The sequence below is a fragment of the Petaurus breviceps genome, unplaced genomic scaffold (genome assembly GCF_028583685.1).
Source record: "Petaurus breviceps papuanus isolate PSGF00001 unplaced genomic scaffold, PetGlider_PUasm1.0 99, whole genome shotgun sequence".
Lineage (NCBI taxonomy): Eukaryota > Metazoa > Chordata > Mammalia > Diprotodontia > Petauridae > Petaurus > Petaurus breviceps.
In genome coordinates this window covers 23025267-23154859 of record NW_027187465.1, presented here as the reverse complement: position 1 = coordinate 23154859, position 129593 = coordinate 23025267, and the positions used below count along the sequence as shown (strand labels likewise).

General features: G+C 40.6%; 1 protein-coding gene and 2 long non-coding RNA genes across 6 annotated transcripts; 2 read left to right on the top strand and 1 right to left on the bottom strand.

The window, feature by feature from the left end:
* Positions 1-16806: 16806 nt before the first annotated feature.
* Positions 16807-84656, top strand: IFT81 (intraflagellar transport 81). Of its 3 annotated transcripts, none has more exons than XM_069081698.1 (20): positions 16807-16967; positions 19831-19938; positions 20437-20601; positions 21462-21565; positions 22136-22316; positions 26795-26884; positions 27670-27735; positions 28052-28162; positions 29366-29450; positions 38647-38810; positions 40168-40263; positions 41642-41788; positions 69694-69843; positions 71150-71278; positions 71802-71891; positions 75055-75141; positions 75628-75699; positions 75781-75866; positions 79688-79733; positions 83888-84656. In XM_069081698.1, the coding sequence occupies exons 3-20, from the start codon at positions 20458-20460 to the stop codon at positions 84068-84070; spliced, it is 2031 nt and encodes a 676-aa protein (XP_068937799.1). In that variant the 5' UTR covers positions 16807-16967; positions 19831-19938; positions 20437-20457; the 3' UTR covers positions 84071-84656. The 3 variants fall into 3 exon arrangements, with proteins under 3 accessions (XP_068937799.1, XP_068937797.1, XP_068937798.1); XM_069081696.1 differs by lacking the exon at positions 19831-19938 and adding an exon at positions 19590-19830; XM_069081697.1 differs by lacking the exon at positions 19831-19938 and having other exon boundaries at positions 16808-16967.
* Positions 80031-99503, bottom strand: LOC138156408 (uncharacterized). The gene is made up of 2 exons (XR_011167143.1): positions 99363-99503; positions 80031-81141 (listed from the first exon to the last, which is right to left on the bottom strand). It is a non-coding gene; the product is annotated as an uncharacterized lncRNA (long non-coding RNA).
* Positions 98916-103939, top strand: LOC138156407 (uncharacterized). Of its 2 annotated transcripts, none has more exons than XR_011167142.1 (4): positions 98916-99106; positions 99482-99645; positions 101138-101220; positions 102249-103939. It is a non-coding gene; the product is annotated as an uncharacterized lncRNA (long non-coding RNA). The 2 variants fall into 2 exon arrangements; XR_011167141.1 differs by having other exon boundaries at positions 99482-99679.
* The last annotated feature ends 25654 nt before the right edge of the window (positions 103940-129593 follow it).

Below are 129593 nucleotides of genomic sequence, written 5' to 3'. Positions count from 1 at the left end.
TCTCTCTCTCTCTCTCTCTCTCTCTCTCTCTCTCTCTCTCTCTCTTCCTTCCTTCCTTTCTCTTTCTTTCTTCTTTTCTTTCTCTTCCCTTCACTCTGTCTACACAGGGTATCATGCCCTTGCCCACAGGTGCACTGCCCAAAGGAATGTAAATTTTGATCACTTAAACCTCCCAAGATATCTTGGGGATTATACACTAGATTTCTTTCTTTCTTTTAAGTTAATTTATTTTTAGTTTTCAACATTCACTTCCATAAGCTTTAAATTTTCTCCTCTTCCCTCACCTCCTTCCTCCCCAAGATGGAAAACAATCTGATATAGGCTCTACATATACATTCCTATTAAACATATTTTCACATTAGTCATGTTGTATAGAAGAATTATAATGAATGGGAGAAACCATGAGAAAGAAAACAGGACAAAACAAAAAAGAAAATAGTTTGTTTCACTCTGCATTCAGACTCCATAGTTCTTTCTCTGGATGTGGATGACATTTTCCATCATGAGTCCTTTGGAATTGTTTTAGGTCCTTGCATTGCTAAGAAGGGCTAAGTCTATCAAAATCAGTCATTCCACACCATGACTGTGTACAATGTTCTCACGGTTCTTCTCACTTCACTCAGCATCAGTTCATATAAGTTTTTCCAGGTTTTTCTGAAGTCTGCCTATTTATCATTTCTTATAGCATGATAGTATTCCATTACATTCATGTACCACAACTTGTTCAGCCATTCCCCATTTGATGGGCATCCCCTCAATTTCCAGTTCTTGGCCACCACAAAAAGAGCTGCTATAAATATTTTTGTACATGTGGGTCCTTTTCTCATTTTTATGATTTCTTTGGGATACAGACCTAGAAGTGGTATTGCTGGGTCAAAGGGTCTGCACATTTTTATGCTAGATTTCTTTTTTAAGGACCATACCTTAAACTCAAATCATTCTGGCTCTCATTGATCTTTCAACAATAGGTATCAGGCCAAGCAAGCCCCACTTGGTCATTGTTTGAACCAGATTGGTTGAGAGAAAACATAAATAGCAATTGTTTCAGTTTTGGCCAGAAATCCTAAAAGTCTTCCCCTTCCAGATTGATTTTTTTTAACTGGGTAAAAGAGGTCATTCTCCATCTCACTTCTTACCTAGCCTTAATTACTGAATGGGCTTTGCCCTTTTTTTTTTTTTTTTTGGTCAAACTGAGACCTGGGAGAGATCTTAGCTTAAAAAGACCAAGGTCTCCCACCACATCCAGGGCCATCTCCAGTCATCCTGATTGATATCCAGCCACTGGATCCAGATGGCTCTGGAGGAGAAAGTGAGGCTGGTGACCTTGCAAAGCCCTCCTTCACTTAAATCCAATTCACTTGCATGTCAACGTTTCACGGTCCTCTTCGATAGTGAAGGACAAATATTTTTAAGTGTTTTGCAAATTTTAAAGTGCTATCTAACTGCTAGTTAATATTATTAGTTGTTAAGTCAAGTCCACATTTATTAAGCACATACTATGTGCCACCGTGCTAATTGCTCCATCAAAAACATTAAGCACCTGCACACTAGACATCATGCTAAGTGCCAGATATGCAAAGAAAGGTAAAAAAAAAAAATGATCCCTTTCACAGCCTAATCGGGGAGACAACATGGAGACAGATATGTAGAAGCAAGATAAGGACAGGAAAAATCTTAGTGGGAGGGCATTATTAGTATTAAGGGCATGGCAAAAGGCTTCTTGAAAAAGTGGGATTATTCAGGATATGTTTTGCATGACTACATATGTATAACCTATATTGAACTGCTTGCCTTCTTGGTAAGGGGGCGAAGTGGGGAGAGAGAAAGGGAAAGAACTTGGAACTCAAAGTTTTAAAAACAAATATTAAAAATTGTTTTTACATGTATATAACTGGGGAAAAGTAAAATACTAAACAAATACAAAAAGGGAAAAAAAGTGGGATTGGAAATGGAACTTGAAGAAAGTCAGGGAAGCAATAGAACCAGACATGAACATTCCTCCTCAGATACCAGCCTCTGTACTGCTTCTACTGCAGCATTCTGGGAATAAGCTCTGGTTCACAGTGGTGGTTAGGGTTAGTAGGCAGAAAGAAGTACAATTTGTGTTTATCTGAAGAAACAGAATTTGACATTTGTAGCCGTTTTAAAGATATTGGCCATATGGGTCAGGGTTTGGGGTTGTGTGTGTGTGTGTGGTTTTTTGTTTGTTTTCAGGTCCATGATTCCATTGGGGTTGGGGAGAGAGGCAAAGAGGGAAATCCCAGTGTGGAATCTCTCCCTCACGGCAGATCAGCTAGTCTTCTAAACATAAAACATTAAAAGAAAGTCATCTGAAGTATTGAAGGGTTGATTGACTTGCCCAAGATCACACAGCTGACATGTGCGTTAAATTCAAAGACAAACCCTGAACCCAGCTCTTCTAAGGTAAGCTTTCTGTTCACTATATCCCCGTCACCTTTCATGCCCCTTATTCTAAGTTAGATCCATTAAGGGACACTGGGCAAGCCCTTCTCTGTGTCCTCCTTTCTTTGTCTCTGCTGCTCCACAAGAAAGATGGGCTTGAGCCCCTTTGTAAAAGAAAGACAGCATGGTAGTGAAAAGAATGGTTGCCTTATAGTTGGGAGAGACTTAGATTTGCATCTTGCCTCCATTATTGTGTGACCCTGGGCAACTCACTTTACTTTTCTAATACTTGATTTGTTATTGTTATTGTTGTTCAGTTGTGTGTGGCTCTTCCTGACTCCATCTGGGGTTTTCTTGGCAAAGCAGCTCATTTTACAGATGAGGAAACTGAGGCAAACAGGGTTAAGTGACTTGCATAGGGTCACACAGCTAGAAAGTGTCTGAGGCCAGAGTAGAACTCAGGTCCTCATGACTCCAGGGCCATCACTCTATCCACTGTACCACTTAATTGTCCAAATCCTCAGTTTCTCCATCTGTAAAATAGGGGTTTTTATACCTACCCTACAGTGCTGAATGTGACAACAAATATATAGTACTTTGCAATTCTTAAACTTGATATAGGGCTAGGGACTGAACATTTGACTTCATTGGTGCAGGGAACACCCATCTGGGAAGCTATTTCTTCTAAGATGCAGGCTGGCTCCTTCTCTGCATCTTACAATCTTAGACAGTTGTCTAGGGCACTGAGAGGTTACATCACCCAGCCTCGGTATCAGAGATGGGCCTTGAATTCAGGTCTTACTGGCTCCACCTCTCTCAAACTCCTATAAACATCCACCATTAGTAAAACCCTGGCGGAGACAGATGAGCCTCCCCAGTGTGTGGAGATAGATTCCTCTATCTTCTTTGTCCTTAGCTAGCCTTTGAAGCCCTCCACAGTCTGGCTCTCCCCCTCCCCTTCCCTGCCTTGTGTGACCCTGTCACATGCTCTGTGTTCTAGCCAGCTTGGGCTACACGCCGCCCCCCCTCCCGTCCTACCCTGTCCTGCCCCTGTGCATTCACGCAAACCATCCCTCGTGCCTCCTCACCTCTGCCAGATGAAAACACTCTGTTCCTTCAGAGCTGAAAGTGGAAAGATATACTGATCTAAAGATTGTGGATAGAATGCTGGAAGAGACCTCAGAGGCCAATGGGTCCAACCCCCTCCTTTATAGATGAAGGAAGTGAGGTCCAAAGAAACTTTATAGTATTATAAGATCAGAGTTTGAGCTAAAAGGCACCTTAGGGTCATCCAGCTCAAGTCTTTCATTTTACAGATAAGGAAATTGAGGCCTGGGGAAGTTAAATGATTTGCCCAAAGTCACACAGCTTGGAAGTATCCAAGATGGGCTTCAAACCCACATCCCCCTAATTCCAAGTTCTCTTCCCCTTCGGATTTTCCTAGGGTACATTTTCGCCTCTCCCCTCCCCTCTCCATTCTCAGACTCAAATTTGTATTGTACTCATCTGCGTCGACCAGGCAACAAGCATTTATTAAAGTGATGCCAAAAAAGGATCTCTATATCACTTAAAAACTACACAGAAGGAAACACAACCAGGACAGTTTTGGAAGTAGCAAATAGAATTTCTTCCGATTTTTTTTTTTAAAGCAAGTAGTATGAAATAGATTCAATGTTTCATGGAGAATCCTCTGTTTGGTATTCCTTTATCAGTGTGAAAATTCTCTTTTTGGGTGGGTGTTTAAGCTCAGAATAAAAATGTTTTTCCAAAAATGCTCCCAAGCACTTACTTATTAAGCACTGACAGTGTGCCTGTAACCGAGGATAGGTTAGGAAAGGTGAGCGTGGAATGGGTTAATCATGAGTCTCCCTACTCATCTCAGAGTCACCTGTTTCAGGAGAACCTTTTAGACTGTTTTACAGTTTGAAAAAGACCCAAGCCATGTGGATGAGGCCTATAGAGATGTAATATAAGTGAAGCACTTTGTAAATCTTGCTAGCGCCTATTAGGAGCATCTCACTTCATCCATCCATAGATAGATATTTTTCAACAACCTTTTATGTATTATCTCTCCCCATTAGGATGAAAGCTTCCTGAGGGCAGAAACCATCTTTTTTTTAGTTTGTATTTGTATCCCCAGCACTTAGCACTTATTGCTTTGGACATTGATGAGCCTAGTACTGAGTAACAGGAGAATTAGTATGATTGAAGTGAGGAAACTGTACAGCCTTGTTAAGTCATTTCTGGGTGTTATCTTTTAGGAAGGACATTGATGATCAGGAAGAAGCCCAGTAGAGAGAGAACCAACCTCAATCAATAAGTATTTACTAATTGTCTGGTAGGTGGCTGAGGATACAAAAAAATGAAACAATCCTTACTTGCAATTAGCTTACATTTTGATAGGTATGTGTGAAGACAATAAGTACATATAAAAATGTATATAGCACAAATATCAATATATAAGTAAATATAATATAAACATTAATATTCACATGCACACAAAAGAAAGTAATTAGATACAAGGTAGTTCTTTCCTTCTTTTCTTCCTTCTTTCTTTCCTCCCTTCCTTCCTTTCTCCCTCTGACATTGCCATCACCAACTGGTTTGGTCTCTCTGATCAACCAACCTAACAGAGGCAGGAAAGAGGGAGCTAGCAGTTAAGGGGAATCAGGAGGGGCTTCATGCAGAAGATGGTACCTGACAGGCATCCTAACAGATGAGAGGTACTCTATGAGAGGGAGATAAAGATGGAGTGCATTCCAGGCACGGGGATGGTTTCAAGTCCAGGTTCTGACACATACTGGTTTTGTCACATCCTGGGCAAGTCACAACAATAATAAACATTTATTAAGTGCCTACTATGTGCCAAACACTATTCCAAATGATACAGGGATACAAACAAAGGCAAAAACATGATTCAGCCCTCAAGAAGCTCACATTTTAATGGAGAAGAAAAGATGCAAATAACTATGTACAAGCAAGAGATATACTGGGTAAATCTTTCCCTCCTGCCTCTGCTCAGGAAGGAAGCATGTATGACTGAGGGGTCCTCCAATTATTGTCTGATGAGCCAGACCCAAGCAGATAAACAAAAGGAGGCTACATATCCCTCCCTCTCTTGGCTACAGCTCTCCCAGGTAGCAAGATGGGACTTCATAAAGGGGGGAAAGAAAAGATGGCTCTGCCCAACCTGGCACAAAGGTTAATTTCTTTTAAACACTGTTATTCTCCTGTTGATACTATATGACTGAGAATCACAGAATACCACAATTTCCAGAGAATTAATATCAAGAACAGAGTGATAAAGAGATATATGGTGGTTGTAGTGAGTAGGCTATAGCCCATTACCAAGATCCTGCCTGGTCCCATTTGCTACCTGTGTGATCTTGGGTCACTTAATCTCTCTGAAGCAGCTAGTGGGTGCCATAGTGCATGGAGTATTGGGCCTGGAGTCAGGAGACCTGAGCTCAAATCCAAGCTCAGACAATTGCTAGCTATGTGATCATGGACAAATTATTTAAATCTCTGCTTGCCTAAGTTTTCTCGTATGTAAAATGGAGATAATCATGGCACCTATCTCCCTGAGTAGTTGTGAGATTGAAATTTGCCACTTAGCCTGGCATATAGGAGTCATTTAGTAAATTTTTTAAATTATTCATTTCCTTCCTTCTTTTCTTTGTTCCTTCCTTCCTTCTTTCTTTCCTTCCTTTCTCCCTCTGACATTGCCATTGCCGACTGGTTGGTCTCCTTGACCAACCAACCTAACAGAGGCAAGAAACAACATGAAATACTGCTAGATAACATCACTGGCAAAGATAATGTTGCTATTGGAGAGGGGAGAGATTTACATCTCCAGTTCATCCTCCAATCAGCTTCCATATTGATCTCCCTGAAGTTCAGGTCTAACCCTGTCACTTCCTCCACATCTCCCCTATCCCCTTGTAATCAATCCCAGCAATTCTCTATTCCCTCCAGGATCAATTATAAAATCTGCCGTTGAGCTCTAAAAGCCCTACACATCTTTCCCACCACCATGTTTCCAGTCTTCTTACACCTTACTCCCACACTCTGTTCTCTGATATATTCTGTGATCTAATAATATTGTCCTCTTTGTTTTTCTTCAAGACACTCTATCTCCTTGTATTTAACTGGCTATCCTCCCATTCCTAGAATTCCCTCCCTCCTCATCTCTGTCTCTTGGCTTCTCTAGCTGCCTTCAGGTCCCGGCTAAAATCCCACCTCCTACAAGAAGCTTTTCCTGATTCTCCTTAATGCTAGATCCTTGCTCTGCTTATCTGCGATTCATCCTTTATGGATCTTGTTTGTACCTAGTTGTTTGCTTGTTTTCTCTCCCATTAGACTGTAAGCTCCTGGAGGATAGGGACTTTCTTTCACCTTTCTTTGTATCCCCTGTGTTAACAAAGTGGCTGGCTCATAGTAGGTGCCTAAAATACCTGTTGACTGACAAGGTCTGTATCCCTTACTGTCCCTCTAGACCTAATAGCAGGGCCTTCTATTTAGCAAAAGCTTAATAAATATTTATATATTGAAACTGAGGCTTAGCATAGGTACCACCTTTGACCCAAGCCATCTTTGACCCCACTCCATGCCTCCCAACTGGCAAAGTGATCTAAGTCTGACCATCATGGTCCTGTTCAAGAAACTCCAGTGGTTCCAATTAACTTCCAGGATCAAATACAAACTCTTCTGTTTGGTATGTAAAGTCCTTTATAACCCAGCCCCAAGTTACCTTTCCAGTTTTATTACACATTACTGCCCTCTGTACACACCCACATTACTCCCCTCTATGCATACCTGAGGGGCCCTTCACACCCCAATTCCTTGCACACTGTTCCTCCAACATAATACCCCATCTCTTATCTCCATATCTTTGCTCTGGCTGTTCCCTATGCCCTTTCACCTCCATCTCCCTAGCTTCCTTTAAGGCTCAGCTCCAGCACCACCCCTGCTTGAAGCTTTTCCTTAATTCCTTCAGCTGCTAATACTATCCCTTTCAAAATCACCTTGTATTTACCTATCCAGACACATACAACAGTCAGTAAATAAGCATTTGTTAGCATGTCCTCTGTGCTAGGCCCTGTGCTAAGCACAATAGATACAGAGAAAGGTAAAAACAGAGTCCCTGCCTTTATAGAGCTCACGTTCCAAGGGAGGAGATAATATGAATATAACTACACATATGCAAATTATTAGTGGTGTAAATGGAAGTTAATATTGAGGGAAGATGGGAGGGGAGAGCCAAGGAGATCTCCTGAAGAAGGTGGGCTTTGAACTGAGTCTTGAAGGAAGACTGGGAAACTAAGGATGCTGAAGTGAGGGGGGAGGGCATTCTAGGCACGGGGGACAGCCAGGGCAAAGGCATGAAGATTGGATAAGGGAGGTGTGTGGGAAAAACTTCAAGTAGTCTGTTGTTATTGTTTCTGATAAGATAGAAAGTCTTTAAAAGCCAAACAGTTTTTTTTTTTTATTTGATCCAAGAGGTAATAGGGAGCCACTGGAGGTTCCTGAGTAAAAAAGGATCAGATTTATGTTTCAGGAAATTCACTTTGTTGGATATATGAAGGATGGCTTGTACTGTTGGCTGATTGGTTGTTGTCTTTTGTTCTTGAAGAGGACCAAAATGACGTCAAATTACAGAGTGTCTGATTATGGTTGATCGGACCAATAGGAGCTAAGAATATTCTACCACAGGTTGGGCACAAATAGTCCACATGAACATTTGGGGAGGGGGGGGTCTCTAAATTTGCATAGCTCATGTTTCCTTTGAACTACCAAAATTCTACTTTGATCATAGAGCATAGCACCTTCTTTGATCCAGGTATACCATAGTGAGCAGTCCTTTGCTAGTATCTCCTAGGTAGCGCAGTGGATAGAGCACTTGGTCTGGATTTAGGAAGACTCATCTTCCTGAGCTCAAATTTAGCACCAGACACACATACTAGTTGTGTGAGCTTAGACAAGTCACTCGACCATGTTTGTCTCACTTTCCTTATATATAAAATGTGCTGGAGAAGGAAATGGCAAATCTCTCCAGCATTTCTGCCAAGAAAATGCTAAACAGGGTCATGAAGTCAGACATGGCTGAACAACAAGAAGTATATGGATTGTACTAAAGGGAGACTTGAGGAAGAGGGACCAAGTAGAAAGCCAGTGCAATTGTCACAAGACTGTGTTTTTGAGTCACAGTGAAGACTATTCATGCATGAAATAAAAAACACAGGATTGCAAAGATGGTTATGCTGAAATAGTTATCAAAATATTTTTTGAACTCTATGTTCATGTAGCCCAGGTTAAGAGCCCTTGTATCAGGCCATTGTAGGTACTAGAATTGACCTGCCAGTCATTTGATGTAGACAAATGCAAGTTGTTGTAATTTGTGTCTCCCAGAGTCAGACAGGCTACTAGAACAGGGGACATCAGTGACCTCAGGAGGCCCCTGGAGGATGATGACAGCTCACACCTGTGGTGTTGCAATTCTGAACCCTGGATCCCCTCCCCTCCACCCCCTATTGTCTTATCAGCATGTGACATCCCGAAGTGGCCAGGACAGGGAATAGGGTGCAAAGAATGCAGCCTGGACAAAAATAAACCTGCCACACATTCCCTTGGCAGACCCCAGCCTCCTTCCCTCTCCCTGAGTCTGTCCCTGCTGGAGGATTTGAGAGGAGAAAAGTCAGCAAATTGGAGTGGGAATCTACAAAGGCTTCACACACACACACACACACACACACACACACAGCCAGAGGGGAAGAGAGGAGGAGAAATGTGGCCTTATATGGATGGGAACGTGCACAGATTGTACATGGTGATGGCTCTGCTTTGGAGAACAGCAGAGGTCAGATACCAGACAGAAGGAAGAAATTAAACACGGCCGGAGCATGTTCCCGAGCCCTGAAAGCGGGTCTGATTTCACAGAGATCCCTCCAGAAGGCCGCCTGGTTTTCCTTTTCTGTGAAGCCTAGCAGGAAGCAGGCACTTAACTCTCTCTGTTTGACTTCCAAGCAAGCCCCTTACTGGAAATTGCTTTGCAAAAGATCTGGATCCCTGGAGGTCTGTTCCTTTCCCCGTTGAGGTTCTGTTCTACTAATAAGAATCACAGCTGCTCTTCCCAGCTTGGGTTAGGACACTAATACCTGGCCCTGGTGCACTGTGGGAGAGGAATCAATGGTTAGAACGCTTGGGACCCAGCGCTGGGCACAGTGCCTGCTACACAGTAGGTGCTTGTTGATTTAGTGCAGAGAAGAAGGGCAGAGTAATTCGTCTAGATAGAGTAAGAGAACTTGGGTTCAAATTCCACCTTTTTCCCCCCTTTGCTTGTGACCTTGGCCAAGAAATTTCATTTCTCTGGGCCCCAGGCCCCTCATATGTAAAATGATAGTGACTGAGAGTGATTGTTCTTTTTCCAGATATGGGCTAGACTCAATAGCTAGTCTGCCAGGTCCCCCACAGACAAGACTGGAGAGTCAGTTGGCATCATTGGAGAGAACTCTGGAACCAATGAGATCACAGATCAATTTAAGTGGTTAGTATGTCTTTGACTCTTTCAACAACCCTGTGAGAATAGACAGGTGTTATTGCCCCCATTTGACAGAAGAGGAAACTGAGGCTGAGAGGTCAAGTGATTTGCCCCAAGGTCAACAGTGACATATTTGAGTCAAGGATTCTCCTGAGCATGCTTCCTACTATGCTTCTGTCCTGCCTCATTGGTTTTTTAGTCTATAAAATGGTGCTTCAATATGATAATACTTCCCATTAGGTAATATTCTCCCAGCTCTATGCTAGGCATTATCCTTAGGAGCTGGAGATGAAAATACAAAGAATGAAACCCTCCTTGCTCTCAAGGAACTAGTGTTCTGATGTTTATGGAATAAATGATAGCTCATGGCCTCATAGGAATGGACTCACTGGACCCAAGATGGTGGAGAAAAGGCAGAGGCTCATCTGAGCTCTCCCTAGAACCCTTCCAAAAACCTTTAAATAATGTCTCAAGACAAATTCTGGAGCATCACAGCCCACAAAAGGACAGAGTGAAACAATTTTCCAGCCCAAGACAACTTAGGAATGGACTCATTGGCCTCACAATTCTAACCATTATTGGGAATCCCTTTTGAATCCACATTTTCAAAAGGAGACTGTGTATCATAACTCTCTTCATACCCCCAGTGATCACAACAGTACCTTGTAAGAGTGACAGTATAAACCAATAAAAGATAAATACATTTGGAACCTGAACTCAATTCAAATCCCAGCTCTGTTACTTGACTGCCTATGTAACCATGGGTGAATAATTTCTCCACTCCATGCCTCAGTTTCCCCATCTATAAAATGTAGATAAAGCCACTCTTGCACTATTCGTGTCACAGGATTTTTCCAAGGAAAGGGTTTTGCATCCTGGCTGTGTGGCCCCAACAACCTCTCCAAGCCCTAGACAATTCTCTAAGACTATAAATTCTGGAGAAGGTACCAACTTGCATTGGTAGAGGGAGTTCCTTACATCAGTGAAATTATAGGTCCATCACTATCCCTAGGTTGCTAGAGAAACATGAATTATTGTCACTGTTATTACAGTGGGCATTTAGTAAATGCTTGTTCAGTCAAAGTCCTGTAGTTGGCTGTCATTAGCACAGTGCAAGGGGAAATCTCCCTGCGTGAAGGACAGGGCAGGCTTAAGCCCTGGCCTCTTCTTTCCCTCCCCGTCATCCCTTGTCTTACACAATCGCTGGCTTCTCAACAGCTCAGAAAGCAGCCTCAAAGTCAGCACACTTAACTACTCCCCCTGAAAGCTATAAATACACCAAACACTCAGCTAGAGGAAAAAAAGGACTTGAAAGCCTTCTGAAAGAAAATTATTTGGTTTCTTTTTTTTCTCCCACAAATGGCAAAGCCTTTTTTGTCTTCCTGCTTTGTCTGTCCTATTCCAGGTGCTTTCCTAGGTTGGGGGGAGGGCCCTGGGGTTAAGCACCTGAGCTAATGATGAATTAGCCAGCCCACCAGGAGGGAAAGAAGGAAGTCTGTGCCCGCAGGAGCCAGGGAAACAACCTTTCCATGGTCCATGGAAAGCCTGGCCTTCCTGCAATATTGCAGAGGAGAGATTCACCAGAAGCCTGGATCCCAAGTATACTTTCAGAGTCCACCTATATAAGATGATGTCAGGGCTAGAAGGACCCTTAGAACAGGGGATGTCAGGGCTGGAAGGGGGATTAGAACAGGGGATGTCAGAGCTGGGAGGGACCTTAGAACAGCCAGTGTTCAAATACATAATGTTAGATTTGAAAGTTGATAGCTTCAGAAGTTCTCTAGTCTAACCCCACCCCCCTCCTCTTTGTTTTAATTTAAGTCTCTCCATCTTGCCCAGGTTGGAAGTGCAGGGGGCTGTTCACTGACTCAAGCCCAGTACTGATCAGTTTGGAAACTTTGACCTGCTCCATTTCCAACATGGACTGGCTCCCCCTTCTTTAGGCTACCTGGTAGTTTGCCCCCTACACTGGGGCTTACAGGGTTAATTCTTAACTTAGTACAGATATACCACTGGTTTATCCCTCCACAGCTCAGAGCTCCAGAGCAGAAGAGATCCACCAGCACTACCCCAGTAACTACAGATATGTGCCACCACCCTGAACCAATCCCCTCATTTTACAGATGAGGAAGTGAGGCCCAGAGAGTTTATGACTTGCCCAGGGTCACATGGGTATTCATATTATAGAATCCTAGAGACTGAGATGGATGGAACCTGGGAGGTCAGACCTGAGCTCTGGGAACTTGGGGCATTTTTCCCTAATATTTTGAAAACTTTGATTTCATCTAATAAGTTTTCTTGGTAAACCTACACCTTTTATTTTTTATGCTTTTAAAAACATGATTCCAAGTCTTCACCAGACTGAAGGAAGAGTCCATGACACAGATAAAGAACAGAACCCCCAGTCGAGTCCAGATGTCTCACCTTAGAGTTATCAGTCAGTCCACAAGCATGTATTAAGTGCTTATGATTGGGCCAGGTACTCTGCTAAGACATAATAAAGTGATATAATAAATAATATATAATAATTATGATGTAATTATAATAATATACAATAAATATATAATATAATAATCCAATAAAGACAAAAGGATATAATAATGTATAATAATTACAATATAATCATAATAATACATAATAAATGTATAACAATAATATAATAAGAACAAAATATAATAAAGACAAAGGGATATAATAAATAATTTATTACAATAATACATAATCAATATATAACATATAATAAAGACAAATGGATATAACAAATACAAAAAAGAAAGGCAGTCCCTGCCATCAAAGAACTTACACTCTAATGAGGAGGTGGCAAAGGGGCGTGGGGGGAGGTACCTGGGGCATGGTCCTGAAATCCCAAAGCAGTACGGTCAGGTGAGAAATGAGGAGAGATGAGGATAAAGAAACTGAGGTGTAGAGGGGAAAGGACTCCTACTCAAGGTCACAGAGCAAGCTGCTGCCTCCTGCCTCCCATCTCTGAGTCAAAGGCAAAGGTAGAACTAGGCCTAGACTCAGGGAGTCCAAAGTTCAAATCCAGCCTCAGGCACACTTAGCTGTGTGACCTTAAACAAGTCATTTCACCTCTGTCTCTGTTTCTTCAACTGTAAAATGGGGATCATAAAAGCACCTACTTCCCAGGGTTATTAAGATTGAATTAGACAATATTTGTAAAGCCCTTAACATACAGCCTGGCACAGGCAGCCTCAAAGTCACATGTGGCCCTTTCTGTCCTCATGTGTGGTCCTTTGACTGAATCAGTCTATTCCCCTCCCCGGAGGGGACATACTAGGTACTCTATATCACTCTTATTCCCTTCCTTTCTTTCCTCCTTTCCCTCCTCCCTCCTTTCTAGCTCTGAGCTCTGCCCCTACCCTCTCTATGCAGCAGTAGACACACTCTCATTAAAACCCTGGAACATGAATTCATCTGCTACCTGTCTTCTAAGAAAGGCTATAATAAGTCAAATTTGCAAGTTTCACTCATCGTTGCTAATGAGCACTCCATGGATACTGCCTTAGACTTGGGACTGCCTAAATAACCGCCCTTATTTCAGTTTCAAATTTAAATTTTTTAATCTTTAAGTAATCCCAATGGCAAGAACATTAAATGGTGATGAATAGCAGAAAGCCCTTGCTTCCCAGATCATTCCTGTGGCTGGCTTTCCTTCTCTAGGATCTAAGGAATGTGAAATGGAAATAGTCAGTATGACCACAGCCCCAGCCTGGATAACATCTTTTGTCCCAGCATTCCTTGAATTTTTGTACGCAATCTGGAAATATCTCAGGGTAAAGATGAAAGATCTGAATTTAAAACTAAAATACAGTGTGGGTCTTGGCTTCACCAGCATCCATGCAGGTGAGTTCTTGTTTGGGAGCCTTGAGAATTGGAGAGATCTCCAGTGGGGTACCACACCCCTAGACTTCTGGAAGAGCTGGGCTGGGCTTTGCACTTCCTTATGACCTTGCAAGGTAGGCAAGAGATAATTCCAAGGGAAGGTCATCACTGATGGAGCCATAGAATCACAGTTTTAGAGTTGGAAGGGACCTCAGATATCGTTTAGGCCAATTCTATCATTGTATTATTATTGTTGTTATTTTAATTATTATTGTTACTTTTGCTTTTTTGTAGGAGAGAAGGCAGGGTAATTGGGGTTAAGTGACTTGCCCAAGGTCACACGGCTAGTAAGTGTTAAGTATCTGAGGCTGGATTTGAACTCAGGTCCTCCTGACTGCGGTGCTCTATTCACAAATCCCATCATTTTAAAGATGAGGAACTGAGGCCCAGAAAGGGAAAGTAACTTGTTCCCTTAGATCTCTGATTTCGGAGGAGGTACTCCTCCTTGCACTGCCCCACCTGTCTCCCTGTCCCTCCAAAGGAACTCTTCTCAAATTTTCCAGTCCTCAAAGGAACCTTACCGATCATCAAGGTGTCTACTAAGGTCCTCAGAGTTTGCTGTTCCAAAGGGGTGTGAATGAGTTGAGTCAGAAGGCCGCAGAAAAAATGCTAGGTTTGGATTCAGAAGATCTGAGTTCAAATTTGGATGCTTTTGCTTACTCCCTGGGTGACCCCAAGCAAATTGCTTTGCCTGTCTTGGCCTCAGTTTCCCTTCTTTGCAATGAGGGAGTTGGGCTAAATAACATCTAAGGTGCCTTTCAGCTCCAGATGTATATCCTTATGACCCCTCCTTTTATAGGGGAAACTGAGGCCTGGAGAGGGCCTTCCTGAAGCTAGGATTCAAACCCAGGTTTATTCTTGACATGCCACCAGAACAGCCTCCTGACCCAGCTCAAATCTTAGGTCCTTGGAAAAGCAGGCCTTCCTGGGCCACCATGTTCATTTTCCCTTCTCTGAACTCCAATTGCAGGATTCCCAACCAACGGTTATCCATTCCTTATGGTAGAAGGTAGAAATGGAGGAGGCGGCCAACAGCCAATCCTCATGTCCTCCCGTCCACTGGCCTGTGAATATACAAAACATATATCCCAGTCTGCACCCTTCTTCCCTCTCTCCCATCTAGTGGGAGGCAGACCAGAGAACTGGCACAAAAAAGTCAGGGGAGCCTCTGCTTATAGTATCTACTTGTGGTGGAGACAATGAACTGCAAACGTGGTTGTTATCTAGGATCCAGTCCCTCCTTTGACATTTACTAACTGAATAGCAACTCATTTAATCTCTGTGAATCTCAGGCTACACCCTGCTCTTGGGCCAGGAGAATCTTCAATCAACAAACAAGCATTTGTTGCTGCCCTTACTCTGGGTCAAGCATTGTTAAGTTCTGGGGCTACAAAGAAAAAGCAAAGGGATGGCTAGGTGGTGAAGTGAATAGAGCACTGGCCCTGGAGTCAGGAGGACCTGAGTTCAAATTCGGCCTCAGACACTTAACACAAAAAACTAGCCATGTGACCTTGGGCAAGTCACTTAACCCCAACTGCCCTTCCCTCCTTGCCTCCAAAATGCAAAAAAAAAAGATTAAGAAAAAGAAAAAACAGTACCTACTCTCAAGAAGCTCACAGTCTCATGAAGGAGACCACATGTACTTCAGTCAATAAACATTTGTAAAGTGCCTACTGTGTGCTAAGTGCTACTCTGTACTAAGTACTGGGATTACAAAGGGAGGCAAAAGCACATTTCTTGCCCACAAGGAATTCACAGTCTAATGAAGGAGAGCACATGTCCTAGTATAGTATTTGACATTCAGGTCAAAGAGTACTAAATCCGAAATTAGAGGAGCTAGCCGAATTAAAATCCTGTGTATACTGCTGCTGTCAGCAGTGTGACCTTGCCCTTGGAGAGATCCTGTAGCTGTGGGTCTTAATGTCCTGTCCCCTAAAGAGTAAAGAGGCTTGAATTAGATGTCCTCCAAGGGTTCTTCCAGCTCTTGGTCTAAGTTTGCCTTCCACCTTACAGAAGAAGGAGAGATCCCTAAAGCCAGGCCTGTGTCTGGAAGGCCCATCTAAGCCAGGACCTTGTTTGTGCCATGGGCCCCTTTAAAGGCATTGTACTGAAGCCTGAATCTCAGAATCCTGTGTTGAAAGCAAATGTAACAACTGCCAACCTCCTCATTTTACAGATGGAGAAACAAACCCAGAGAAACGATTAAAATATCATGGATCTGGCGCTGGCAAATCCCCCTTGGCAAGGGGCTGGGGAGGATGGGGGTGGGAATTGCCACAAACGACGCTGGGATTGGTCTGGGAGGAGAGGAAACTAACATGGGATCAATAAAATCAGAAGAAAACACATCATCAAGAAATAGAGCGGCCAAAGAATCGTCCCAAGCCCCGGGACCCCAGGTTAAGCCCGTGTGGTCTTGTGCAATCCCCTTTTTTAAGAGAAATTGGGGGGGGGGGGGTGGAGGTGGAATGGGAAGCTGGGCCTTCTGCCTATAGAGCTAGGGGTCTCTGTCTCTCCCGCAGCACGAGATGTGGCATGCAGCGATGCCATTTGCAAGACCCAGACCGCAGGGATGGTAGGACCGCAGGCATTCACCGCAGGGATGCTGCATCCGCAGTCAGCTGCCTTTCACATCTTAATGCATGCGCCTAAATCCTCTTTGAGCCTGCGGAGCCCTGAAGGGTAATAGGTTGGTTTTTAAAAAAAAATTTTTTTTTAAACAACAGCATGAATATAATGGGCCTGGTTCTGATCGTTCTAATTCCAGCCCACTCCGCAGAAATTACAGCGCCGTGGTCCCCAGGCACAACTCTCTGCGGCGTGGAGAGCTGCAACGTTCTGGAAGCTGCCTTGCACCCCGCGCACGCGCTTTGCAGCCAGAGCTGGGCGCGCGCCTCCCTCCCTCCCCCTCTCATCAGCCACGCGCTCCTTAAGGAGAACGGGTGGACGGATGAGCGCGCACCCTCTCCTCCTCCGCCCCGCCCCACCGGAAGTGACGACGCACCCTGGCCTAGCAACCGTTGCCAAGCGGCTCTGTCTCCTGGAGCCCCACACCGAGGCTCTCCCCCACCCCCAGCCTCAACCCTGGGGAAAAAAAAAAGTCGCGTCGTGAGGAGAAGTGGAGGTAACGCCGACCCCTTCCGGGCCCCGGGCTCTGGGGGGTTCTCGCCGCCGCCGCCGTCCTGAAAGGCCCCCTATTCTCTTCTCCTTGAGGCTTCCAGGCTTTGAGGCCGAGGCGAGGCCGGGGGAGTGGGGGTGGGGAGCAAGAGGGGGGGGCCCAGAGAGAAAGGACGGTAGGGGCGGGAGAGCCCGAGGGCCCCACCCCAACGAGGGCCTCAGTTTCCCCAACTGTAAAAGGTAGAGGGGTGGCCTAGGTGGTCCCCCAGGCTCCTTCCAGGGCCCAAAATGGGGATCTCAGTTTCCCCATCTGTAAAACAAAGGAGTTGGACTAAACGCCTTGAAGGACCCCACCAACGCCAGGCCTGTGGTATTTGAACAAATCCTCCGGGTCTCAGTTTCCCCATTTGTAAAACGAAGGAGTTGGACCAGATGGCCTTCAAGGGCCTTTTCGGGTTTAAAACTACTTAATCTTTTAACCTCTCTGAGCCTCAGTTTCCCCTTCTGTAAAAACGAAGGAGTTGGCCTCAGTTTCCCCGTTGGTAAAATGCGGGGAGTCGGACCGGTCTAGTTCCAAGTCAGTAATTGTGTGTCCCACCAAGCCCCCAGCCCCTTCTCAGTAACAGCCATTGCCCTGGCTTTCCACTGGAGCCCCCCCAGAGGGGATGGGTCTGAAGCCGCACGCTCCCCGCATCCCAGCGTTTGTGGGGGGTGGGCGGAAAGGACCCACCCCTCGCAGCTCGTGATTTCCCCTTTAACAAGTCAGGGGCAGAGATGAGCCCGGTAGCCTGCGGGTCTCCCGACTCCCCACACCAAGGGGTTTCTGACTTGTCTCCTTTCTGCCCGTATTCTATCCGAGGTGAGAGCAGCATTGCTTTTTCTGAGACCCCGAGGGCCATTTAGCCCAAACTCCTAATTTTACAGCTGAGAGGATTGAGGCTCAGGTGAAGGAACAGGCTCAAGGTCAGTTCAGGTAGTAAGAAAGGTGGGATTTGAACCCAGATCTTCTGATTTCCAGATCCAGTGCACTTTCCACTATATAAAGCTATTTGAGAAATGTGCGATGTCCTGGTTTTAATTTCTTTCTCCCCTTGGGTTCTAATTTGGGTAAATGGTTTGTGAATTCGTGTGATGACCTTCTGATGAAATTTGGAGATTAATTGCTTTACTTATTTTTAGAGCAGTGAACCCAGTGGGCAGAAAGATGGGCCTACCTGTTCAGTACATCAGTGTCATGTGCGTGGTGTGCCTTCATTAGGGAGAAATTGAGCATTTGAAAATCAGGATAAGAAAACCTTAGAAAACAGAGGACCCGAAGTAGCATCCTTTTACTGTTTTGCAAAGTCATTTTGTTCATTTGTGGATGGCTTTTTTAAAAAATCATTACCAGGGCTTATAAAACGCAGGAGTTTGCTTTTCTAAAGGGTATAAAATGAGAATTTGAGTTTTGATTTGGGGTCTTACTGGTTTAGGTTTACTCCTTCTACAGGTGCAGATCATAACCCATCAGAAATCATTCATATACAATTTGTGAATTGAGTATGTACATAAATATTTTAAAACATGAAAAGCTTGAGTACTTATCAGAAAGTACCATTTACATAAAGGCTTTGATTTTATGAAATGACTCCAAAAACTACAAATCCTTTACTTGTTATCATCATTTCCTAGTATCATTATTGCCTTTGGAGAGGGGGCAAGAAGGTTTTCTTTTTTTCTTTTTTTATTTTTCCCAACCTCTACTAAAGATTTACTTGGGTACCTTAGAGGTGAGCCTAGGTATTGGTTATGCCAGCAAGGTCATGGAATGAGAGATTTGGAACTGGAGGCTTGTTGCAAGTTGTACCAAGTTAATAGACTTGCATCTGACTCTGGAGGACCAGCCTCTGGAGAGACTTATCACCTGAAGGTTGACTACCAGTTAATGAATTTTGGGGGCTGCAGCAACTCCAAGAGAGTCCTCTAATTTGTGAAGATGTGATCTGTGTCAGTGGAATTGATGAAGTCAGAGATCCTTCAGAGGTTAGAAGAATTGTTTACAAGGGTTCAGCTTTTCAAATATTTGCTTCAAAATATAAAATAAGCATTTGATATCACTTTTTAAGAATTTAAATAATTTATATATTAATATTAACTCCCACTAGCATAATTTTATATGCCTACTTCAGATTGAGGTCCTGCTCAAAAAAATTCAGTTAAAAATTGAATGCTTTTTATGCTTGTAGGTAGGTAAATTTTCACCATTCCTTCCTTTGCTTAACTGTAATATATCAGAGGTGAGAAACTGGTAGCTTGATTGAGCTATGCTGATAGGTAGATCAGATTTTAAATTTTTACTAAGGTCCTTTCATGTTCACAATCCGATTTCTTTTAGCCCAGGTCTATATTTCTAGTCCTTGGCCACAAGCCACTGTTAATTTATGATTGTTTTGCTTCTTATTCCTTCAAAATTCAGATCAAACTCACTGGAGTCCTTACCGCTCCCCCTCTCCCACACATGTATTACCTTGTATTTATTTTGCATATACTTAGATATAGGCCTGTTCCTTTCCTTTTAGAATATATTTCCTGGGGGGGGGGGGGGCAAGAACTATTGGATTTTCGTCTTTGTGCCCCTTTCCTCCCCCAGCACAGGACCTCACTGGTTGGTTGACCAATTGATTGAAGCTCCAGCTGCTAAATTCAACTTGCTGTATACAAGCATTGCCCTTAGTGCTGAGGAAGGTTAAAGGATTCTCATCCAGCTCCTACCTGTGATCTGTTGGAGAGCTATCATTGCTTAGTGGATAAAAGACTGAGTTCAAGGTCTACCTCTGACAGATGCTAGCTGTATGACCATGGGATCATTATTGAAATTATCTGTTTCCCAGGTGAGATGCTAAATTACACAGAGTCTCACATCTGCAAGTGGGAGGAGTTTCCACGGTGATGACATAAGGGCCCAGATACCCTCCTCTGCCCTTGCCCTTTAAAAAGGAGTGAGTGTAAGAAATAATTATAATGAAAATCAAATATAAGAAGTATAGAAGAAAAGTACAAAACAAATAGTGTAGTATTCAGAGAAAGGACCTCCCATCCATGGGAGACTTTGTGGAGGAAATGACATTTGAGTTGGACTTGGAAGAATAGGGTGGGGTAGGAGGAGAAGCTAAGAGATGGGAGAAGAATATGCTGAGGGAGAAGAGTAGGTCTAGTAGGAACGAAGAAAGTAGAGGATTGTTGTCCCCAGTGAGCAATGGTTTCAGACACGGCCCCTCTGACTGGGGGTTGAAGGTTATTAGAGGTGAACAACATCAATTAATTTTCTAACTCTTTTCTATGATTGACTTACCCTGATTTCTCTGCATAAAAATACCCATTTTTCATGCTTGCTGTGTTGTACTGTATTGCATTTCTGTGTGCTTTGTGGTTGTTAATATTCATCTTTTGTAACTTCTATTTCCATCATTGAAGAACTTTGTATTTTTGTTCTTTAGTATAATTTTAAGGGCCTAATTATGAGTGATCAAATCAAATTCATTGTGGAGAAGCTCAATAAGGAGCCTTTTAAGAAGAACTACAATTTAATCACATTTGATTCCCTGGAGCCAATGCAGCTATTACAAGTTCTCAATGATGTTCTTGCAGAGATTGACCCAAAGGTAAGAAGTGAAATTTGAAACAGAGAACTCAAGTAGAAATTAATTAAGGCCATGTCTGTATCTCCTACATTAGCCTCTCAGACTAAAAGTGTAATGGGGCTGCCCAGTGTTATAGGAGGGACCCTGAGCGAGGAATCAGAAGATCTAGACGCTGCTGCTGATCTCGCTGTGTCCTTGGGCCAGTGACTTGAATCTGCCAAAGCTCCATTTTGCTCCTTCGTGAAATGAGGGAATTGGACTAGACATCTCTTTACCTCTCTAATCTACTTAGCCCTGGTTAATAGAAACATAGAAATAGGGTTGGAAGGGACTTGGGAAGTTATCTAGACCAACCCCTGCATTTTTCAGATGAGGAAAACGTCCCAAAGAGGCAAGGTCACTTTTCCCAAAGTCACACAGGTGGCAGGTAGATTTGAAATCAAGTCATCTGCCTCCAAATCTAGCATGGTTTTTCACTGTGCCACACTACCAACAGCCCTTCTACTTTAAAAATTCTGTAATCTATTTGTACCTTATATAGGAATTATTCTCCATTTCCAGAGGTGAGCATACTTGGCCTTGGAATGAAAATGCTTTCACAACTGCTATTTTGGTGCAGGCTACCACATGCGTATACACTAATCCCTTTCCTTTGTTGGCTGAACATATTTTAGCTTGACAGCCATAATATGACTCCTGGCTCTACTTGTATGTATAATCTGGGGGCCTTGAATGTTTCTGAAATAATACCTGCTTTATAAGAAACTATTGTATTACTTAACCTGCAATAAAAGACACATTTCATCAACATATTTTTCTTTTTTAATGTGTCCATTGTTCCACATTTGTAAAGTATGTGTTCGCTTTTCTTTACTTACTAGCAAGTTGTTGACATAAGAGAGGAGATGCCAGATCAGACAGCTAAGCGGATGTTGAGCCTTCTTGGTATCCTTAAGTATAAACCTCCAGGAAATGCCACGGACATGTAAGGATCGGCTCATTTTTTGCTTCATTAAAATATTTTAATAAATTCAAAACTTTATACAGTCTGCCAAAGAAAGTTCATAATTTCACTGTATTGTAAAATAATATTATGCCTCCTATCAGGCTTATCATTATGATTCTGTTCTGTCATTCAGAAGCCTTATGAGCATTTTTAAGTGGGTCAGTTCTTTCCTTTCATCAGAGGAAGCCTAGCTAATCACATTTTCTTTCAGCTGAGATATTTCATTCTTTCATAGTTTTTTTTTTAAATAACAATATAAACACCACTTAAGTGAATTAATTGAAATGCTAGTTAAGGTTGACTGAACCAATTAACACCTTTTTCAAATCTTCTAGTACTGAAATAAAATTGGTACTGCAGTATCTAGTCTGTGCTTCACTTTTGGGATAATAGGCAGATTTGCTTTAGAATAACCATCCTTTAACTCTGCACAAACTTCATTTTTAACAGTAGTCAGAAATTAATTGGATTTTGAGCATAATCTGTTGCTTCAGTGTCCCTATCACAGAGTTTTGCTCTTAAATCCGTGAACTTCTCTCATTTGTTTAGGAGTACCTTTCGCCAGGGTCTGGTTATTGGAAGTAAACCTGTAATTCACCCAGTTCTACACTGGCTTCTCCAGCGGACTAATGAACTAAAGAAAAGAGCATACTTAGCTCGTTTTTTAATAAAACTCGAGGTCCCGGCTGAGTTCCTTCAGGATGAAACTGTGGCTGACACCAATAAGCAGGTACGGCGTAAGTAAACCCTGAGTTTTAAAGCCAACTATAGTGGGCTTTCGGTTCTGTTTTAATGGATGTTCATTTTTCTGCATGATGCCAGATATCCACAAAAAAGTGGAAAGTATTGAAAATATTCAAGTATTACCATATCTCTAAGAATTGATATAATACATGTCAAACAGCTGAATGATTTTCATCTTATTATTTCAGTCTTATGTCAACAGAGATATTAGCAAAGTATTTTTCACTTGTAAAATTTCTGGGTTGAAAGGTTTATGAGAATTATATTTTGTGTTATACTAAATAACAGAAATATTCAGAAGCCTGAAAGAGTACAATGAAATAACACTATCATATTCCCATGTAACAGTTTCCTGTGTATAATTGCAAGCCAGAATGCCTCAAAACCTTTCTTAAGAATGAATTTATTGAGCAATAGATAGAACATTGTAGTAGACAGTTCTATGGGAGAAATGCAAAAGAACTGAAAGACTCATTGTTTGATACTTAAAGAATTTAAACTCTTAATAGGGAGACAAATGAAATATTTTTGACTCTTCCCTCACTTCCTGTACCCAATCAGTAAAAAACCTTCCTGACTACTTCTGGAATATTTCTAGCATTCATTTCCTCCTTTCTACTGCCATTGTGCTAGTTCAAGCCCTTATCACCTCTAATCTGGAATATTGTAGTATCCTGCTAACTGGTCCTTCTGACCCTGGTTTCTTCCCCATTCATCCTTCATGTAACTGCCAAAGTAATGTTTCTAAAGCATTGGTCTTACCACATTACCCTGCTGCTCAAAAATCCTCTGTGGCTCCATATTGCCTACTTCAATAAAGCAAACTCTTTGGTGTGGCATTCAAGGCCTTCGGCAACCTGGGTTTTTCCTATAATCTATCTTATTTCACAGTACTTCCTTTCATATTCTCTATGCTCTAATCAAATTAAGCTTTTTACAATTTTCTGCTTTTATTGTGCCCTCTGTAACCTCCATGTCTTTGGATATGTCATCTCCCATACCTAAAATAATCTGTGTTCCTGTCTCTGTCTTTTGACATGCAGGGTATCATGGTGAAGTAGAAAGGGGGTTAGGTCTGGCATCAGGAGAGATCCAAGTTTATACTCCAACACTGAAATTATTAGCTATGTGACTATCTCCTTATTTCTGAGTCTTGGTTTCTTCATATGTAAAAAGGGGGTAATCATATTCAGAAGGTAGTTATGAAGATTCAAAGAGATGAGATATGATAATGGACGCATAGAGAGAAGAAAGAGCTACTTAATTCCAATTTTGCTTCTCTTTTCTTTGCCATGGAGAATGATCTTTGGACCACAACAGATTCAACCAAAATGATAAATCAGGATTTGAAACTCAAATAAAAGATAATGTGTTCTTAATGAGTTGTCATTAAGCCCCAATGACAGTATGTCGTTGAAGGACATTGAAGGAAGTGCAGATTGTGATTACTAAACCATTGTTAGTGATCTTTGAAAGACCGTGGAGGAGATCTATAACACCACAGGAGTTTGTCCTGATTTCCAAAAAAAGGAAGAATGGAGTCTACAAATGATTTGTCACTGAGTTTTATTTTAATTCCTGGAAAAATTCTAGAATATATTATTGAAGGGATGGTTAGTGACCATTCAAAAAGGAAGCTGAGATCATAAACAGCCAATGTGACTCTATCAGAGATTAGGTATATCAGACTAATCTTTTCCCCAAGCTGGAATATTGGCCCAAATATAGTAAGCTAAAATTTAGTAGGCATAAATAGAATCTTATACTTGGGTTCAAACAAGTCAGCTTCAAACACACAAGATGGTGAAGTTTGTTTGAAAGTTTTTAGTGAACTGGAAACCCAATGAGTTAGCAGTGTGATGTGGCAGCTAAAAAAACTAATGTGATCTCAGGCTGTATTGAGAGAGGCATGATGTCCAGGATGGGAGTTGATGGTCCTGCTTTGAACTCTGTGGTCTGCCCACATCTGGATGTGATAAACATTTGTTAAGTGCCTGCTGTGTACCAGACGTTGGGAGGCCATGAGAAGGGTGTTTGCTGTGCTGATGAGGTCTGAGTACCACAGCGGAAGCAATCTCCATGATGAAGAGTTTATTCCAGAGGAGTGGGAGGGGAGACGATGATGATGGTGGTTGTGTCAGAGCCAAGCTAAGTAGCTGGAGTCCCATGACAAGGTGATTGTGTTCAGTCCTGACTTCATATTTTAGGAAGGACATTACCCTCCAGAAGGGGGTAGTCTATATGCTGAAGGACACGGAGGTCATGTCATATGAGGATCGTTTGAAGGGATTGGCAGCATCTGGATTGGACAAAAGAAGACTTAGGGGAAACATGATAGCTGGAACTGGAGGGTTTTCACATGGAGGAGGTCTGATTTAGGAACAGTGAGTGAATATTACCAAGAAGCAGATTTTGACTTGATGAAAGAAAATCTTCCTTAAAGCTGCATCAGAACGCAATGGGATTCTGTAGGCCTAGAAGGTTGTTGGTTTCCTGTCATTTGAAGTCTTTACAGCAGGACTGGGCGGCCCTTTGTCAGCAGTGTGGTAAAGGAGATTCTGTTCAAGTATAGACTGGTCTGGAATGCCTCTGAGAGCCCTTCTGACTCTGCAGTTGTGACTCCTCCAAGAGTTGTTCCGTCAATTTCATTGTGTCCAACTCTTCATGACCCTGTGGACCATACTGCTGGGAGTTTTTCTTTTGCAAAGGCAACTGAAATGGTTTGCCATTTCCTTCTTCAGTGGATTAAGGCAAAACAGAGGCTAGATGACTTGCCCAGGGTCACAAAGCTGGTAAATGTTCAAGGCCACATTTGAGTTCCAGACTCCAAGCTCCATCCACTGAGCCACCTAGCTTCCCCCTCAGAAGTCATTTATTAAGCTCTTATTAGGTGCCAGACACTGTCTTAAGTGCTGGGGATACAATATGAGCAGGAAGACAATCTTGTCCTCAAAGAGCTTTCAATCTGATGAAGGAAAATAATAGATCCAAGGAACTGAATGTTGTTGGGGAGTGGGGAGGGGTAGGGAAGATCCCCACAAGAGGCCATGGTGGAGAAGAGGAACAAAGACATGTCTGTCCTGGGTACTTTCCTTAAAATGGAAATCCTAGGAAGAATCAGCCGGTCAAAGGAAGGAATTGAAGTGGTAGAATGTGCTTATAAGGTGAAGAGACTGCATTAGCAGAGTGAACATCCTGCTGTGAGACAGAGGAGAAAGTCAGGAGTAGAACCTGGGTGGGGCAGGGGGTGGGGGGGATGAAGGCTTCCGTCATGGCTGCAGCTCAAAGGGATCCTTCTTGCCTTCAGTCTCTTCATTCACTCTGTAAGGCCTCTCTCTTTGGCAGTTAATTACTTAAATTACTATCATGTCAGCCAACTCTAAGCCCTTTTCTTTGCATCTTGCATAACATTAGACATTTTTGGATTTATTGATGGGACTTTTGATCCAATCAAGTTAATAATGTTTGTGATTATTATTGATTTGGCCACTTGATGCAAACTGAATAAAAGATGATTAAAAAAATAACAACTTGTATTATCATTTTTGTTTAAACATTTCAACTCTCTACCATATTATAAAACTACAGTCTTGTTTTTTGGATATATACATGAAAGAATTTCTTTCATAAGTAATATTGTAAGAAATTAATCCCTCTGGAGGGAAATTTATTGGTTTTACTGTGTAGACTCAGTTAAGTAACCAAACAATTATAGATTATAAAGATTTGCTTCTTATGGAGCAGATCAGAGATGTTTAAAGTTGAAAGTCAGTTATTTATTTTAATTCTTTGAATTGGTATGGCATACTGAATTAAACATCTATACTCACTTTTTAATTTTATTTCTTTAAGTATAGTATGAGTTACTATATGTTACCTTCTTCAGTATGATATGTTTTATGTTATGTATGCTGTGCTCCCAAGTGACTTTTTGGTTGGTCTTATGCACTCAATAAATCATTTAGTAACAGTCATAAATAAGAAAATATGTTGATTGATTATCTTCTTCAGTAAGAAGTACTAGATCTTTAATATGTGAATTGTTTAGAATGTTATGTGGAAAGAAAAATACTTCATTTCCTATTATCTTGTGGAAAAAAGACCCCTATTTTTGTGTATTCTTCCCTGATTTAAAAGCTCCATTTTAAAGGCCTCATAGGTTAACAACCATGTTTTCAGAACACTAGACTTAGAAAGTGATTTATTAAGAATATATAAATGATAAGGGCGGCTAGGTGGCGCAGTGAGTAAAGCGCTGGCCCCGGAGTCAGGAGGACCCAAGTTCTGTTCCAGCCTCAGACACTTAACACCCACACAAAATAACTAGCTGTGTAACCTTGGGCAAGTTACTTAACCCCAATTGCCCTCCAAAAAGCAAAAAAAAAAAAAGAATATATAAATGATTATTAAAAATGTAATTAAGAAAGGGATACATTTATGGATTTCTTTTATTTATGTTTTTAGTATGAAGAACTGATGGAAGGTTTCAAAACCTTACATAAAGAATGTGAACAACTCAAAACATCTGGATTTTCTACTGCAGAAATACGAAGGGTAAATATAAGGGGAAATTATAACTAGTTTAGGGATATTTAAATAGCTTGATATTGCTTTTCCCTTTTAATTCAGGGGACTTTTCTATCTCATTCAGCACAAACCATAGGCTAAGTCAACAATAACAGTTGGCAAGTTTCTCCTGTAGAATTGGTCTTCATTGAAGAAGGTATTAATAAAGTTATGGTGAAGATCACATTACTCAAGATAAAGAATTTTTTTGAGAGACTTTAGAGAGTTGGTCAGAAGGGAGAGAGGGTTATTTATTAGGGACATTATTTTCAAAAAGGGGAAAGATGTTTTAGCAAAACTGGATAAAATTTTCTGCCTTGAGAAGGCTATTGTCTTGAAATAATTTTCATGAAAAATTGGCAAACTCTAGGTCATTGTGATTTTACTTTGGTGTAGCATTTAGCCAGTGCAGAACAGATGTAATTGCTGCAGTTCTTGAGTGATTAGGACACGTGTACCTCCATTATGAAAGGTTTTTTGTAAAAATCTCATTCTTATATTTGGAACCAACACAGAAAATGTATTGTTCGCAACCTTACCTTGTTTCATTCTGACCTGTTTTGGTTGCTTTTCTTGATTGAATGTCATGCTGCCAACTAAATTTCCTACATAAACAGCCCCAGGGAGAAAATAGAAATGTGCACTTTCTAAAAAAGACTCTATTTTCTTTAATGTTATAGTGATGAATTAGGAATAATGGCAGTAGTGTTTTATGCATATAAGACTTTCACAGCCTGTTGTCTTTTTAAAGTGTCTCCTTAATTGCTTTTTAGGATATCAGTGCAATGGAGGAAGAGAAAGATCAGCTCATTAAGAGAGTAGAACGTTTGAAGAAAAGGGTAAGGAAAAAACTAACAATGTAAGGTATAAGTGTCACAGTCCAAGGATTTGAAAAGATTTAGGAATGCAAACAAGGATTAAGATGAGCATAGTGTTCATACAAGGATGGAATCAAATAACTAATTGATGGAGAGGAAATCTCTGCAGGCAGAAGGCCAGAGCTTTAAAGGTCCCTGAGTCCAGAACCTTGCTGTCATATGGAAACACTAACGTTTACCCATAGAAAGTGCTCAGTGGATTTCTGAGTCACGTGTTCATACCACTTGTGTTCTCAGCCCTGACAGTGATTTGGAGGATGGGTTGCTTTTTCTCTAGGTGGAGACTGTGCAGAACCATCAACGGATGCTTAAAATAGCACGACAACTTCGAGTTGAAAAAGAAAGAGAAGAATTTTTAGCACAACAGAAACAGGAACAAAAGAACCAGGTATTTACAAGAAAGTCCCTATAATAACAATAACAAGTAGTTGTTCCTTATGATAATCCACATGAAGGGAAAAGTGAAATTTCAGTATTTACTATAAAAGCTCCCTCAGGTCTTTGTCAACATTTTGGCTTCTAGCATTATGATAAAATAAAAATATTATAATAAAAAGAGCGTTTTAGAGTGGAAGGTAGGCATTGCTCTTACTTGTACTGTTGATGCAGGTGGTCCTGATGCCCTGCCGAATACTTCAGGTGTCAGTACAATCAAACAGTTAATTACTCCTGAAGTAGGTTAACCAAGGCCCAAACCCCAGCAGCTCTGTCACCTGTTTACCTCTGGGCATCATCCTTGGAGCCACTTTCCTTGGCTGAGTTCCTCACTAGCAGATAAGATCTCTAAATCCTTGAGAGTTTTCTTGGATTGCATAGACTGAACTCCAGTGATTACTATCAGCATTCACAAAAAGATGCAAAGAGATCTTGGTATAAAAAATTCATTTCAATGTTTATGTTCAACTGCAAAGTAGGTGCTTTAACTTATTGGACCCTATCTTGAAATCTCAGTTATTACAAGTAAAACATATTTGATTTCAAGCCAGTTCTTTCCCTGCTAACTTGGCAGTCCCTATATGTGTTTTTAGATTCGGCCCAATATTTACTTCAGGTGAGCAACTTCTTGGTCCAAGCTTCAGAATGATAATTTTCTATTTGCCTAGACTTTTCTCCTTCTAAGCTATTAACTTAATGAATATTCAGATTCTTTGCATTTGAAAAAATGTAAATCAAGCAAAAGAAAAGCTTCTTTTATTAACAAGTATTTATCAACAGCAGGACTATGTTCTCACTCACTCTGCACCTGACACTTCTCTTAATTCATATGCTTGAATTGTTGTAGCTTTTGTGGCTAACATCAGACTGTTGGCTCCTTTTGAACTTTCAGTCCAACAAAAACCCCGATAAACTATAAAAAACAAAATGAAATCCATGAAAACAAGACTTAGAAAATAAAAGGTAAAAAGGGTGTAAAAGCTTCTTTACACTGAAAAGGTATGTGTGGCAAGAGCCCATTATATTTGACTTTAATAAAATCATCTCTCTGGTCCTTGTTAGTAGCCATGGAAGGTCTGTATTTTTCATCGCACAAGCTTATAAATGGAGCATTTCCGTGGAATATCCGAGTAATGCATCTGATTGTATTTTAAAGCTTTTTCATGCGGTGCAGAGACTGCAAAGAGTGCAGAACCAGCTGAAAAGCATGCGTCACGCGGCGGCAGACGCAAAGCCAGAAAGTAAGTGAAAGTCCCCTGGTGGGAGCTGTCGTGTCGTGGCGGGGCCTCCCAGGGGAAGAAAAGACGTTCAGTGGTGTTCTGTCAGGGAAACCGGTGGTTTATTAGGGGGCACCGATTACTGAGCTGTTGGTTGGGGAATATTGGTCTGACTTAAAACACTTTACCTGTAGCTTCCCAACTAGCTATCAGAACATGAATGAAGACATTCTTGGTAGCAAACTTTGTCCTGGCTTTCCTTGCTGCCATTTGCTAGATTTTGAATCTAGAGGGTGGAAGGAGTAGAGACCTTAACTATGGTATATGTGTTAATGTAAGTCAGGATGAATGGTGTAGTTGGACAAGTAAATGGAAGAAAGGCATTGGGAGAGTGTTGGATCCCCTTAAAGGCTTCAGCAAGTTCACAAGTTGATCAGTGTTTTTGATGTGGGGCCATTAGAACTGAATATTGTCCGTAACTCAGTGAGCTGCACCCATAGTTTTAATGAGACTAAGGTACTTGCTCCAATCGGCTTCTGACTTCTGCACAGAGAAAAACTTCTGTCCTATCATAGATGACGTCTCCTGGCATCTTGCAGGATGATGTTGATTCAGGGGGGAAACAGAAAATTAGTGTGGAGCAGGACAAACCATTAGGAAGAAGGCTGTCAGAAAACACATGACTGCTGGGACGGTGACAGTAGTGTCACCTTCGAATAGGAAAGATAGCACTTCAATGACTGCTGGCTTCTACTCTGCTGTACTTGCACCTTAAGGTAATGCTCACATTCACTCCTCCTGAAACTCTGTATTTGGGAGAGTCAGAAGATGCATATATATGGTCCCTGTCTTGACTTTGGCCACAGTAAATTCATAAGCACTGTCAATGTAGGCAGGATGGTGAGGATGATGATGATAATAGCTAAAATTTATATAGCACTTCCTTTGTTCTGGGCACTGTGCTAAGTACTTTATTTTATTTGATCCTCACAATAACCCTGGGAGGTAGGTTCTGTTATTATCATTCCCATTTTACAGATGAGGAAACTGAGGCAAATGGGGGTCATGACTTGCCCAGGGTCACACATCTAGTGAATATCCGAGGTCAAATTTGAATTCAGGTCATCCTGACTCTAGGCCTGGTGTTTTATCTACTATATCATCTGAAGGCAGTATCTGAAAACTACTTTGTATTGAGTTGCTGGTGTCTCCTTATTCTCTCTCATTACTCTCTGTAATCTTTAGCAAGATCTTTAACTTTATACAGAAAAAAATCTCTCTAAAATTAACTTTTTTCCTAAATGCTTAAATGATAACATTTTACTGGTCTGTCTGGCATATCCTATTTAGATCTGATAGAGATTATTTTATCTCTAGGCTATGACTATAGGGAACTGTCTTCCAAACAAATCCAGTCAGGACACTTTTTTTTTATTGAATCAATATATAATTTGCTTTCACATGCCTGACCATTGCTAAGAAAATTTCGAAACCAGTAGTTACTAGTGACCTTTTAGAAATAACAAAAAATGGGGTGAAGGACCTAAAGATTTGGGATAGTATAGAAAAAGTTCAGTTCAGTATAGTATGTTTGCACTATCCTATCCTGTGATTCTGCAATATCTGTGATTTTTCATTTCATTTATTGAAATATTTCTTGGTATATGTGTTCTTTTTTTGTTTTGTTTTGTTTTTGTTTGTTTGCTTGCTTTTTGGAGGGCAATTGGGGTTAAGTGACTTGCCCAAGGTCACACAGCGTTTTTGTGTTAAGTGTCTGAGGCCAGATTTGAACTCAGGTCCTCCTGACTCCAGGGCCACTGCCCTATTCACTGCGCCACCTAGTTGACCCAGCAAATATTTTCTGCCATAATTCAGAAGTTGGTGATCTTTATTTTAACCCTGTCATAGCTAATACTATTCCACTACAAAAACACATATACCAGGGCAGCTAGATGGTGCAGTGAATAGAGCACTGGCCCTGGAGTCAGGAGGACCTGAGTTCAAATCTGGCCTCAGACACTTAACACAAAAACTAGCCATGTGACCTTGGGCAAGTCACTTAACCCCAATTGCCCTCAAAAAAAAAAAAGAATATATTTGCAGATAGACTATGGAAGCATGGTTTGGGAACTTATGACATATACCTTTCAGATTCCCTTTCTGAAGAATTTTCTTTATTTTGCTTTGAATTTTCCTTATTGCAGAAATATAAAATGTGTAAGTCGAAAGGAAGAGAGAAATACTTAATCTTTTAGTCTTCAGTATAACGGACAGATACAGGTACTATTTTTTCCACTGACTTCTGATGGTAATAAAATTTTGATCTAAGGGGCAGCTAGGTGGTGATGTGAGTAGAGTGCTGGCCCTGGAGTCAGGAGGACCTGAGTTCGGATCCAGCCTCAGACACAACACACACAAACAAACAAACAAACAAAAACCTAGCCATGTGACCTTGGGCAATTTACTTAAACCCAATTGCCCTCCAAAAGCAAAAAAAAATTTTTTTGATTTAAGTAATATAACTAGCTATGTATAGAGAAGCTCATCACCAATATAGTTAGGCTTAATTCTGAGGTCACTCGGTGATGCTTTTTGGGGGGAATGGGGGTGGCGGCCACATTAACCCAGAAAAAAAAAGAAACAAAATGGCCTCTTCCACTTCTGTATACCAATGGCAGAGTGGCTTGAAAGGAGCAGAAGGTGCGAAGAACCACAGTTTTAGACCATATGGACTGAGATCCTTGTCCAGTGATCAAGAAGGAGACATTGCTGGAAGAACTAAATCATTAATCTTGATACTTTTGTTATAAGCAAAACCAAAATGAAGGAAGTTGCAACTAAATGGAAGACTAGCTTGCAGAAACTTCTTGGAGAGGCACAGAGGAGAGTTGGCAAGGGGACTTTATTATACACCCAAAGTCAACAAGAAACATTCTAGTCATCAGATATTTCAGTATTAATGATACATACTGCAAATAGAATACTATCAAAATAATTATAGCTTATGTACCAACATTGATTGTTGAGACTGAAGAAAAGATAGAGAAATTCTACACAGAACTTGATAAGCTCTTCCAAATTAAATCAGCATGTGTTCTCATATTTGGTGACTTTATTGCAAAGTTAGGAAAAGATATGGATGGTGAGGAATGTGTGGAAAAGAAAGTATGGTTCAGGAAGAACAAGTGAAAAAGGCCAGAGACTTGGAGATTATGCTTGAAGGCTCAAATGTTAATATCATATTTTCAGAAAAGAGTTGGTAGGTGCAGGACATCATAAGCCACAAATAATACTATTAAGTATGACATAGAACATGTAGTTATAGATAGAAAAAAGCTTGTTAGTGATAATGGTAGTTATCTCTGAATCAGCCATCTCTCAAGTCAGATTGTCAACTTAGAACTAAGTTCAGAATTATTAAAAAACAAGAAAAAAAAATCATGGCAAAGTATGGCATAAAATTGGAACAATTCTCAAGTATTTGAACGAGTAATTAAATATAATAAATGAGAAGTAGACAACAGAAATGACATTGACACTAGTTAGATAATTTTATACAGATGTTTAACTAGTAGAAGCTGTTTGCCATATCAGGGAGACCAAAGGAGCCTAGAAAATGGCTTTGTGAATATCTGACTGACTCACCAGAAGGAGATGACTTTTGCCAGAGACAAGGCTACTGTTAATGTAAACACATAATAAAATATAAACTTATTTGTGAAATCAAGCAAAGAAGGATGGTGGGCAGTTTATGAGAAGTATTGTCCCAAAGTAGAGAGAAGCAGTGAAAGGTAAAGCTTGTCAAGACTTCCACTGTAAGCAAAGTCATCCCAATGGTGTGGAAGGAGGAAAACAAGCAGAAGAAAAGTGGAAAAAGATTTGTAAACAAACAAACAAAAAAAAAAATTTTGTAAAAAAAACTAAAATTTTTTAAAAAAAAAAAAAAAAGAAAATCTCCATCAAGGATGGTGGTTGGACACTAACATTACTTACTAAGTATGTTTCTACAGTAAGATAGAAATTATACTAAAGAGAACAAAGGCAAGAAAAGCAGTCATATTTAATCAACTATTTAGAAGAGATCTATGTGAAAGTAACATAATTGTGACAGAATTAAAAGATCAATATATGTGGCAACTGAAGGGAAGGGAAGATATCAAAAGTTTTGGGGGAAAATCTGATCTAATTCTGAAAAAAAAAAAGAGTACTGAGATTATCAATAACGTTTGACCCACGTGCTTGTACTCTCATCTAAACAAAAAGCTTTATGAGAGTAATACACAGATCAAAGGCCTCTTTGATAAGGATATAAAGAGGGAACAAGCAGGTTTTTGTAAGTGATTGATCACATTTTTACCATTTTCCAGTTAACTACGAATATAAGATCCCACTAAGCTTATTATCCATTGATAATGAAAAGTATAATTTGGTAGAACGAAATGCTGCCCTGTAAGCTGTTTTTCAACAAAGTATCTCCAAGACAAAATAATCATTCAAGATTCTTTGAAAGATAATGAAAATAGAAATAACTCTGTTCAGTAGCCCTCTGATAATAAACATGCAAAGTAAAAAATAAAGATTTGTGCTCACTGAAGTTGTTCACTGTAATGAAGTAGATCCAGCACATAGATTCTAGTTTGGAAGAGGGATTCCATATGGATGGTGATGTCCTCCAGATGCTCGTGATTGCAGATGACATCAAGCCCCAGAACTTGCAAAACTTCCTGGAAGAGACCCTGTAATAACTCAAAAGAGTTTGGCCTGAAGAACCATACAGGAAAAACCAAGAGGATAAAGAGTGAGTTTTGCCCAGATTATTAATGTGAATTTGAATGGACAACTTACAGTACTTGTCCATCAATACGTGTGTCTGAGACATAGTACAGACAGTGAGTTGAGCCCAGAGTTGCACAGGAAGAGAGAAAGCTGGGTTACTTTCAGGAAATTGGAAAGCTCTTCAAGCTTCCCATGAAAGTCAAGGTCCACTTTTTTTTTTAATAACAGCATTCCACCAGTGTTGCTGCATGACAATGAGGCTTGGTATACAACAGTTTTTAAAGAATTAAAAATAAGTATCCCACAGAAAGTAATGAAGGAGCGGGAGTTGAATAAGAGCAGACTACAGCCAGTAAGGAGTGAGAAACTCCGGAGAACAGGGGCATAAGATGTGAACAAATTGTGTGACAAGCAAAGATGGGCTAATCACATGGTGAAATCATTATTTTTCTGTGAAGTTTGGATTCAGTCAAAGGGCCATGCTTGAGGAACTAGAGGGCCACATGTGGCCTCGAGGCCACAAGTTCCCCACCTCTCAGATACGCAAAGATACAACAGTTTGATAAGTCTGGGATTTGACTGACATGTGTACTTCCTACTCTGTTACAGATTTGAGTCCTTCCATATGATCTCATCTTGTGTAGTTCTTACCAGTGTCTTTCCATAAATCTTTTTAGAATAGCACACTGCTTTTGTTTTTTTAATATCTCAGATATTTCATTGTATTATTCAGCCTGTCAGTCTGACTTTTGCTTGCCTAAAGCATAGGTCCAACCATATCACCCCAAAGCTCCCAGTCCCCACTGGCTCCCTATTACCTATACGATCAAATATTAATTCCTCTGGTTGACTTAACACAGTTCTTAGCACATAGTAGGCATTTAATAAGCTCTTGTTGACTTAACTTGTTTTCTTGCCCTTTGAAGCTCACTACAACTTGGCTGCACCCTACCTTTCCAGCTTCTTATATATTACTGAGTGCATTCTGTGGTTATTGCCTGTCCCCTATGCCTGGAATGCTTACTCTTTTCCCCTCTAATTCTTAGAATTCCTGGATTCCTTCAAGATGCAAGTCAAATGTTACCTTCTATAGTAGGCCTTTCCCAAGCTCCCCAAGTACTAGTGCCTAACCCTCTAAGGTTACTTTGTATCTGCTCTATCTCTTAAATAGATCTGTTATCTCCTACATTCAAATGTAAGCTTCTTGAGGGCAGCAATTATTTTTGGGTAAGTTCTCTGTTATTGCTATTAGGTCTATGGATAGTTGCCATTCCATTACACACCAGTCTCCTGCTTTCAAAGGGGAGAAAATGCCACTCCCTCATCCCTGCTTCTCTTGGAAAGAGAAGGAATGCCGTTCCATTATACCAGCTCTTCTGCCTGGGAAGAAGAGAAAACCATTTCATTATGTACCAGTCTCTTGCCTTTGGGGTAACAGAAGAAAATGCCATTCCATCATGCCAATTCTCCTGCTTAGTCTTTGTCCCTCCTGCCATTCTCTCCAGCACCAGACCTTGCTGGAAGTGAGATCTTAGCTTGAGTTGTTCTACTGGTTTCCTTGGTGAACTCACATGGCAGACTGTTTGTGTGGAGGGTCTTTGATTCAGTTTTCACCCCTCTCACTTTGTAGCACCTAGTTAGCTACACCCAACTTTCTGTCCTCTCATTAACTTGTCTTTTTCACTAATTTTTTACTCTTTATTTTACTTAAGAGCTGCCTCTTCCTGAGTCCTTATATTCCTTTTCTTCCTCAATGTTTCTGATGAAGACTTTTCTCAGTTGTCCTCCTCTTTCAACTTCTCAAGTCCTCTCAAATTTCCTCTTCCCAAATTCAAACTTCTTCATAATTCCAAAGCCTTTCAATCATCTTCATAATTCTCCTTCCACACAACCTTCTTCCATATGTAGTATATGTGTGTTAACTTTTAAAAGAAGGAAAACCTAGTAATGAAATAGCCTAGATCAAAAAGATTTTATTAAAATGCTGCTTAGTTATTTTGTGACTATCTTCAGTTCTCCCTCAGTTCTTCCCCCAACCAAAAAAAAAAAATCTGAAAACCTTAATGGAAAACATGAGGTTTTCTGTTAATATCTTTATGTGGTTCAGAAAACAACTAAAAATAATTTCAAGGCATTGAGCCAATTTTATTGTGTAATTTACGTATGTAGATTACCTAAAACTGGAAAGTCAGTATTTTTTAAAAGCCAGATCAGAATTTGTAACTGTGTAATGGAAAGATTTGAAATAAGCTTCCAACACGTGTGCTCAAAGGGCTGTAAAACTGTAAAACCCTTTGGCCTAGCGATACCACTGCTAGATCTGTATTCCAAAGAGATCAAAGGAAAAGGACCTATATTTACAAAAATATTTGTAGTAGCTCTTTCTGTGGTAGCAAAAGATCAGAAACTGAGGGGATGCCCATAAATTGGGGAATAGCTGAACAAGTTGTGATATCTGATTGTGATGGAATACTGTTATTTGGTAATAAATGATGAGCAGGATGGTTTCAGAAAAGAACCTGGGAAGATTTATTATATAAACCGATGCAAAGTGAAGTGAGCAGGACCAGGAGAACATTGTACCCAGTAACAACAATATTGTAATGGTGATCAGCTGTGAAAGACTTAGCTTCTCTGATCAATTATGGAAGACAGCTCCAAAGGACTCTTGATGAAAATTGCTCTCCAGCTCCAAAGAGGGAACTGATGAACTCTGTTTGAAGCACACTTTTTTCACTTTTGTTTTTTGATTTTTATTTATTTTTGCAGCATAGCTAATACAGAAATATATTTTGTACAAAAAAATAAGCTTCCTTCTTAGCTCTTCAGCCTAAGAGTTTAAAATGCAACTAATTAAAAAAATATATGTTTGTGTGTATATGGACATAGACATTGTACCACAGTAAAAAATTTAAACTATAATAATACATCAGTACTAATACACCTGACATTTACATAGAATTTTAAGATTTACAGAGCATTTTACCTATATTATCTCATTCAGTCTCACTTTATAGAATTTAAGTAGCAGCCCAATTATGACTAAGATTTCAGAAGATAAAATATACTCATACATTAAAAGTTTACAATGAATTGTGAATGTGACTAGTTTCAGGTTTTAACTTGTATGTTTTACAATGTCATATTACTGGTTTGACATTGAGAAATTCCATCAGACACTGTTACTACCATTTTTGAAATAGTGATGATTTAGTAGTTAGGCACAAGCTCTGCCATTTCACTCGCTGTTTGAGAAGAAGCCCCAGTGGATCCTAGTTCCCCCTAGAAAAAATACAAACTCTTTTCTTTGATATTTAAAGCCCTTTGCAGTCTGGATCCAACCTACCTTTCCAGGCTTATACAGAAGTTGTGTCCTTCATGAACTTTCTTGTTGTTTCCTATTTAAGCCCTCTTCAAATCTGTGCCTTTTCCCAGGCTGTCCCCCAGGCCTACAATTACCCTCTGTTCCCCTCTGACTTCCATCCAGGCCCAGTTCACACATCATCTCTTACACAATACCTATCCTGAATCTCCCTTCCCTTATCCCATCCCTGACTATAAGAATTATGTTGCATTTTCTTCTATATATCCATATTGTTTCCCACCACTAGATTGTAAGTTCTTGAGGGCAAGAACCATTTTAGGGGTGGCTAGGTAGCGCAGTGAATAGAGCACTGTCCCTAGAGTCAGGAAGACCCGAGTTCAAATCCAGCCTCAGACACTTAACACTTACTGGCCGTGTGACCTTGGGCAAGTCACTTAACCCCAACTGCCCTCCAAGAAAGCAAAAAAAAAAAAAGAACCATTTTAGATTTCTTTTTGATCCTTGGTACCTAGCACACTTTATAGTATATAATAACAGGTCTTTAATAAATGCTTGGTGAATGTATGAATGAATAAAAATGTAGCTTACTTGTTATCTTTTTGCATCATTTAGAATATAAACTAAGACTCTGACTTTTCTTTGTGGGACTGACTTTATAACTCTAAAAAGAGTGCCTAAAACTTGAATAAACATGTGAAACAGGAATAGAAGTATTCTTTGACCAGAAGTCACACTAGTATCCAAAAATTCCATTTGTTTATTTGTATATACCCTGGAACCAGCAGAGAAACAGTTTTCTCCTTTTCTGACTTAGAATTTTTTTTTAAACAGTGAAGCCAAAAAGAATGAACCAGATAGCGAGTATATTATTTTAAGTTTGTAGTTTCTTCCAGAAAACTTTCTTGTTCATTTGTAATTATTATCATCATAATCATCATCAAAAGCTCCTCTGTAACTAACTTTGTATTATACTTGGTTATACACTCACTGTACTGAATGATTTAGACATAATCAGGGTTCTCTAGGACTTCCTGTCTGAGATGGAGGAACTGGAGGACATCCTTGTGCCCTCTGCATTTTCAGCTGAATTACCCATTAATTTACTTTAATATTTTTAAGGTTTAATGAAGAGGCTTGAAGAGGAGATAAAGTTTAATTCATATATGGTATCTGAGAAATTTCCCAAAGAATTGGATAATAAGAAAAAAGAAATGCATTTCTTACAGAAAGTAGTTTCAGAGCCAGCTATGGGACATTCTGATCTCCTTGAACTTGAAGCCAAGGTATTACAAAATAAATCATTTACTTTTACTCCCTATCCCATCACATGCCCTCCAAAATCATATCCTGTCCCCATTTATTTTAGGAGTTTGTTTTATAAAATATCCCAGTCTTAACTCTTGAATCTTGGATCTATAAATTTTAGCATGAATGACAACTTCCTTTATAAGTAGTTGTGAAATGTGGAGTTACTTAATTTGTGCTTTTGTGTTATGAAGAAGATTGTGAAAATGAGGAAGTAATTTATCTTTACTTGAGAAGAGATCTTAATTTGTGCATGTGTATTGTCTTAAGATTTTGTATTTTAATATACACATATATATGTAGTGCAAACATAATTGGCATATTCAATCATCTTTTATTTACATTTTTGTTTCAAATAGCAATATTATAGCTAACTTTCCCTTCAAAGCTAATGTATCTGATTAGTTTTTTATGCCAAATACTGCATTATTAAAGTTTAAAACTGTAATTCTCAATGACATCTTTGATCATATTAGAATTTGAGGTTTTTAAGTAATAAACATTAATCAGGCAACATTTTCTAAGCAAATCAGTTGTATTGAAAGACAATTTAAACTTACAGTTTGCTATTGCAATACTTCATGACTAAATACCTTATAAAAAGAAAGAAACAATCATTAAAAAACCAGGCATATTTATGAGCCACTAAAAATAATGTATATTTCTGTCCTGTTCATCCTTTTAACTGACCTTAATTGATGAAATATCTAAAACAAATTAGAATAACATTTATTTATTCGGTAGAGGTTAGATTAACTGAAAGCCATGGCATTTTCATATGTTATTTATTACTTGTAAAAACTTTTAATATCTGGGCTCTGGACTTAATCAGATATAGTTTTCAAAGTTTGGGCAGTTTAAAATTTTTTTTAAATTCATGTGTTTGTATAAAATATATGTATGCACCAATTTTTTCACTAAAGATCTATAAAATCATCTTTTTATGAAATATAATAGTTAATAAATTTCATGGAAATGCACTGGATTGCAAATTCATTGTGATACAGTATAGAACAACACAATAAGTAATTAAAATTATGTTGGAATTAAACCACTCTTTCACTAAATACCCAGGGGTACATGAAAAGGTATTTTCTATATATAGCATGCCACTTTTTCCATTTAGGAAGGGGTTCTTCCTATTAAATCATTAACAGTATTGCTTCTTGTGTATGTGAATACTGCTAAGAGCTATAGAGTCAAAGAATAGTTTGGTCTGATCATATTTGGTTTGTGTAGTCATGAACTGTGTAGTCAAATGGATTCCCAGCCCAGGGAGACATGGGAAATCCTTCATCTCTCTTTCCCTTTTTTTTAACCTTGGATTTGTTTCAGATAAATGAAGTGAATACTCAGATCAATCAGCTCATTGAAAAGAAAATGATGAGAAATGAGCCAATTGAAGGCAAACTTTCATTGTACCGGCAACAGGTGAGGGTTCCAGCTGTTCTTAGTAGTCCTATCACAGAGCTGCCTTTAAAAAAACTCTGGAATGTGGTATCTATGGGTTTCAAGTGAGAAGGAAGTAAAGAACAAATGTTCTTTTTCAGTACTAATCTACAGATAAGAATTTGTAGAAAAGCAACAAAAGGTGTGTGCTTAAGTATGAAACGGAGTGTGTTTCCTGATAATGACAGTTTCCGTGGAGTCTGCCTTCTGTAAAGTCGTTTTTCTGCTTCTCTCTGTGATCATGAAGTTTTATTATGTTTTTCTTGAAGATTCCTTCGGGTCTTAAATTTTTCCAAAATGCAATGAATTAAAAACCATTATAACTTTTCCAGCTAAAACTTTTTTAGGTTAGTATGCATAAATAAATGCCAAAACTCATTATTTTAGCAACAAGTATTAGATTGTCCTCCACTGAAGTCCTACTGATGCCTCATGTGGCATTGATTCCCGAAGACCATGCTGGTAGAGCACAAAGCCTGGCATGTCTTGGGTTGTCTTCTGGAGGACCCCTTGGCTGATTGGGAAAGGCTTATCACTGGTTTAAAAAATGGTGAATCAGCCATAGTAACTCACACTCCTGGATACTAAGTTGTATCTGAATTGTGGTCTGGGTCAGTAGAGAAAAGACTCAGAGACAAAATCATGAATCCTTGATGTAATCAAGTACTTTTGGCAAGTGTGCAGCATTGTAGCTAACTAGAAAGAGCTTAAGTGCCTCCACTGGGTGGAGAACATTTTATAGCTTTGAATTTTTTGTTTTATTTGCCATGTCTAAGCTACCAAAGAAATCCCTCTAGGGACCTTGCAGCATTTTCCAAAAAGCTTGTATAAGAATCCTGGCTGCTATTGAATATTTTCAAAGAACTATGTGCACTATTCCATATATAGACAGTTTGCCAGATATTTTGACCTAGGATCGGTGTCTCATTTCGGGAAGTCTCACGATAGTTTCTAGCTGATACAAAAGTTGGCAGTTATGGGTACAAACAGAAATCAGCCTAGTAAATGCGTTGTCTAAATACAGTAAATCAGTGGTATAGGTTTTGAAACCTATATTTGGACTGTTAGAATTTAAATAAAATAGATACTTGGCAACATATTTCAATGTGCTTACCTTCTTAATTAATTGTATGTTATTTAGGTCAGCATTTAGTTTCTTTGTGTACTCTGATTTAAAGAACTAACAGCATATGGGGTAATCAAGAGTAACCTCTGTATTGTTCATTTATCAGATTATCCATAAAGTGACTTATTTTTACACGGATGATTGAATTGATTTCATTATCTGACTAATTTTATTAGTGAGTAATAAGACCGTGTTTTGTTGGATTTATGACATTAATATGCAATGAATACACAGGCATCAATAATTTCTCGTAAAAAAGAAGCCAAAGCTGAGGAACTCCAGGAAGCCAAGGAGAAGCTGTCCAACCTGGAGCGGGAAGTATCGATGAAGGCAACTCAGACCCGTGAGTTTGATGGGACTGAAGTTCTGAAAGGAGATGAGGTAAATACAGGGCCCTGGTTAGAGCTACTAATGCACTTGCCTTTCTAAGTTTGAATTAACCTAAAAAGCCAATTTATTAAAATAATGAAACTGAATAAAATAGTAAAATGTCATTTATGTACCTTTAAAACTAAAATGAAAGTGGATTCATGCTATTACTGAGATTTCCTGGCTATAAAGTAACATTCAGAAATTCATTGTTTCTTATGCTACAGTAATATTACATTAAATTTAGATGACACAATCTGTTCAGTCATAAGCTGGTTGATGGGCACTTACCTTTTCCCCACTCCTTTGTGACAAAAAAGTACTACTGTGATACTTTGGTATATATGGAGCTTTTCTTACAGCTTTGACCTCCTTGGGTGTATGGGCCCATTAGGGGGATTGATGGGTCAAAGAGTAACTTTTCTCAAATAATTCTCAATTATTTTTCAGACAGTTGGACCAGTTCATAATTGGATCAGTAGTTTATTGAGTCTGCCGTCTTAGTAATAGCTAACATTTATATAGCACTCACTGTGTGTTGGGCACTGTGCTAGGCACTTTGCAATTATTGAACCTTATAACAGCCCTGGGAGGCAGGTACTGTTATTATCCCCATTCTACAAATGAGGAAACTGAACTGCCAGAGGTTACATGACATGCCCAGGGTCAATTGCCCAGCTGGTAATGTGTGAGGCTGGATCGAAACTCAGCTCTTTCGGACTCTCAGTCCAGTACGCTATCCAATATGCCACCTAACTGTCTCTTTAACAAAAGTTAATTCAAAAAGTCACGTAATTAAATTCAACAAATGTTTATTGAGCACTCATTTTGAATAAAGTACTCTTTTGGATAGCCTTAGATTTTGAGATTGAAGGAAGGAAAGATAAGGGAGTGTTTTATGGATGCCCTTTCTCTTCTCCATAAATTAGGATGTGAACCCATTTACTGAGATTGAGTTAGGAAACTGATAATGGAATCAGTTTGTATAGTCACTGTAGGGAGTCATCAAGAAATAAATTGCCAAATAGTGAGGCTCCTCACTGAACTTAGCATCAGTTTATAATGGACTAAGTCACCCTGGCTTTGTTATTTTATTTCACTTCATTTCATTTTATTTCATTTTACTTTTCGGCCATGAGTAGCATTCTGTAAGTTGGAGCTGAAAATGTAGGTGGTGGGATTACCCAGGTCTGGGAATTATCAAAGCCACAAGGGAAGCTATTTTGGCAAGGTATTTTAGAGCAGTAGGAAACACATTAAAGTAACTGGTCATGGGGCACAGCAGGTCAGTAAGGCGATGGAGGGTTGGAGAAAGGGAGGAGCTGCCAGCTGCAGGTCATGAAGGACACACTGAGTAGGAGTGAAGAATCCAAAGATCAAAAGTGTCGCAGATTAGAGTCAGGAGGACTTTGAGATTTTGAGGGGATGGAGTGAGTGATGAGGTTCAAGTATGTCGGTAGATGTTGGAAGTGGAATGGAGAGAGGTCATTGGAATCAGAGATGAATATGAGGCAGGAATGTTAAAAGAATTAGAATGATGGATATCGAAATTGATGAGGATGAAGGGGTGAAGAGAAAGATTTTAAACCAAGAAACCTCATGTTTTTGCTTTGAAGATATCGAAGTTGGCAACATACCATCACTACTTCAAGATCAAATCAATTCTTAGTGCAATACCATTTTTCTCTTTAGTGCTACTAACTGTGATCCTTCAGCTCGCCTTCTGAGGTATTGAAGGAGTAGTATCCAGTGGGCCTAAGAAAACAATACTTGCTTAAAATATTTCCCTTTGACCTTTAGCATCAATGCCCATCTTTCCTGATGCTAAGAGAATATTTTTAATGATGTTTGGAAGATGACAGTCTGTGTTCTACGACAACCCTATTGTTGGGGGGGGGGCGGGTGGGAATGATTAATTGCCTAATAGAGATCCTGCCATCTACTAACAGTTTGCTCTTTTCCCACATACAGAAAAGTGCTGCACAGCAGTGGAGCCTTTCAAAGGCCCTGTGCATGTATGAGGACATGTTTGACACAGTGGTTATACTTCAGTAAAAGTAGACCATCTGCTGATGCTATAAGGCTTTTCTTTGTACTAGAAAAGGAGCTTTAAGCCAAGATATTCTATGTTATTTTTGAAAATGCATGGTAAACAGAAGTCCCTTAAGACTGGAAAAGGGCGAAATGTAATGCTCATTTATTTCAAAAATTAAAAAAAAAAGATGCCTCTGATTATTATGATAGGTAGAGTTGATTTTGATAGAATACCTAGACAGTTATTAGAACAAACCATCCAATAATCATTTGACAGTTAACTAAGAGAACAGAAAGTACTAGGGAGCAGTCAGTGTGATTTTGTGAAGAGCAAATTAGGATATGCCAATTTTACTTCCTACTTTGATAAGGTGATAGGTCATGAGGAAAATATGTGGGAAGCAAAATATGTATTATGTAATATATGATTTTCAGGAAAGTTTCTGATCTTCTCATAGTTTCAGCTACAACTGGGAAGTATGTTCTGTTCGGCTCTTCTTCAAGTTCTTATAGTTGGCTTAGTGAGTGTTGGCATGTGATTGATGTCCCACGGGGGTCAGTTCTGACAGCTAAGTTTTTACCACAGAAGACCCTGCCTTTTCTTAAGAAAGTGTAACATCAGGCTACCATGAAAGAGCCCACAGGCAGCGTGTGTGGATGATGTGAATAGTATCACAAATTGGATGGAAAATAAGGTACAGGGAATGAAAGAGAGGTCTAGTCTTAAAAGACTAAGAACCAGGGCATTTTGAATTTGGCAAAAAGAGAATCATTAGTGACCATAACCAGACTTAGGGGAGACATGATAGCTGGCTTCAATATTGGAAGGATAGTCATGTTGCAGGAAGGATTAACCCTATTCTGCTTGACCCCAGAGGACATAACTAGGAGTAGCTCCTCTTCCTCCTCCTCCCCCACCCCCGCCCCGGCCCAAAGGAAGGGTGACTTCTTGTTAGGTGGGCAGCAGGGATCTTCACAGAAAGAAAAGGTTGGACTCAGTGACCTCTGAGGTCCCTCCATTTATGAAATTCTGAGTTCCTGTGATTCTGGGAATATGTGTGAGTAAGAAGTATAGGGAATGGGGGGCAGCTAGGTGGTGCACTGAATAGAGCCCCAGGAGTCGGGAGGACCTGAGTTCAAATCCAGCCTTCAAATCCTTAACACTTACTAGCTGTTTGACCTTGGGCAAGTCACTTAACCCTAACTGCCCTGTCTTCCCCCCTCCAAAAAGCAAAAAACAAAACAAAACAAAAAAAAAAAAGAAATACAGGGAATGGATATTTGAGCTATGTCTTTGTGGAGATTAGAAACCAGAGGAATAAAAGAGACTGTACAGTAGATAGAAAATATAGCAGTAGCTAGGAGATAAATTACCTTGGCCCCTCATATTGCTATGACATTTACTATCTCTTTCTATTTGGAGCAGCTGTATAATTCCTCCTAAGTACTTTACCTACATTTACTATACATTGCCACCAATTCAGTGGGAGTATTTTGCTTATGTACTAGATTAACAGCTAGACCTAGACCTCCCGTGGAACCAGTTAGCATAGAGAAAGATCTTTTTCTTTTCAGTGATGTTATTTTGAAATAAAAGTTATAATTCTTACTCAAATACTTAAGTGGATCTTGGATATCATCAGTATGGGAGTTCCCTCCCATGATGTAAAGTCATGACCGAGGGTCCCACTTCTTCATGACATTGTGAGGGCACAGGTAGAACCCTTGCCATCCCACCTTGTTATCTCACCATTGCAATTAACCAAACCATTTTCCCTTCCTAGCATATAAACCCTTGATTACATACTTTATTCCTGTTCTTCTTCAGAGTTTCTTTGACTGTGTATTTCAGCTTGCTGAATGCACCTTTCCATTGCCTTCTGTGTGAAACTACCTTTCCATAGGAAATTTGGGTCATTAAAGGAACTTTGCAATTTCCCAATCCCATCTGCTCTCCTGTCTAATTCTGTACCCAACTCCTTGTTCATCTGTACTACCTGCCCCCCATATACATACTTCTGGATAAGCTCCATAGGGTATCCATCCAAATGCATGTTGAGATCTGAGCAGTAGATATTCTTCATCTGCTTGATGTTTCCTAGATGGATGACTGGATGCACCAAACTCCTTTGGGTGATTACAGATCTCTTCCAGGAGCCCCTGCAGTGTTCTGGGGCTTGACACAAGTTAGCTCAATGTCATCTCCAAGCAGGAGCCTCTGGATGATGTTACTATCCACAGGGACGCTGATGGATCTCCTCCACCCCAGCTCATAGCACTTAGTAGGCAGTTTATTAATTGTTTATTGACTGACCATTACAACGACGAATAACTTTAACAAACATGTCTCCCTATTTTATTCCTCAGCTGGTGTTTATTATTAAAAGGTCATTGAGCAGGGTTATTTCTTCCAAGGAATCTGAATGATTTTGATATATGTATATGAAACAGTTTGCTATACCCTCATCAAGAGTGTCCTTGATTCACACATATAGATGATGCTCATTAAGATTTTGTATAGATGAAAAAGTCAGCACGTGGGTCAGTAGTTGTTGTTCTAACTGTTGGGTTTCTTCAGCATTAGTAAGGTCTGAGTTTTTCCCCCACACTTTTTATATCTTTTCCCTCCCTTTGGGTACCTGGAATGTCTATCCTTCTATGCCTTCAAAACTGTCTCACTTCCATCATAGATCTTCTCTCTATTATTTCAATCTTAGTGCCTTTCCTGTCTTTTGTTTTCTTCAGTGACATTTCTTCCTTTTCTATAAGCACATCTGAGGTGCCGTCTTCGGGTCTCCAAGTATTATTCTGTTGTCCTTAATGGAAAAAAATTTTGTTAAAGTGATTATCCTAAATCTCTTCTGTTTTTCTTATTTGTAGTTCTTCCATTTTTAATCCCTTAATGCATTTGCAATGACTTTGCTTAGTTGGATGTCTTGCCAAATTTTCTTTAAACCTGTTTTGCCCTCCATTCTCTCTGCTTAATGAGACCGCTCATAATCATCCCTCATCCTTCTTAAGATCTCACAAATGAGCTTATCTTCTATCCCAGTGTTGCCTGTGGCATCATCTCTCTCTATTTGACAAGTAAGTCTGATGTTTGCTGACTAAGCCACGTTGTGGCTTTGTTGGTCTCATTGTGGAGGTTAATTTACATTGGTTAAATGACTATAAAATTACTTGATGTTGATGTCATTTTTGTTGTTCATAACTCATTTCTGAGTTTCAACTAGGTTGAATTAGTTCAGGAAGAAGTTGTTTTTCAGTTGTATACCATTATCTTTTTCGCATTCTTTTTTTTAAACTAATTCTGATCTTTGATGAGTTGATAGTCTTAACTGAACACTAACAGCCGACTCAAGAACAGTTCCTACATCATTAGCAAGTCTTTCTCTTTATTATATAATCTGTTTTATTCTCTATTGTGTTATTTGGTGTTTGTCACGTACCATACCACCAATTCTTTTCGTAATAGAAGTATTCATGATATAGAGGCATGAGGCTTTTGTATAATCGACAAGTCTTTCATCTCTCTCATTCCTTCTTCCTGAACTGTGCATTCCCATATATTCCCTCCCCATCCTCATCTTTATGTTGATTTAATTGGAGGAACTTGTCAGTTTTCTCATAGAATTTCTTGACTACTTTATCTTCAGCAACTAATGTTGGTGCATCAACTACAATTATTTTCATGGTAATCTGTTTGCAATATATATTATTAGTACCATAATATATGATGATCAGATATTCCACGAAATATTTCTTGCCTTTGGGAGTACAATAAAACATACTCTACCAACTCTTTTTTTTTTTTTGCTCTATGAACCATCCCTCCATTCAACTGCAACTACCTTCTTTCTTTTCATTTCATACATAGCATGCATATGGACAGCTAGGTGGTGCAGTGCACAGAGCACTGGGCCCGGAGTCAGGAAGACTCATCTTCCCGAGTTCAAATCTGGCCTCAGACACTTACTAGATGTGTACCCCTGGGCAAATTACTTCACCCTGTTTGCCACCATTTTCTCATCTGTAAAATGAGCTGGAGAAGAAATGGCAAAAGCACTCCAGTGACTTTGCCAAGAAAACCTCAGATGAGGTCATGAAGAGTCAGACATGATTGAAAAATCACTGAACATAGCGTGTATATCAAGATTAATATTGGTCATCTCTTCTAACAGTTAATGTTCACTTATTGGTCATTAATCAGTCAGTCAGTAAACCTTTATTAATGTGCCCTGGTGCAGAGGTGTCTGGTATCTGACATTATTTGTAGTTCTGGTCTGGTCACTGGTATCTGACAGGGAATCATTAGGATATAATGAAAAAATAATAATGGGGGAAAAGTATTGTAATGAAGAGACGGCTGGCCTGGTATCCTTTTTAAATGGAGGTTTGGGGAGAAGCTCGTGTTCACTCCTGCCCTCCAGTGAGGGGGTCCCAGGGGCAGAGGTTATTGAGGGGGTGTGAGGACCAAAGTTCCTGCAGTCTTGTAGGATGATGGCGTTCCTGGTGATGAGCTTTCCAGGCATGACAGAAGAATACAGAAGAGTGGACAAGAAGCTCACATTTTGAGTTAAATTAAATCATCAAATTAAAGTTTATTGATGATCTAGAAACTGTGTGCTTCTTAGCGCTTTCTGCTCTGTTGTGGCCCCTCTGCCGCCATCACCGCAGAAGCAAAAGAACCATTTTCTAAGTTTGCTTTGTTTTTGTTGGGTTGCCATGGCCAAAAATATCATCATCAGATGAGCCTACTTATGCCTCTCCATAGTTGATTCGGAAAACAAATAAAGATAATAGCTTTAATCGGTATTCTTGAGCATTTGATTTTAAAATATTATATAATATCAGAACTAAATTTTTAAAAATCTAGTGACTTTCTCACTGATATTAATTGCCATCCATTATTGCCTAATCTAGCCCTGATTTACTGTATATACTCATTGAAGAGATATCTTTTCAAGTTGTCCTCAGTTTCTTAGAGTCCGTTTCTTCCAAGGATGAGTTTGTGTCTGTGGTTTTATAGCATTTTCAAAAATGTTCGAAAATAGCTTTTCTCATCTGCCATCAGTTTCCTTTCACCCTTTGTTTTGTCTCCCTGACTCAAAGTGAATAACAGGAATCCCATTTATTTGATGCTTTAAGGTTTCTAAAGTGCTTTCCTCATCAAAACCCCAAGAGATGTGGAGTAAAGGTAATATTACCCCCTTTGTATGGATGAGGAAACAATTATAAAGTGGCCTACTGAAGGCCACACAACCATGTGGCTTCTCTACTCCAAATCCAGTAGTTTCTCCACTAAAACCTGGTCACTTCTCAACAAGCATCTGGAATGCCTCCTCTTTCTTTATTCCACAAGAGAAATAGAAGGGAAAAAAGAAAGAAAATATCTGACAATAGTGGTGTTACCATAAATACCTTCGATGTGAAAGAATTTCTCCTTCTTAAACTCATATTTTCAGCTTTTACATTTAAATTTTTTTGCTATTGGCAGTTATGGCTAATTTTGCCTGAATTTGAATTGAATGGTGCCTTAGGAAGCATAATATATGCACTTGCTTTTTTTATAGCGAATTTAAAATTATTTTTAAAATCTCAGCTATAGTGAGACATAGCTCTAAAAAACACATTAAGCAGAGCAGAACAAGATTTTTAAATAAATGAATAAAATGCCTTCTCTACAGTTAATTTCAATTTTCATGATCAGTACAGGTAGAGTTATTTGTGGCTGATTGTATAACTCAAGGAAGATTGATTAATGGGTTGGAGTCATCTGAGAAAGTTCTCTAGAGAAGTGTCACCCAGTGTTCCTCCTCTGGCCCTGGCCCTAGTCAGTATTTTTATCAACGATATGGGTGAAAACATAGGTTTAATAAATGGGGGGTGAATTCTAAGAGAATGAAGTCATGCTTACCAAGTTTTCAGGTAAAAGAAAGCTGGGAGTGATAAATACCATAGAAGAAACTAAATTTAGGCTAAAAACTAGCTGACACTGATATCGCTTTTAATGGTTGCAGAGCACTTTACACGTATCATCTCATTTGATTCTCATAATAGCCCTACACCATTGGTCCTATAGATTGTATTGTCCCCATTTTATAGATGAACTAATGGAAGCAAAGAGAAATTAAGTGATTTGCCTGTGATTGCCCAGTAAGTCATCAAACCCAGGTCTCTCCTGATTCCAAGTCTAGTGCTGCTTTCAGTACACTACACTGCTTCTGTTTGAAAATCCAGCCGTACAAGTATAGGACACTCATGCAGGGGTGGGGAGCCTGTGGCCTTGAGACTCTATGTGGCTCTCTGGGCCTTCAAGTGCATCCTTTGACTGAATCCAAACTTCACAGAACAAACCCCCTTAATAAAAGGATTTATTCTGTAAAACTTGGACTCAGTTAAAAAGCCGCTCCCAAGGACCTAGAGGGTCACATGTGGCCTCAAGGCTGCAGGTTCCCCACTCCTGGGACAGAGAATGTCTGGCATGGCAATTCGTGTGGGTTTTAGTTACCACAAATTTATTATAAGCCAGCAGTATGATGTAGCTTCTATAAAAGCTAGCATATTCCTAGGCTGTGTTCATTAGAAATTCAGTGTCCATATTATAGTCAGACTATATCTGTAGTAATATATTCAGTACATGTACCATGTTTTTAGAAGATTGCTGACAGATAAGACTTGTTCCAAAGGAAAGTGTCAGAATGATGAGGGTTCTGGAAACTCCTTTGAGATAAAGTGAATTTGGTGGAGAAAAATGGTGGGTAAAAGAATTGAGATTTATCATGGAGACGAAGGGAAGACAGGATCACTTTTTTCCCCCAAGGCTCTCATGTGAAAGAGGGAGTAGCTTTGAGTAGATTTGTTCTTTGTTGCCCAGAGCGCAGAATTAGGACCAAGTCAATATTAAGTTTCCATTATATACAAAAATGAACTGTTCCTACTCATCATCCTACTTATCATCATATATCTCTTCCCCCTTTTGTGGCTAAACTCCTTGAGAAGGTTTTCCACAGTGGGTACCTCCATTTCCTTTCCCCTTATTCTCTCAGTTCTCTAAAATGTGCCTCCTGACCTCATCATTCAAATGAAACTGCTTTCTCCAGGGTTACCCCTGATCTGCCAAATCCAATGGTCTTTTCTCAGTCCTTATTTCTTCTTGACCCCTCTGCAATCTTTTGCACTATCCCCCTCTTCTCTTTGATGCTCCCTCCTCTCAAGTTTATGTGGCACTAACTCTCTCTTGGTTCTCCTTCTGCCTGTCTAACCACTCCTCCTCAGTCTCTTTTGCTAGCTTTTCATACCCATTAACCATGAATGCTCCCCAAGGCTCTTCCCATCCCCCCATTTGCCTTTTATACTCTTTTACTTGGTGATCTTATCAGTTCCCATGGAATCAACTATTATCTCTCTGTAGGTGATTCTCAGATTTATTTGTCCATCCCTAACCTCTCTGCTGAATGATTTCTCACATCTCCAACTGCCTATTAGACACCTCAAACTGGATGTCCCACAGGCAGCTTAAACTTAACATGTCCAAAACTGAATCCATGATCTTTTCCCCCAAAATCTCCTCGTCCTAACTTCCCTATTATTGTCAAAAGCGCTACCATCGTCCTAGTCACCCAAGCTCACAACCTAGGTGTCTTTCTCAACTTCTTACTGTCTGTTACACCCATATCTAATTACTCGTCGAATCCTGGCATCTCTACCTTTATAGCATCTCTTATATGTGGTCCCTCATCTCCACTAACACTGCTACCACTCTAGGCTAGGCCCTCATGACCTCAACACCTAAACCATTGTAATAGCCTGCTGGTGGCTCTGCCTGCCTCAAGTCTGCTCCCACTCCAGACTGTCCTCATGTAGCTCTCAGATTGTTCTTCCAGAAGTACAGGTTTAACCATGTCATATATTCTCCATCCAATAAACTGCAGGGGTAATGTGTTACCTCTAGTATCAAATATAGAATCCCTGTTTAGCTTTTAAAGCCCTCTATAACCAGACTCCTTCCTACCTTTTCAGTCTTCTTATACCTTACTTCCCACCACATGCTCTGAGATCCAGTGATCCTAGCCTCTTTGCTCTACCTCGCACTCCATCTCTTGATTATGAGCATTTCCTCTGACTGTCCCCCATGCCTAGAATGCTCTCCCTCCTCATCTCCACCTCCTGACTTCCCTAACTTTCTTTAAGTCTCAGTTAACACTTCACCTTTTCCAGGAAGCTTTAATCTTTGTGCCTTTCCTCTGAGATTAGTTCAGACTTACCCCAGATATGTCCTTTTTGTCCATAGTTGTTTGAATGTTGTCTCTCCACCTTAGGTTGTGATCTTGAGAGCAGGAGCTGTCCCTTGTCATTTTTAAAAATCTCCAGCCCTTAACAGAAAGTCTGGCATGTAGTAGGCACTTAATAAATGACTGAATGACTGACTCAGGGAGTTTACACTCTGAAGGGGCCTGTAGCATGAGCTTGGGCATAATGCAAGGTCAGAAGTGAAGGGGGTAAGGAAGAGGAATATTTGAGAAGGGAAAGGACACACAAAATTGGGGAGATCAGAGGAGGCCACACAAACTGCAGAGGTGGGAGAACAATGGAGCCTTTAAGGAGGATGGGGAGTCTGAAAGACTGAGATCCAGGATCCCAGAGCTGGAAGGAACTGCCAAGCCTGGCACCTTCCTCTCACAGATGAGCAGACTGAGGCCTCCCACAGAGAGTATGTGCCAGAGCTGGAATTTGAACTTGGGTCCTACCTCGAAATCCAGGCCTCTTTTCACTACAACTCATGGATGAAGAGAAGATGTGCCACTTTTGAGAGAAGGCCTCTACGTTGAGTCTGCGTGAAACAACTAGAAACCTAGTTGGAATGAAATGTAGAACGTGGGAAGAGAAGGATGGAAAAGTGGATCAGAACCAGACTAGGACTAGTCAGTAGTTCAGTTTTTTACTGTAGGGATCTTAGAGCTACTGAAGGCTTTTGAGCTGGGGGAGTGGCTTGATTAAACCTGTACCTGAGGAAGAATTGCTGGCAGCATTGTGGAGGATGGATTAGAGAGGGGAGAGATCAGAGTGGGAGAGAGCAGCAACTAAAAGTTACGAGGCATAAGTTTAGCCTTCTAAATCACTTGAATTATTCATCCCCAGAATGCTTCATCAGTAATGAGCTCCTTTTCACTGGGAGCATTCAAGTAGAGACCCAAGCATGTTGTAGAAAGTCTCTCTCCATTAGGTTAGAGCTTGGGGTCTGAGGCCTCTTGTGAGGATTTAGAAATCAAGCCCTTAAGTTTTAATCTTGGCCCAGTACTATAACTGCTTGGTGGGAGCCATTTTCTCCCCAGGTTTCTCCACATCTCTGCGTTTAACGATTTCTTTTCCAAACTTCTCACTCCTAACAGTGCTGCCCTTGGGACTTGCCCTGCCCTGATGTGTAGCTCAATGACTGTCTTGAGGATTCTTTGTTCTAGTAGCAGGAAAACTGGGCTATGAATCAGGAGGCCCTGGTTCTGCTCTGGTCTCTAAAACCAAATTGGAGAAATTACTTCACCTCTCTGCTCTCATGTCCTCATGTGTAAAATGAGGAGGGGAGATTCAGTGTTTTCCCTTCTCCCTTCCATCTCCATTGTTCTGTGGTCAGTTCCTCTCTTGGCAGTTTCTCCAGTGAAAAGGTCAGTCCTAGCCTGTTTCCAGTAGACTGATATGAGATAACATGTGTACAGCATTTTGCAAACACTAAAGTGCTATGTGAATGCCAGCTATTATCATTAACATTGTGATTATTGGCATTATTATTACCACTTTCTCCATGATCACAAGGTATTTCTACTATCAGTAATAGCCAAGTTAGTTTAAAAAAATGGTTATTTACATCAACAGCAGGTGGTTGACCAGTTTTGTTATATAGCAGATGACAGAAATTCTAGTGCAAAACTGTCTGCCAGGTTGTGAAATCTTTACAAAGGGTTTCCGAGGGACGGCGAGCCCAGGGGAAAGCTGGCAAGCATAGTGGCAGCTGTCAGATCCCAAAAAATTAGAAATCAAATTTTGACACTTGAAAGGAGAGATGGTTCAGTTACAAGTGATCTCTGGGTAAACCTTTGATATTTTTAGATCCTTTCAAATCATATTGTGCTCTTTAGCATTCACAGCAGGGCCTAGCGGCCCTAAATATTCCTGAGAGTTGGAACAGAATAGAATCAAAGTAAATTTGACTTCACTTGATGAATTTTAAAGTAACGTATTAAGCAATATAGTCCAGGTCACACTGTAATTTTAAAATTAAGGTTTGGGGAGAATTTTGCTTTTTCTTTTCTTTCTGGAGAGCTATTTGTTTTGTTTGCCAGAATTGTTTTAAGCTATACAAGAAATCTAGCAACAGCTGGTGGTGTTTTGATTTATATGGCAATACAAAGGCCTTGGATGATAGTGTGAATACGTTTCAGAGGAATGTCCCAATCCAGAGTTCAGAAAAGGACAGATTTCTCAGTACACCCGATCCTTTTTCATGGATCATCCAACAGTAGCCGTGTTTAGTGACTCCTCTACCATATGTACTGTTTATATTTGGCTATCTAATGCTCATCAAACGTAAAATACAATACAGATAGGAAAAGGTCAGAATGGTATTTATCTGGTTGTATGGTACCAGTTGGGGTAGGTGACTTAAAAGAATACTATTTTGGCATGAAATAATTGAAGTATGTTGGCTGATCCCAGAGCAGGCCTTCAGGAGTCCACATGATTTATTGGAGGGTTTTTGATGCTAACAAAAAAAGATGGTTTTTTCATTTTCTCTTGAAGTCTAGGATCAAAAAGAAAAGATACGCTATGACGAGAGGAAGAAAATGCTTTGTGCATTACCCATACAATTCTAAAATAGACTTTGATATTTGTCCTTGGCTTATTCTTATAGGTTTCTTGGGCTTTTAGAAAAGTAACATTATAGTATAACTGACATAAGAATAGAGTCTAATTAAAAAATGGAAACCCTGCACTGACTGGCTAGAACACAGGGCTGAAGGCAGGAGTAATAGCTTATCTCATTTTTCTTTCTGATTTGTATAACCTTGGATGAGTCGTCCTATTTTCTCTTTACCTGTTTCCTTCTATATAACATGGGAATACAGCTATTTTTAGCACTTTGTGATTCTGAGATAAACAGTACAAAATATATTATTATACCCTTGTCTCTTATATGCCTGTATTCAACCTTACAGTTCGTTTCTATGGAAATAGCAACTTGTCACATTAGAGATAAGGTAGGAAGTTTACAGAAGGGGCAAAGAGCCTTTTTTCCATATGAATATCCACAGTGATAGCTACCTAGAGTAGACACTGTGATGTCTAGATAGATTTGAAAAGTAGGCCTAATATTTGCTTTTGGAGTGGATATTTAGATAGTACTGAAGAAAACAAGTGGTTATATATGGAGACAGCCTGCTCGTGTGCGTTAAAACAGCGGGCACAGAGATTAGTCATTTCTGCCAAAGGCTCTATAAACACATTAAATGGAAAGAGAAGGAACACTACTGTCAAACTCCTAGAAATAATAATAAATACAAAGAAACAGATTCTATAAAATTGTTACTGAAGTGAGAAGTTTGCACTAAAAAGCATTAATTCATTATTGAAACCAAATTTCTGCTATATTTCAGATATAAAATGCAGCTTCCCATGCTTGAATGCTCTCTCAGCATGCTTTGGTATGGATTAAAACATTAACTTTTTTGACCTCAGCATCTGGCATGATAACTTTGTAATAAAACACTGTCCAACTTATTAGCAATACATACTATAATGGGCCCTCCTAGCCAATGGCAAACTTCCTAGAAAATACTTTGCGGTTCATATTTAATGAATAACTTACTTGATTTGACCAACTTGACAGCTTGCCCTAATATTTTTTTTCTCTTTTAGTGTAGCAAGAGGTTATTCTTTGGGTTCTGTGCTAGACTTTGCTGGTCTATGTGATTTCTTATCATCTTCTGATAATGATCCCAGTGGTTTGGTCCAAAGGAGACTTCTCAGAGCTTCACTTCATTCCACCTTTGAATTGCTTGAAAATCTTTTATTACTTTACTATTTGGACTAACTAAACAATCACCATCTACTTAACTCCTTGCACATACTTGCATTAACCTTAAGACATTCAGAAGCTGCTAACATTGTTAATCATTATTTTCCATATTCTATTCAGAGCTCAGATATACTTATATCTAATTTAAAGGCTATAGTGTATACTTTTATTTCAGAAAAATAATATTCTTCCTAAAATTTGACAGTGTCACAGGGGTGGGGAACCTGCAATCCAAGTGCAGCCCTTTTATTGGATTCAGACAAAGGGCCATACTTGAGGACCTAGAGGGCTACATACAGCCTTGAGGCCTCAGGTTCACCACCCCTGAATACTTTTTTATACTAAAAGTATACTAAAGTACTTTACAAAATACTTTGTAGCTGTATGCAAGAATCAGTTCCTGAATTGATCCCTGTGTTATGTTACATCCCTTCCTTGTAAAAGTTCAGGATAATAAATAAATGTTTTCTACACTTAAAGTTCAGGAGATCATTATGGAGATGGAATTAATTATCCTCTTAGAGTATTAGGCCTTTAAAATGTTGACTTTAAGTTACTGTAATGTTATATCCATTAATTACTAAATGAAATCACATGAGGATCTATGCCAGTTAAAATACCATCATCTTCACTGCATAGAACTGAGTAATCCAAGTTCTTACTATTTGACAGTTGTTTCAAAACTTTAATACCTTATAATATGTATCATGTGTATTTTTGAAGACTGATTTTAGAAGCAGATGATGAACTGACAACTTGTTTTAGTATTGAAATGTACATATGAAATGCTACTTATTCTGTGATGTGCAAAAACTTTTTAATTCAATGTAATCAGAATTACCCTTTTTTACATCCTGTAATGTTCTGTGTCTCTTGTTTGGTCATAAATTCTGCTCTTATCCATAAATCTGACAAGTAAAATATTCCATCCTCACCTACTTTGCTTATATCGTCCTTTATGTCTAAACCATGCACCCAGGTTGACCTTATCTTAGTACGTGGTGTGAGTTGTTGGTCTGGACCTAGTTTCTACCAAACTGCTTTCCAGTTTTCCCAGCAGTTTCTGTCAGAGAGTGAGTTCAGATATCAAAACCTTTGATCTTTGGGTTTATCAAACACTAAATTATTATGGTCATTTACTACTGCGTATTGTGTACTTCTTCTATTCCACTGATACACCATTCTATTTCTTAGCCAGTACCAGATTGTTTTAAAGATCACCACTTTAGAACAGAGTTTGAGATCTGGTACTTCTTTAGCCTCCTTCCTTCACATTATTTTTTCGTTGATTTCCTTGATATTCTTAACCTTATGTTCTTTCAGATGAATTTTGTTATTTTTTTTCTAGCTCTATAAAATAATTTTTTGGTAATTTGATTGGTATAGCCTTGAATAAATATATTAATTTATGTAGAATTGTAATTTGTATTATATTGGCTCAGCCTACCCATGATCAATTAATACTTCTCCAGTTATTTAGATCTTTATTTGTGTGAAAAATGTTTTGTAATTGTGTTCCTCTAGTTTGTGGGTTTGTGTTGGCAAGTAGACTGCCAAGTATTTTATATTGTCTGCAGTTATTTTAAATGGAATTTCTCTTTCTTTTTCTTCCTGCTGGACTTTGTTGGTAATATATATAGAAATGCTGACAATTAATTTGGGTTTATTTTATATTCTGCAACTTGGGGCAGCTAGGTGGGGTAGTGGATAGAGTGGGAGGCCTAGAGTCAGGAAGACCTGAGTTCAAATCTGGCCTGAGACACTGTGACCCTGTTTGCCTGGATTTCCTCATTTGTAAACTGAGTTGAAGAAGCAAACCGCTTCATTATCTTTACCAAGAAAACCCTAGATGAGATCACAGAGAGTTGGACCCCATTGAAACAAATGAACAAGAAAAACAAAAAAATCTTTGCTGAAGTTGTTCATTATTTCAGCTGCTTTTTCAGTTGATTCTCTTATATTCTCTAAGTATACATCATATCATCAGCAAAGAGTGATAGTTTTATTTCCTTGTTGCCTATTCTAATTCTTTCCGTTTCTTTTTCTTGTCTTAATAGTATAATTAGCATTTCTAGAACAATATTGAATATTAGTAGTAATGATGGATATCCTTGCTTCACCGTCTGAATTTATTGGAAATGCTTTTAGTTTAGCCCCATTACAGATAATGCTGGTTTTATATCAATAGATAACTACTTCTGATTTTAAAGAAAGCTCCGCGTATCCCTGTGCTTTCTAGTGTTTTAATAAGAATGAGTGTTGTATTTTGTGAGAAGCTTTTTCTGCATCTGTTAAGATAATCCTATGATTTTTGTTGGTTTTGTTTACTGATATGATCCCTTATGCCAATAGTTTTCCTAATATTGAACCAGTCTTACATTCCTGGTATAAATCCCACCGGCTTACAGTATATTTAATAGTATTTTATTTTTCCAATCACATATGGAGACAATTTTTAACATTAATTTTTTTTAAATTCTGAGTTCCACATTTTTTCCCATCCCTTCCTCCTCTCTCCATCCCCAAAAAGGTAAAACTTCTAAATGAGTTTATATGTGTGCAATAATGTAAAATATATTTTCATATTAGTTATGTTGTGAAAGAAGAAGCAGACAAAAAGAAAAAAACACAAAGATAAAGAAAGTGAAATTAGTCTGCTCTGATCTGCATTGAGACTCCATCAGTTCTTTCTCTGAATATGGATGGCATTTTCTATCATGAGACCTTTGGAATTATCTTGGATCTTTGTATTGCTGAGAAGAGCTCAGTTATTCATAGCTTATCATCACACAATGTTGCTGTTACTGTGTATGTACAGTGTTCTCCTGGTTCTGCTCACTTTACTTTGCATCAGTTCACATAAATCTTTCCAGTTTTTTCTGAAATTGTCTGCTCATCATTTCTTAGATCATAATAGTTTTCCAATACATTCATATGCCAACTTGTTTAGCCATTCCCCAATTGATAGGCATCCTTTCAATTTCTAATTCTTTGCCACCACAAAGAAAGCTGCTATAAATATCTTTGTACATGTAGGTTCCTTTCCCTTTGGGATACAGACGTAGTGTATGTCTTTGTGATACATTGCTGTAATGTCCTTAAATTTTATTTTAAAATTTTCCTTCAGTATTCATTAGGAATAATGGTCTATAGTTTTCTTTCTCTGTTTTTGCCCTTCCTGGTATATTTATCATCACCATATTTGTGCCATAAAAGGAATTTGGTAGGACTTCTTCTTTACTTATTTTTCCAAATAGTTTATATAGTATTGGAATTAATTGTTCTTTAAATGTTTTATAGTATTCACTTGTGAATTCATCAGATCCTGGGGATTTTTTCTTATGATGACTAATGACTTTTCAATTTCTTTCTCTAAAATAGGGTTAAGTATTTTATTTCTGCTTCTGTTATTCTGGGTAATTTATATTTTTGTAAATACTCATTCATTTTGCTTAGATTATCAGATTTATTGGGCATATACTTAGGCAAAAAAAGCTCCCAATAATTGTTTTAATTTCATCTTCATTGGTGATGAATTCACCCTTTTCCTTTTTGATACTAGTAATTTGGTTTTCTTTGTAAAAATAAAATTAACCAATAGTTTATTTTTATTATTTTTTTTTCAATAAAAACCAGCTCCTAGTATTATTAGTTCAATGGTTTTCTTACTTTTGGTTTTGGGTAATCTCTTCTTTGATTTTCAGAATTTCCCATTTGGTGTTTAATTGGGATATTTAATTTGTTCTTTTTCTAGTTTTTTTTTTGGTTACATGTTCAATTCATTGATCTGTTCTTTCTCTGTTTTATTGATGTAAGCATTTAGAGATACAGATTTTCCCCTTATTACTGCTTTGGCTGCATCTCATAAATTTTGATATTTGTTGTTTCATTGTTGTCATTTTCTTTAATAAAATTATTCATTGTTTCTATGATTTTTTTCTTTGACCTACTCATTCTTTATTATTAGATTATTTAGGTTCCAAATTTTATTCTGTGTTTCCACAGCCCTTTATTGAATACAGTTGGTTTTTTTTTAAGCAATTGGGGTTAAGTAACTTGCTCAAGGTTACACGGCCAGTTATTTCTGCATGTGGTGCTAAGTATCTGAGCCCGGATTCGATCCCCAGGTCATCCCGACACTGGGGCTGGTGCTCTTACTCGCTGAGCCACCTGGCCGCCCCTTGAATACAGTTTTAATTGCATTATGGTCTGATAAGTATGCATTTAATATTTCTGCTTTTCTCCATTTGGTGACCTAATTCATGGTAAGTTTTTGTGAAGGTGCCACGTTCAGCTGAGAAAAAGGTGTTCTCTTTTCTATTCCCATTCAGTTTTCTTCAGAGATCTATCATATCTAACTTTTCTAAAATTCCGTTCATCTCCTATTGTTAGTCTTATAGTTAGATTTATCCAGTTTCAGAGAGGGGAAAGTTGAGGCCCCCTATTATTATAGTTTTACTGTCTATTTCCTCCTGTAACCCATTTAATTTTTGCTATACCATTTGGTGCATATATGTTTAATATTGATATTACTTCATTTTCTATCATACTGTTTACCAAAATGTAGTTTCCTTGTTTATCTCTTTTAATTAGTTTTATTTTTGCATTTGCTTTGTCTGAGATCATAATTGCTACCCCTGCTTTTTTTTTTTACTTCAGTTGAAGCATAATCAATTCTCCTCCAGCCCCTTATTTTTGCTCTGTGCATTTCGCTGTTTCAAATGTGTTTCTTGTAAATAAAAATTGTTGGATTCTGGTTTATAATCCATTCTGCTATCTGCTTCCATTTTATGGGTGAATTCATCCAATTCACATTGTATGATTATTAACTGTATATTTCCCTCCATCCTGTCTTTTTCCCCATTTATTCTCTCCTCTCTCTCTCTCTATCTCTCTCTCTGTCTCTGACTCTTTCTCTCTCTGTCTCTCTCTCTCTCTGTGTCTCTCTCCCCTTTCTCCTCCCCCATCCCTTCTCAAAAGTTTGTTTTGCTTCTTACCACTGCCTCCCTTGATCTGCCCTCCCATCTATCAGTCCTTATTCCCCTTCTATAGATTTCCTTACCCAGCTGAGTGTATTATTATGAGCCAATTCCAATGAAAATAAGGTTCAAGCATTTCCCACCACCCCAAACCCCCATCTTCCCCTCCACTGTAAAAGCTCTTTCTTTTATACTTCTTTTATGTGAGATAATTTTCCCCATTCTTCCTCTCCCTTCCCTCTTCTCCCAGTACATTCCTCTTTCTCACCTCTTAATTTTATTTTTTATAATTGTCCTAACAATGATAAAGTTCTTAGGTGTTACAATTATCATCTTCCCATATAGGACTATAAACATCTTAACTTTTATTGGTTCCCTTATGATTTTTCTTTCATATTTACCTTTTTATGCTTCTCTTAAATCTTGTATTTGAAAGTCAGATTTTCTATTCAGTGCTAATCTTTTCATCAGAAATGCTTGAAAGTCCTCTATTTCATTTAATATCCATTCCCTCCCCCCAAAAGATTATACTAAGTTTTGTTGGATAGGTTACTCTTGGTTAATCCTAGCTCCTTTGTCTTCTGGAATATCAAAGCCCTCTAATCCTTTAATATGGAAGCTGCTAGATCTTATGTTTTCCTGACTGTGGCTACATGATATTTGAATTATTTCTTTCTAGTTTGCATTATTTTCTCTTTGTCCTGGGAGCTGCAGAATTTGGCTGTTATATTCCTGGCAGTTTTCATTTTGGGATCTCTTTCAGGAGTTGATTGATAGATTCTTTCCATTTTTATTTTACCCTCTGGTTCTAGGATATCAGGGTAGTTTTCCTTGATTATTTCTAGAAATATATTGTCTAGGTTCCTTTTTTTATCATGGCTTTCAGGTAGTCTAGCAATTCCTAAATTATCTTTCCTTATTCTGTTTTCCAGGTCAGTTGTTTTTCCAATGAGATATTTCACATTTTCTTCTATTTTTTCTTTCTCTTGATTTCATTTTGTTGCTTGTGTCTCATAGAGTCATTAGTTTCTACTTGACTAATTTTACCTTTTAAGGGATTATTTTCTTCTAGTATTTTTTGTGCCTCTTATCAAGCTGTTGACTCTGTTTTCCTAATTTTCTTGTGTCATTCTCATTTCTTTTACCACTTTTTCTCTGCTTTCCATATTTTATTTTTAAAATCCTTTTTTGAACTCTTCTAGGAGTTCATGTTGGGCTTGTATCCAATCCACATTTTTCTTTGAGGCTTTGCTTGTAGCTGCTTTGACATGTCTTTTTCTGGGTTTTCTGTCTTGTGCTTCCCTGTCACCATAGCAACTTGTTGTGTGGGGGTCAGCTTCTTTTTTTGTTGCTTGCTTATTTTTCCAGTGCATAGTGAAGCAGTGAGGCAGCATAGTGGATAGAGTACCAGGTCTGAAGTCAGGAAGAATCATCTTCCTGAGTTCAACTCTGGCCTCAGACACTTAGTAGCTGTGTGACCCTGGGCGAGTCACTTAACCCTGTTGTGGCAGCTAGGTGATACAGTAGATAGAGTGCCAGGCCCAGAATAAGATCTGAGTTTAAATCTGACCTTAGACACTTCCTAACTGTGTGACCCTAGGTACATCACTCCACCTTGTTTCCTTATCTGTAAAGTGAACTGGAGAAGGAAATGGCAAACCAGTCCAATGTGTTTGCCAAGAAAGCTCTAAATGGGGTCATGAAGAGTCAGACATTATTGAACAACAACAAACATTTTTCTAGCCTATTTCTTGACTTTGAACTTTTTATTAAAGTTGGGCCCTGCTCCCAGGGTGGAGGGGACACTGTTCTAAGCTTCAGGCCTTTCTTGCTGCTGTGTTCAGAGATGGATCTGGAGATGTGTAGGTTTCTGATGCTCTCAAGCTCAGATGATCTAGGGGGAGGTGTGGTCACCGCTCTTTTGACCTGTGCTCTGGTCCCTACCCAGGAGGGGACATTGTTTCCCTGTAGCCACCAGTGCCAGCATCCCTCCTGGCCCTGGAACTGTTACCACATCCCCTGTTCACCTGCAGCAACAATTGCTAATACTCCCTTCAGGCTAAGAATTGAAACCAGGGTCACCACTTCCCCATGAACTCCTCCTCCCCACCAGAGCCCCTCCAGCCTAAAGTGCTTTCATGTTTTTTTGACTCTGGAACTGTGACCCAGAATTTCATCTGAGCAATGCAACAGGGTCCTGAGCCCAGTGCCAGGAAATGGTCCCCTGCAGTCTCCTTCTGACCAGTTGTGGACAACCCCTCCCCCAGCCACCATGATCCAGGGTCTGGGAACCCCAGAAGGTGCTGCTGCCAAGCCTATGCTGCCTGAGTTGTGCTGAACTTCAAGAGCCCACCACCACCCGGGTGAGACAGACCTTTCCTGCCAACTTCCTGGGTTGTCTTGGGCTGGAAAAATTGTTTCACCAGACTTGTTGATTCTACTTCTCCAGAATTCTGGGAATTTGGAGAGCTCAGCTGAGTGCTGCTCTGTGTGGCCATCTTGGTTCTGCCTCTGCCATACACTTCTTAAGTAGTATCTCTCCCTAATTTCTCCCTCATCCCACCCCACCATACATCAGGACCTAGCATACCACTAGCCCATAGTCAGTAAATGCTTATTTCATTGAACAAAATGCTAATAGTAACAGCCTGGGAAGATAGAGAATATAGGTCACACACCTCCCTGCCAAAAAGGTAATTTTCAAATAGTCATTTAACCCATTTACTGCAGTAGTTATATATTATAAAGAATTATCAATGGAGAAAAATTTAGTGTAATTGTGTTGTTACTAAATCCTAAAACAACCATTGAAATCTCCTTCTCTTCCTCTTTGAAGGAGTACTTCATATTGTATTCTAGGAAAAAAAAAAGTAAAAGGTAATTTTTTAAATTATAAAAAATTTGAACAGAATTTGCTTGGTCATTTTATTAATGAACTTCAAAATATTCACATTGATTTCATACAATACATATTTACAAAATTATGTAATAGATAATCTACGTGTGAGCACAGTAATTATAACAAAATCAATTACAGCAAAAAATTCACTAAGCCTAGCATGCTTTTGAAATTATTCATCTCTTTTCTAAAACTTTCATAGCTGGTCAAAGTATATGAATAGGCAATTTTTAGAAAAGATAGTCACACGAAAAAAATGCCCTAAATCACTAATAATTAGAGAAATTCAAATTAATACTACTCTAAGGTACCCACCTCACACCCATCAGACTGGCTAACCCAACAGAAAAGGAAAATGACACATGCTAAAGGGGCTATGAGAAACTAGGGACACTAATGTGTTGGTGGAATTGTGAACTGATCCAACCATTCAGGAGAACAATTTGGAATTATGCCTAAAGGGTTACACAACTACACATACCCTTTGATCCAGTAATATCACTCCTAGATCTGTACCCCAAGGAGATCAAAGAAAAATGAAAAGGACCCATATGTATAAAAATATTTATAGCAGCTCTTTTTGTGGTGGCAAAGAACTGGAAATTAAAGTCATGCCCATCAGTTGGGGAATGACTAAACAAGTATATGATTGTGATGGAGTACTGTCATGCTATGTAAAAAATGACGATCAGGATGGTTTCAGAACAACTTTGAAAGACTTATATGAACAGATGCAAAAGCAAAGTGAGCAGAACCAGGAGTACATTGTACACACAAGGTAACAATAATATTGTTACAATAATCAATTGTGAAAGACTTAGCAACTCTGACCAATATAGTGATCCAAGACAGTTCCAAAGGACTTATCATGAAAAATGCCATCTGCCTCCAGAGAGAGAACTGAGTGTAGATTGAAGCATATTTTTTCCACTTTCTTTATTTTTTATTGCTTTTTTTTTGCAGTGTGTCTAATGTAAATATGGTTCATACGACTTCATATGTATAATCAGTATTGCATTTCTTGCTTTCTCAGTGAGTGAGAGAAGGGGTAGGAGGGAGGGAGAGAATTTGGAACTGAATTTTTTTTAATTTAAATAAATATGTAAATGAACCTTGCATAGTCCAGTCCACACAGCCAAGGTAAAGTAGTGGATTTAGCTATTGTGTACTAAGTTTGTACAGTTCTTGATAATCTTAAAAATAAATACATAAATGACTGAATCAATAAAGTGAGGCTTAATTGATGTGCAGTTTTTGGGGAGCATTTGGTAGAGGTACAGTGGAATGAATGTTGCACTTGGAGCCAGAGGATCTGACTTCAGATCTCTAAATCTCCTACTTGCTTCCTTTGCGACCTTGGGCAAGTCAGCAATCTTTCTGGATGCATTGGACTAGATGATCGATCTCCAGATCCCTTCCAGCCTTCAGTCTGGGGCTCTCCATTTCTGTGGGGAAGTTTTTGCCGATTTCTCCTCCATTTAATAATGATGATAATTTCTTTAGTGCTTTATGGTTCACAAAACACTTTCCCCACAGCAGTCCTATGATGTTGGTGTAGTACAAGTTTTGTGATTCCATTTTATAGATGAGGAAACAGAGACATGGAGGTGAAATGGTTTACCAAGGTTCACATGGATAACACATGTTAAAGCCTGGATTTGAACCCAAGTCTCCCGGCCTTAAGTCCTTTATCTATAGCAAAGCTACCTCACTAAATGTAAAGTGTTATTATTAATAGGATATTTGTGTTATCATTTTCTTTCTTAATGTACCAGTTTTTCTTCATTATCAGCTACTAGATACCGTAGTAATTATTAAAGACCTCCCTTGAGAGCCAATCTTGTGGCCGACCTAGGTGTCCTAGGAAGCCTGTCTTCATACGAGGTGGGAAAGCTGGAGAAGATGAGGGTTGGGACAGAAGGATCAGTCTGGTTTAAAACCTGGCCTCTGGAGCTCTAGAGAAGGCCCTGGGGAGAAGACAGAGGCTGGAAGGCAAATGACCAGGAATGGGGCTTGGGTGGAGCACTGGGAAGTATTCTCATTTAGGTGACATTTCTCTGTGTCTCTTTTCATCTTTTAAATAAGTCCCTGGAGTGTAGTCATCACATATCCTGTTTATCTTTGCATTACCCACAGCAGCTAGAGAAGTGCATTGCCTTGTATATGGTAGGTGCTTAATCAGCAACTAGGCAGTATGCTCAGCCTTCCATTCTTTACAATGAGCTCAACGATATCAGTTTGTAAAGAAACAAATGAAACTGTACCATCAGGTGATAAAGATAAACACATTTTCTAAGTGACTTCACAGTTATCATAATGATTTAAATATACCTATCCTTATATGAAAACATTTCTTATAAAATAGTTGTGAGATTTTTTTTTTACTGAACTAATAGTACTTTAAGGTATCATTGAGCCAGAAAGATTTCTATCATTCATTAAAACTGCCCTAGAATAAGGGCATGGGCAGCGAGGTGGCATATTGATAGACCACTGGGCCTGGAGTCAGAAAGACCTGAGTTCAGATGCCACCTCGGATACTTACTAGCTGTGTGACCCTGGACAAGTCACTTAACTTCCGTTTGCCTCAGTTTCCTCATCTGTAAAATGAACTGGAGAAGGAAATGGCAAAGCACTCCAGGATCCCTGCCAAGAAAACCCCAAGTGGGATCATGAAGAGCTGGACAAATCTGAAACAACTGGAACAATGACAAAAAGAATAAGGGGGGACGAAGGAAACCAACCCTAGAATCTGTTGCTTACAAGAAACACACCTGAAAAAGCAAAGCTCCTCCCCACCAAAAGGAGGCGCTAGAATGACAACTACAAAACAAATCACCCTGAGATACTTTTCCTACCGCACATCTTGGCCTGGAATGCTGACATTCTGTTTCTGACTGGAGCCATATATGAGTATTAATGCTTTTGTTAAGGGAGCACTACCCTAGAATGCCTGAGTACTCTCTTTTCCCCAAGAACAAAAGTCCAGAAAAATATCTGTTACTTTTTTTTTGTTAGTTGTATATTTAAGGGTATGGTTTGTTGTTTTTTTAAAAAAGAAGACAATCGTGGTCTTAACACACTGATCGCCAGCACTTACTTTGTTTTATGGTAGGATGATGTATTCGACCTTGACTCTCCTTGCCATTGGTAGTATGTACAATGTAAGATGGCCTGTAGTTAGACTGTGCTTCACGTAGTCCAATCTGTATTGAGCACATTGAGTAATTTGTAGGTTTGTTCTTTCACCAAAAACTTTTATAGCTTTTCACTTTAAAAATAGTTTTGGAGTACTGCAAGATAGAAAAAGCTCTGGCCTAGATCTTACAAAGGATGGCAGATGAACAGGGCTGATTTCATTTTGGGCGCTTTGCCCAGGACACTTTTAATAGAACATATAGTTACTCTAGGGGTTCTGAATCTATGGTTATGTCAGACTTGAACATTGATTCTTCAAAAGGAAACTTCACAAGTTATTAGACCCTCGTTAACTTTAGTGCAAATTTAAGTTTTTGAAACTGGCTCTCATTTACTGTGAATGACTTGGTCTCCTTCATTAACAAAACATTCGGAATCATCCTTCTCCCCCAATTCATAATATGGCTCCCAAATTATTTTAAAATTTTGAAGTAGAAAATCTTTTTCAGAGGTCCAAAAACTGACACTGCAAAAGTATTTAATATTAGAACTTTAGGTTAAGTCCCTTATGAATTATCTGACAGTTTTCTTTCATATTTAGGAATCAGGTAGTACTTTGAGGAAAACTGTACTTTATAAATATTTTAATATTATGAAGTAGAATTTTTTTTATCTTAAAATTTTAATTATTATATCTAGAAGAATTAGCCTTTACAACACTAAAACACTTAAAAATAAGATAATTTCAAGAAAGATTCAATTCCATGAATTTTCCTAAGGGCCTAATAAAGACACACATTATGCAAATAATTATTTTGAATTGGTAAGAGGTTTTATATTTTGAAACAGCAAGCTAAGTTCCTTCTGTTGAAAATCTTCATTAATAAACTAAACTTGGTAGAAATATTATAGTATGTACAAAATTTATGGCACATAGCAAAAAGCACCTGAAGTAAGCAGCGTTTGGGTCAAATCTGAGCTTACAAAAGAGGCTTGCGGTGTTATACTCGGCACTTGCAGAAGTATCAGAAAGTCTTCCCATTGGTTGGAAGGTTTTCAGGTGCTTTCTCTCAGAGGCACCAGCTGGGAGTGGCTTTATGCTGTTAGCCATGAAATAAATTCCTTTAAATACTCCACTGCCTTCTGCCCATGGCATTTGTTTTTCAAGCTATTTGACACAACCTTCATAAATACATATTCTTTCCTTAAGTGATGGCCTATTTGGCTATATCACTTTTTCCTAGCAATGATAGCTAACCACATCACACAGTTTATCTCTGTAAGTCTTCCTAGCAGCCTAGAGTCTCCCACAGCTTTCCAACACTTGAAGGTGAATTTTATCCTGATGACTCAGACATAAAGATCACAGCTTCTTAGTATGTATGAATTTATCAAATGAGAAATGGTAATTACAGTCGTTCAACTTTGTTTTTAATCCTAGTATGTCTCATGCACCATGGCTAAAGAACATAACCATTGAGTCAGGGGGACCTGAGTTCAAATCTGGCCTCAGACACTTAACACAAAAAAATAGCCATGTGACCTTAGGCAAGTCACTTAACCCCAATTGCCCTCCCCCAAAAAAAAGACTAACAACTTAAAAAAAAATTTTTTTTAAAGAACATAACCATTGACCACCCTTTAAAATTGGGGTCTTTCTCCTCTGTCTTCTTCCCTCTTTGTCTCCTACCCATTCATTTATTTCTTTTTAACATGTGAATAAATGAATTCTAACATATAGAATGGATATAACAACTTACAACGTACTCCAGCCACTTGTTTTCTTTTTTTTTTTTTAAAGCAATCGGAGTTAAGTAACTTGCTCAAGGTTACATGGCCAGTTATTTCTGAGTGTGGTGCTAAGTATCTGAGCCCAGATTTGATCCCCAGGTCATCCCGATACTGGGGCCAGTGCTCTTACTTGCTGAGCCACCTGGCTGCCCCTAAGCAATTGGGGTTAAGTAACTTGCTCAAGGTTACACGGTCAGGTGTTTCTGGGTGGGTGCTAAGTGTCTGAGCCCGGATTCGATCCCCTGGTCATCCCGACACTAGAGCCGGTGCTCTTACTCGCTGTGCTACCTGGCCGCCTCAAGCCACTTGTTTTCTATTGCTGGAATCTTATTTTGGGACAACATTCTTTTGCTTTGGAGCATTGTGAAGCCTTATAAATATAGAAATATTTAAATTATTATATAATATATATAATATTATTATATATTGTTATATAATATAGTATTATATATTAAAATATATAAATAATAAAGAAGACCAAGGTTTCACATGTTTGCATTAAATCTTAGGGACTGTTTAGGTGATAAATAAAAACCATCAAAAATATTTTAATTTAGCCTGTGGTTTTTAAGTATTTTTAAAATGGGGTGGTCCCAAATTTCCTAATGAAGCCAAATGATTACTGTCACCTAACTTTGTGACACATGAAATAAAGTTTTGTTGCCTGTTGGGAAGTATAACAGTGATAATAGTAAGTATTTATACATACTCTAAAATGTACAGATATGATCTCATTTTGTCCTCATAACAATCTGGGGAGGTTGGTGCTGTTATTATTATCCTGTTCTTAAAGGTGAAGAATCTAAGACGGGTGAAGTGACTTGCCCAGGGTCACACAGCTAGCTAAGTGCCTGAAGCTGGATTTGAACTCAGTTCTAATTCCTGGTCCCATGGTCTATCTACTGTGCCACCTAGATGCCTCAAGTACAAGAGAAAAGAATGTTATTCAACAGTTTCTCCACTCAGCAAATTGAATTACATGCCACTATGTTCTCCTTTCTTCCAGTTTAAACGTTACGTTAGTAAACTTCGGAGTAAGAGTACAGTTTTCAAAAAGAAGCATCAGATAATAGCTGAATTTAAAGCAGAATTTGGCCTTCTGCAGAGGACGGAGGAGCTGTTAAAGCAGAGACACGAGAACATCCAACATCAGCTGGTAACAGAACATCTCCCGGCTCTCCCCTGGGTCGTTGTCAACATAAGAGCAAGAAAATGCATGGACTTGTACCTCTTTGTTAAGTCAGCATTCTTCCTGGTAAAACCAGGAAAGTCGTGTTATTTGTTTAACTGCAAAGGAAAAAGCCCTGGAGTTCTGGGTTTAGTTTTGCCTTATGTTACAGAAATTCTTGATAAGATTGATGCCTGATTTAGATTCTTTTAGCCCCCACTTGAGCACATCTACTGATTTTGGTTGACCCTCATGGAAGCTGTTAGAACCCAAAATAAATACAAAGGTGTGTGTCTCTAAATGGGGCACCCCATCTTTTACTATCTTGTCTCTTGACCATGCTAGTTACTGTCCAGGCTCAGTCTTTGGCCTCCAGGGTCCTTACATGTATGGTTCTCATCTGTTATGTCCATTTCCCTCCTTAATCCCCAGTAATTTCATTTTTCCTCTCCCACAGCCAGTCTGTTCCCCTAAAGTTCTCAATGACTTTCTTCTTTCTGAAGTCCTTTGCATCTTTTCAATCCTCATCTTCTTTATGCTTTTTAATCCCTTCCAGGCTTTTGTGACCCTTCACACTTTCTAAAAGAAAGCATAATTTTTCCTTTTTATGAAGTAGTCACCTAATTTCATTATAGGCAAACTTTTTTATTTTTACAATGCTTTTGGCATCTGTCTTTATATATGATAATCAGAAATCATATATATCTACAACCTTTAATTTCCACCTTTACTACAGATATAAGCATCAAAATATAAATTTTTTTTTTAGCAAATTAAAGACCCCCCAAATTGATGAAATGAAAATTTCAGAGGGAAAAATGCAAATCTAGAACCAACCAAAAATTGTCTGGCTTCCATGATAGAAAAACAAAATGAGTGGTTTCCAATAAATGTCATTTCTGGAGCTACAAATAAGAAGGACACATGGAAACCAAAGAGAGAGGCCAGTGTCCACCACCTGCGGATTCCTTTTAGACAAAGATGCTGCAGTGCTTGTGGTTCCCTATTCATAAATGCCATTGGTCAGTAATGTGGATTTTAAATCTAACCCTGAAAATACATCTTTTATATGCCAGTAAGTACCATAGGTAAATTAAGTGTGCTTGTACCCACGCAGGCCTGTAAATCTCTTGAATTTCAAAATGTGCAGTGTACTTTGAAGATTCTCATGAAGTTTCTTCATTTACCTGTGTTGATGCTATGTCATAATTAAATCTGTGATTTGTTTTGTGAATTTCTGGGCCTTTCATATGCACTCTGTGGGTTTTTTTTTTCTCTTTTCTTTGCTCACCAGCAAACCATTGAGGACAAAAAGGGCATCTCTGGCTATAGTTACACCCAGGAGGAGCTAGAGAGGGTCTCTGCACTAAAGAGTGAAGTGGATGAAGTGAAAGGACGAACATTGGATGGCATGTCGGAAATGGTGATTCTGTTTACTTGTGTCTCTTCCTTTATTGGGTGTCTAAGAAGCAGATAACAAACTAAAAATGAAGCAAAAAAAAATCTGGGACAAAAGAAAGAGAAATGGTTTCTGTAAAGGTGACCTGCATATTCAGACTGCCTTTATAAAATGTTTTGATACCAATAAACAAGCTCTCTGTGGTGCCTAGTAAAAATAATTGCAGGTCCAATGTTTGCTTTGGGGGAAAGGTTCTAACTTATAGTGTCCAACTTGTTAGGATTTTCAGAGTTCTTCATCTCATCAGCCCTTTTTTTTCCTTTCTAATTCCATGTAAAGATTTGTAAGATTTTGAGTTCCCAGTTTTTCTTCCTTCCCCCTCCCCAAGACAGGCACACAATCTGATATAGGTTATACATGCACACTCATGTTAAATACATTTCCACATTTGTCCTCATCAACGTTTTTTTTAAAAATGTCCTTCGTTCAAATGAGATTATTGATCTAACAGTGGCACATGTGTTTATACTTTTTGTTCTGACAACAGGTAAAAAAACTGAATTCACTGGTGGTTGAAAAGAAGTCAGCATTAGCCCCAATTATCAAAGAGTTAAGACAGTTGCGACAGAATTGCCAGGTAGGTGCATTATTGGTGGGGAGACACTGTCTGGAAACACTGTGGTGTTCTGTGTTGCCACTTTGCTGAAGTAGTTGGAATTGTACATGTGTTCTTTCCTGTTTACTGAGGCAAGTCATGGAAATTATGATTCATCAAAAATGAAGGAGTAAATTATGTGTCATTAAAAGGGTTTTGTGTCATTCATTTTACTTAATTGTTGTAGACTTTAGATTATCTGAAGAAATTATCTTAAACACAAATCAGTTAGGTGACATTCCCAATTTAACTTTTATGCCAGAAAGTGCTTTAAATATATGGTCAGACTTCTGTGGCCAGGTGAAACCTGAGAATCTGCTAATGTGAAATGGTGCCAGGCTAACTCCAGAATAATGAAGTTACTGTGTGGTACACCATCATATCTTGTGATATGTAATGAGATGCCATTACTTGGAAGTTAGTTCTTACCACTACTTTAAAGATTAGCAGACTGAAGGTAAGTGCACTCCACAAATCCAGGTCATTTGGCCTCAGCCATTTGATATTAGCAGCGTTCATTTAATCTCTCCATGTTATAAATTTAGTTTTGAATCCCATCTGTTTTAATAGTGCAATATATGCCTTGAGGATATAAGTCTAAAACTTACCCTTAGAGCCATCAGTCTTTCAATGACTGAATAGTGTCAGCTGCCAGTATTAGGACTATTGAAGGTCCACGAAGCACAGCAAATTTAGGATAAGTTTTGTATCCTGCCATTCCCAGGATGAGTTTTAGCGTGGGGTAAATGGAATATGCTTTAATAGTCCAGTTCTACTAATTATAGAAATATATGCAGCACTCCCTCTGGACTGCTCCCCTAACTTGTTGGGAGTCCCCAGAGGGTGATTGTTACAGTTGACCTCTAGAGAATAACCCTATGGGCTTGCATTCTAACACCATAGCTCACAAGTCCCCATGTGGGGTGCTTTATATTAGCAGTCAGCCAATAGATACAATTGGTCCTTAGCAAAGGCGTTTTGCTAAGATAGCTTTTTTTTTTTAAAGTAGCACATGGCCAAGTTAACTCCTAACTGTGTCACCACGGGGCCTTCATGTCTTTTCTGTACACATAAAGTTCTCACAAAGCTCTGCCCTGGATAGGCTACTTAACTGGGCTCCCAAAACCTGCTCCTCCGCCTAGTATGAAAGGGGAGATACTGCTAGGACAAAGGGTTTTAAGGTATAGAAAGTCCCTTCTCCCACTTGTCTACCCCACATCTAGGCTCCAGTCAGTGTAAATAGGAATCCCATGGTCACATGCATTTGAATTCACATTATTAAAAGTAGCAGTTATGCAAAATATGGTCATTGGTTCCAGCCCAGTAGAAATAGACTGCATGAATAATAAAATAGGGTTGCTTATGTATCTGATGAAAAAACATTTACACTTTGCTTTGCTTTTTCTTCTCATCTTTCTTGATCTCTGTTTATCTTGCTCTGGAGCAGAGGTGCCAAACTCAGACAGAAGCAGATCCTGGCAGGTGCAGTCCCAGCAGCCAGCCCAGCTGTGGGGTTTGGGGTCAGATGGATGCCTTTGCCTCTTCATTTTGACCTTTTCTGACTCCTCTAACCTGACTTTAAGACAACCTAAATTGCAACCTTAGAATTAGAGGGGACTTTAGAGGTCACTTAGTCTAACTTCTCACCCTTTGTAAAAGAAACCTTTTTCAACACCCCTGACAGTTGGGTATCCAGGCCTTGTGATTTACTTAACTGTTTGACACTTTTAACTGCCCTTTCCTCCTGGATACACTCTCCTCTCTTGGCTTCCATAACACCACTCTCTCCTGGTTCTCCTCCTCCCTATCTGACCATTCCTTCTTAGTTTGCTTTGCTGGTTCATCATCCAGATCAACCCCCTAAACATGAATGTTCTCCAAGGCTCTATCCTAAGCCCCCTACTCTTCTTTCTCCTTATCTTCTTGACCTCATCATCTTTTGTGGGTTTATCAGCTCTATGCCAGTGACTCCCAGATCTGTTTTATCTAGACCCCCATATCACCCCTGAACTTCAGTCCTGCATCACCAGCATCAATGTGTTTGTCGCCCTGTTTCCTTATTAGCTTGTTTGTTGTGATAAAGTTGACCAGTGACATTGATTATAAAATTAAACAGTGGAGCCGCTCAGAACTACATTTATTGCTCTATTTTAAAACCAACCAGGGGGCTGCTAGGTGTCACAGTGAATAGAGCACCGGCCCTGGAGTCGAGGACCTGAGTTCAAATCCAGCCTCAGACACTTAACACTTACTAGCCATGGGACCTTGGGCAAGTCACTTAACCCCAATTGCCCTGCCCTCCCCCCTGCAAAAAAAAAAAAAGAGAGAGAACTAGGGGAACAGCTAGGTGGTGCAGTGGATAGAGTACCAGCTCTGGAGTCAGGACAACCTGAGTTCAAATCTGGTCTCAGACACTATGTCACCCTGGGCAAATCACTTAATACCAATTGCCTCCAAAAAAAGGAAAGAAAATAGAAAAAGTTGACAAATATGGGAAATAGAAATTACTGATCTGGTCTTCCATATAGTGCTTCTCAAGTTGGAAATTAGAATTAATGTCCATTGGGAGAAATATTGAATGCATTAAGGCACAGGTTTTTAGTACAAGGAAAATTAACGTACTAAAAGTTAAAGTATGGTCCATAGAACAGATAGATTTCTCATTTTTCTTTATAAAATCTTATTTTTGCAAAAAAAAGTTTTAAATATCATTTAAAATGTATTCTATGAAGTAGAGTGTGTTTTTACTGGTACTTAACATCTTTGCTAATGCATTTAAGGTGATACTTCTGTAGGCTCCTTCCTTAAAGCCCTAAATAACCTAATATTTAATGGTGCTTTTTTCCTAGTATTGGTCTGTGTTGTACACATGATGAACTTGTCCATTTTAAAGCATAAAATCTTTATGACTGTTGCATGGCACAAGCAGACCAAACGCTGTGGCACCGAATATACATAGAAACATTAGAAGGAATTTTTTATGTTGTTTATTCACCCGATCTTCTAATATGCAACTTGAGCAGCTGCCTCATCTGTAATGCTTCTCATGTGTCCCCGTCCGAGTCTAAGGCTCAGCTACAGGATTAACAGGAGCAAGAGCTGCCTGAAAGCTGAATTCCCGTTTTCTCTGCCCTTTTCCTACCAGGAACTGACACAGGAGTGTGAGGAAAAGAAAACGCAGTATGACAGCTGCGCAGCAGGCCTAGAGAGTAATCGGTCCAAACTCGAGCAGGTGAGAAGGGTTTGGCCACGTAAATGTGATTAATAGCAGTAGCTCCTCCTGTGGCAAACACATCCTCCAGCAGCCCCGTACTTTGGGTGGCATGTGATCCTTTCACAGGTGGTCCGTGTGCTCATTTGCCCAGGTCTTCCTGTGGTCACTGTCCTTTGCCACGTTGGACTAGCATCCGTTACCTGTGGAAGAGTCTTAGTCCAGCCGGCTTTCTTCTGAACCTTGACCTTTCTTCTCACTTTGATGTCGGTCTTTGCTTCATTGTTGTGTTCTGGAGTAAACTGCCAGCTTTCTCCATAGTCATAGACCATATGTACCTGAAAGCCCTCTCCTACATAGATAACATCTGTTGGTATTTCAGTTAAGTTAAAATCACTAAAGGAAAAATTGTTAGAAAATTATCTTTTTTTAAGCTATGCTTAGTGAAACAGAAGGTTGTTTCTTTTAACATATTGAAGAATGCTGCCCATTCTTACCCTATTGTAGGAAGTTAGAGGGCTTCGGGAAGAATGTCTTCAAGAAGAAAGCCGATACCATTATACAAACTGCATGATTAAGGTAAGATGAGGGAAAACGAAGTAGAAACTTTGGAGAGAGTTTTCGTCAGCGATGTCTCCAAAGCTCTCTCTCTCCATTTAGAACCTCGAAGTACAGCTACGGCGCGCAACGGACGAGATGAAGGCCTATGTCTCCTCCGATCAGCAGGAGAAGCGGAAGGCCATCAGGCAAGTACACATCTTATTCCCAACAATTCACTCTGATCTGCACAATTTCTGCAGTGAAGTGAATAGAAAAATCTTTAGTTCAGAAAAGGACATCTTCAGGTTTAAATTTGGAGAAATACTTTTTTGTTCCAGCATACTGTCCAGTTCTACTCATCTGTTCATTCTGTTCAGCTGCTTGTTTGATCTTTTAAAAAAATTAAATTCTACTGAATTGACCGATTGTTTTGTAGTATAGTCGTAACCTAAAAATCACTGGAAACTTCTCATGCCCCAAATCATTCCACTTATAATACATACTTTAAAAAAAAAACTTCTCAGAGGAAAATTTAGATCGCAGCTTTCATATCAGAAGCAAAAGCAATTCTGCTCTAGAATTTTAAAACCTAGAGTTTGGGATAAGGAGAAAAACACTGCCTTTGGAGTCAAGAGGTCCACAGCAGCCCCCTGGCCCAGAATGAATGCTTGATAAAGGCTTCCTCTATTCACCCGCCTGACCTGCTCTGAAAGATCTCCTGGCAATGTATTCTCATCTGAGAAGGTGGGACCAGAGGATCTGGATCCTAAGGTCTCTTCAGGTCTCTTTCCTTAAAAGAGTGTCTGAGTGATGAGTCTCAAAGATAATTAAGAGAATTTGTTTTAAAGTAGCATGTTTCCAGCCCACCACATGGTAGTTTTAAGTTGGAGTTGGAACAACTCAGGCAGCGCTGAGGGAAATCACAACCCCATGCAGCTTGTTGGGGATATCTTCTTAATTCCATCACAATTCAAGCTTGGCTCTTCTTGCTGTGGATTCATCTTATCCCATGATCTAAAACCTTTTGGAAGCATAGAGCTTTGCTTCTTTGGACACATCCCTTGTGAACTAAGCCCCGATTGTCTGCCTGGCTATTGCTCTGTGCCCCACAAGTGGCTACACTTCCAACATTCAAAATCTATTGAGCATCTGCTGTGTACAGCGCCCAGTAAGCAGTGGTGAAGAACGAAAATAAGTGTACAAATTCTAGTCGCCTTTGCATGGCTTTGTTCAGCTCGTGCTGGGAATATAGGCTGATAAGCAAATCGCAATATAAACACAAGCTGTTTTGTTTGAATTGTCAACAGAATAAGTTGGAGTTTTCCCATCCTGAAAATAGTTATTTTGCTTTGACCTTCCAGATTTGGAGTAAGGCTTTTTTTACCTTCATCCATATAGCAACAGTTTTGAAGTGATAGTTTTCTTAGAAAGATAATGGAATTAAGAAACAGGGTTTCTTTCCAGAGTTTAAATATTTTTTCAATTTGTACAGGAATTTAAGAGAGGCTCAAAGTATGCTATTTATAAAACAGGATATTTCCTAAGGCTACAACATATTGGACCAAAAATGTACTTATTCAGATGTCTTTATTGAATGTCAACTCAGCTCAAGTAAATCAGCATGGTCAATACTAAGGAATGTGAAAAGTTAATTTTGGCCTCTAAAAATAGAAAGTTTTTAAAAATTAAGTTACATTCCTTCCAATGTTGTCATTATAAATAGTAAAGAAGAAAACATGACTGCCGAACTTTCTGATCAGTTTCCCAGTTAAGATGCTTTGCTTCGTTCCTTTATCATAATCACCTGCCACTTCATTGGTTTTCCTTATCCTGCCCCCCCAAATAGTATTGTGTCGGGAGCTGAATTATGTGATAATGAGGACGTTTTTTAAAAGTACAACTCATCGTGTTATGGTTTTACCCATGTTTGTTTTGAGTATTACTGAGAGACACTTTTAAAAAATCTGAAAGATTTGTAGCTTTTTTTCTGGCACAACCACAGATAAACGTGATTAGTTTGGTTTAAAATGTGTGTCTGGTGGCCCAGTTTTTATTTTGAAAAAGGGTGTAAGTTTTGTTGTTGTTGTTTAGAGAATTTCTGCCCTTTGAGAAACTGAAAGAAATCTACAATAATTGATGATGACAAGTCACAGTTGTTTCTTAATATTTACAGAGCGTTTTCCCACCATAACTCTGTAAGGCAGGTTGTGCAGATGCTATAATCCCCATTTTTAGATGAAGAAACAGACATAGGTAAAGTGACTTGCCCAAAGTCAAAGTAGTGAGGCTGAGATTCAAACTCAGGTCTTCGCTTTCCACTCTCATTCAGAATTCAGACTTGTCATAGTTGTAACCCACTCAGTGGATAGTTCTCATATAATCTTTACTCTCCAAGAATGGCTTTAACCGAGCATCACATTTAGCAATATGATTATTGTTGTCACTTAGTTTTCATCCATAGATGGAAAATGAACCTCCTAGACTTGCTGTTGTTTACTTCTGCACCCCCCACTCCCAACACCAAACAGTTCTGAATTGGTTTTCCCAGTATTTCCTTGAACTTTAGCACCCAACATGACCTTATTTACAGACTCGCAGAAGTAAAAATAAGAGTTGAGTTACTAACATTAGCAGAGCACATCCATTGGAGCATGAACTGAGCCATCCTCCATAGCTTTTTATAGCACCTTAAACAGTAGAACTGGGAGCATCCTGCTGGGTATGAGATAGGACATATAATTGTGATCGTTATGTAATATCCCCAATCTGCAGCTTCTAAGGCATTTTGGCTTCGTTTGCCCTCAGCTAATTCCTCACATATATTCATTCATTCTACACATTTTTATCTTCAGTTGTTTCATTCTCTGTTCTTCTATCTTCAGCCCCTGCTACAGGACCTTGTACATAGTAGGTACTTAATGAGTACTTTTGATTGAGCCAGTATTTTGTATCCTCTTTAACTCTCCCTGTTCCAACTTGGTCTGCCTCCCCTTTTGTTAAATGGCCATCTTTCTTCCCCTAGGACTGCTCCAGTCTTTCTTTTTTTTATTCCTCAGATTGTTTTCTAAATTTTATTTTATCCAAAATACAGTGACATACTCTTGAACAAAGATAGCAAAAACTCAATTATTCTGGTCTTCTCTTTATTCCAGATGTGGGGCCCTAGTAACTGTCTTGTCTTCCAGGACATCTCTAGCTTTGTCCTAATCCCACATCCTTTGTCTTTAATTCCTTTGACCTTCCTACATCAGCCATTTTATTTTATTTTGCTTTTTGGAGGGCAATTGGGGTTAAGTGACTTGTCCAAAGTCACATGGCTAGTTTTCGTGTTAAGTGTCTGAAGCTGAATTTGAACTCAGGTCCTCCTGACTCCAGAGCTGGTGCTCTATTCACTGCACCACCTAGCCACCCCATACATCAGCCATTTTAAACCTCACTGACTGCTCATCTTATGATGAGCACATATTCAGTTATAATGGAACTTTTGTGTAAAAGCAGTTCAGTATCAGTTCTTTGTTTAAATAGAAATTGTTTTAAAATCTCTTTAAAATTATGAAGTGACATTTACGGAAATGTGTTAATGTTGTCTGAAAAGAAGATTAAATAGAAACAGCATTTAACATATTCATTCTCTTCATTTTTCTGTGAGAGGCAGCATGTTATAGTGAAGAGTAAAGAGCCCATTGTTGAGCAGGTCACTTAGCCATTTGGGAGCTCTCTAAGACTTCAGAACAGGCAAGTAGAGGATATAGATCACTTAGGAGAGGAAATCTCTTCACTAGGAGTTCCCCACACCCAGGAAATCACAAAATATTTATAACTTTATATTCCTTCTTAAATTACCATTTACTGGGACTAAAAGTTGAGAAAGATTACGATTATTAAAATACTGTAAGGGGATACTGCATTCTTCATATAAGCATTGTAAACTACATAGAACTTAGAGATAGAGATGTTAATGCTATTGAATTATATGAGCAAATTCATTCAAATAAATTGAAGCTAACTTGTTATCTTGGCTCCTTAGGGAACAGTATACTAAGAATATTGCTGAACAAGAAAACCTCGGGAAGGTAAGAACACAGTGTTCATTCAAAACCACCTGTCTACCAGTGTACAGACCATTAGTACACAAACAGTGTTGTGATCCCCTGTGCAGAGTGCTGTGTAGGATGCAGACAAAAAGTTCTGTCCTTAGTTGATTCCCTTAAGGATTCCCCTCGCTTTCTGAATTTGTTTTTCATAATAGGGATGGCATGAATTGTTTTGAAAAGATACTTAAATGAATTTAATATTACATTCCTGGTAATAATCCAGTTAAGACCCCCCAAATGATGACAGAATGAACTACCAGCTCAAAGTGTAAATGATATGTTGACAATTCTTAATTATTTTACTAATCAGTCAGCACAAATTATAATAATTCAAAAACTGAATTGTATACATTAGTTTCATCTTTCTTCCCCATCAAAACTTTATCAGAACTACTGAAAATAATATTTATTCTCCTGAATGTTATCAGCACTCTTTTTTCTTGCCCGCCTTCTGGTGGAGGAATCATTGAGCACTGAAGTGACCAAGAGATCAGTAGAAAAGGTCTTGAGAATTAAACATTGAATGTATGGATAGCACTATCAGCAGCCCCGTCATCATTAGAAATAATCTAAATGTATTACAAACTCATAGGTGACATTACAAATTAGCATGGGGAAATGGAAACACCACTTGAATGAGAGTTTTGGAGACAGGTTCTGCCACCAATGGGCAGTATGGCCTTAGGCAAATCACTCTGACTCTCCAGGCTTCCCCTGTCTCCCTTCTCCTGCTAAGTTTCTTCTTCTTTTCTAAGTTTCATGTTACATAGTAAAGAATAATCCATGCTAACTGTCCAGTTTTCCTCACTGTGTAATTTACAATCGAACATTGGCATTTGTGCCATTAGCATGGTATTGACATGCTTGTGCACTGACAGCCAAGACTGTTGAGTTGCAGTTTTCTTTGTCATGTACTATTAGGGGCTTCTAAATCCATGATTGATTGAAATGTGTTGTATTCTTCATCTTGTGTGGCAGTTGAGTCTAGAAATTATCATGTATTTTAAAATGAGATTTATTCATCCTTAGCTTACTTAAAAGTAAAAAATGAAATTGTAGGCATTTAACATTTATACAGTTTAGTAGTGACTGCAAAAATATCCATGCTTGTATTGGTTTCTTTCTGGCTTAAATAATCATTTACTTCAGCTGAATCAGCTTCTAAGAAATTGATGACTCCAAAGGTAAACATCAGAAACGAAGAATGGTCTCCACGACAGCAGTGTAGATAATCGAGCAATGGAGCAATCTCCCTGTATGATTTGGGCATAAGTTTCCTCTCTGTTAACGTGGAAATGAAAGGGCCGCCCTGAAAGCGGATTTTTCTCCCTTTCCTCAGTTTGAGTTCGAGGTTATTTTTTCCCTCTTCATACTGACACCGTCATCCCTTCAGAGAAACAAAACAGCCTTTGTTATTTTGAATAACAGGTATTGTTAGCAAACTCTGAGTATCTGCTCGTAGTGTTACTAGTACAGACTTAGCCCTACAAGGACGGTCCAGTGTCTCTGGGATCCAGGGCACGGATACACATTTCATTGTCTGTATGACCAGGAGCAAATCCCTGAACTTCTCACGGTCTCTTCCATGAGATGAGTGTTAAAATACTTAGCCTGCCTTTGTCAGAAGGCCATGTGAGAAAAGCACGATTACAGAAGGATGAGGAGTTAATATTATTGCAGCCAACATGCCTGAGACGTGCTGCACATGTCTTTTCCTTAAGTGTATTTCATCATTTTCTATTTTCAAAATTTCCCTTTTTTGCTTAGAAAAAATATCACATAAACAAAAACAGTTTTTAGTCTTCAAGTTCTTCTGTAGGCCTAAACTTAATTGACTAGATATGATCTCAGAATTCTTCCTTGTCTTACAGTTTGGGCATTCGTTCTGGCAACCAAAGGATCTTTAATGAGAATGATTATAATAGAATTCAGCAAAGCAAAAACTGTTCCTCATTCACCAGTTAAGACACTTAGCCCAATACCTTATATGCCTCTTCCCCTTCTAGGGCAGACCCACAATTCAACTGGTCTTTCCAAACAAGAAAGACACAGAGCACTCCAGAATCCTCTGGAGAGCTGTATGGGCTGGAGCTGCATCCTTGCAGCCAACTGTCACTAAGGCCACCCCAAGGATTGAGAGGAACCATTTAAATCGCTAAGTACCATTTCAAGGAGGTCAAAAGTTAAATTTTTTTCCCATTCTGGAAGCCTTAGCTTACCTTTGAAGTTTTGTTAGTCCAGTCCTTCTTCAGTGGTCTCAAATTCTAAATGACGTCCCATAAAGAATGTTTAAAATAATTTTACAAGTATAAACAAAATGATTCTCATCCTCTAAAGACTTAGTGATAAAAAGATCTAGCAAGTAAACTATTGCATAAAAGAATTATTCGTCTTCACACAGTACCTTTTATCATCATCTTAAGTTCTCAGAAACAGCAGGGGTATGCAGGTAAAAGTTTAACAACTATCTCTCACAAAAATGTACTGGCACACTGCCAAGTTTAAAACTCACAAACATTTCTGAAGTCTGGACAATGAACAAAACTGTAGATCAAGGCTTGGGTTGTAGGTCTGGTGCTCCCACTAAAAGTTTGGTAGTCAGCTCCCATGAACCAGTTTGAGCTGGCTCCAGCACATCCAGGCATTGAAATATTAGAATAACCTGAAAAATGTTGTCATTGAAGCACCTTAAACTTATATTTTTGTTTTTGTTTAAAACTGTTTTTGTTAACTAGCATAAAATAGAAATTTTTAATCAGTTTTGCTAATAACTCCTACTTAAACTAAGTGAGTTTACATACAAGTTGTTGTACAGTAGTTTATGAAATACATTAAAATTATGTCTTCTTGAAAAAAATATAGCATAAATGCTGGTTATATAAAGGTACCAAATACAAAGGATACACAAACATATGACTTCACACATTTCACATGAATGTAAATGTCATAATGTAAGCATTCGAATGTACTTGTTAAATTTCCTGTGTTTTAAATGTGCTTATCATTCCATTAAAATCTTTGTTTTAAAATAGTTGCTGAGCTTAATAAAAATGTCAGTTTCAAAAAAAAAAATTATATCTTCTTACTTCATTTTTCTGTGTATAGTAACTGTAGCTATGGGCCAAACCTAGACATTAGTTTTATTTGGTCCACGGGGCAAGTACTAAGAGAAAGTATTCTAATTTGTGCATCTAGTTGCAAAATTGCAATATAGCTTTAAAAAAAATGTTAACAGGGTATAAGAAATCCAAAGGGTTTTGTGTGAAATAGATTTTCTCTGTCTTATTTTTTGTGTCCATCTCATCTGAATTCCTATGTGCTCTTGGGGTTTATAATAGGTAATAGCATTAACCACTCTCACATTGTGGGTGTGGTTTTTTTTTTCTGAAAATATTTTCACTCTCAGCATATATTTATTTCTTAAATGGTTTTCTCTGTCTTTACAAATGTGTGGCTCTGTTTCTCCCTTTTGTTCCTCTGATCTTTCTTCTCTTTCTCTATATATTTATTTCTATAGTTCATTTCTTTGGGTTTTCTGTATCTGCATCTCTGACCATTTCTCAGCCAACCCTTTTTCTACCTTCCCCATCTCTCTTTTAACTGAACACAATAATGAAACAAGATGTATTTTGGTTGCTTTTATCGTATATATATTTGTATTCTTTGTTCTTGCGGCAACTTCATAAACATTTATTGAGTAACTAGTAACTTTAAAACACTGCCACTGGAACATTTTTAAGCTTTTCCAGTCCTCGATAACAAAATCAGTACATATTGGGATTTTTTGCTTATCTGTATATTTCCTTTTGTGGCCTATTATTAGACCTTTCTCCTTTTTCTAGCAAAAACTGTTTGGAGAATTTTTATTTTCTAGGCTCACATTGAATATTTCAAGCTAAACCAAAGAAGTTCACCTGAAAGATATACTTTCTATCAACACTTATATTTTTAAATTCATGATATCTCATTACAATTAAATTTGTTACTTATTTCAGTGATCTCAGTTTTGATGAATCCTACGACAGCCTGGGTAGAATATAGCCTAGTAGTCAAATGTGTGAAATTCAGTATATTCTTGTGACTAAAAGTCGTTCTGCTACTTAGATTCACTTGTCCTTGATATTTTGTAACAGAAACTTCGGGAAAAACAAAAAACTGTCCGAGAAAGCCATGGGCCCAACATGAAGCAAGCTAAAATGTGGCGTGACTTTGAGCAATTGATGGAGTGTAAGAAACAGTGCTTTCTGAAACAACAAAACCAAACCTCCATTGGTCAGGTAATTCAGGAGGGAGGCGAGGACCGGCTGATACTCTGAGTTCATGTGTAATCTCTTTGGGTTGATAAGAGGTACTAGTGATAAGCTTTCCCCTGTGGTGTTTGTTGTTTTTTTTTTACCTGAAAACAATCTGTCACTTTTATAGAATACATTGGTTACAAATGAGCTCTTGCCTAATGATTTTTCATGGAAAGTTGTCTTAGGGCTTAGATTTGGAGCTTTGTTCAGTTGTTTGTTTGTTTTTTAATTTAAAGGAATAGGCATTTTTTTTTCTCTGTTTAACCATTAGTGATGTCTTCTGGTTTTATTGGACAAGTGACCGAGTTTTAGAACCTCGATATTTAAACATGTGCCCACTAAGAAACATGTAGTTTTGTAAAAAAGCATAATAACCTCAAACTCTTAATGTTTTTATCAATCTTTTTTTTAAACTTTAGAAGAGTCTTTTAGGAGCTTTTCTCTCTCGTTTTGAAGAAACATTTTTCTGAGGTTCATCAATTCCTTTAGTTTTCTTCAGAGTTTTTCTTTCTTCTGTTAAATATAAGTAAAATTAAATTTATTTTAATGTGTTAATAGCTGTGTTCTGTTCATGTAACTTAAAGACCAATAAAACTCGTTGCAAGTACCATGACTGTTTCTTTTTTAAATGATAATAGGTACTAGTGTCAAGATGTATCATTTTTGTAGTAGCTTTCCAAACTGTAGCATGCATGAACATTAAGGAACATTGTATGAAATCATAATTTAGAGCTAGCAAGGATCATTTAGCCCAACCTGCTGATCTTGTAAATGAAGAAGCCAAGGCAGGGGAGGTGGCATGACTGCCCCCAAGTCCCACACGTCACAAGGACCGAGGTTTCCTGACCTCCAGGCTTATGTTTGTCCCACTACATCAAAGCACTCATCAAAAGTATTCTACAGCCAAGTGGCCTCAGGAGCGATTGATTCCTGTAAGGGACACGGCTGTTATAGAAGTCAGCATCGTCTTGTGCACAAACAGTCCTAAATGGGATCCAGGAGTACAGGACGTTCCTTCAGACCCAGCTTCTGCCTCATTTGGGCAAGATAACTTGAAACTGTTTGTACTTGGGGTTTTTTCCTCATCTCGATTTTTAGGCCTTCAAGGGAAAGGACTGATCATCATCTGGTCTTTCATTTCGTTTTTTTGTGTCTGTATTAGCTCCTGTAAAACCTTTTGTCTATACTTTTGGGCATGTTCAGATTGAGTCGATTTTAGCAACCCTAAAGAAACATAAGCAGTTAAAGCAGAAAGTGGGGAAATTACTAACTTAAGAATCAGAAAAACTGAGTTCAAATACTGCCCCAGATGCTTACTGCTTATATGGCTGTGGGCAAGTCATTTAACCTCTATTTTCTCATCTGTAAAATGAGTAGGGTTGGACTAACCAATCCTAGCTCAGGCCCTGTGATCTCATGATACTTTTGGATTAGGTCAATGTAAAGTCAACACTTGAATTAAACCCATCACTGAAGTAGTCTCCATTAAAATGTTGGCATACACAGAAATGTGCATTCCTGTGCATGCTGGTGAAAAACAATAGTTGGCATTTATTTCACACTTAAAGGTTTGCAGAATGTTTACATGCACTCTCTCCTTTGATCCTGACAGTAGGCTTGTAGAATAGTAACTTGAATATTATTATCCCCACTTTGCAGGTGAGGACATTGCTTATTGCTCAGATTAAGTGACTTGCCCACATTCATAGAGCTAAGAGCCTGAGGCCAGGTCTGAACCCAGACATCCACAGATTATCCAGATTATTCCAATGTCTTTCGTGTCACGGCCCCCTTAGTGAACAGGAAGAACTTGTACTTTGTAGGAAGTACTGTTTCAGGTGTGGTTTTGAGGTCTGTATTCTCTAACATGGAAAGTAGTAGGCTGTATTTAAATTTGGATTGGAGAATGTGTGGAAGCATCTTGATTATGTGTAATTTTGATAGCAGCAATGGCAAGAAGGGATGAGATTCATTAGAACAAGGAGCCATGGTTTGAAGGTATAGACACTACAACAGGGATACATCTTACTGGAAGTGTTTTTAATAAGAAAGGAAATTTCCTACAAGTAAAATAATGCATGGGAAAAACCATCTTTCATTTTATGAGAACTTTTACCTGTTTGGTTATTTTTGTATAGTGTTGATTACTGTTCTATGGCTGTAACCCAACAGGTACATTAAGAATCACATTAGGTGGGGACAGCTGGGTGGCGCAGTGAGTAAAGTGCCGGCCCCTGAGTCAGGAGGACCCGAATTCGGTTCCAGCCTCAGACACTTAACACAAAAAAACTAGCCATGTAACCTTGGGCAAGTTACTTAACCCCAATTGCCCTCCAAAAGGAAAAAAAAAAAAAGAATCGCATTAGGGCAGAAATAAACATGTCATATTTTGTGAAGTGGAAATATCTCTGAGTAGAAGCTGACATACAGATGTAGATTGTGTGATCTGTGTTGGGAGTTTTCACAGGGAGAAAATCAGAAGCCTTCACCTTAGTGACCCATATGTTTTTTGTATGTATTTCCACATACAACGTGTATATATATTCAGTAGACACACATACACACACTGCTGCCTTCTTGTGACGTGACAGATAAGCTAGGCTCCCAAGGACTGTGCCAGTGTAGCACAGCCTCTCGCATGAAAGACCAGAAAGGCTTTCATTACAGGCCCCATAACAGACCAGTCTGGCTGAGTTAGGAGGAGTCACCACTAGGTTGGATCCAGGTGATGAATGTTTCAGCCACAGCAACTGCAGAAGGCCAAGTGTTAGTGAAGCTGCAGTCTGTATTGAGGGGGATGAGGGAAGTGACCCACATCAGTAAAGTCACAGAGCCGTGAGGCCTGAATAGGAATCTGATTGCATGTGTGTGCATATATACATACATACACTTACATGCATGTATGTGTATATTTAGTACTTTAAAGATCCATGTTGGATGGATGGGTAGATAGACAGGCAGACAGGTAATTGGGTACATAGAGATAGATAGATATTTTAAGAACCTACTATGTAACAGGTATTGTAGACAGAAATTGTATGCCTCCCAAGTTGGTAGGTATGCAGAGATAGATCAGTAAGCATTTCTTAAGGACCTAATGCGTTCCGGGCATTGCCCTGGGAATGACAAAGAAAGACAAAAATATAGTTCCTCCCTCAAGGAGATGAAAATCTAGTGGAGACAAAATGCAGGCGACTTTGCACGTATAAGATCCGGACATTGTTAAAGGGAATTTCCTTGCTGGGAACTCCCTCCAGTGAAATCATGGGCCCAAAGCCTCCCCAGAAAAACAAACAAAAATAGTCTTTGTGTGTATGTTAAGGTTTGAGAAAAAAATGTTAAACCTTGGGGACTTGGATTGTATCTCCCTATGCTGGATCTGGATATACTCATTTGACCCACTCTTTACTCAGTGTGAATCTTTTAGGGAAAAGTTGATTTATGCACTTGGATAGTTGTGGGAAGATCATAGGATCACAGGTTTGGAGGCAGAAGGAGCTCTGGAAGCCCTCATTTTACAGATAAGAAACCTGGGCGCAGAGAGATTTCAGTGACTTGCCCAGGGTCTTAAGAGCTGAAATGTGTCTAAAATGCGGCAGGACTGCAGGCCTTGCTGACTGGGTCCAGTGCCCTTTCCACTATGCCCGCCCCCTTTGTGCTGGCCCATGAAAAGGCGATTTCATAGAATACTTCAGTGCCCTTTTCTTTTGGGGGGGAGGGGGTTGGAGTGGGGTAGGGGCAGAGATCTGAATCATAGGAATAAATCAGTACTAGCAAAGAGGTAAAGTCCAAGACCTCTCTCCCCTCATATTGTAGCTTCCATCCTTTGTGGCTACCCTACCTACAAATACATGTGCGATGATACTCTGATCCCCAAGAGTTTGGCACTGCTGAGAAGCTCTCCTTTCCAGAAGGAAGGATAGTTTCCAATCAGTCAGCAAGCACTTTTTAAGTACTTACTATGGGACCAGTTACTGTTCTAGGTGCTACAGATAGAATTTTTAAAACAAGATGGTCCCAGTCTTCAAGGAGAAGTTAAATATAAGATATGTGCAAAATGATTTAGGGATCACTCTCCATTATTCTCTTATCTCTCCTGGAAGCTGGCACTGCCTAGGAGCTCCCCTTCTCTTTATACAAGGCAAGGGTGGAAGAAATCCCTTAATTGTCCACATTGTTCTCCTCTCTTGGCTCCATGCTTCCGCTGCTCTCTCCCCAGCACTGGTCCAGGCACTCAGCATCTGGCAAACTCCTCAGGAGGAGTCTGTTGAGAGTGCCTTTATTTCCCATGTGCCTCTGTCTCAAGATAGCCATCCATCCCCTGGGGAATCAGGTCTGCTGTCATTTCTACTCTTCTCCAAGAAGGGAAAAGGGCAAAGTTTTCCTTATGAAAACTCCTTTTGATGAGCCAGCCCAAAGGGGTGTCTTCTTCCACAACACTGTTCCAATGATCCCAGTGAACCTTTTAATCTCCAGTGGATCCATACTGAGTGGAGAATGAGCCAGTGAGCATGGCTGCTCCCTGCATGAGAAGATATATTGAAGACCCAAACAAAGCCTCACTATTCTATAAGCTCATCAGGTCGATAAGAGAACTCTCCTGAACAATGGCCACACACACACACACACACACACACACACACACGTACACGTATATGTGTGTACTGTTTCAAGAGCTCACTTCTTAAATAGCACCCTGAAATTATATATACCTTTATGTACATGTCAGTGTGTGTATGTATCATGTATATATCTTCATATAACATGATAATATACTCATTGATATATCATGATATAATATTTTCTGTTATTATTATAGGATATGGTAATATTTCAGGGTACTATTTAATAATACATTTCCATTACCTTTCCCACAAATGAAATTTTTTCCCATAAAAGAATACAGTCGGTGAAAACCCAGCCCAGTGAATATTTTATGTTTTCATTTAGCCTCCTACTGTCTCTTAAAAACATTCTCTTCGTTTTAAAAAAATGTCAATGACAGATACTCAAAGGAGTGTAGTAGCTAAGTTTCCTAATCTGATTAGTGCTAGCCATATTCATTCTGCTTAGAAAGAGGCCACGGATTCACCTTGTTGGCAGCTCCCAACTGTACTTTACTAACTGGAGCAGGAAGTCATCCCTCCAAGAAAACTGAAAAAATAAAAGCAGCTTCATGGCCAGCTGTCATTTTCATGTAGCATTGATGGAGTTTAACATCTTGGGGTTGGTGACTTTAGACAGTGATTTGACTGGAGCGTTCAAAACCTCTGATTAGCTCAGACAGGACCTTTGTAGATTACCCTGTTAGAAGAAGAGCTCATTGTGGGGTTTTTCCCCCTTTGGGATGGATAGCCTTACTGGGCATTTGGTAACAATATTTACTTATTCTGGAAAATTATGGGGAATAGCCTGTCAAAACTGCTTTTGCATTCACAGATTTCCTACTTCTAAGACTTAGTGCTGCCAACAGTTGTAAGAGATGCATCGTAGGAACTGTACATTTCAAAAGGCCACGGCTCCTCTTGCTTTTCTCTGCTGGATCAGGAAGAAATCCAACTTGAAAGGTTGTCTTTTTACTTTAAAGAGTTAAAATAGAATTATTGATATTTGTTGTAAATCTTCGTGCTTGCTCCAAAATAATATACTTTCTGTTTTCAGACAGCGTAGCAGCAGCTGAGTCTCTAGTACAAAGTCTAAAGATGTAGGGAAAGCCAAGAGAGCCCAAGGAAATAGCAAGTAATCCTTTCCTCTCCTACTTAGTATTACCTTCTGTTCTTGCGGCTTCTCAGAGAGGGACAGTCAAAATGAAATGCCACTTCACTCCCAGAGAAGCCCCAAATATACCCCTCCACCCAATTAGGTTATCTACTATACATACAGTTCTTAGAAAAATGTAAACCTTGTAATTACCAAACTTCTTGGCTATCTTTTAACCTGACGTGGTAGAGGAGCCCTTTCTGGTAACCTGCGAAAACAAGCTGTAGAAACATGTTGCTCAGTCTTCAAAAATGTTTTCAGAATTGTTCTGAATTGAATTTGAAATGGATGACAGGCCAAAGTCATCTTTAGGGAAACAAAATAAAAGTGCAAATTGAAGAATGGTTTTTGTTTTGGAGGCGTTTGTCATAAACTCCTTGCCTTGTCACCGCTAGGCATTCAGCCATGCTAGTGACCAATGAGATGAGTGTAAATAAAAGACTTGTTTCTACAAAGGGTTCCAGGTGCTCACGTCATTTCTCTTCATTGGAATAAAGGAGTGTTTAGCCTGAGGGAGCCAGTAAGACAGCACCCTAATGATTAACTCTCTTAAAGTTTGGTCTATTATACTTTCTAAATCTTTCATTGTGTTGAAAACTCGATTATCAACTCTAGGCGTCCTTCTTTGCCAACTTCATATTTTTTGGTGACACATAATTCATAGCAGCCCAGGAAGGAAATAACACAGTGCCTTTGGGGCATGTGCACCCCCTCTTCCCCCAGCCTAAGCCCCTTCCCTTTCCCTTTCCCTTGTAAGAGCTGTTTCATATATTGCATGCAGTCCAGAAGGTGGGTGGGTTGTCATGTCTGGAGATGATGATGGAAAGGGGTCATTTAAAATTATCTGTGTTTTTTTAATCCTTGACCCCACCCCCATCTCAAGGCTTAAAAATATACAAAGTTGACTTCATCAAGGGTTTAGTTCCAACACATTCTGGCAAAGAGATTAAAAAGTAAAATATAGTGCCAGAATGACATTTAAGAGACCCAAAGTTTTCTGTTGTTGGGGTTTTTTCCTGCTCATGTGTGCCCTCTGTTGGCAATCCTAAAGTACTTCCACAGCTGAGTCCCCCTGAGAACGTGCCATTTTCCTTTCTGGGTTGGTAGAATCTTTTGGCATGCCACAGGCACATGGAACTGAAGAAGGAAACCAGTATTCACCAGTAGGAGCACAGGAGTTAAATTATCCATATTTTCCCATAAAAAACATGAGTTCTTGCTTCCATTGGGAGGTAATGGCCAGTTGATTTGATAGTTGACGTGATCCAGGCAAAAGAGAATCACAGAGTTGGACCATCTAGTCTAGCCCTCCCTTCCCCCTACTGCCTGCCTGACTTGAAATCTTCTGCTCCTGGCTGAAGACATTGCATTACACATAAGAACAGCTTAATAAAGGTATTTTGGAGAGGTCATATGGTATAGTGGGTAAAGAGGCAGACTTGGAGTCAGAAAGACCCAGGTTCAGATTCCACCTCTGGACTCATAGTAGCTCTGGAAGTCTGCAAAGGGCAAAACTCTTCCAAGGCAGCTCTAAGATGAAAATGAAAGAGTAATTGCTGGTGTACATTGGAAGACAGCACCTCCTCACTGAAAGTTCCCTACATCAATTAAGTCATGGGTCTAGACCAAAAAATAAATACATTTATTCTATATTTGTGTGTAACTACATTTAGTATGTGTTTAAATCCGTTTGTTATGTTTATATAATTCTATATCCTATATATTCCTGCATATTTAAATAACTATATTCATATATATTTAAATAAATATCTTTATATATGCGACATATTTAAAGATATTTATATATTATCTATTTAAATACATTTACTTACACTATGAATTTAAATAAATATATTTATACATCATTTAAATACATATATTTATACATACTATGTATTTAAAGAAATATATTTATTTCTATACTTTTATTTAAATAAATGTATTTATTTTATATTACCTATTTTAATAAATGTTACTGAAACTCACTGGCTTATGAGGCAGTCTGTCCCTTTATTGTATATCCCAGCTGTGTTACTTTCAGTTCTTCTGAAAAGGAGTGGAGGATTAAGAAGGGAAGGTGGAGAAGGTGGAGAAGTGGGGCTGAGAAGAGAAGGGATCTGGAACAGAGTTTTCCGATTTAAAAAATATAACTAATAGTTGTAGGATTTTTATTTTCCAGAGTGCTGGAATAAATATTACACAATGGAAAGGAAAAGGCCATAGAATGACCAGTTCTCTCCATTAAGGCCTTCCTCCAAGTTCATCACCATGGCATGGAAGTGGCCCTGTGTTTTCAAAGGCTATGGCGGTAGGGAGCAACGTTCTAGCGGGTCCTTCTGAGCTAGAATGATGTTAGGAACTGACCCAGGATATTTGTCCAAGACTAGCCTGCCTTAAATATGAAGCGGCTCATTAGAGGAGACTGGATTTGGGGACCAAAGCAACTTTTAACAGCTATCTTCTGAGCCATAGAGCAGGGAGAACCATGTCAGTGAGCCATGTAAAGAGAGCACAGACCCAGTGAAAGAAACTTGCTAAATTCAACCCCGCATGACCCTGTTCACAAAGCATTTCCTCATCACCCACTACAGAGAGTGGCACCAGGCTAGGCTCTGAGGCCACTCCCACACTGGCTGAAATGTGAACCTAGCAGATGATGTTACTTAGCCCTTTCTTTGTGTATAGATTTAAACCATATAAGTATTGGAATAGACAAAACAATCCATTAAAATATCAAAAATATATTTTACTTATTCATATGGACTCTTCAGAAAAACATTTACACTTTTCTTGTCTCCCCTAAGTAGAAATGCTGAGTCTAGACAAAAGAAATCAGCAAGGTGAGTTGTGTCTAAAAGGAAAGTTCAGTTTGTGTGAGAGAGATAAGGCAGAAGCCCCTTATAACATAGATGGTGATGATGATGATGACTTTCACAGATTTGGTTATATTTCTAATCAAATCATTTCCCCTGAAATATAACCTACAATCCAAGCCTTCTGTGATATGCCTAACCAGGAAGCTAGATTTTAGCCTTTCAGTTCAATTCAATAATAAAATAGAGTTGTTTCGTGCCTGCTGTGTGTTGGTCGCTGTTCCATACAAAGGTGAGAAAGAGCAAGGTGTCTGCCCTCTGTCTCTTACTCTGAAGTGGGGGAAGGGGACCTCATGAACATGATCTTGATACAAGGCAAGAAGATTGTGTTAATAAGAGCATAGAAAGATTCAGCCAAAGTGCTCTAAGACCCAAGGAGGGAGAAGGACTGAGTAGAGGATAACAGGAAAGGCTTCATGAACAGATAGAGCTATGAAAGGAGTCGAGATGGTGGCAGGAGTTCAGTGCTGCTGGGATGTGGTGTGCAAGGGGAAGAATGTGGAACAAGGCTGGGAAAGTCTGTTGGAAGCACGTCGTGGAGGGCCTTGAGTGCCAGGCCAAGGAGTTTGCAGAAGCAATGGGAAATCACTAAAGTTTGAGTATCAGAGCATCATGGTGAACCCTGGGGATTAGGAAGATTAATTTGTTAGCCGTGCAGAGATGGATTGGAGACGGGAGAGAGCTGACCAGCACCAGTTAGGAGACAGGGGAAGTGGCGTGAGGATAAGAGGCAGGGTCTGAGAGATATAGTGGAGAGGGTGAGAGAAAGGGCAAAGCCAAGGGTGAGGATGATGTAATAGCTAGCGCTTATATGGTGCCTTGAGGTTTGCTTTATAAATAATCTCACTTTATCCTCACAACTATCCTGGGAGGTAAGTGCTAATATTCCCATTTTACAAGTGAGGCAGACAGGTCAGATGGCTTACCCAGGATCACACAGCTGATGTCTAAGGCTGGATTTAAACACAGGTCTTCCTGATTCTCAGTCCAACACTCTCCTCCGTACCACCCAGCTGCCTCTTAGATAATTCCAAGGGTTGGACAGGTGGCAGTGCTATGCAGAGATATCAGAAGGTTGGCAGAGGGGACAGTTTTAAGGGGGACAGTAATTTTAGTTTTAGACTTGAGGTGGGGTTTTGGGGTTTATTGTTTTTGGAGGGGGGAAGGCTAGGCAATTAGGGTTAAGTGACTTACCCAAGGTCACACAGCTACTAAATGTCAAGTGTCTGAAGCCACATTTGAACTCAGTTCCTCCTGACTCCAGGGCCAGTGCTAGACTCAAGTTTTAATGCTAGTGAGACATCTAAGTAAAGTGTCCAGCAAGTAGTTAGAGATGTTGGAAGAGCTTAGAGGAGAAATTGGGCCTGGAGATGCAGATAGAGGAGTTATCTGCTTAGAAACATGCTGGTATTTTGTTTGTTTTTTATGTTTTTAAGGGAAGAGAATAGAAGCTGCAAAGCAACAACCATTTGAATGTGATTTTGATTTCTGGCAAAATTTTAGGCCGTGTTAAAAGGCATCTAGAAAAGATAATAGTAATCCCAGAGGGCTAGCACAGCTTCATCCTGAATAGGTCGTGCCTGACCAACTGTATTTTTATTTTCTAATACAGCTTTTGGCTAGATTAGTAGATCATGGAAATCTGTATACATAGTTGACTAATATTTTAGAAAAGCTTTTGACTAAGTCTATTATTTCTATTGTTGTGTCAAAGACAAAGTTGTGGGCTAGAATGACATTTTGTGAAAAATGATCATTGAAGTCAAGCTGGTGAAGGACCTCGAGCAATCCCTATGTGAGGATTGGTCAGTCAAAATACGTAGGCTGGAAAAGGGAAGACTTGGGAGGGGCGCGGTGTGAAGGCCACCTTTGTGGAAGGGGGAATTAGCACAAGTTGGCCCCCCGACTTGGCTCTGCCATTTTGTGATTCTGAGTAGACAAGGTTGCTAGTAGAGGAGAACAGTAGAAGAGAATCAGTTGAAAAGACAGCCCTGCACAATCCCTGTACTTGGGGTTCAAGAGGACAATGGACCATCAGTGAAGGTAAAGAAGGATCATGGTGGGACGGCCAGGTAGCACAGCAAGTAAGAGCACCAGCCCCAGAGTTGGGAGACCTGGGATCGAATCTGGGCTCAGACACTTAGCACCCACCCAGAAACACCTGGTTGTGTAACCTTGAGCAGGTTACTTAACCCCAAATGCTTAGGGGCGGCCAGGTGGCTCAGCGAGTAAGAGCACCGGCTCCAGTGTCAGGATGACCTGGATCAAATCCGGGCTCAGATACTTAGCTCCACACCCAGAAATAACTGGCCGTGTAACCTTGAGCAAGTTACTTAACCCCAATTGCTTAAAAAAATAAAAAAGAAGGATCATGGTGACACAGGTAGGTGGGGAAGCAGGAGGTGACAGGAAAGCCCAGGGTCACAGAAGCTGGCCTGTGCCTCCAAACAGGCTTCAGCCTCAACATTAGCATTTTCTGATATGATGATACTTACATTTTGAATTTATTACAAGATTTTTAGTAACATTTTTTTTTCACTGTCATGACAGGTAGATGGTACAGTGAATGGGCAGAGTGCTGGATTTGGGGTCAGGACAACCTGAGTTCAAATTCTGCCTCATATACTAGCTGTGTGACCTTGGCAAGGCATTTCACACCCCTCAGCCTCAGTTTCCTCATCTGTAAAGGGATCATAGCATCTACCACACAGAATAGTTGCAAGGGTCAAATGGGTTAATACCTAAGTAGTTGTTCAGTCATTCTCCAGTCATGTCTGACTCTTCGTGACCCCATTTGGGGGTTTCTTGACTAAGATCCTGGAGTAGTTTGTCATTTCCTTCTCCAGTTCATTTTACAAATGAGGAAACTGAGGCAAACAAGGTTAAGTGACTTACTTGCCCAGAGTCACACAGCTGGTAAATGTCTGAGGCTGGATTTGAACTCAGGAAGTAGAATTTTACTGACTCCCAACTGGCATTCTCTGCACTATTGGCACCACCTGGCTGCCCCAGTAACATGTAAAGTGCTATATAAATTCTAGTTATCATAAAAACACTTTCAGAGCCCTACTCATATATTTGCACACTTGGTTGTCTTAGATAAGACCAGTAATCAATTAAACCTTGAACTGAGAATCCGCTGTGGCCAACACTTTGCTTGGGTCTATGTAGAAGACCCTACGCTTGCCTTCAAAGAGTGTTGTTGCACTTTGTTCTTTTGATAGGATTAACCTACACAAGATGGTACCAAATAATGGAAGGCAATATGATGGAGGGTCACATTTTGTAATTCATATGAGAGGGAAGCCAGTGAAGTAGAGTATTTCCTGCTCTTCCGAAAATAGGGAGCATTTGCCTCCGCAGAGAAAATGATGTTTATGAAGGGCTCCCTTTGTGCAAGGCACTGGGCTGAGTGGTAGGATACAGAAATGTCAAGTCTCTGCCTTCAGGGAGCTCCCAGTCTAATGGAAGAGCTTACAGTAGTCAGCATCTTTATACATGTTTAATGTTTGCACAACATAGCACTGTGGGAGATGCAAAGAAGTAGGACATTCAAAGCCTGACTGGGACCTTATATCTCTCGTATGTGTGTGTGTGCGTGTGTGTGTAAGTGACCAGGATTGGACCTGTGATTTTACGAGCATTGGGAAATCCTGGATGAGAACATTCCTCCTACCAATGCAAGCTGCCACCTTCTCTCCAACTTAGAGACTTTTGGAATTGCCTAAAGCACGAGAAGTCAAGTGATTTGTCCAGAGTCACATGAGGGTACGTGTCAGAGGCAGGACAGCGAGCAAAATAGAAATACAATATAATTGCTTAAATGAGTGATACACATAATAGGTGCTGTAGGAGTTGAAAAGAGAGTTCACCATTAGTTGGAATAGTCAAGGAAGCCTGGAGAAGGTGAAATTTGAACCAAGATCTGTACAAATATTGATTAGGGCAAAGGCTGAGGAGGGGTAACGTGAAGAACATCCTTGTGGAACAATGAGGAGACCGATTCCATTGGAGAGGAAGCTTTTCATTGGAAAGTCATGGAAGACAAGGTTGGGAAACAGCATTCGAGGACAGAATACAGAAAGTTTTTTATATTGTCGTGAACTATCAGCAGCTTGGTCTGGAATCACAAAAATTATCTTTAAATATTCTCCACTTCTTTTTAAATGGAGTAAAACAATCACACCTTGAAGAGAAAGACCTTGATTAGAATGTCAGCTCCCAAAGGCAAACCCAGAGTCTTAATCAAGACCTAGCACCTTCCTTCCCTGTAGTAATGCCTGATGTTTGTGGGATAAATGAAGATAACAGTCATGTGTGTAGGAGATTTATATGATAGATTAAGTGCTGTTACATGTATCCTTGGGTTATCATCATCTATGTCCAATCAGTGGTTGCCAGAACTCAGGGGCTCCAAATGTGTATGATGGAGTCTTTCTCTTTTTTCTTTTGTTGGTAACTGTTTATCCCCAGATTTCTGAAAAGTACACTAATCACTTTTTGCAGTGACAGGGAATTTATGGATGCAACCAACCATAAAGATGAAAAGCTGTGTTTTTGCTGGGAGTATTTTTTATTCCCTCCCCAAATTTGGTAAGATTTCCTCCATTTCTGAGGGATCGGGGGAGAACTGGAAAGTAGAGAAAACCTCAAAGCTTGTGTTGTTTCAAAGGGCTTAGCAATTTTTACTGAGAGAAGGGGAATAAACCGTCTTAATGTCCTTCTCACAGCTGCCAGAGATATTCTCAGCCTTTAAAGAGATGCACTTGCAAGTGACTTGGGAGTGTCAAACTAATGTCCAACTTTTATTCTGACACTTCTTAAAGAATTTGATTGAAACTATATATGTCCAGATAACATTCAGCCAAGTGCCCCTCTTGCGTTTGTTTCAAGATATTTTTGGAAACAACAGAGGCGACCTTGGACTCAGCTGCTTTTCCAATTTAGGACTTCTCTGGAGCTGCTGAATAATATTTCTCAAACACTCAGAATCCAACAAATGGCTAAACATTCATCCATAGTGTTATCTAGTTTCCTTCCCCCCCCCACCCAATATGTTCTGTTGCTACATACACCTATTAGCATTCTAATCATTGCCCTCAAAATGTACTTATAAGCACATGCACTTTCCCTCAGAGTGCCTCTCAGTAACCTTAATTGAACTAGACTAAAATATATATGTGTGTATTGTGTGTGTGTTTCTGTGTGTGTATGTGTGTGTAGTTTGTGTACTTCTTACAAACAAAAAGTAAGTGGGAGTTAAATCCTTGTCTTTTGTTACTAACATCAAAAGTCTGGTTGGAAGCCAGGGTTCACAGGGACTTGGTGTCAGGTCTAAATGAGGACTTTGGTCATTGTGACAGATCCCTTTCAGGGGGTACTGCCACCTGTCTAGATTGTAGGAGAGAAAAAATCTTGCTGACCCCAACCTCAAGGTTAAACTTTGTGCTCTCATCTAAGGAGAGTAAAGCTTTCTTCTGTCTTTGGGGGTAACATTTTTTTGCATTTAGAATTGGTTTTTTTTTTTTAATTCACTTATCAATTTGCCTTGACAGCCATGGGGCTGGGTTATATAGGCCCTCAGATAAGGCAGTTCTGCAATGAAACAAAGAAGGGAAGGAGCGTTATAGTGGTGGTTTCTGTTTTCCCTGAGTTGCCCAAGATGCTATGGTTAAGGTGTGTGCAGTTATAGACTAGATTCTGGGTGGTATGGGTTCATGGGACATTCCCAATGACAAGATAGTGTGAAATTCAGAGGTCTTCAGGCAAAGGCTAGAAGGTCCCTTGTCCCAGGTGTTTGCAGAAGAGCGTCCTGGGGAGATACACATTTGTCTGTTTGGCCTCTCCAGGCCCCTCTGACCCTGGGATTCCAGAGCTCCATATGAACAGACACATTCACAGAAATACACAAGCGCATGGACCCTACTCCCCACACTAAACACTTCATCGTCCTTGAAGATGACTCGTGACTTGTTTTGGAATCAAATAAGACATCAGCCATTGCTGTGATCACATGCAAATTTGACGACCAAAACTTGCTCCTCACTTAAGGCATTTTAAAGCACGCTCTCCTGGTGACAGCAGTGGTGGTCTTTTTCTAATTGTCAGAAAACTTTATATGACCATCATGCTACATTTCATTTATTCAAAAGCCTGGGATTTTTTTTTTTAATCTGACATTTACTCTTTTATACAAACAGGTTTTTCATGGGTGTGGCTTCCCTGTGTAAATTTTCATTCTTTTATGGATGTTGGACCAGAGTCTGAGCTAAGTCACTGAACTGCCCTGATTAAATAAATAGGAGCTAGTCTTGCTCTTGTAATGGTCTCTACATGCTGAGAAGTAGTTTCCTCTTCCCCCGTACCAGACTCTTCCATCCACTCATCTACAAAATGCTTCTAAGAGCCAAGGACTCTTTTCAAGGTAAAAATTTAGTAATACCTCACCCAACTACTATTTGAATAAGACTGTCCCTGAGAAGTTGTCGCTGCAGCTGTTGTTTAAAGGCCACAGGTGAAGGGGAGCCCTCTCCTTCCTGAAGGCTTTCCTGCTCTTTCCCTGGCTCTCTCTCCCCCAAGACTCTCTCCTGCCTGTTTCCCTTGTACTGTGTTTACTTGTGCCTATGTTGTGTCCTCATGTGGCAATGGGGTCTAGAAGCAAAGGCAGGAAGACCACTCACCGCATACACTGGAGAGCAGATCCTGGTCCTGATGAAGCGGAGTCCAAGTCCAGGAGTCTACAGTAGAACATCAGATCCTCAGAAGCAGAACTGCTTCATTTTTGTCTTTGTATCCCCAGCACTTGGCCTTGTGCCTAACATGTCAATGAGCATGTGAGAGAGGAGTCATGGAACCTCAGAGGCCACCTGCCTAGTCCAATCCCTACCTGGCCAAGGGTCCCTCACACCACCCTCCCAGCAAGTGTCCTCCAGCTTTCCCTTGAAGAGCCTCTCACTTCCTGAGGTAATCCTTCCCACCCTGGGACAGCTCTCATTTGGTAAGGGAGCATTTGCTTCTATTGCACCTCATGTTGCTTCACTCTGACTTTCATTGCTTCCTGCTCTGTCCCCAGGGGCCAAGGAGAGTGAGTCTGAGCCCCCTAACCCTCCCCCAAGAGGCTGAGCATCTCCGCTTCCTTTGGTCCTCCCCAAGGTCCTTCGCCATGTTTATGGGCCTCCTCTGGACACTGTCTAGCTCTCCCTCAAAAGTGTCCATTGACCCATACTCACACCGAGTTTGCTGTCCACTATAACCTCCAGGGCTTTTTTGCATATATTGGATCACAGGATCATGGGAGCATAAGTTTAAAGAATTCTTACAGAGAAGGAAATAGGCCCACAGAGGCTGAGCATCTTGCCCAAGTTCACATAAGTAGAGAGCCAGAATCAAAACCCACTCCAAATCCTGCCTTCTTTTCTACTCCACAACTTTGCTTACCTCACCAGGTCTGCCCTGTCTTGGGCTTTTGAAACTGATTTTTTTAACCCCAAACATAGGAGTTTGCATTTATTCCCATTATTTCATCTTCTTTGATTTAACCCAAGTGTGAATTCCATGTGAAGAGACTGTTCAGTTTTCAAAACTGAGCTGGGTCTTTTATTCTATAGGAACAAGCACAAAGCTTGAAGCCAAGGAACCCAAGTGTTTCCTGGGGCGGTGGGGCCAATTGTACGTACCAGTACACTTTGGCACAAGGACCTCTATCCAAACCCTCTCTGTCCCCAGAAACTCTGAGTCAAATGAATGCCTCCTTTGATGTTCAGTGGAACTGATTACTTTAGAATAAGCACCTCTCTGTCAACCTACCTAAGACAGGAAAGTTTTCTAGCAACTGCCACACAGACCTGTTTCTCTAAAGCCTTATTATCTGAGCCTGCCTCCTGAGAAATCCATACTCGGATACCTCCAAGGTTGTACAGAATCAGTTTATCCAAATGTTTGGGGTGTCACTGAATCAAGGACATTCTTTGTGCACCTATAAATCCTACCTTTGGTCTTTCTCCAGGGTTAGATCAAGATGTGTTTGTTTATTGGAAACAAATCTCATGTGTTTCCAGCAAAAACTTGTAAAAATTCTTTCTCCCTCTGTCTCCTTCCCTTCTCTATTTTCTTTTCCTCTTCTTCCATTTTATCTCCCTGTTTATATGCCCTTTTTCATTTACTCTTCTAACTCCCTTTTTCTTACACTATCACCCTTTCCTTAATAATCTCACTCTTCTTGCTAGGGACAAGTTAGATTTCTACCTTCTTAAGTTGTGACTTTCTAAGAGGTCACCAGAATTGGGCAAAGAATTTCTTTTTCATTTGGGAAAAAAAATGCAGTTGTGACTCATCTTTCCCTTTTAGAGGAAGATTTAGATTAATTCAGTTTCTCAGGGGCTTTGGAAAGTGCTCTGAACTCTTAACATGAGACTGCTCTGTAAATACTCAGTGAACTGATCTCTCTTCTCTGCAGAGCTGTAAGGATCAGCTTCGTGGAAAAAAAATCTGTCCATTGTTTCTCTGGCTGAGCCGTATCACAACCAGAGCTGCAACTGGGTAGGTTTCATCCTTCCTAGGGTGTGATTTCACTGGGGAGATGGGGCTAACATTGATTGCCTTAGCCCCATGGCAATCTGTGGCAACAGGTAACTCTTTTTATATTTTAGAACCTTTATCATAATGGTGGAGAGATAAATATGTTGTCTTGATCACAGGCTAGTTTCTAGGGTACCAAGGATTCCTAACTGCTGCTGGTGTAAGATGAGGTGATGTAATAATCATGAAAGGCATATTGGACTTCAAATCAAGGCTGGTACATTTGACACTCACCTGATGAGACAAATAGAGTATCCAACAGACCATCCCATGGATGGACAGAATTGTCTTTCACCAAAAATGTGGTCCTGCCCATTACCCAGTGGCCTCGCTCAGTCCAGCCTGAGCATAGAACGGCCTGGCAATAGAATGGAAGCCCTGGGCTCTACCAAATGAACTCTGTGGGCTGGGGCTTCTTAATCCAGGGGCTTTGTGAACTTGTTTTGTTTGTCTGTTTTCATAACTGTATCTCAATAGAGTTGTTTTCCTTGGCAATCCTACGTATTTTTAATGCATTTAAAAACATTGTTCTGAGGAGCCTATGGGCGTTCTCAGACTTCCAGAAGAGTCCAGGGCACAAAAAGGTAGAGAGCCTTTGCTCTTGAGAAAGGAGAGGGAGCCTCCTTCAGCTTCACAACCAGATGAGCCATTTTCCCTAACACAGCTCCTCTCTATGTCCTGTGTTCAGGCTTCCACGTCTTAAAACAGAGTTACTGCCTCCCAGCTGAGATTTAAGTTTTTTGCTAAAAATCTGATCTCAGATGTAATTCCCACCAGATTTAGTACAGCAAGTGTGGAGGTGATGGCCTCTTACCGTTAAGATAGGGACACTGATGGCTTTTTAATGCCCTGGTGATACAGAGGAAAGATATGAAGTGACTGTGCTCACAGCTGATCTGTCTCGTGAGTGCAAGGAGGAACATGAGTCTTTTCATATGTCACATTGGATTGTCAGAGAAACTTAGGCGTAAATGTTTCTATTTTGGAAGTTTGCTGGCGATCGGGATCACAAAAGTCCTTCTTGGCTCCTGGCATCGGTGCCTGACTCACAGCATGGATTCCATGACCTTTCCAGTTTGCTAAAAGGGGAAGCTGGTGGACGGCGACACTAGCGAACAGATGAATTTGCTTGAAATAACATCAGTCCTAAGCTCGGAAGGAAGACAAATGGCCCAGTGGCTCATGTGCCGGATTTCAGGTTTGTTTCAAAAGAAAAAGTCTGATGAGAAACTCTCCTTTCACATAATGGAGATGTTTTAGGGCAGAGACTTGAACTTTCCCTCCACACATTTGTTGCAGAATTGGGCAGGGACGAGGAAGTGAAAATTATTGCAAATTTAGGCCAACTGGACTGCTTTTCATTTCTCCATCAATAGGGAAAAGAAACAGAGATACATGTAGTCAGCAAGGTTTGTTTTTTCCTTAATCATGCTTTAAAAACCTCTCCAGGTCCATGTATATGTTTCCCTAGAAGAAGAGGAATTGTTGGGTTATGCTCACTAATCTGTCCTTTTGGCCCTTACCCTCCTGGGCACTAAGCCTCTGGACCAGCCTGTCACCTGTAGGCAGGTAGTAGGCACGTGGTAGGCACATCGGCTGTTCCAGGACACAAGCAAACACACTTTCTGACAATGAGAAGTAAGATGAAATGTTCTCCTTCAAGCTTCCAGGCTCCCTGGACAATGAATCACTGAGATTGGAGTATAAAATCGGGCTGGCTCAGTGCTAAGAAGACTATTTGACCCTAGATTAGAAGTTCAGCTCTCCCCATGTCTTGCTTTAGTTGTGGTTTGTCCTTCGTTCTGGAAGAGGACCGTGGTATCAGGAAGATGATGCCATGATGTGCAAGTGCATTGGATTTAAGTGAGGCAGGCCTGTGCAGGGTCACCAGCCTCACTTTTTCCTCCAGAGTCATCTGGGTCCAGTGACCAGATACCCATCAGGATGATTGGGGATGTCCCAGGACACAATGGGAGACCCCGGCTCTTTTAGAGTGAGGTAATGCCCATTCAGTGAGTAGGCCTCTTTAAGAAGTGAGTAAAGGGATGGCCCATTTAATTAAAAAAAAAAAAACCGGGAGGGGAAGACCCTCAGGGTTTCTCCCCAAAAGAAAACAGTTACTATTGACATTTACTCTGAGCCAGGAAGACCCAAAAAATAAGCATGAAGTGTTACTTGGACAGGAACTTATTGCCAGACCTTGAAGGGAAACCTCCTATGAGCTTTTCACACTGGAGGGGCCTTGTGATTGCTGATTTTAGTTTCTGGAATCTTAGAAAAGCATTTTTCACGTTGTTGTTCAATCATGTCCCACTTTTTGTGGGTCTGACCCTTTGGGGGCTTTCTTCACAAAGATACAGAGGAGGAAACTGAGGCAAGCAAGGTTAGGGCACTTGCCCAGGGTCACACAGCTAGGAAGTGTCTGACTCTGGATTTGTACTCGGGTCTTCCTGACTCCAGGCCTGGTGCTCTATCTACTGAGCCACCTAACTGTCCTTATTGAACCTTTTAGAAATCATTTATGATCCATCCTCGAAGTTAGGTTAGAAACAAACATGAAAATAACCCATGGTGTCCGTAGACATTTTCTCCACTCTGCTAGGCCTGTGTCGACCACACCCCTAATTTGCTGTCCCTCACGCTGTTATGTAAAGACAGGCTCCCACCCAGGGGTGCACGTTTAGTAGGGGAAGCTTGTCAGAGGAGCATGGGGAATAGCTGGAGATGTATTACTCTCTCTGAAACTAATGAAGCTGCATTTATTTCCCCCGTGCATGTGCACGCGGTAAACTCTCGCATGGTCTGGGCACATGCTGTTCCAGTGGCACTGGTTTCCTTTGTCATCCTGGGTATTTTAGGTACTTAAAACATTCTGAGGAGAAGCCCCTAAGGCTTCACCCAACAGGAACAAGACAGCTTTATGTTGAATAAGCGGCAGAAAAAGGTTTATTGACAACCAAGGAATCCAGAGACCAAAAAAGGTTGGGAATCCTTGAGTGAGGAACACGCAGGTGCCCGCACCAGACTCACCCCCAGATCTCCATGGAGACGTAGGCAATAGCAGTAGGAAGGAGAAGTGGGCTTGGCGCCCGTTTTTGGCCCCATGTCCCCATTGCCTCTGGCCCTGGTGTGATTTCTTCTAAACGCCGGTTCTGTCGGCACACGTTCCTTGGAATTCTTACTCCGCATACATTTCAGCTCCCTCTTTCCAATTTTCGTTCCCACTTTTTGTACAGCCATATTTGTCCCTGACCCGAAGGTTCTCCCCTGTAGTGTCATCCTTGTCTAGCCAGAAATGGCGCGTGTCCCTTCAGCATGTAAACATGTACAGGGGAGGTCATAATGATCTAGGGAGAATGTCTAAGAGGGAGGGCTCTGAGAGGGGGAGAGCTGGCTACTGTGGAACCCTCCGGTGGGAAAGAAGGGTTCCATTGTGTCCTGGTGGGGGGGGAGGGTGCACCTGGTAGATCCGCCTGAGCTGCTGCCACCACACACAGACCAAAGCTGGGCCCTGGCTGTGGCCTTCCCACTTCCTCCCCAGTGGTACGGCCTTGTCCACCCTACACTCTGCAGGCCAGCACAGCCATGTCCAATCCCAATAGAAACAGAGTCCTGCCAGCTGTGCAACGACTCAGAAAGTCACAGAATTATCTGTGCTGTGGTTTTTATTCTGTTAAACATTTTCCAGTCACATTTTACTCTGGTTCTGGCCACACTTGCAATTTTGTGGGCCACTACAGCCTGACCAGCCCTCTGAACTCCAGGGCATTCTCTAGACAGTTTGATGTAGAGCACATTGTGCTGTAAAGTTAAGGCTCATCAGCTTATAGGATCCTGTACCTAGGGCTGGAAGGGAACCTCAGAGACCATGTAACACAAGCCCACCATTTCACATAAGTAAACTGAGACCAAAGCTGGAAAGGGGTCTTGTGCAAGATTACACAGGAAAACATCAGAGGTAGAATTTGAACCCAGGGCCTCTGAATCCAGAACCAGGGCTCTTCTCAAGGGAATAAAAAGCAACATGATGTTTCTGAAGAGCTCTTAAATTAGAAGAGATGACTGTGACTCCTGATCAACTAAATAAGCAGCCCCAGTTTCCTCATCTGGAAAATGGGGATCATAAGGTTCCCGATCTCTACGTCCCAGGCCTGTCCTGAGGAAAATGTTTTGTCAGCTGTGGCCTGCTGCCTTTGTGATGGGGAATGCCTTGGGCCTGGAGCAGAAGATGCCATTCAAACCTGGACTCTTAATTTTCAGGCCCTTGGCCTCCCAGGGCCTGAATGCCGTCCCCTGTGCAATGAGGAGGTTGTATGACGATCCCTTCCAGGTCTAACGTTCCTGCTTCTATTATTATTTGAGCCATAAACTATTTATTGTGAAGGACTTGGATCAGTCCAGGTCAGGTTACCCAAGTTTAGCCCTTTGGCTGAGGCCACTGGAGGTTTACCCAGGTGCTGGCTGCTGGCTGTGCCCTCCTTTAATCCCTGGGGTCTCTGCCAGGCCCCTGAAAAGGCCCTTGTCACTCCTCTTCAGCTCGCCTCTCCAGCCTCGCAGCACTAGGGCCGCCTTCACTGCACCTCCATGCTGCACCCCACCCCTCACCCCGGCCCATCCCCCCCTTGCTCCTTTCTGTGGCCTTGGCCCAGGGCCCACTTTCCAGTTCTAGCCATCCTTGGCATTTCTACAGACAATTTCTTTGCTGCACAGTGGCCTTTGAATTGTCACATTTACGTACATACACACAGAGCCTCTGGCGTCTGTCAACCTTCAAGCATATTCAAGACCCTAGTTCTTGAACCCCAGTGACTTTAGCCCTGTCTCTAGGGTACCATCCTGCCACAGAGAAAAACAGCCATGTGAAACCGCCTGCCTACCACCATACATAGCCACTGCCTCCTGTTTTCCCTGAACCCATGATCCCAAACTCACATGTATAAATATATTTACTTAAAATATATAAATTACATACATAAGTTTATAAATATTTTAATTAAAACACACATTTATGTTATTAATAGTAACTAACATATAGTGCCCACTATGCCAAGAATTATGCTAACAAGGGCTTTACAACAAGGGCTTTTTATCTCATTTGATCCTCACAACAATCTAGGAGGTAGCTGCTATTATCCCCATTTTACAGATGAGGAAACTGAGGCAAACAGTGAAGTGACTTGCCCAGGGTCACACAGCTATTAAGCATGAGGTCATATTTGAACTCCAGCCTTACTAACTGCAGGCCCTGGGGTCTGTGCACTGCACCAACTAGCTGCCATACGTAGAATTATATATAGTTAAAAATATATAATACTGTCATTTTATATGTTTTATGTAAAAACAATTTGTATATATTATATAAACAAAACCAGTCTGTGTGTATATGTATACACACATACCTACATAAATACATAATAGTTTGGGAGGGAGGGGCCTAGCTTTGACTTATTGAATGAGAGGGGTTCTCTTCAGCAGAGGTTAGGAGGGAGTACAGTCCAGGCGTGGGCAATGGCCAGTTCAAGGACATGGAGACCTGAAGATGGGGTGTCATGAGTGAGGAAACAGGGAGAAAGTCAATTTGGCAAGATAGCAGAGCACAGGAAGGTGAGCAATGTCTAAGGGGATGGGGACATGTAGGTTAGGGCCAGGTTGGGTAGGGTTTTAAACAGAGAAGTTTATATTTGATCCTGAAGGCAATCAGAAGCCACTGGAATGAGTTGAGTATGGGACTAACATGGTCAGATTTGTGCTTAAGGAAAACTCCATGGACAGCAGTGTCTGTATAAGGTGGACATTCAGTGGTTCCTGCTGCCTATTAAATGAAGCCCAAAGCCCTTCGTCTATCCCCAGAGGCTCTCTAAAACATGATTCCAAAGTACCTTGCCAGTAACCTACACTCCATGCCAATTGAACTAGTCATGATTTCCCCAGATGCATCCCACACTTTCCCACCTCCAGGCCTTTGATTGTGTTGTTCCCTCTTCTTGTAATGCCCTTCCCCCTAAAACTGCCTGTGGAAACCCTGTTCATCCTTCGGGTTCTGCCTCGGTCAGGCCACATCCAGGGCGTCTCGTTCGGTTCTGAGCCGTACAGTTCAGGAAGGACATTGCTAAAGCTGAAGAGTCTCGGGAAGACAGAAACTGGGATGGCCTTGAGGTCCCCTCAGTTGTAGAGACTAGTGGGTGATTAGCCAGGAGAAGAGAAGTCTGAGGACAGCCTGAGGTGGGAAAGGCTGTTAAGTGTTCTGCTTGGTCCTGAGGGCAGAATCAGAATCAGAACCAGGCGGGAGAGGCAAAAAAGCCAAGTTGGGTTTGAGGTCAGGAAGTGGGAAGCGGGAAGTGGCCTGAGCTGCCTTTGACCCTGTGTGTTCTCCTTCATGGGAGGCCTCTAAGCAAATGCCAGGTGACTGTGTGATAGTGGGGAGTCCTCTGGGGGTCTAGTTGGACCAGATGGCCAACAAGGTCTCTTCCAACTCTCAAGTTCTCTTATTGTCTCCCCTCAATGCCACCTTCTGGAAAGCCAGCCCCTAATTTTCTCCTCCCCATACCCCAGGCTAAAAATGACCTCTCCTCTCATGACTTTTATTCCTCTAATAATGACTGCCATCATTTATGTGGGTGCTTTTAAGGATTTCAAAGCACTGTGTATACATTATTTCATCTGACCCTTGCAAGAGGGTCCCAGCCCGTCAGCTCCATCTCTGTGAAATTTGAGAAAAAATAGCATGTCAATCAGTCAGGCATTTATAAAGTACCTATTGCGTACCAGACACTATGTGAGGTGCTGGGTAGAGGTAGAGACTGCAAGTACAATATGTCCATTTTACAGATGAAAAGGTAGGAGCTCAGAGACCCATTAGTTTACACAGCTACTAATTATGTGTGAGAGGTAGGATTTGAACTCAGCTCTTCCCAACTCCAAGCCCAGGATTGCTTCTACCTTCCCTCTTATTCTCACAGAGTTGTTCTCATTTGCTATTTTATCCTGAATATGAAACAAGGAGCTCACAGAAGAGGAACCAGAATTGCTCATCCTTATGTCCCCCTCCATGTCCGGCTGCTGCCTTACACATAGTAGGCAGCTTCAACAGTGTTGTCTTTATCATTGAAGTGAAATTAGGAGAGATGCACGAGGTATTTGCAAAGCTCTTGTCTGAAAAGCTATTCCCCAGAGGCTCTGGCAGCCTGTTTTTGATAGGAGGCTCAATGGCTACATGTCTCATGGTTCCTCTGAGACCACCGACACTTAGTAAGGCTGCTGAAGGCTTTTCTGTGAACAGTATCCACTTGACCTGGTGAAGGACAGCCTGGGAGTTTGCTTTGGAACCTGGGGAGAAACGCTGGCCCCAATCCTGAAAGGAGAGCTGCTGCCTACCAGGTCCAATTGTCGTGACTCTCTAAGTAGACTGCTTGCGACCGTTTTTCAGTAGTCAAGGTTTCCCAGGCTCCCTTCTGAAAGGCTTGGGAACATTGGCCATGAGTTTAAATCAAAGGAAAAACAACAGCCCTGTCCACTCCAAAAAAAAGCAAGAGGGCTCTGAGGTCTCTTCTTCCAGACCTCTCCCTAGCCCAGAAGCTCTCCAGCAGGTTCTGGTACCGAGCCAGCAGCCCCGAGGGTCATTTGTTTTCCTTTCTCTCAGTCTTCCTTTCCCCTCTGAACTCTCTGTGAGTGACTGCTTGGGGTGGGTCACAGGTTATGGGAGAAAAGGACCTAGCTGCTGCCCCAATCTGCCTTCGGAATAATGAATGAAATGGATCTGGTGCAGCCTGAGGCAACTGCAGAGAAGATTTATCCAAAATTCGGAGGGCTGAAGGGTGGGTTGGTGGCAGACGCTTTGAATCACCAAGCTCTTAAAAAATTGGAGAGAATTCTCCCAATTCCTGGGCCTTCAGTGCCCTCTTCTCATTTTATTCGTGCAGTAGGAGATCCATTTTGCAGATGGGTAAGAAATCTTGAAGCAATCCATCAAGGGCTCCATCCTACAGAAAGACTCTGCTGGCCCTCCTCGCTCCTAGCGCCATCCCTTCTAAGGTTACCTTGTTTTGTATTTTCTGACATACAGATTATCAATACACAATTATCTCCCCTTAGAACGTATGCTCCATGAGGACTTGGGCTGGATGACCTCTATGGTCTCTTCCAGCTCTTGGAGACTCAACCAGAGAACCCAGGTCAACTCAATGCAATAAACATTTACTGAGTATCTCATAAGTTCCAGGCACAGTGCTTAGCTCTGGGGACACAAAGAAAAGGCAAAAATATGTCCTTCCCCTCAAGGAGCTTCCGCTCCAGTTGAGTAAGACAACATGCAAACAACTGTGCACAAGCGATTCTATATGTATCATCGGCACATAATCTTAGTACACAGTAAGTGATTAATTAATGCTTAACTCATTCAAACAGGATGGACACAGTAGTAGGAAATAGTCCCCCTACTGGAAAAGTCTTTTTGCTGATAATTGAAGAAAACCAGGAGGTGGAGATGACAAGGGAGAGCATTCCAGACGTGGGGTCACTCAGCGAGAAGTCACATAGTTGGGAGATGAAGTGTCTTGTGGAAGACCAGCATCTTTATAGATTGGAGACTACAGGGAGGGCAGTGAAGGGTCTGAAGACTGGGAAGGTGGGAAGGAGTCAGGTTATGAAGGATTTTAATGCAGGGGGGTTTATATTTGATTCTGGCCATAACCGGGAGCCATGGGGTTGGAAGATCTGGAATTCCTAATCACCTGTGCCAACCTCCCCATTCCCTATCCATTTACTAACTATAGTGTGGTTAGTCCATTGAAACAATGCACATCCCTATTAAAAGTCCATCAAGTAACAAGTATGTTGGCCAGCCTCTTAGTTGGTATAATGGAGTGAGCCTGAGTTTAGAATTCCACTTCTACTACTCTCTAGCTGTGCGACCTTTGGTTAGGTCTCTCCCAGTTCTAAGCCCTTTGACTCTCCATCTAGTGAACTCTCCAGATCAGTGGTCACCAGAGATGGTGGTACCTGGTCCAGTGTGTCAGTCTTTTAAGTTCAAGATCCTCCCCAATCTGACCTTGCTGAGAAAAAGTAAAGGGGAGAAAGCTGACTTTGAGGACACCACCAAAGGAGGGGTGGTGCAGTGTGTCTGTTTACTTGGGAATGTACTGTTTACTTCAGGCTTGGAAGGGAGAGAACATAGAGCTCCAGATGTGGGCCAGGAGGGTGCCATGCCCATCCATCCCAATCTCCACTACCCTAGTCTCTAACCCCTTCTCAATCCAAGCCCCTGCCATTGACAGTGCCTGTTCAAGCTCATCCCGGGTACAAGTCAGAGTTCAGTAGTCTAGGGAGAATATAACGGGTGCAGTCCTTGGAACATCTTCCCAGACAGAGGAGCAACAGCATCTTTTAAAGCTTTAACAGTTTCCCTGCTTCCTTTTTCTGCCCACACCAGGATCGAGGGCTGACCACAGGCAAAAGGCAGAGGGAAAGGGAGAGAGGAGGGCAAAACAGATTATTCTGATTCATCCTTGATTAACTTAGAGTTATCTTCCCAAGTCAAATCAACAAGCATTTATTAAGCCCTTCCTATGTGCCGCAGAGAAAGAGAGCACCCCTCCAGAAGCTTACATTCTATTAGGGGAAGATCAACACTTAAGAAGTTGAAAGGGGGAAGGAGGAAGTGGAGAAGGATGGAAAAAGTGGAGAAAGTCTCGAGTCAGGAGTGGAGTCTGGAGAGGAAGTAAGACACGGCTGGCCTGGATACTTTCCTTAAAAATGAGGGTTCTGGAAGGAGGGGACTGACCAATAGAAGGGTTTTCAGTTTCCTAAAGGGGGGACCAGATAAAGGAATGACCTGCTGAGCAAGAAAAACATAAAATGGTCAAGATATTCCCCCTTTCCCAGTTTTAGAATTAATGCTTCAAGAAGGAAAATGCTAAGGGGAAAAAAAAAGAAAAAGAAAAAAAACAACTTTCAAAGCCTTTCTTTTTTAGTTTGGGGTATTTTCTATTGTTTGAAGGTTGCCTTGCAACCCTTTTGCCTGGAAGATTTAAACAATATCGAGTTTCTCTGCTTAGCAGCAACGGTAGCCAAGGATAACTGAACATAAAACTCTTCATTCTCTTTTCTCAGAGTCTATGCATTAGGAACAACTTTAAACAGAATGGTCCCTACCCCCTGGCTTGCTGTCCCGGGGGGGGGCGGGGTGTATAGAAGGAGAACATTATGTGTTCTCTTATCTTTCCCCCAAGTGGAACGGCATAAGCACCAGAATGAGAAAACAAAATCTCTGGCTATTAATACATCTTAACTTTTCTAGCACATGCATTGGCTTTGTTTGTTTGGAAAAGAAGGGAAGGATATTTTTCTCTGACCTTTGTGTATCTTCAGCCAGCTGGGAGGGAACCAGCCCCCAGAGTGCCCTCAGAAAGGTGAAGGGGGCTAGGGAACCAGGGCATAGTATCCAGTAGACACTTAAAGGGGAAACCAGATGTCACAGCACAGAAAATTAGCGACCCGAGCGATCCCATCAAATCCTTCATCCTGCAGGGTTTGGGTACCCTACTCTGCCACTTATCAGTGTCCAAGTAGGACCATCCCATGATTGTGCCAGAGATATGGGATGCCCCTATATGTGTCCTTCCTGGACCTCAGTCTCCTCATCTCTAAAAAGAGATAGTTGGGACTAGATGGCCTCTGAGAACTCTAGTTCTCTGATACTATGATCCCTTTAGAAAGCTAAAAGCTCCCTATGAGAATGCTCTCCCCTCCCAGAGAACTTTCTTTGTACCCCTCAAATAAGGATCACAAATATTTATGTAGTGCTTTTAAGGTTTGCAAAGCCCCATGCATGCATTATTTCATTTGACCCTGACAGAAATCCCAATCCAGTTGGCATGTCCCTGTGTCCCTGTGGTGTGTGAGGAAAGCTGCAAGCCAGGCAGTCAACAAATATTCATTCATCAAGCCCATTTTGCACATCCCTCCCTGACTTAAATCCAATTCACTTGTATGTCATGGCATCACCTCCCTGATTCCATGGTCCTCTTTGAGAATGAAGGACAAACAATAACAGCAGTGCACCAGACACTGGTCTGGGTGCTGGGAGAGGCAGAGTTTACAAGGACACTTTTAGTGTGCCCATTTTACAGATGAAAGAGCAGAGGTTCAAAGCCTTGCTCGAGCTTAAATGCAGCTACTAAGTTAATAATAAATGCTTGTTGATTTGACTTGGAAAGGTGACTGTACGAGGTGGAATTTAATAAGATAGAGAATGGATAAGGAGAGGGACTGGACCCCGTACATCATTAGGATAGAGAACTCCCAACTGAAAAACCTCCCACTGAAGGTTCCACCCTCTCGGCAGCTCCTGGCCTTGGATGCAGGAGTTCTTCCCCTTTTTTTGCGTCCTGGACCCTTTGTCAAGTGTTGGGTGAAGCCTACAAATCCCTTCTCAGACTAGTGTTTTTCAATGCAAAAAATAAAACATATATAAGATTACAAAGAAGACCAATAATATCAAAATATGGTTACCAAATTTTTTTTTAAGTTCCCAGCCCCCAGATTAAGCACTTGGGTGTTGGAGAGTTTGCCCGGAACCCAGAGGTCGGTCAGATGGCTTGCAGCCAGTCCAGAGCAGGGCTTCCTGGTTCAGAAGCCAGTTCTTTTTCCATTATGCCACATGGCCTTTTATTGAAATGTCAGTCAGACAATAAACATTTATTAAACACCTGCTATATGCCAGGTCCGGTGCTGGGAACACCCAAAGAGACAAAAACAATCCCAGTCCTGAAGGAGCTCACAAAATCTCGGTCACTCTACAAATGTTATCTCATTCTATTCTCACAACAACCCTGGGAGGTAAGTGCTGCTATTACCAACCCTGTTTTACATGTGAGGAAACCAAGGCAGACAGAGGTTAAGTGACTTTCTCAGGGACACAGCTAGAAGTAGCTAAGGCTGGATTTCAACTCAGGTCTTCCTGACTCCAGATGTAACTTCACTCAGCAATATGAGTTGTGAGTTGTTAGAATTACCAATTCAGAAACTGAAGGCTGGAGCCTCAGGGAAAGCAACTTGCCTTAAGTCACGCAGTGACTCAGGGGGCAGAATTTGGATTAGAACCTGGTTCTCCTGAGTCCTGCTCTAACCCAGGAGCAGTGCTGCCAATCTCTGTCACCTCTTGGTGATGGCCTGGAATGTTGGTCCAACCCTTCATTAGATTTCAAATGACATGGTTTAAAGGGAGTGAGGTCAACTCAGTAGTTCTGCCTCAAGGTAGAACTGTCCAGGAGACATGGGACAGTCTCTCTCCATGTGTCAGAGAGGCCTCCATGATGGATTTACCCAAGCCTTCCAGAAATTCAAAGCCTCTTTCAGAATGTAGAATTTCCCCTTACGCTTCCCACATTTCTGGTTTCATAGAAAAGACTTTTAGTGAGAAAAACTGGTAAAAAAAAAAAAAAAAAAAAGTAAAGATTCTCTGAGCAGGGGCTGGGGCAGGAGCGGGGAGAAGAGTAAAATTACGGACTTTTCCCAGTGCCTGATTCTAGTGTCTCCTGCCTCTGCTTTCAATTCCTCTCTGACACCATTGCTGAGGGGCAGCTAGGTGGTGCAGTGGGTAGAGCTTGGAATCGGGAAGACCTGAGTTCAAATCCAGCCTAAGACACTTAGCAGCTGTGTGATCCTGGCCAAGTTACTAACTCGGTTTCCCCATTTTTAAAATGTGGATAATGACCCCACCTACCTCCCAGGGCTGTTGTAAGGATCCAGTAAGATGGTCATTGTAATGCGCTTAGCACGTAGTAAACACCAGGTCAATGTGAGCTGTTCTTATTAACTTCAGCCTTCACAAGGATGACCATGTTACCGCCAAAAACAAGTCTTTCATTGTTCCTATTTTCCTTCAAAATCCCTAAAATGCCACCAGAGAAGACTCCCCAGGAAGGTTCCAATCTCTTTTCCCAGGTTTATTTCTCCATTTTACATTTACATTATATATAAAAAATTATACAAAAATATAAAAGTAAGTTCCTGGAGGCCTAATGTTCATTTTGTCTTTGTGCCCCCATCCCTTGGCCTGGTGCGGGACACTTTCTAGATAGGAAATAAATGCTTATTGGGTGGGACTGGACTGGACTGGAGGAAAAAAGGAGCTGCTGCTGTGGCGGCCATTTACAATGAGGAGGGAATCATGGAAGAGGTGTGTCCATACATTGACAACTTCAGCAGCTCTCAGAGTCAGAAGATTGCTTAATCTGGCACAAAAGAAAGGTTTTTCTTCTTCTTCCCCCACCCCTCCATTTCAAAGTTCCTCAAGCTGACATTTCATTGGCAGCAAAGGCAAAACCTGCAAGGAGATTTGCTGGCTCACAGCTGAGGGCAGAGCCAGCAGGAGGGGCTAAAAGCCCTTGTCCCCACCTGTACCTGGGGCATTGCCCTTTCAGGGCCCTTAGTCACCCAACCTAAATGCTTATATGCCCTGTTGCCCTGGGTAGGGGCCAGGATTTTGGAGAGAAGACACAAGCTGGTTAATGATAAGCTGGCCTTCTGAAAAGAGGCCAGGAATTGGAAGCTTTCATTTATGGGTGTGCTCAAAGACATCTAAACCCACCCCCCCAAAAGCCCTCTTTGTCACTCTAGAGGTGACCATCTGATTGCTTGGCTCCCAGCAGTCTCCATGTACCCTTGGCTGAGTGGAGTGCCCACTCACAAGCTGCTGGGGACCTCTGATGAATCAGGAACGTGGGGCAGAGACACAGCAACAAGAGGGGAGTGTCTGCTTCCTGGCAGAGCTGCCCTCTGCAAGAGCAAATAAGGGCAAAGGTTGGTGTGCTAACATGCTGCCTAACCCACCTTTCCTGCCAGGTCAGAGGCCTGGGTTCCCCTAATCTTGCTGCATGATGCTAGAGACAGTCACTACTGAATAAATGGGACTGACAGAGAATGAATCACTCTGCCCTTTTCCTCCACCCTAACCCTACTACCCCAGATTAAATTCCCAAGTCAGGAAATTGAAGGTTTCAGTACAGAATTATAACCATTCTAGGACCCACCAGAAGACTCTCCCTTCTTCCTTTTTCATGAATTGGCTTTATTTATTATCATGCTGTTGATTCAAAATGGAGGAAAGGTTAAGGTAATGAGTGTTTTGTCCAGATGGTGGCCTTGGGAAAGTCTGCTTTATGGGGTGAAATTCAAGTCTAGATGGGCAAGGGCTAGATAAAAAGGATTGTACCATAGGGAATTAGGTATTTCAAAGGTAAGGTCTGAGAGATATCTGACAAAAAGTTGGACTAGGAAATCTTAACCTGAAATCCATGAACTTAAAAAATATACATTTTGATAACTGCATTTCAATGTAATTAGTTTCCATCCCATGCATTTTAATTTATGCATTTAGAAACATTACTCTGAAAAAAGGATCCACAGGTTTCACCAAGAGGGGTCCAGAAAGGTAAGGAACTCTTGATCTAGGGAGAAAACTATCCATCCATCCACCTCCTTCCTATCCCACACTAGGATAATTTCCCCCCAGTTCCAGGGATTGGTCCGGACTACAGAGGTCCTAGAAGGATTGGGGTAGGTCTTCTTGGCTCAAGGTAACCCCAAAGTTTGACTTGGGGCTCTTCTATGTTCATTTTTTTTCCCAAAATAAGCATTTTTGGTAAGAATTACTCCCAGCACAATAATCCTTTCTCTATAGCATCTCATGGCATGTCTGGAAAGCCGAAGGAGCTAATATCCTCCCTCAACTTCAATCGTCCCTCTCTTTAGAGAGACGACCACTTTAATTGTTGGCATGATTATATCCTAGATGGTTACGTATTCTTTACCAAGAGTGGCATTTTCATAGCTTTCTGCCTGCGTAGCCAGTGTAAACTCCTTGCATTTGTGTATACTTTGTATCAGCCATAATACAGTTTCCCTATCTGTCCAATTAGGAGCAACTTTTTAAAATGTATTATTATTATTTGCTTTTGTAATATTTGTTGAAGTCATCAAGAAAGAGGATATTCAAAACTAATGCATTGCTGGTAGAACTGAGAATTGGTCCAGTTATTCTGGACCATTTGGAATTAAGCAAAGAGAATGACTAAAATGTCCATATCCTTTCACGCAGAACTTCCATTGATAGGCATATGCCCCAAGGGGGGCAAGGACAGAAAGAAAGGCCCCCAAGATACCAAAGTATTTATAGCAGTACTTTTTATAGCAAAGAGCTAGAAATAGAAGATACCCTCAGTTCAGAATAGCTAAAGAAATTGTGGTACATGAATGTAATGGAATATTTCTGTGCTGTAAGAAACAATGGATATGACCTAGTATATTTCCTCCTGTCCCTGAGTCTTTTCACTAACCATCTCACTTGCCTGAAATACACTCCTTGCTTACCACTGCTTCATAGAGACCCACGGATCGAGGCCTAGTCATACCAGATTCAAAATCAGTTATAAAGAAGTAATTATCAAACAGTCTGGTACTGGCCAAGAAATAGAGTGGTGGATCAGTGGAATAGATTGGGTACACAAGACACAGGAGGTAATGACAATAGTCATCTAGTGTTTGATAAATGGCAAATATCCAAGTTTTGGGGACAAAAATCTCACCATATGACAAAAACTGGAAAGCAGTTTGGCAGAAATTAGGTATAGATCAACATTTCACACGGTATACCAAGATAAGGTCAAAATGGGTACATGATTTAGGCAAAAGCAAATTAGGTGAGCATGGCATAAGTTATCCGTCAGATATGGATAAGGAAGAATTTATGACCAAACAAGAGATAGAAAGCATTAGAGGATGTAAAATGGATAATTTTGATTACATTAAATTAAAAAGGTTTTGCACGAACAAAAGCCAATGTAGTCAAGATTAGAAGGAAAGCAGAAAACTGGGGAATTTTTAACACCAATTTTTCTCTGATAAAGGCCCCATCAAATATAGAGAGAACTGAGCCAAATCTATAAGAATACAAGTCATTCCCCAATTGATAAATGGTCAAAGGAGATGAACAGGCAGTTTTCAGATGAAGAAATCAAAGCTATCTATAGTCATATGAAAAAAATACTCTAAATCACTATTGATTAGAGAAATGCAAATTAAAACAACTCTGAGGTGCCACCTCACACCTGTAAGATTGGCTCATATGACAGAAAAGGAAAATAACAAATGTTGGAGGAGATGTTGGAAAATTGAGACACTAATGCACTGTTGGTGGAATGTGAACTGATCTAACCAGTCTGGAGAGTAATTTGCCCAAAGGGCTATCAAACTCTTCATTCCCTTTGACCCAGCAATACCACTACTAAGTCTGTATACTAAAGAGATTTAAAAAAAAAAAAAAAAGGAAAAGGACCTATATGTACCTGTGTGTGTGTGTGTGTGTGTGTGTGTGTGTATCAACTCTTCTTGTGGTGGCAAAGAATTGGAAATTGAGAGGTTGCCCATCAAGTGGGGAATGGCTGAACAAGTCGTGGTATATAATTGTGTTGGAATATTATTGTGCTATAAGAAATGACAAACATGATGCTTTCAGAAAAACCTGAGAAAACTTGAGGTGAACTGATACAAAGTGAAGTGAACAGAACCAGGGGGACATTGTACACAGTAGCAGCAACATTGTATTTGTAGGGTGATCATTGGGAATGACTTAGTTATTCTCAGCAATACAATGATCCAAGACAACTCTGAAAGACTTAAAATGAAAAGTGCTATTCACCTCCAGAAAAAAAAAAAAAAAAACTAATGGAGCTGGAATACAGATCAAAGCATACTATTTTTTTTCTGTGTCTGTGTGTGTGTTTTGTCTGTGTTTTCTTTCACAACATGACTAATATGGAGATATGTTTTTCATGACTACACATGCATATCCTTTATCAAATTGCTTGCTGTCTTGGCGAGGGGGAGAGAGAGGAAGAATTTGGAACTAAAAAAATGTTTTAAAGTGTTTTTAATGAATGTTAAAAATTGTTTTTACATGCAATTGGAAAAAAATAAAATATTTTAAAATAATGTAATAAATATTATGAAAATAAAAAATAAGAAAAGATATATATCAAGTATCACTTTCTATATGAAGCTTTCCCTTATCTACCCAACAGTTAGTGCCCTCTCTCCCAAACTTGCCTAGATTTAACTACTTTGCATGTATTTATATTTATTTACTTCATATTTATTCTCTATCTTAACACATCCTTGTCTCCATTAGAATATAAACTCATGAATAGTAGGGATTATTCTTTGTCCTTGTATCCCCAGCCCTAACCCTGTGCTTTGCACATAGTAGATGTCTAATAAATATTTGTTAATTGAACAAATGCAAAATGAGGTCAGAAGAAACAGGAAAACAATGTATACACTCACTACAACAAGATAACCGAAAAGCACACTGACAAAGTGATCAAAACGGAATACCATGACATCATCATGACCAAGTCCAGCCCTAGAGAAGATATGTGGAAAGGCACCTCCTGCTGCAGCTTTGAAACCCCGGGGGGCCATGGAATGCTTGGAGGACTTAGCGTTTTTTCAATATGTTGGTTACTTTTGCTTCCCTTTTTTTCTTCTTTATGATAAGGAATGGCAGCTTTCTGGGGAGGGGGTCAGGGAATGGCTGCAATAGGAAACATGGTATTGTAGAACAGAGCTATCAATAATTTTATTTTATTTTTTAGACAAGCTATGTAAGGACAAAGGGTGATCAAAGTCTCTCCCGTCTGTTCATTCCAAAATGTGACCACTCTGAGCACTTGAATAAGGGCATTTCTATTTAGAGCTTGTGGGCACTTTTCCCTGAGACCCTGAAAAGCTTGAATTTCTTTCCACATTAGACATCCAGCATATGTATCCTTAGGGAATCTAAAGATCCAGAGACCCTGTGATTGTTGTCTAACCTCGGCACAGGCTTGATGCAGTCTGTGTATAAACATCATGCATTCCAGGGGAGGAGCTCACCGAATATTGGCCTTGGAAGGGGCCCCAGGGGCATTCTAGTCCATAAATGAAAAAAAAAATCCCTTTCTGGATCATGCCTCCCTGTCGTGTATCCTCTGCAGACCTGAAAAGTGTGCCATATGTCCCTCTATCCAAATTACTGATATAAAACATTAAGTGACACAAAGCCAAGCATAGATCCCTGTGGCACCCCACTGCAGACCTCCATAAAAAATGATGCAGAATCATTAATGATGACTTTCTATGTCCAGAGCTTAGCTCCTACTGCACCATCATCCAACTCACAACCCTCCATCTTGTCTTGTCATTAGAATGTGAAATCTTTGACTACAAGGGCTGCTTTGCCTTCATCTTTGTATTCCAGCACCTACCACAATGCAAGGTATATAGTAGGTGCTTAATAAATACTTCCTTATTTGATTCCCTGTCAAATCCTTCACTAAAATCTAAATAAACTATATCTATAACATAATGGTGGGGCAGATAGAATGGAGGCAGCCGGGGAGCACCATAATGCATAGAACACTGGGCCTGGAATCAAGAAGACTTGAGTGCAAATCCATCCTCAGAAATTTACTAACTGTGTGACCTGGGCAAGTCACTTAATCTCTCTGACTCTTGTTTTCCTAATCTGTAAAATAAGGATAATAATAGTGACTATTTCCAAGGGTGATTGTTAGGATCAAATAAGATGATATTTGTAAAGCACTTTGCAAATATTAAAGTGCCAAATAAATGCTAACTTCTCATGGTCATCATTATTATGACCAGTCTGGTAACTCTTATCGAAAAAGAAAATGTGGCAAATCTGGTATGACCAGCCTTACTGGTTCTTTAATTAGAGGCAGCAAGGCCAGGCAGTGGAGAGAGCATTAGGCTTGAAGTCAGCAAGATCGGAATTCAAATATGGTCTCCGATGCTTACTGGCTGTGTGACCCTGGGCAAGTAATTTCACCTCTGATATCTCAGTTTCCCAAACCAAAATGGGAAAAATAGCACTTACCTTTCAGAGTTGTCAAGAGGATCAAATAAGATACTATTTATAAAGCACTCGGCACGTAGTAGGCGCTTAATACTTATCCCTTTTTTTGTGACCTTCACTATGTGATACCTTTTCTATATGTTCACTAGCCATCCCTTTAATATGGTCTAGGATCTTGCCGGGTATAGAAATCAAGGTCACTGGCCAGTAGTTTGTAGACTCTGCTTCCCTTTTGTTGAAAAGCAGGATGATATTTGCCTTTCTCCCCTCCTGCAGGATCTCTCCCACTATCTTTTAAAGAGAGATGGTTTAGGGGCAACTTAGGTGACGCAGTGAATAGAGTAGGGCCCTGAAGTCAGGAGGACCTGAGTTCAAATTTGACCTCTGACCAGATACTTGACACTTATTAGCTGTGTGACCCTGGGCAAGTCACTTAAGCCCAATTGACTCACCAACAGCAAAATAAAAAACCAGAGAAAGAGGGAGGTGGGGGTCTGCTGGGTCCCTCCCACGTAGCCAGTAATCTCTGGGTTTCTCTCCTCTGCTCCTGATCACGGTTCTCAGTCGTAATAAAAGAACACTTACAGGGGAAATGGTGACCTTCTTCTTTCTTAAGGGATGGCCTTATTCTGCTCGGACCCAGGGGGCATAACTGAGTGGAAGTTAAGTCAATAACATTTATTTTTTAAGCACCCTTGGTGCCCCAGGCAAGGTGCAAAGAACTGGCAATGTAAAGAAAGGCAAAAACCAGTCACTGCCCTCAGGGAGCTCACAATCTAAGAAGGGAGGTAAGATGCAAACAACTACATACAAATGAGAGAAAGTAAATTAGGGGTAGCCTCAGAGGGATGGCACCAACGTGAAGGGGAATGGAGAATATGGAAGTCTTGCCAAAAATGGGATTTTAATTGGATTTTGCTTCCAAAAAAAAAGGTCATCTTGATGTCAGGAACAGTCTCAATGGTTGGAGCCCCCAAATCAGAATGGGGGCCTTGGGAGGTACTTGGAGGCTAGAGGTCTCCAAGCATAGGCCAGATGGCCACTTGTCAGTGGGCTTGGAAGCAGACAGACCTAGATTCAAATCCTGCCCCTCATACTTCCAGCTGTGTTACCCCCGGACAATCACCAGGTCACTAATACCTTTATCTGCAAAATAAGGATAATAATTCTGTGGTTTATAGCTTATCAAGTGTTCTTCAGAGATTCAAGGGATGGAAGCAAAGTACCTCGATTCTGGTCATTGTCATTGTCGAGTGACCGAGGAACGTCTTTCAAGTACCAGCCAGCCCCTTGATCCAGAGGCAATATAGTGCAATGGGAAGAGGACTGCATGTGGAGTCAGAGGTCCTGGGTTCAAATTCCATACTGCCTGAGTGATCTTAGAGAAATGCAATTGTTTCTCTGGGCATCAGTTTTCCTACCTGTAAAATGGGGAAATCAGAATAGGTGACCTCTATGGGCCCTTCCAGCTCTGACACTCTTTGACCCAAACATTCCATAAAGCATAAGCTCTTTGAGGGTGAAGCCTTTTTTATTTTTGTATCCCTAGCACCTTGCATAGGACTTGGCATGCAGCAGGTGCTTAATAAATGCTAGCACAGTGCAGAGTTGTCCTTGCTGTTTAGTCATTTTTCAGTCATGTCCAAGTCTCCATGACTCCATTTGATGTTTTCTTGGCAGAGATACCAGAGTAGTTTGTCATTTCCATCTCCAGCTCATTTTACAGACAAGGAAACAGAGGCAAACAGGGTGAAGTGACTTGGCTAGGGTCACATAGCTAGTCGGTGTTTGAGGCTGGATCTGATGTTTTCTTGGCAGAGATCCTGAAGTGGTTTGCCATTTCTTTCTCCAACTCATTTTACAGATGAGGAAATGGAGACAAACAAGTTAAAGTGATTCACTCAGGGTCACAAAGCTAGGAAGTGTCTGAGACTGTATTTGAACTCAGGTCTTTCTGACTCCAGGCCCAGCACAGAGTAGATTGCTACTATGCTCTCACTGAGTTGAATTGAAATGAATCCTGTAATCTCTAACCTTTTATGTTCCAGTCAGTCTTCTATGGTTTTCATTTTCCAGCATCCCTTTTAAGGCAGCAGGGAAAAGAAGGAAAGAATCCCAGAAGTCTAAGAGGCACCGGTTGTGTCTCAGACGCTTCTTGGAGTCTGGAATCCCCATAGTTTATGATCTGTGAGACCATCAGAGGAAGTTGTTAACCTTTGGAACCCAAGGCCCCCCAGGATTCCCAGAACTTGGGTGGGAACAGTAAAGTCAGAAGAACATTGCTTCCTCCTTCTGTTCCCATCCACAAGACCCGGCTGTCTAGCCATGGCCGTGGGATTCTGGGAAAGCATCAGCACCAGCAGCAGCACAGCCCTGAGCTGCCCATTCCCACAGCCATCCCTGCTGTGGAAAGAGGCCAGAGGAAAGAGCTTTCCCACCCGCTTCCCCTCACAGCAGCTGGAGCAGCCTGGAAACCCAAGACATGAAACCCTGCCTGCTTGAGACTCCCAGCAAAGCCAGCTAAGCTGTGCAGAATGTCAAGTGTCTGCTCAGCTCAGTGGGAAGTCATTCCCCAGTCCAGAGGCCTGGTCTGGATGTAGGTGCCTCATCCCAGACTGCCAGAATGCCACAGCTGGAAGGCATCTTATGGCCTCACCCCTGACTTTAAAGAGAAAGAAAACAGAAACTAGGAAAGTGACCTTCTTATGATCCCACAACTAGCCCATGACCAGGCTGGTAAAACCCAACTGCTTTGGTTCTTGTTCCAGTATCTACACACACCCTCAGCACCCTCTATCCCAGTTGGTCTAGGCCAGGGGTGGGGAACCTGCAGCCTCGAGGCCACATGTGCCCCTCTGGGTCCTCAAGTGTGGCTTCAAAAGTTTGAATTTAATCCGAGGGCTCCATTTGAGGACCTAGAGGACCACATGTGACCTCGAGGCTGCAGGTTCCCCCCCTCTGGTCTAGTCATTGAGAAGGACAGTATTCCTTGGAAGCAAGGACAAGATGGCTTCTGTAGATGTTCTCAACCTAATGGAACCATGGCCAGAGTCAGCCAAAGGTACCAGTCAGTCAGTCAATAAGCATTTGGTTAAGCACTCACTATGTAGTAGTCACTCTGGGTCTACAAAGAAAGGTAAACATAGCTCCTGCCCTCAAGAAGCTTACATTCTAATGGGGGAAACAGCATGCAAAAAACTATACATACAAGTTATATATCATATTCTCAGGGGCAGCTGGGTGCTACAGTGGGTAGAGCACTTGGACCTGGAGTAAGGAAGACTCATCTTTATGAGTTTGAATCTGGCCTCAGACACTTACTAACTGGGTGACCCTGGACAAGTCACTTAACCCTGTTTGCCTCAATTTCCTCATCTGTCAAATGAGCTGGAGGAGGAAATGACAAACCTCTCTGGTATCTCTGGGGTCAGGAAGAGTTGGGCTCAACAACAAAATCATATTGTCACATGGTGTGGTCTCAAGGCCCTTCATCATCCTGGCTACCTTCATCTGGATGCTCTCCTGATGACCAATGTCCCCTCTACAAGATGGCCCCAGAACTGAGCACAGTCCTCTGGACGTGATCTGATGGGAGGGCAAAGAGAGGGAACATCCCTTCCAGTCCTGGAAGCCACTTCTTTCCCATACAGGAAGCCCTTATTACATGGCTTTTCATGTTTTCATTCATTCATGTTGAGTCTTTGGCGGCCATCTCACACTGATAATGATATTGATAATGACAATTCTCTCAGCTCCTCTTGGTGGCAGCTGGTTATCAGCCCCTGGTGGCACATGTGTGGGCATAGACGGGCATAGTGGAAAGATCCCTAACCTGGGAATCAGGAGAATGGGATTTGAGTCCCAGTTAGTTATATTACTAACTTAGGGCAGCTGTGTGGCACCACAGTGCACAGAGCACCAGGCCTGGTGAAGAAGACCCTTCCTCTTCCTGAGTTCAAATCCAGCCTCAGACACTTGCTAGCTGTGTGAACCTGGGCAAGTCTCTTCACCCTGTTTGCCTCAGGTTCCTCATCTAGCAAATAATCTGGAGAAGGAAAGGGCAACCCCCCCCACCAGTATCTTTGCCAAGGAGACCCCAAGTTGGGTCATGAAGAGTCAGACACAACTGAAAAATGACTGACATCTATTTTGTGTGAGCTTGGGCAAATCATGGGAACCTTGATCTAGAGCTGCAGGGCGCCTCAGGAGCCATCTGGTCCAACCTTCTAATTTTACATCTGGGGAAACTGAGACCCATAGAGGCAAAGGGATTTGCCCATGGTCCCACAAGTGGATTTGAACCCAAGATCTCTATCTACAGAATCAGTGCCTTTCAATTATACCACCTTCTTAACTAGATGGAAGGACCTTAAAGGTAATCTAGTCCAATCCCCTCATTTTATAATGAAGGAAGATGAGGCCCAGAGAGGCAACAGGCCTGAGTTCAAATTCCACTTCTGATGCTTAACCTCACTAGCTTTACTGGGCCTTGGTTTCCTCCTCTGTAAAATGAGGAAGTTGCACAAGATGCCGCCTGGAGTCCCTTTTAGTTCTAGATAAAGGATTCTCTGACTTTGTCTGAAATTCTCTGACTTGGATAGTGATTTGGGACCTTTCTCCTTCCTCCTATAGGCCATCCTTACTGCCTCGTGCCTAATGGACCTGTCAATAACTTTGCCTTCCCATCCCTCAGCCTCTTTCCTGTCCTGATGTCCCCTAGTTAATAAGCAATTCACAGAGGTGCCCAGGTGTGTAAAAAGCCATGGCAGTCACTGGCACAGGGGTCAACAAGTGACTGGGGCCCTTCTGAGTGCCAGTGAGAAGCCCTGGGCTAGGTCCAATAGTCCTGTTAATCTCTGTTCTCTGATCTTTGGTGGCAGGACCTCATCACGGTTGGAGAAGATGGCTGAGAGATAGAACTCCCCACCTTACATGTGATGGTGGGAGGAAAGCCTCCCAAGCAATAAACAGATCCACTGGGAGACTTTTACAATGGAGATGAGAATCCACACAAGGTGAAGAGGGTGGGGGAAGGAATGCCTCCAGCAAAGAGATCATGGATCCACTAAAATATGGAAGCATGGACTAATCATTGCTGAAGCCCAGACACCTTCAATGTAGTAGAAAGTGAATTGGGCCTCCAAAGGCCTGCGTTCAGATTTTAAATGATAATGCTAGTTGTGTCAACAAGCATTTACAAAGCTCCTACTGTCAGAGTATAGTTTTTATAGCTTTTATAAAGCTACTATCAGAGGGGGAAGGCACCAACATTAAGAAGGACCAAGGAAGGTCTCCTGTATGAAGTGGGATTTTAGCTGAGCCTTCAAGGAAGCCAGGAGGCAGAGGCAAGGAAGGAGAGAACAGTCTGGGCATAGGGCACAGCCAGGGGAATGGCAGGGTAGCAGGAACTGGACAAAAAGCAAACAGGGGCCTTTGTATTTGTTTCTGGGGGTAACAGGGAACCTCTGGAGTTGATTGAATAAGGGGTGACCTATGATTTTGGAAGATCACTTTGACAACTGAGTGGAAGAGAGACTGGAGTGGGAAAAGACCTGAAGCAAACAGACCAATGAGGAGGTAATTGCAGTAGTCCCGGGGTGAGGGGATGAGGGCTTGCATTAGGGGGGTGACAGCGGCAGAGGAGAAAAGAGGAAAATTAGGAGATACAGCAGAGATGTTGTGAAGGCAGAAAGAGCAGGGATTAACATCAGATTGGACACAGGAGCTAAGAGATCTTGCATAATGGAGGATGACCCCAAGGGTGCAAGCTTGGGTAATGGGGAGGGTGGCACTCCCCTCAACAATGGGGAATGGTGGGGGAGGGGTGGTAGAAATGATGACTTCAGTTTGGGATGTGCTGAGTTCAAGTCTTCTAGAAGACATTCAGTTCAAGACGTCCAGGAGACAGTTTGAGATTTGATTCCAGATCTCAGGGAAGAAGTTAGGGTTGAATAAATGAATTTCAGAATCATCAGCATAGACATGATCATGGAAACCATGAGAATTCAGTGACTGGGCAAGTCAAGCAGTCAGTTCAAAGAGTGCAAGGCTTGGAGTCAGGAAGACCTGAGTTCAAATCCAGCCTCAGACACTTCTTAGCTCTGTGACTCTGGGCAAGTCACTTAATAGGTGCCTCCCTGTTTCCTCAGTTGTAAAATGAGAATGAGACCTACCTTCTAGGGTTGTTGTGAGTATCAAGTGAAACAATATTTGGAAAGTACTTTGCAAATCTTAAAGAGCTATATAAATGCTAGCTCATTTGAGCCCTACAGCAACCCTGTGAGGTCATTTTACAGATGAGGAAAATGAGACTCAGGTGAAATGATTTGCCTGAAGTCACACAGATAGCAAGTTTGTGAGGCAAGAATTCCTAGCTCCCAGTCCAGTTCTTTAGATAAATCACACTGCTTTTCTTTTCTTTTTTTTCTTTTTCGGAGGCAATCAGGGTTAAGTGACTTGCCCAGGGAGACACAGCTAGTAAGTGTCTGAGGCTGGATTTGAACTCAAGTCCTCTTGACTCCAGGGCTGGTGCTCTAGCCACTTCACTGACCCCCTCCCCCCACACACACCTTACAATGCTTTTTGATAGGGTTACGCTTCTCCTATCTCTGTTGCTTGAAACTTAATCTAGAGATCAGCTTCTTTCTCCTTTCTTCATTTCTGTTTGTACAAGAAATACCAAGTACAGTGTCTCATAGCAGAGGCCACCCAATCCAACTTGGGGTCTGAGCTCAACTCTCCCATTGGCAAGGTTTTGATCACCTTCAAAACTTTTCCAGGGCAGCTCATTTCCACAGGTGCCTTTCAGAGGTTGCCCTGGGCCATTTTTTTTTTAAGCAATTGGGGTTAAGTAACTTGCTCAAGGTTACACGGCCAGTTATTTCTGGGTGTGGTGCTAAGTATCAGAGCCTGGATTCGATCCCAGGTTATCCCTACTCTGGGGCTGGTGCTCTTACTCACTAAGCCACCTGGCTGCCCCCCTGGGCCATTTTCTATCTCACTTAATCCATATCACAGTGGCATCCCAAATGGCATAACTAGGGTGGAGTTAGCAGGGCTTTGCCCAAAGGGCACTGAGAGCATTTCCAACCCAGCAGCAATATGAAACTACTGAACTTAGCACCTACTTTATGAGAATAATTACTTCAAGATGATTTTGAAAGACTGAAGATCTCTGATCAATACAGTGAGACCAACCAGGATTTCAGGGGACCCACTTCCTGCCAGGGAGATAAGGGACTCAATATGCAGAATGAGACACACTTTTTAGGATGTGGACAATGCTGGAATTTAGTTTATTTAATTATGCATCATTATTGGAAGGGATGCCCTGCCCCAGGGGAGGGTGGGGAGTGTGAGGGAAAGAAAATAAATCCTTGTACTTGAAAAAAATTTTTTAATTTTTAAAAAAATGCTTAAGTGAAGGAGAGAATAAAAGCAATTAACTGGGAAAAAAGGATAATTACTTAAAATAGGAAGCTATCAAAGCTACGCTTCCTCCTTCCCCCAAAGTATCCCCTGGCCAATTTCTGTTCTCCCTCTTTTACTTGGTGATCTCATCAGTTCCCATGGTTCCAATTATCTCTATGTTTCTGTTTGTCCTTCAGTCTCAGATCTATTTATCCAGATTTAATGGAGGAGTGGATAGGACTTGGAATTGAGAAGACTCATTTTTCTGAGTTCAAATCCAGCCTCAGAATTCTCAAAGTTCTGTCACTTCTACCTTTCACATCTCTCCTTGCCTTCAAGAAGCTTATGGTCTACTAGGGATGAATAATATACAAACACAGATAATTGTAAAAGACAACATTAGATCTTTCCATGGATCAACACACATCACATGAAAGGTCATTTTAATAGACTTTTATTAATCTTTTGCTTTGCCTAGACTCCCCCCATGACCCTCTTCTACAGAGCTATCCTTTATGAAAAAAAGAGAAAAATCAATTAAATTGATGAATACTTTGAAAAAATTTGGCACTATATGTGATGTTCTATAAAGCAATGAAGAGAAATGTCCTTAATGTCTCTTCTTTTGGGACAAATTTATTCTTTGTAATTTTGCAACATTCGCTTTAGGTTGTTTTGTGGTCGGTCTTTTCACGTACACTGTTGTCATGACTGTCTACCATTCTTCCTGTTGTGCTTTATTTCTCTTCATATCAACCAGTTCATGTAAATCTTTTCGCATTTCTCTGTATTCATCATGTTCATAATTTCTTACAACACAGGAATATTCCATAGTCATTCCTCAATTGATGGACATCTATTTGTTTCCAGATCTTTGCTACCACAAAAAAAAAAATGCTACTATGAATATTTTGGTGCATATGGAACATTTCTTTTCACCAATGACCTCCTTGGGGTCATTTTTAATAGATTTTCTAATTCTATCATCTTACTATCCCACAGAATATGACTTTAAGCAAATCACTTTACTTCCTGGGCCTCAGTTTCCTCAATCTATAAAATGCAACAGTTGGACTAGATGTCCTCTGAGGACCTTTCCAGCTCTAGATCAAGAATCTAGGTGACCACCAAACTTCTACTATTCTGATAGTCAACTTCTTAAGATCGTGCCCAGATCTGGCCATCTCCAGTAGTCCTGATGTGTATCTGGCCGCTGGACCCAGAAGGCTCCGGAGGAGAAAGTGAGGCCAGTGACCTTGCCCAGCCCTGCCTCACTCAAATCCAATTCACTTGCACCTCCATGATGTCATGGTCCTCTTTGAGAACAAAGGACAAACAAGAAGATCTGGCATTCTATACTCTAAGAACCTTTCCCATTCGGACATTCTCTGACAGCACAAGCTTCCTGAACTCTTCGCCTATCATGGGGGCATTGGCTTGTTTCCAGTTTCTTGCTATTCATAGCACATCAGAGGACATCTTTATTCCAATTACTTCTTTCCCTGTAAGATATTTTGGGGGTATATTCCCCAAAGTGGAGGGTTTGGGTCAAAGGCTACAGGAACAGATTCATAGCTCTCATTACACACAGCCAGATGGCTGTCCAGAAAGAGGAAAATGGCTTAGAGAACGCCACCCCTCCCCCCAGCACCATCTGAGTGGGCACATTTTCCTCCCTGCAACCTCTTGGATATGGGGCTCTAAAATGTCGATTTATATTTGGTAGTTGGATAGGCACATACAATTGTCTTCAATTTTCATTTTGATCTAATGAACAGCAATCAATCAACAAACACAATGTAACAATCCCCTGTCCTCAAGGAGTTTCCATCCTACCGGGGGTAACAGCCTAGACTCCTTCCTCTCCCTCTCTCCACAGATATAATTTGGGACCAAATTTTATTGTTCTAGATTCACAACAGCTTTCCTAGGTGTCTTCTTCTCTCTGCTCACACAGACCTAGTCCTGGTTCAAGCCCTCATCCCTTTTCACCCAGGCCTCAGGAGACTCT

Bases quoted from the DNA above. Each gene is read 5' to 3' on its own strand.
- IFT81 (XM_069081696.1), top strand. From the start codon at position 19,792: ATGACCATGGGATCATTATTGAAATTATCTGTTTCCCAG. The intron at 19,831-20,436 runs GTGAGATGCTAA...TTTGTTCTTTAG, and splicing joins TGAAATTATCTGTTTCCCAG to TATAATTTTAAGGGCCTAAT. The intron at 40,264-41,641 runs GTGAGGGTTCCA...ATGAATACACAG, and splicing joins TTTCATTGTACCGGCAACAG to GCATCAATAATTTCTCGTAA.